Genomic DNA, 144179 nt, shown 5'->3' with positions numbered 1-144179 from the left:
TTATCCAATAAATATATTCCACCGTTTCCAATGAATTGCAAAAACGAGAGTGATTTTGTTGCAGACATGGACAGCTGTTTCCAAACAGGGACAAAATCACCAATTCACAGAGAGCACTCCACGTGGAGGGGCTCTCTGTTGAAGATAACTGTAAACTCTTCAGAGCCATCCTTTGACGCGACACTTAAAAAGATATTCTACTTTCACAGATGGGAATCAATCCTTTGGCTGCACGGTGGTACAGTTGTTAGCGCTGTCGCCTCTTAGCAGGAAGTTTTCCTACAGAATAGTTTGAATGTCTGGTCGGACAGAAAGCCTTTCTGTGATGAGTTTGCATGTTGTCACTGTGCATGCGTGGGTTCTCTCCAGGTACTCTGGCTCCCTCCCATCGTCTTAAAACATGCTTGTTAGCTTACTCTGGATTGCCTATAGGTTTGATTAGAGCGTAAATGTTTGTCTGTCTCAGCAGCGTGTGTCACTGCCTACCAGACCAGGGTGTATACCGTGCCTCTCGCTCAATGTCAGCGGGGATCAGGTCCAGTCCCCCGCAACCCCAAAACAAGCAGACTAGTGGTATTCATAATGGATGGATGGATGGGTGGTATCAATCCTTATCACAAACACTCTTCTTCATTGGGTGCACATTAGCTCCTCTCCAATTGTAAGTACGTTATTACTCTTATACATCTAAAACCAAACTAGCATGCATGTGCCTTTTTCCCTGTGCACTTTGACCCTACATGTGATACAGGGGTACCTGGCTCTCTTCTACACATGCTTGTCATGTCCCACTTTAGTTAAAGGAGATCTATTAGACTCACTTTGACCATTCATTACAGCACTCTGGGATACCTATTGAGTAGCAGTGCACAATTTGTAGCTCTTAACCTTCTTATTTACTTTATACTGGCGTCAGTGAAATCCCTCATTTCAGCCTCTGCCTGAAATTGTTCATTTCAGACACAGCATCTATTTAAGGTCCCACGTCCCTAACCGCCCACTTTCCTCTGATTGGTCAGTTCTGTTTGCAGTCACAGGGAAATTTTGGGTGAGCTGCCGGGGGTGGGCATGTCCTACACCTATGTTCCATGCTTTGCTCTAATACGTCGGCGGGACCTGACATCAGGGTCTGACCAAGTCTCGCAAAGTTCTCACAACGTCTCGTTCAGAGCAGCAGGAAACCACGTCCGGGGATTACGGCAACAACTGTGTATCTTTACCGAGGCTAATTAGATGATCTCTTTTAAAGTCTGGACATCATTCTTCACAGTAACTACGGAATCCTTCATTACCAATTCAAGAGAAACCCTTTAAATTTGGACTTGCCAATAACATTCTCAGGCATTTTCATTTTCCTATTAATATATGTGATCCCTAAATGCCACTCTGCTTCATTTTTCAGTTACTATGAAGAACAGCTTTGGTCCCATCTTCTGGTTTTATATAACTTTAACTTCACCCTTGCAAAACTCTGTCTTCTGTGTTGGGCTGTGTTTTTGTTTTTTTGGTTTGGATGTCTGTCTTTTTGAATATTTGTTTGTTTTCTGACATGGATGAGTGTTGTTGTTGAGGGCGCTGCAGGGAACATGTCACTGTACATTTTCTTTTCATTGTTCAAAGAAAAGGTTTTAGAAGGAGAGAAAAAAGGAAGCAAAATCTTCAGCAGAGCTCATTGCAAAGAGCTGAGGGATTGGTGCCCGTAAAAAAGAAGAGGTCGAGCTCATATAAACGGATGAAGGTCAGTCACTGGCCAAAACAACTTTTACGATTAGTCCATTCCAAAGTAAACAATGGATAAAGCATTTTCAATTTCTAATTTCGAGATAACTGCCTTGAAAATGGTTGTTTATTTTTTTCTGCTGGGGTTAAATTCTTGTCAGTATGCAAATGCTTTCAGTCCAAATGAAACCTTTGGAGTGAAAAGTACTCATTATGGTCCCCTGAGGTCAATCCATCTCCTAAAGTACTGACTTTGACTGTCCATTTTATTCTGCTTGTACTTTCAACTCTCTCTTTGTGTGTGGGCATTTATAATTAGACACTCAAACATTGTTGCTATGTGAGAAAGCCTCTTTGATGACATTATTATACTCTTTTTTTTTTTTTTTTTTTACAGCTGCCCAGTGCTATCAGGGCTATTTCATGCAGTAATGATTTTTTTGTGAGGAGAAAAGAAAAAAAACTAAACCAACATTGGCACATTTTCCCTTTTTTATTCTCCTGCAGGAAAATGGCTTTCTTAGCCCGCAATTTATCCAATTACGGATTTACAGCAGTGCAAAGTCGACCATATGATACAGCCTAAGTCTATTTTTCAGCCTTTGGAGCAAATCCAATCATTCCAAATGGTTGCTGATGGTAATAATTGCAACAGCATTGTATTGATCTAGTGGGTCTGTGGAGTGGAACCAAACAAAGAACAGAGAGAAAAAGGGGAGAATTCTCCTTGTGTGCAATAATATTTGGTTTGTTTATCTGGTCTTTGTGAAGATGTAATAGGGAGGTATTAAGATGAAGAACAGGCCTTTTGGCTTTATTGGCTCGCCTGTGAAGAAGAAATGCCCCCCACTGAGAGCCCCCCAGTCTTTGAATGTTGTAAAGGTGAAGGATTACTCCGCTTTGTAAAGTTAAAAGGACCTGTAAGAGTGACAAAAAGAAAATCTCACAGATGGCTTCAGTGCAACACAATTCCATTGAGTATGTGCACTACTTTGATCGAGTAGAGGGTCCCATGGCTTTGTTAGCACATGCTTATGAATAACACAATTAATAAGTCGACTCTGCATGACAATAAAGTGAATATATACAATGATAAAAACATCAAAAATAAGATACCTGTTAATGAAACCCTGTGTAGAAATCCATGAACTAATGAAAAGTAATTAAGAAACATTAATGAGCTGGATGGAGCAGAAAGCTACAGTCTGCAAAACATGCTCTGAACATAGACAACCTGGATTCTGAAAGAGTACCCTGTCATTATTATTATCTACCTTATTAAAACTGTCGCAGCTAACCAAATTACATTCTGTTTGTATTACAACAGCATGGCTGCTTAATGATTTCTGGGTGATAAACTGGCCTTTACTTGAAAATGGTTTGAGAATTATGAAGCGTCAAAGACAAAAAGAGGACCTTCAAACTGAAAAGCTGAAGTCCTACATGGAACAAGGCTGGTTGAACATTCAACTTTTATTATGACATGAACTGGTCTCCTTGATTTCCTAAAACGCTTCCATTGTGTCGTTAGGAGAGAATGTGCTGCTACAGACTGGTAAACATGAACCTCTACCAACCTTTTTTTCTAAACCTGTTGCTGGCATCGATTTCAAAAATGGGCGCATAAACTTCCAAAAGCTGATGCCACAGTTTTAACATTTGCTATGTTGTCTATGAGCAATTTTCTCTACAGTATGGGGTTTCAATGTTTTGCAAATCATCACATACATTTAATACGACATCCCAACTTTTCATTAGGAATTGGGGTTGTTCCATTACTAAAGCTTAATGCTTGAAAGGTGACTTTTCAGTTATTTGAACCCATTTACATTATGTCTGGTACAATAGACAAAAATCATCACATTCTGCTTTTTATTAACATTGTCAACTTTTTAGGAATTGAGCTGAATATAAATATATTAGTTAAAGGTAGACTCAGTAGCATTTTTTGTTTCAGCTTGATTCAAACAGGGCCCCTCTTCCTGGACTCATCGCCCACAGAAGCTAAAACTCACTGTAGGACGTAGTGTACTTTTACTGCTTGTACCTACACTGCTACACAAGCTACCACATGGAGTGAGTGTGTGTGAACTGTAGCACGGAGAAGTTAAATGTTTTACATTTGTAATTACTGTTTTTATGTTGTTTTCGATGTATTGTCCATGCAGCGATTTCCCAGCATTCTAGACAAATTTCTCCCTAGGGAGACGAATAAAGAAACCTTGACCTTGACCTTGACATGCTAGCACAAGCTAACTGACGGTTTCTGGTCCAACAGAAAGCAGGTGAAAGCCAACCCAAGGTTCACTCTCTGTATGGAAGAAGTTTTATCCGCCTGGCCCTTGCCTCACTGTGCAGCATCTGGAGGATACAAACAGAATCAATAAGCTGATCAAAAGGCTGGCTCTTAGTTTGGCATTACCCCAGACTCTCTTGAAGTCACCTTTGAGAAGAGAATGAGGACCAAAGTGAAAACTCTTTTGATCTTTGAAGGCAGTCCTTTACACAGGGTTTTTTAATGGACTCCTAAGCTCCTTCAGTGAGTGACTAGTGATGCCTCAGTGTCCAGCAGTCAGATATTTTAATGAACAGTTTTAGTTCTGGCTCTAATTTATGGCTGTAAATGATGTCTCAAATGGTTTCGATGGTGTTTGTTATTTATTTACTTGTTGTGTATTCTAATTGTACTGTCGATAACGTTTGTTGTGTGTATAAATTGACCCGGGTGGCAAATTTGTTTCCCCGCTGGGGATTAATAAAGTTTTCTCATCTAATCAAAAATACAGGATCAGAGTGGATTTTTGGCAGACATGTTTAGGGGACCTCTAAACTAGATGAAATTAATTATAATATGTGTAGAATTTGTAGATTTTTAATGTATTATAAAACTACTTTTGCAAATTTAAGACCTAATTAACAACAATCTTTTATCCCTGTTTTCTAATTTATGAAGAATGCTTATTAAATTAGTTTTACGTTGAAGTTTGGGCTCATCAACGACATGTTAGTCATTTCAATTGTTTATTAACCATTGGTCAAGCTTGTAATTCAAGGCAGGGTTGGTAATTTTCTCCAGCTACACTTTTTTAGATTTGGGTTGAAATTGTCTTCAGGTCCTGACAGAAATTAAAAATGAATGTGCTCTGAAAAAGGAAGGAAGAAGACGACCAATGTCTGCAGAGTTTATACTGTGAGTTTGTCATCGGACGTTGTGAGTAGTAAAATAATCGCTTTTTTTAATGTATTAAGTTTAGAGTTTACTTACCGCTGAATGAGACTTGAGACGACGTAATTTCTACACAATGCAAGCGATGAGCTGAGGTCTGTTTCTGGAGCGATGGTGCTTGTGCATGTAAGTGAGGGCCCCGCGGCTTTTGAGGGAGCACAGAGGGGAGGGGGTGGGTGAAGACGGGGAACTCAGGGAACTTTGAAAATCATGCTAGTTTTAAAAAATGACCAACCCTGCCTTTAATTCTTACAATTCCTATAAAAAGAGTGATTTGTTTAGATTCTATGTTAAGCTCTATGTTTGTATCGTAGCTATCTTGAGAGCTATAGGAGCAACTGGAGTTTAATATTTCTTAATTAATCGACTCTCTTGGCCGTTAAAGTTGATTCTGGAGCTTTGACTTTGGCTGCCTCGCTGCTTGTTTGTTACAGCGTTTGTAACACTGCTGCCAAAACTTGCTGATAACATCACAGCTGCTTAAGAGGCTTTTCACAGGGAAGGCTCACCTCACAGATCAGGCTAGCAGATTTGTTTGGAGGAGTTTACGCTGCACTGCCAACTGCTCAGGCTGGGCTGGCCGTCATTTTAGCGTTTGGCCTCTAATACACTTTAAGCCTGAAGTGGAAACAGTCTTTATGCACTTGTAGAAATCAGGAAGCTTTAAATTAGGCTGGAATTATTTCATCTTCATTTGTTTATTTATATAGCTATCATGGTTGTTGGTTATTTATGGCGGTGAAATATTCTGATATCTGAGAGGCATTTCTCCAAACTGTCGTCCTTCGAGGGTTATATTGTTTATTGACTTTCGGGGTGTCTGTCTTCTTGTCCTCTAATATCAGCCTTAAACACAAAATGGCTCTTGTCACTTTCTGACAGGTAATCAAATCCCCTTTTTTCTTCACACACTTCATATTCAGACATCAATATTTCAAGTCAAAGCAAAACATGTCAGCTCGCTTTACTTTTTTGTCATATCATAATTACATCTTAACCGCCGAGCTCCTGTTCTACAGTTTAAGCTGCTGCCGCTCTCATTTGCAGTACTTGCAAACTTTAAGCTTATAACCCATTAGATGATGGTCATCTGCTGCTTATTAATGCTGCCTTACATTTTATAGAGAGAGATTATCTGCTCTGAGGTATGAATTTTTGCAAGTTTAATAAGTTAAAGTTAATAATGATCTGCTGCCTAGCTGATGTGTCTCGCCCTGATGCTGCAGATAAAGTGGGAAGCATGCAGTGTTTAGAGTTATCCATCTTCATTCATTAGCTGCTTCTGTGTTAGTCAACTGCAGGAGTTTGTGTTCCGTATCTTTAAGTGTTACCCCAAATAGCTCTACTTTTAAACTCACAGGAGGGTCTGCTTTCTTTCTAACAATGGGCGTAGTAGTGGGGGGGGGGGGGGGGGAGTGGGACTGACTCTGGCCCCAAATAGAGGGAAGGGCCCTTATCAAGCCCGAATTAATGGATTTGTGTCATCATTTTTCTTATAAGATACTAGTTTTAAATCCATTGATATTAATTCCTTTTTCCACATGCCAACAAAAAAGTTCCAGACACAAAACATTGGGTAATTTATTTGTGAAATCCAAAACATTTTCAAAACACCTGCAAAGTGTCTAACCCTAACCCTAATTTCTCAAATTTGTCTACATATGTCCGAAATGGAGGATTCATTCCTTTCCTACACACCTGTCAAATTTAACAGATGTCATTTTTTGTTTGAAGGAGCATTATGTAACTCTGACTCCGAGTGTTTAAAATTGGAACTGCAGCCCAGGTCCCGCCCCCTCCTCCATAGAGTCAATGTGTATATGGGTTGCCATGTCGCAGACACTGAAGCTACTTTGTTTAACCAACTCTGTATCAATCTTGAAACCTTTCTGCATTAAAATTGCTCTCCTTTTTTTTACAAGCATATCCAATATTTATCATAATTTGACCACATTGTTGATAGTGGCGCTTATTCCAAAATGCAGAGGCTTTTTAGGTCAGGTAGAATCAGTTTTATCTGAACCAATTCGCTTGCCCGCCTCCATAGCTGCAACGCATGTCGGCTTGCTTTTTGCCTGGCAAACCAAGGGGCGTCCAAAGCGACCTTGTAGCGGTGCCTTAAAAGCACCTCCCTTCCTTGGTCAAAACAAATACAGACCATTCCAGACCAGAATGTAAACTTAGAAGGAGGACATACTGGCGCTGAAGCCAGCACTTCAACAAATTTTCCTGTCTGATGATATAGTAAGGTCATTTTATGATTTAATTCAGTATATATCTTACATATTGCTCCTTTAAGCTTCGGTACTTTTCAATACTATTAGTTGTTTAAATCTTTTTTAATTGTTGTTTAAAAAATTTTCTATCCTAAAATGCGTGGTATTAAACACTTTGACAAACTTATTGGAAAGCTTTTCAGTGTTCATTTGTGTACCTGGTTATAGCAATATAGGGGTTATCTGAGGCTGTGGTGGAAGGGACTCGATGTGATATCTTTTAATGGGTCCCAGAAATCCTGTCAACACTCCTGCTTCAAACGGAAAGAAAAACACTCTTATGTGTTTGGCTAAAGAGGTTCTTGTTGAGTTGTGTCGAGGAGAGTACTGTACTAATAGGGGGGAGAAAAAGAAATGAAAAGGCCTCTCAAATGGAGGAAGTTCTGTGAGTTTCCTTGTAGAAGCAATGTCCTTGTTCACACTGACAATGAGTCCTCCTCCAAGGAACTGAGCCAACTACATGCAAGGCCAACAGGAGAGCGCTATCAATGATAATAATATTCGCTTCCTGTCAATGACACTTCTCAGCATCTGTCATTTCATGCTAACAATTTTCTTTTTCATAGGAAATGCAAAATCACAGAGATGAATCCAACATTTTTTTTTATCATCCACTATTGAATAACAGAGATTGCTCATGTTCACATTTGAAAAGCTAAACGAGACAAAGGTCCGAATGGGAGCGTTTCAGCTTTACATGGATAATTCATTCAAAACAACCATTTCCCATAATGGTCCCTGCTGAGGACAATGTCTACGATTCATTCATATTAAGTGCCATTTCTGAGCACAGATAAGGACACATTAAAGACTAGTTTGCAACGCATGTGACAAACAATACTGAGGACCCGGTGCAGACGATTCACTGGGGGGGGGGGGGGAAAGGTGGTTAATGTAATGCATGGAGTGTTAGAGGCTCTTGAATTAGTCCCACAAGCTGGCTGGGGGAGTGGTATTCCATCGAAGATACACTCTCGAAACCGCTGATATACTTCACTGAGTTTGATCGCTGAATTTTAAGCAGTTGAGTCAGTGTTTAAAATGCAACATATTGTTTAATTTGAATAGCTAAGAATGCAAATCAATGGAGTGTAAAGGCAGTGGGTAATTAGACAGATAGGGTTCCCTGGTGGAATAATGTCCAATTGTTTGGAGGATGTGGAGGGAATATATGAAGCCAAAAAAAAGCCGTATGTGGACGAGGAATGATGCAACTTTAATTTGAGGACAATAAACAAAAGCAATTTGTGAGAGCTGTAATTACAATCTCCCTGCACACATTGATATGTAGTCAAGTTATTGTCCTGACATGTGGCAAAACCATTAGGCGTGATCGTGAACATTTAAGTGCAAGGTCAATGTATGCAGATATAGTTGTCCTAGACAACATATTTTACATTCCAGGGCTTTCCAATTCTCTGCAGAAGGCTCCACTTTTTATTTGGCGAGAGAGAGAGAGAGAGAGAGAGAGAGAGAGAGAGGGAGAGAGAGAGAGAGGGAGAGAGAGAGGGAGCGAGAGAGAGAGAGAGAGATTGATTTAGTGTGCTTCAGCTACACGCGCTGCTTTTGTGTCTGGTGTTGCAATTTAGATTTAGAAGACAGAGGGGCTGCAATCAGGAAGAGGTGGTAATCAATTTTTCTTGTTTATGTGTGTGTGTGTGTGTGTGTGTGTGTGTGTGTGTGTGTGTGTGTGTGAGCGTGCACGTACACAAGTGTGTGTTGTGCCCACAGCTGCAGAGAGCACATCCACGGCCAGTGGCAAATGGGAGGAGTCTATGAAGGATATTTCTAATTTGATACACACATAAAAAGACCACACTCTCCATTACATATTTCACTTACATAACATGTTGAAGATTTCTTTGTCTTTTCTGTCCACCTGTCATCTGTCATGCGTATTTTTTGTGATTCACCATTGTTATATAGCTTCAACAAAGAAAAACCAATTCAGAGAAATGATGGGCTCTCATTTTCTTGCCCCTCATTTTCTGGAAAAAAAACCAACAATAAAAGGCAATCTTTGCTTTGTTGACAATAACAAAAACTACCTGTTAATGCTTGATGTAGCCTAATGGATTCCCTTAGCCACTGAATAATGAATGGCTTGTGCAGTTTGTTAGCCTGCGCGTTTGCCCTTGAGCAGCACAGAGGAGGCTTATCAGAAAGTTTCACCGAGTACTTTATTATAGCTTGAGGACAGTCGAGCCAGCTGGGTCTTCATTAGTTTTAAACAAGGCGACTGGTTTTTGGCGGGCACTGTTAGCGCCGAGCATGTTTGCACCGGAGCCCTGTGATCCTGTGAATGAGAGAGGGAAGATAGATGAGCATACACTAATGTGTTGGTTTTCACCTTGAACACACCATCACTCTTCTTGACTAATTCTCAGGTTCAGGCTGTACATGCGGTCAAAGCACTGCTGGCTGACAGAGCGGAACATGGCATGCAACTAAAAGATCAATCACTAGATTATATTCACTACAGTATTGCATCAAGCATGGGAGCTGTGCACGTTTGGAAACATTGTGAGCATGTAAGGCAAAAATTGAACTGAAAATAAGGTAATTGGAGTGTCAAACAGGCAGATCTTCACTTCTTAGAAACAGCTACATAAGATACTGAAAATGAGCTGATTTACTGCAGTGTATCTTTTATGTACTGACTACAAAACACTGGGGGTGGAGCAAGACTTTTTTGACTGGGGTGGTCACACTGTGGCACTGACCATAGACTGTATGAAACATGGAGGTACTCTCAGTGATGTCGGCCATTGGAATCTAAATTGAGTTTTGAAGCCTATACCGATGGCGGTCGTCATATTGGAAGTGCTATCTCGACCTAACCTACAGTCCACCTAACAGCTAGAGATGGAACTCAATGTGCAAGCTTGAGGTCAGATCAGTCACGTCCATTGGAGCCAGCCCCAAGTGGGTACTCAAGGAACTGCAGTTCTTTACACTTGCTCATTGGCTTCATTTTTCTACGTGGGAGGTTGCAACTTGGCACTGACTTCTGTAGTGTTGGCATGAAGTATAACCTGTCTGTCTCCTCAAATAATACTTTAACCATTAAAAAGATGTTTATTCCTGTCTTTATTTTTTTATCTTTTAAAAGTAACACAACAGGGTGGACACAGAAAAATCTTCTTGGCTTAGTTCTTTAAGGACTTGAGGAAGATGGGTGTGCAATGTCACAGTAGTAAAGTACTAACACAAGGAAATGTAGGCTCCCATACTGAGTGCAAAAATGCTACAGGAAGTTTGTTTCAATGCAGCTCAAATAGTTGGTTTCAACATAAGTAACACCTCTAAATAGGCAGACATAGTTTAGACATTTTGGGCGGCCCTAGGGGTGACCAATTTGGTTTCGAGGGTTGCCCCGGCCACCCTCTTGATTGGCTCCTGCAAGCACTAGAAAGGCTGGATGGAAATGGCTGTTGCTGGAAGACTTCTGCTAGAGGAAACAACTATATACAACCTGTAGTAACAGCACACATTTGAACACACTGATTGAAGAGCGGGTGGCACTGCCAGTCCCAAGTCTGCATTTAATTCATGCAACTGTCTGGAAGATGAGCTGTGGTGTGCGTGAGAGCACAGCGTTTTAAATGGATGGACTGAGAGCACAGATGTGGAATGAATGCTCCACAGGAAAATGTAGGGGTACGAACAATACGTATTATCAGTCTCCATATAGCCGAGGGATATAACCACCGTTTATTTTTCTTAGTGTTGAACACAGTGCCCATTACTGCCCATTTAGTCTGTGTGCCTCAATCACCCTGCTGATGTCCAATCAAATGTGATCGGCAGAGCCAATACAACTAAGGGCCATATAATGCAAGGACTATAATTTGGGCTCCCATGTGAGTCCCTGAAGCCAAGGTTCCCTCCCCTGCCTCTCATTATGGCAGATGCGTGATATACACAGGGACAGGACAGGGAGGGTGTGCACACAAACACACACCGCCATGTAGCACATAAACTGGACCATGAAATAGGTGGGGTGCCTGCCTGCAGATTGGCCAGGAACGGCAGAGGTAGTTTATTTTGTGTGGGGATGAGATGTGAGGAACTGATTTTCGTTTAATGACCAGCTGTGTGATGTGGACTCATATAGGCCCATTTAAAAACATTGGCTTGTGCACACTGAGGGGGGAGGGGCAGGGGGCCCTGAATCAGTGTGCCCACCTTCAGCCGGGCCGGATAATAAGATCTGGCTCCTGCTGACATGAATGGTAAGATTTGTCACAGAGGATTGGCTGGAGCTACCTTTGAGGTTAAAGAGTGATCTCACACTACAGATAGAGGGTGTGAAGTCTGCTGCTCCCACTAACCCCTCACACTCTATGAGCCCTCATTATATCAATTAACTGTAGAACACAGTCATAATTGTACCTCCAATAACTGATACGTTTGGCCTCTTGTGTGCTTAGGAAATTGGTTGAGAAGCCATAATCACCACTCTTCAAGTTGATGAAGAAAATATGTTAGCAAACAGCAGGGGGGGCAAGAGGCATCGTAAAGTGTTTTTAACACAGTAAAAGAGAAGACCTATGATGTCATGGCAATGATATAGAAAAAAAATGTGGTTCACATTTTGTTCTATAACATTCGCTTCTTTGGTTAGCACTAAATCCAACCTGGGTAAATCAAGGAAATACATTGTGATTTCAGTCAAAAATAAGGACACTACGGAGCCCCTGAAGTCCCAAAAAGTAAAAAATAAAAATCTTGTGCCCACAAGATATTAACTTGTGCTTACAAGATTATATTCTGACTGCAAAAGATGTATATTTTTGTACTTCTTTGGACTTCAGGGGCTCCATAGCACACAATAAAAGAAGGATTACATTTTGAAAATGTAGATGAGTTAACTAGGCGCTCTTCAATCTACACGTTCTACTTCTACCATCATAATGATCACCACATTTAGCAACCTTATTATAAAGTATGGGTCATTCCTTGGCAAAACATGCCTTTGGCATTCTCAGCCAACTTGGTGGTAGATTGGGGACTTAACACCTCACACCATTTCTCTTAATGAATCAGCAGTTATTTTCACATTGTCATTCGATCCATCAGTGAGATTGATGATACTCAGTATAGACACTCTGCATAATAGATATTGATCAATCAGTCGGTCGTATACTGTTGAAAAATGGGGCTGCTGTGGCTCAGTTGGTAGAGTCGGTCGTCTCTCAACCAGGCGGTTGGAGGTTCGATCCCCAGCTCCTGAAGCAACATGTCCGATGTGTCCTTGGGCGAGACACTTATGGCCGTATGAATGTGTAAGAATGGGATTAGTTACATCTGATGGTCAGTTTACATAGCAATCCCTGCCATGTGTGAATGGGTGTGACATGCGGTGTAAAAGTGCTTTGAGTAGTCCGAATAGAAAAGTGCTATACAAGCTCGAGTCCATTTACCATTTACCAAATGCTCAGTCAGTACAGTCTGTGAGAGTGTGTTTTCATTATTTACTTCCTACATGTTTAATTTACTTTTTCTCTGCTTAGAAAATATACAATAAGAAATACATTATCAAACCTAATAGACCTAGCAGCTTCAATACAACAATTGAGCTTTTCTAAAGGTTTAAAGAGCATAAAGGACTTTTTATTCTCATAATCTTAAATTAATTACATGTATTATTATTGTGACCTTAAAGGTATGTTGTATTATTCTGATTTATTACTGAATAAATGATTAATAATTATAATGGTCTCTACCACTGGCCAGAATGAAATCTAGACATTCTATTTTGTTATCCATGATGGTTTAAATACTGACACAAAAAGAAATCAAGGTCTAGGTCAAAGCCAGGGTTTTAGCAGTTTTGTGTATTGCATACTAAAATCCTGCAAAGCCATGGTTCACTGACAAGATATAAATATGCTTGAATACAAAGCTTTCCTGAGCTGCTGTCTCTCATGACAATCTTTAATATTTTAAGTAGAGATACAACCTCAGAGTTGGAGGTGCAAAAGTTTCCCAAAAGTGAGTTCTGACATGAATAATAAAAATAATAAAAGCACATAAAAAAAGAGACCCACACATCCCTCGAACATTACAGCAAGTCAGTGGGAAACATCCTAAATCCTTTCATTAAAAGTCCAATGATAGAATACAACAACAAATTGGGATATTTTCTATTTCCCACATGCACAAAAGAACTGCTCTAACAAACCCACCATAAGAAATAAATCTGAATTACTTTGTTGGCAGACGAGTAAAACTATGGCAGAAATGAAAGTCAAGTACAAAACAAAATATGTGCTCCCACATTTAAAACCCATATACCGCGGATCAAAGTAGGAGAAACAGAAGGAGACTCAAACATAAACATCAGAGTATGACTTTGCGTCTGTGCATATTCCTTTAACGTCGTGCAATCTGTTGTCAGATCGCTGCTCTGAGGCAGGAGAAAAAAACAGATGTGACCTTGATTGTGAGTTCCTGTCGATCTAACTTAAGGAGCTTAAAGGAAGACTCGTCCCTTAACGAGATTACTTTACCTTGATTTAATGGGTTTGACACTTGAGGCAAGTTAATCTTGCTGCATCCTTTACTTTATATATCAAAGATGAACACTTTGTCATGATCCACAAACACACATTGTTGTCTGTTGTTTTTTTATTTGTTCATTTTACTGTAGATGGAGCTCAATGTGTGAAGCACAGGAGTTCAAGACGCATTTCTGAAAAGGGGCCAATAAAGTGTATCATATCAAATCATATCCGATCATATTTATAGTACATTGTATGTCATTGTATTGTATCATGTACCCTATGGTATCTTATCATATCATATAATTTCCTGTTATTTTGTATGCCATTGTATCGTATCATATTGTGTATCGTATCGTGTATCGCATCATATCATGTAAGGCATTGTTTCTTATCGTGTATCGTATCATATTAAATCACATCCTACTGTATTGCATCCTAAACTGCAGCATAATATCCAAACCAATGCATTATTGCAAGAATGAATGACCTTTACCCTTAGTACCGTTCCTCAATTTGTCTCTACTTCTTTTTCTACCCCTCTATCTTTTTCCTACATTATTCCTCTCTTGGCTCCTTGCTCGCTCTTTTACACACACCACGAGTCTTCATGACAGTCCCCTAGGTGCACCGTGCAGTTTGCCCTAAGTCTATGTTGTGAGGGCTATTCCATTTGGCAGTCACTTAATGGGGAACCTTCCCCTCTTCCAAACCCCCGTCTGCTCTGTTCAGACGGTTACAGACCGTCAGGCGGAGGCAGCGACTGTCATCGCAGAATGACAGTGTCCTGACCAGCCGGATTCCTTTGAAGCCGATGCCTGCGGGGTCTGCCCCGGGGGTTGCTGAGGCACGCTGGAGTCTGCCATAGGTGGAAGAGTCCTGCTGTACCTCGACTCATTTTGATTAATGGACCTCTCTCTGCCCCTGAGTGAGCAATTATCAGAGGGTAGGCAAAGTCGTTTATCACTGTAACCGAGCAGCAGGTCTCTTCCTCTGTCGAAAGTCACACCTGCGAGGCGAAGGGGTCTTCGTCCACATGCAACACCTCTTCCTCCTCCGCCATGCTGCCCCGTGTCTGACCAGGAGGGGCTGCCCGCCTACAGAAGGGTTAGATAGGTGCAGGCTTGTGGTGGTACAGAGTGCAGTATCGGCTCACAGATCAGATTTCTCCACTGTAATTGTTTAGCCGGCTGGCCTCTCTCGCCTTCATCAAATTCAAGCCTGCGCATTACTGTGAGATCAAATTCCTACTCAGTCCTGTGGCAACAAGCCTAGAATTCACTTAGTCCTTGCAACAGGACTGGCACATGTTGTGAACAACCATTGTCTGTAGTGGATGTGTTCGGCATACTAACTGTCCTTCATCAGCCAAAAGAAAGCAGTAAGTCGAGTAAAGGCAGCACATTCTACACGAATAGCTGCCGACTACATTCAGTGCAGAACTTTCTACTGTGTGTTATGTGAAAGAGGTACCTTATATATCAATGCCATTGAAACGTTCATCCTTTACTTATACCTATTGCCATCGAAACTCTACTAGACTTATGTTCATTTATAGATTTGTAGTAAGATTTATAATCAAAGTTAAATTATTCAGTAGAAAAGAGATTAATAAAGCACAGGTAACATTTGTTCAAATGCACATTAACAGTCTAAAAACAACCCATGCGTCTGCATTAACAGACTTAATGGCACCTTTATGACTGACACTTAATCAATAAACAATCTGCAAGAAGCTTGACCCCATCACGGACGAGCATCAATTCACTGGTAACGGACAGGACTGTGGATTGTACACAAACAGGACTCTTCGCACAAAAAAAACATACCTCCAAAAAAGGATTGACCTTACCTCTGTTAGTGTCCATTAGTCTGACTGACAGCCCGGCTCCTGAGGTTTGGTTAGCATTCAGCGGACTTCACTTTACAGAACAAACTCTGACCCTTCAGTCATGCAGAACTTATAACCCGTTCTCCATCTCACAAACTCATACCTCTGCATTTTAATTCACATCAAAATGTTGAATACTGTTGATACTTGAGGCTGTAGAAGTTGTCCAATGGCTTCATAGTTATCTTTTTCACCTATCGTTTGAATAATGTGGAGCATGTTTAATATGGACAGTGCATTTATTTGCTGTTTAAGATTGTTATTGGTTTGTGCTTCTCTATTTACATGTTGATGGTTGTTATCTATTAGTGAACCTGTGGGGGTGGATACATGGATGCAGAGTTCAAGTCCAGGACAACTTTTCCAAAAGGGGGCAATAAGGTGTATCATATGGTATGGCTTAATAGACCGTTGTAGTGTATGTTGAATTTTGTTTGTATTTTTTTTTTTAATTTTTATGATCTAGTCAAGTCAAGTCAGATCTATTAGTGCTACTATAGAGGCAGCTACATGTATGAAGAGTTCTAGTCCACGAGCAGTTTCTATACAGGAAACATGAGTGACTGGTCTGGTCTGGTCATATCCATTTGATAGGGTCTAGTACGGTTCATACCAGCGGCGGTGTTGAAAAATGAAGCCAATGCGGAAGTGCAAAATCCTGCAGTTCATCGAGTGTCCTCTTGAGGCTGGCTCCAGGAGCACTGGAAGTCACATACACACCTCATTCAAAAAAGCCAGATTTTACAGCAGATATCAACATGTTTACAGGATTTTTTAATAAAGCATCGGTTTTGGTTTTTATGAACGATACATGTTATCCATAGTGAGGCGTGTAGCTGACCTGATTGACAGGTGGGAGCAATGTAACGGTTTGTCAAGAGGCTTAAAACTCACCTCAGCTCCAGCTCAAAGCCTGTTGTTCCAGTAGGTTGACTGGTAGTTAAAGGCTGAGACAGGATTTCCATCATGGCGGCTGCCGCTGATGAGCCTCCGGAGCCCCCTGCAGTAACAGATGGGTGATGTCACTTAGACTTCGGCCACTAAAATTTACAGTCTATGGGTGGGGTACGGTACAGTTATCTGCAACCTGGTCTGGTCTGGTCATATTGTATCATATCATATTATATTGAAATGTATCATATCACATTGCATAACTGTTCGGTATTGCATCAGCTGTGCGATACAGTACCGTGTCACATCGTATCCCATCATACCGCGTATTGGTCGTATCATACATTTTCAAGTCTTTAAAAAGGCAACTAGCAGAGCTTTAACACTCTTGCATAACAGAGATGACCACATTACAGGTGAGAGGATGTGTTCGCCATTCTGGAAGTAATATGGCTGGCTGGTATCTGAGCCTCTTGCAGTCATTACTATTAGACACCTGTAATCCAAAATCCCTTCACCCACTGTTAAAAATGCAATTAACAAAATAATTGTTCTTTCTAGAGTCCAACAATTTACCTGCAATTTACCTGAATCTATTGGTCAATTACCAGTTTGTCTTCAGGCTGACCCCACAGGCTAATGGCTTTGGAGGGAGGCCAGAATCTGATTTCCCTTTAACGCGATCTAATGGGCTGTCACCCTATACATTATGAATGCAAACCAACTGAACGCAAACCGTCTCACCACCAGGCCCCTTTTTCTATTCATTGATTTCTCTCTTTACTTTTAGCTAATGATCCCCCCTCTTTCATTTTATGCATGCTGGTGAATCTGTTAAGCGCTCTCCGTCGTTGACTCTACAAAAAAATAAGAGGATTTGGAATGCATTTGATGTGGAGATATATATTTTTTGACCACACAGTTATCAAATCACGACGTGTAATGCATGCGAGATGAGCAATGTCTCTGTCACTATTTATATGTATGTATGAGGGTCTCTGTCTTTCCACCTGAGAGGAGAGTGAGGGGAGTGCTGGGCTTTGTTTCATTGCAGTCACGTTTGGAATACTAAGCGGCCAAAGGAAAAAAAAAAACAGATACATGACTTTTAAACAGATTGTAATATTTTTACTCACAAGGAAGTGAGATATAAAAATAAACCGCCGGTGTCTAATGCAACACTTTGCAGTAGCAATCTTTTCTGATGCTGGAAGGAAACTATTTAGGATAACATTTTTACTAGCCTGATAGCTACATCATTTTTTTCTCCACGAGTAAAAAAAACTACCACAAGAAATCTGCTCAAGACATTTGCTGCCGTGCTCTGGAAACGCCAAAAATCTGTGTGCTGCCACCTTGTCCGCCCTCCATCTCACTCTCTCCCGTATATCTCGCCGTCTGCATCTTGTGCCTCTCCCTTGCCCTCTTTTTTTTTTTTTTTTTTCTTTCTAACCATCTCTCACTGTCCTCTCTATCTCCAGCTCACATCTTCATGTCACTCCCAATTTTCGCACGGTGAGATGGAAATTGAGTGGGAGGACTGGGTTGCAGGATAAGACGGAGGCCTCGGAGTGGACAAAAATAAAATCCAATTTCGACAAAAAAATAATAATTGCCCACCCATTCCTCCGTCTCCCCCGAGCAGCAGCCCTCCTCACCGTCCCTCGCCTGTCTGCAGAATCTCAAAACCTGACGCGCAGCAGGAGGGTGTAAAAAGAAAAAAAAGAAGAGATGGACCGTGCACCGAATCAGCCTCACTCTCTTTCACATCTGAGATTGGACACACACCATTGCCCTTTTTTAACTTTTAAAGCCACCACTTGCGTCATATCATAATAGATAGAGTGTACCAGGCAGGTGAGGCTTTGCTCCAAAGAATTTCTAGTGCACAGAGTCGCAAGACCAGACTTTTAAAATATCCAAACTAGTTGAAAAGTGAGGGAGGAAGGGAATTCATGCTGGGTCTTTTTTTGTGTTGGCTGAGATTATGTTTGCCAAAAGGTTTGATTCAGGGAGCAATAAGCTATCTTTCAATGCAGTTTAATTTTTTGTGTCCACAGAGACTGCAGAGTGTGTGTGTGTGTGTGTGTGTGTGTGGGGGGGGGGGGGGGGGGGGCTCGTTTCTCTTTGGGGGGGGGGGGGGGGGGCACTGTACACCTCAGAAGCCACATCTGACTAAGCTGACAGTTCAGTGGGAGTGTTGACAGGTGAACAGAGAAGTGCTGTTGAAGAAATACAACGAGCAAACATAGCCGCAAAACAAAGAGAAAGAAAAGGGAGTGACGGTTGAAATGCAAACGTGTCTGTGTGGTTATCTTCTGCTGTTTAGATCTGGTGATCTATGCACCCTCACACTTTGTCACCCTCCACAGGGTGTCAAAGTGTGCAAAGGTTTGTTGATAGCAGCTTTGTTGAATCAAATTCAGATTTAGTCTTCCAATTCCGTCTGTCATGTTGAGTTTTTTTTGTTTTTTTTGTCACACAACTTCCCAAAACAGGGAGGGTGGGGGAGAATACAGACATTTTCTGGCCGGTGAAGTTAGGAGCCATCTACTTATTTTGGGAGGGTGAGCAATAAGGATCCTGCAGAGCTGTAATCTAGTTGACTGACAGCAGCACACGATGCCTTTTTCTCAACACCTAACCAGAAGACATCCAGTAAAAAGCAACGCAATTCATGAAAAGAGAACACAGACAGCGAGCGAGGTGAGAGAAATGCTCTCAGCCACAAAGAGATAAGACTGAGGGAAGGAGATGAAAGACGGCAAAGGTGCAGGAAAAAAAAAAAATCCCTCCCAAGATCTTAAAATTTTGTTCGTCTTCCCATTTTTGATTTAGAACTTCAGACATCCGGGGCCTCGCCCTTACTTTCTATTACCGTTACCTTGCTGTGTGCTAACATTGTGCAGGTTGTAAATGAAGCCATCTCTCAGTACAAGCCTCATGAGACGAGGGTTTAAAGATACGGCGTCATTGATTTGCAAAAAAGACGACTCAATCCTGTGTTGACAAAAAAAAAGAAAAGATAAACACATAATATGATACGTTCACTCTTCTCTGGGGCAAAATATTGCAGCTTTCCTTAAGCAATTAATCTTTATTGATCTCAAAGCAACATTTGGGAGCAATATTTCAGTTTACATCAGAGCCCCTTCAAGACTTCTCATATTAGATTAAGACGTCACAATTTCAATTCCCTTCTATCAGGAGATTTACAGCAAATAAGGGGAAAAAACACAAAATGAAAGCCCACTCGGAGACAATCGATCAGTCAAGGCAAGTGAAGTATGCACAAATAGTTTCACTGTGGATATTATAAAACAAACTTTTCAGGAGGATAAGGTCAGTTCAAGGAGCAAACTAGGCCACATATCCTCTGGGTTTAAGGGGGGAAACACGCTAGAGTTTGACTGAATGCGGTGCAGAGTCCACAGGGACCGGGAGGAGGAAAACAAGAGCAGAGATGGGGACAGATGGGGACACGATGTAGCTCATCAGACTTTGTTGTGTAAGACCTTTTATCCTCGCAAGACCCTTCGTCTAATCTTATTTTCATGCCGGGTCACAGATCATTTCTTTCATAAACATTTACATAAACTAGCCATTTCATAGAGGTTAATAAAAAAACTGGTCCAATTCCAAGAAAGCAAATAGCACCTTGTGTCCTCAGGCAGCCTTATCTCACAAAGAAATATCAGATCACAACACTTTGTGCAACCAAATTACATTTTTGGTTTGCCTCAAAGTGCAAAACAATCTTGCACACATCGAATGAGAGTCTTTTGAAGTACTGCTTGTGTGCGAGGAGGAGGCCATTTTCAACACTTCAGTTTAATCTCCCAGATTTGAAAAATACAATACTCCGGCTCGCTTGTTGCTTGTTGTCAGGGAATCCTGTTTGTCTCCGCGAGATATGGATGAAGTAGCTGTCCCTTTTTTTGTAAGCAAACACCCGGACACACTCGAAATAAATCCATCCAGCTGAAATGAGGTGCAGCACTGGGCTGCAAAAGTGTTGACATGAGTGTTAAGTAGGGTACAGTCTGTGGCGTCATATGGGTGTGACACCCCGGAGAGAAAAAGCTTGTTTGTTAGGGGAGCTTTTGTTCAGCCCTGATAGCAGCGATAAGCTCGAGCTTATTGTAAGGACCATTGTTCTGAAAATAGAAAACACACAAATACGATGTGTAACACATCTGGCAGACCTTTATATAGTGTTTATACATAATCTTTGACTACTATCCCCTGCTATTTATTATTTTTTTATACACAAAAGATTTCATGAACTTTAAAGCCACAAAGTTTCCCTCTGCAGAGAGCTCTTTCTTGCACTTGTTGTCAAAGTCTCTTTGCTCCTCCCCAGTCCTCATTAGACAGCGGTCCAAAGCTCGCTCGGGCTCCTCAGCCGCTGTGGAAAGAAAAGTCAAAGTCAAACTTTTCAAGATGCACTTGCCAATCAATTTGATGATATCACTATTCCTGTGACTATGCTCTTATCTGAAGGTTATGCTGTAGGTCGAACTAGCTCTGTTGAATTTCACACAGTCGACTGTTTAGTGCTTGCAAGTTCAAATCCGCTATTTACAAGTGGAAAGCATCCATTATTTGGTTGATGCAACATGGCAATATGATACTAGAGAAGCTGCGCATAGTACTGAATGCATCCTTTTGTAAGGTAGAGAATCTAATCAGGAAAATGAATCATTAATAGTAATTAATGAAGTTGAAGTTAGTGTTCTCGTTGATGCACAATTGTTCCCATTGAACAAGCAAAACAGTTAAAAACACAGTGTCCAACTGCACTATGACCCCATGCCTCTAGGGGGTGCTAACTAAGATTAATCCATTGTTTGTTTTTCTTTAGAAATTTTAAAATAAATTGTTTTATGGAGCATGTTTGCTTTCTGATTCGTAAACTTACCATCATTGCTCTAGTTGTGTTGGTGATAGTAATATAGGAATTAGCACCCTCTAGAGGCTCGGGGTCATACTGCACTTAAAGTGATTGTCAGTGAAATGTTAACATTAATAGAACACAACTCTGAAGTAAACAGGTATTAACATTATCTTTAGAAATGTGAATATATGTTAACTATTAATGCAAACATTTCCCTGACCATCACTTTAACTCCACTATCACCCCATGCCTATAGGGGGTGCTAATTCCTAGTCTTATCACTCACATTATACGACTATCAGCAGTTAACGGAAGTTACTGTTATTGTTGTAAGCAAAAGTCAATACCTCGTGCAAACAATATCAATATTTTGTGGACTTCAGGGGCTACGTAGAGATGTACTGTTCCCCCATACATACAGAAGGTCACACCTTGGCTGTCTGCACCACTGCTCTCCACCCACTTCTTTCTGCACTTTATGTCAGACAACAATGTTATTTCTGTTTACTTCTGACATCTTCTCTATAAATGCAAACTTCTCCCTGACCATCACTTGGGCAAACTTCTATTCTAATGGCAACAGAAAATAATGTGGAAGAAGGATATGCCCGCACAATTGCTCAAATGACACAAAAAGTTTGAATTAACCACAACCAGGGTCGACTCTAGGCATGGGCAATACAGGTGGTCGCTTAGGGCGCCAGGCACCAGGGGGCGTCGGTGTGAGCCCTGGATATTGTGAATATAAAGCAACTACTGGATTGTCAACTTTCCCACTCCTTCCCCTAAGCTCTAATCGATTCAGCCTCTCTCTTTCTTGCTCGCTTTCCCACTCACTCACTACGCACTCCACAACAGCAGGAGAAGAAGAGAAAAAAAAACAACTCTGTGTCTTCAGACTGTTCCAAACCAGAAGTGAGGGTAAGAAGTAAGACCCTGAAGTAACGTGAAGAATGATGATTGACATTGTACGTTTCCTCATATGATCGTCTGTGCTGATCTTGAGTGTGCCTTCAAATCGTAATCTCGCCTATGGGCGCCGAAACGTCTAGAGCCAGCCCTGATCACAACCCTTCAGGTGTTTTTGGCATCAAAAATGATCGACTGAGAAAGACCAGTTATTCCCCAGTACCTTCTGTCTGACTGTACTTCCAGGCCTTCACTCATGGCCCTTGTATCTCATCCCAGATAATCAAATATCTCATACAGTGTGATTGGCCCTCTATGTTATATACTTTTCTACTCAGTCCTGCAATCGTACGACACAATAGTTTAATTCTGGACATTTTTTCTTCCTCTTTCAGTATTACTCTCTGTCTTCTCTTCGTTTTACTGCAACAAGAGCTTCTCCAGCTTTCTAATTATTTTCTTTTTACCATCACGGCGGCCCTCGGAAAAAAAACGAGAACAGTCAAGGTTCTTTGTTCAAGCAGCTTACTAGAACCTAAATTCACTTTAAACACATAAAAGGAATGGACATACCCACATGCATTCCAGCAGTGATTTGTTGTCTGGCGTTTGAAGCCTTGAGTTTGCAATGTGAACATCGCCTGTTTTTTCTTTTTTGGAGCGTGATCATATTTGGATCAGAATTGACAACATTTGTTTAAGACCAAAAAGATGTAACAGCTCGTAACAAGCCCACCCGCAGAAATGGCCGGGCTCCTGAAAAGCCCAGTGAATGGGCCCTCCCAGAATCTGATTTAAAGCAATGGATGTATGCACATTCGACCAGTACTGTTAGCACTAGCCTCGTGGCTAACATTAGCTCCCTCGGGCTGGCTGCCATCAGCCTTTGGAGCTGACTGAAATAAGTTTGTTAGCAAGAGCTTGTTTGGTTCAAATGCCTGAGCCAGCTCTCTCCTTTTCTTCTTCTTCTTTCTTTTCTTCTGCATCTTAACTCTGTGCATGTCCTGGAATGGCTGCAGTTTGTGACATAACTAGCATAACATTTAAGTAAACTGGGCTCGCTTCCGTCATTAACATTAGAGCAACAGCAACAACAACAACAACAACGGCTCATATCATTTTAAGAAGAGGGGGTTTACATGTTGAAACAGCCTCAATTTATTGAAGCAACAACAAATAAAATGTGTGTTTTTGTTGCTTTAAGAGGTAATGGTGAGTATTTAAGTGTAAAATTAAATTTGGTCAATGTTGATTCAAATTCATGGACCCCCGCTATGTGACTAGGCCCCGTAAAGCTTTCCCTTTTTGACAAGATGGAGAGATGCAACGTCAGCCACCCGTGACTCAAAGCTGCTACGCCCCTTATTATGTATCATTTTTAGCCTTTACAGTTATACAATATCAATCAGTGAAGTGTTTAAACCCACTGTTAGAAGAGTTTTTAGCCTGTTTTGAAATGAACTGAAAGTATTACAGATGCCCCTATATGACCTACAAATACAAACTAGGAAAAAGATAGATCCTTTCTGTACAGTTACCATTAATGCCTTTCACCACTGCAGAGTTTTAGACAACAGTATTTACATTACCATGTGGCTTTTATTTACATTTTCTACGTACAGCAATTGCAGCAATTAAACTGTGATTTTGTTCTGTTAGTCTGCAAAGCGTATGCTAAAAAAAATCCCCAGAAACAAGCATGACCTCAGACCAAAACTAACTACATGTATGACAGTTCAGGATAACCCTACGAGGACATACATAGACTTTGTTTGTTTTTTTGTGCCCAGGTAATCAGGCGCGGAGCCTAAGGCTCATTGCAGAAGGGGAGTGGACCAATAGTGGGCCCTTAAACTGTCTATAGGCTATATAGCATATGCTGTAGCCTATATAGTAATATAGTATAGCATTTATGGTATAATATCAGCTGTATGGAGATACAAGACGGGGCAGGACAAAGAGAAATGCCGCTGCAGATTACAAAGGGTGCTATTACAGTGACAGGGACTTATCAGTGAGTGACCTGCTGATATTTAAGCAGCACAAGTGCTGATATGTCTGTGCGCATATTCCACCGATTAAACAAGTAAAGCAGAATTAATTAGCCGGACGGGAAACCAAAGATAGAAGACAACTACAGTTTGACATTCAGTGAAGTTGGACGCTCATCCAGCCACACAGCCAAATAGACAATACAATAAAACCACACATTATCAACCCACGCACCACAACAAACTTTGTAAACGGTGTGCAAGCAATGGCCTGCCGTTCATACAGTACGATAACCAGCAGACACGGCGGTCTACAACACATGCACCCACAAACATAAGACCAGCATCTAAGCGTAATCTCAAATAATGATGAAACAACTTATCAATTAAGTTTTCATCAGCACTGTTGCTTTCCTGCACGGAGCTAGCTGGGTGCTCCTCGCTAACATGTTTATTTGCTTGGCTAGTAGCGTTTACGTTAGTGGAGCTAGCAACGGGAGGAGACTTGCCAGGTTGAGTTGTCAATGAGAAAACATTTTTTATTTAGTTTTTTACACTTTTAATGTTACGAAAAACTGCGAGGTAAACAGAAATAAAGCAGACAGACGACTAGGTTTTTAAAACTCCAGACAGCAGCGGGGGCCCAGCAAAGGGGGTGCTAAGAGGTTGAATCAATGACATTACAAACAGGCCACAGCATCCTGCTGGTGCTGTTTGCTGCCGAAGTTGAGAACCCCTTTGGCAGTGGAGGGGGGGGCCTCTCTGCTCTACAAAATACATTGTGTGTCTTGATTGCGGCAAAAGAAAAGAGAGACTCAGACCTAGTCAAACTGACTTTATTCAACTAAATAACAAAATGCATGTTAAATTTGGCTCAAAGTGGGCCTCTTGAGACAACAGTGGGCCTGGGGCGGCCGCACCTTCTGCCCCCACACTCGCTCCGCTACTGCATGTAATAAAGATGGTGGTATATCGTTCAAATATATTGACAAATCTGGTATAGTCGACATGTCATGGGAGCAGTGAGGCACACTTATTTTATCACTCAAATGCACTTGGAAGTGAACAATACAAACAGCTGGATCTATTCCATCGCATGCTTGGCAGGAATTTTAGAGGTCAATGTGGATTAAATAGCTTGAATAAAAAAAAAACCTTCTTGTTTCGTTACAGTGCAGCTCAAAATGGCATTAAGCTCCTCTTTGATGAAGCTAAAGACCCTGTGGCATTAAAATCCCACAGCATATGTCAAGACTTGAGCTACCAAAACAAATACTTTAAATTTACTCACGTTTAATTTACCTGGTTTAGCTTCCGGCTTTAAATCTATTGCATCTTTAGGGGTTGGTCACATGTTCACTTTGCATGCAGCTCTGGAGCCATCATAGGATCTTAAACAGATAAGAAAAAAAACAGTTAGATTAAATGTAGGTTTCCTCAAGTAAACACAAGCAGTCGTATAATGGTTGCATTGTGAATAATAATAATAATAATAATAATAACTCACGTTGTGCTTCCGATGTTTCAGTTTGTTGGGTGTTAATAAGAGAGGCACAGTTCTGTGCCAGGCTGAGGCAGAGGGTGCAGAAGGTGTAGCTGCAGTTTCCTGAACACACGCCAAAGCATACGTTCACACACATCTGGCAGCAGATGTCACAGCAGCGGTCAGAGCAGTATCTCCAGTCGTCGCTCCGCACACACAAGGAGCCGCCGGCAGCTCTGCAGTCCTCCTTACTTTGTAGGCACCAGCTGCAAGGCTTGCAAAACTGTAAGCCCATGGGTCCGCCTGTTAAAAAACACACACGCAGACACCGAGAAACGAGATATTGGAGGAAATCACTGTCTGGAAAAATGGTGTTCTTTTCAAGTCCAGAGATGGAATGGAGAATGTATGTGCAAAAGAAACTCTGTGGAGGAAAAAAACAGCTGATAATTGACTGTCAGTCTGTCCTCAGCGTTGTGCAAGTTTCCTACTATCTCCAGTTAAGTCCAAAGTTCTTGCCAAATGAAATATTTGCCAAAGTCCCATACGAGGAGCTTGAGTAACTTTTATATGTAATGCTTGATGTCATACTGTTCCCCCCTGAGGCCTTCCTCCAGTCAGCTACATCATCTCCCACATTCACGAGACAAAGAAGGAAGTCAGCCTGAACTGCAATTCGGGGAAGAAACTGGCCCTTCAAAAGAAAAGAAGAGCGTGACAACCTCAAACGTCACTATCAACACAGTTCTCTGTTCACACGAACTAAAAATAATCAGAACACCAGAGACACAGTTTTATTCCACTTCTGAGCATGAAATTAAACAGAGGCGCTCATTCTAGGGCGACTTGTCACGGGGCCTTTAAGATAGAGAAGGTGGTTAGCAAGGCTAATGAGCAATGCAGCACAAATGAAAAAGCTCTGATTTAACTACAGCAACAATAATCATCCAGGTTTCTTACAGAAAAATAAAAGATAAGGATACAGCAGATGTCTGAAATTGAAACAGAAATAGCTTTTTAGTGTGTTCCCTCAATGATTATTTGCAGATTTCTAACAACAATCCGTCACTATTAGGCAGAAAACACATGATCAGTATTACAAAAACAAGACTGAAAGAAGTCACAGTTTCCCTATCTTACGGAAGCCCTAACAGGAAATGCATTTATATATTTCTTTTCAGTCTGTTTTCTATGGGATAACGAGTACACTTCATCTGTTTTCTTGGGCTCTCCACTTATTTACCTCTTTATCTTTGTATAACAACGCTTGTTTTTCCATGAATAAGAGTTCATTTCAGGCATTGGAGAGAGTAATTTCAGAGTCCAGACATGCCCAAAACCCTTTAATCACACTGTGTGTTTCCAGGTCACACGGGCAGAGGGGTTTACATTTGATGTTACTTTGGATTGTAAGTGTGTATCGATTCATAGACAATCTGGCAACTTTGGTAACTTCAGAAAAACATTCTTAGTTAGAATAATTTAACGGCGGTGAGAAGGCAGAGACAGAGGGCAGAATAAACACCTAGCTGTGTCTCCCACTTGGGGGAGGGGTAACTGCCCTTTGTGATGTCACAAAGTTGGGTTGCAGACAGACTAGGGACACATTGTTAGAAAAACATGGTGGAATGGATTTTACATAATATGTGACCATTAAATCAAATAATGTACTGCATATCATCTCAACCTGAGTAAAAGAAAGATCTAAAACTTCACAAAAATAAGTCTCATTGCCATCTTACAATAAGGTTGTAGAGCCGTGGAAATCAAAGGAGTTTCCCGAGAGAAATAACAAAACAGGATTTGGCCAGGAGATGACCTTGAAATATGAAAACAGGAAAAACATGGGGGTTGGCAGGTCTGCATAAATTAGTCGAGTGAAGAACTTAAATTACCCGTCACCACAGGAAAACGGAGGAAAACAAAATGCATGCAGTAAACTTTTCAAAGCTTTTTAAAACTAACAATGTGTTTCAAAATGTGATAATTACATCCATATATCTCAATGATATGGTACATTTCATTGTAGATTGCAGATTGTATTGGACTGGAATTTTTTTCAGAACTGACTGATCTAAGTGGAAACTGTGGCAGATTCAATATTTAATTCAATGAAGTTTTCAACTCCCTACGAAAACACTTCTCTTCCTTCCAAAAAACCAATGATCCTGTGATTAAAAAATCTACCCCAGGAAACAGATTGGCTTTTTATTTTTTACTTACATATTGTATTCTCATAGGAGCCCCCACTCATCACGCTTAATCAAGGACAGGGAACAGACTACATCTGTTCACATGGCAGCTCTCCTGACATTTTATTATTTCCCTTCCTTCTCTCTCCGTCATTCTGTCTCTTTCTCTCTTTCGCCCTCTTCCTCTTCTTTAGACACACACACATTCCCTTCTTGCTCCCCATAACACAAATGTCAGCAGGCTGAGTGTGGCAGGTGAGCGACAGTGAGGCAGATTTGACCTTGACGGGCTCTGAGAGTGAAGTGACAGTAATAAAAGGCTGTAGTGAGCTATTGTTGGCCCTGGGGCACCCATTAATGAATGACATGAAACAGCGACAGGAGGGAGGGGGTGTGGGGGGGGGGGGGATGATGGAGGACAGGTGACAGAAGCCCACACAAGGCCCTCACCTGTGATGAGCTTGGCCAGCACCTTGCACAGGGTTCACACTTAAACATACACTTGATGGCATACACTCAGACATCTGCATCCACACACACATACACACTCACAAGTAATGTACGGAGGTGTCAAAACACACAACCACCTACTAACACTCACCGTCTGAGGACATTCTGTCAAAAGGGTGTGTTTACTGTAGAATAAATCACCAGCTATTTCATTACATTGTTCATGTGCTAAGTAGACCTCCATGCACCCGAGGGCGACTTGGATTTTTAAAAATTTTTTCCACCTCCCACTCACTCCAACTCTCATACCCGGATCGTGCACTGATACAAACCCCAGTGACAATTCAGCTTTAATCCCCAGCTTCCCTTGCTGCAGTGCATCCTGTTAGAGAATTGTTGTGAGTGTGGAAATGAGGCTATTTCAGGGATTCAAGCATCTTATACTCAAAGCTCTGACAGTACAGAACAGTTTCAGGTTCTTGCACTGCAGCAGAATCTGTGTTTTTCTTTCTCCACTGATATCATGATAATTATAGATAATGAATTGATAGGGGTGATAAGAGCCAGACCACTAATGGAATGCAGTACTTAACCTCCATAATCCCTTTGTGCCCTTCACTTAGTGTCAGGATAATTAGATTACTGCAGGTGATACCTTCTTCAATCACAGACACCAAGTTACACACACACAAGGGACACGTTTTTTTTAATTTTTTTTTATATATATTGGAAGAATTCTGGTTCACATAGGCTAGTATTAACCAATCATGTTTGAGTGGGCTTTAGTTGGTTGGAGGAAAACCGTCCATTTTGGAGAAAAATAGGCTGTATGCATTGGCTGAACTGCCAGGTGTGATTGGCTTTGGTTTGTTTTTTACCATTTTAAATCTGTCTAATCATATGCTGATATCTGTTTGTAGAGACTAGAAATACATATCTCTCATCTCCCACTAAATTCTCAGATGGCATGATGCTTGTAGACTGTAAACATTGCCCGGGAAAGAGGGAGTCCTAGCCAAAATCTTTTAATTGGTTATCATAATTCAGCGGAAGCAAACATTACCATACACCGGCTGATGGTGTTGTGCTTTACTTTAATTGAGATATCACATTGCAATTCATAATTGGTTGTCTCTCAATTCCAACTCCATTCTTTGTTGCCAAGCTGCTAGTCAGACTGTAAACAATGACAAAGAACAAAGGGAGTCCTGGCCTGAATCTATTATTTAGCTATCCCTGTAATTCAGTAGAACCCCAAATAATCAATCAATCTGTATTTGTATAGTGCCAATTCATGACAAATGTTATCCCTAGACACTTTACAAAGGAGCATGTAAAAGACATTACTCATTGTTATATTATCTACAAAGACCCAACATTAATCCATCATGAGCACCAAACAACATTTAGCGTAGTTACAGTGGAAAGAAAAAACATACAAATTAAAAGCCCAGGAGGCGTTCTCCCAGCAGCAGAAGCCAGGCTCTGGACTAGACGGAGCTCCATCAACCTTCAGCGAGGTGATCTGGCACTACTACCACCCGACGTCCCATGCCCAGACACCACTACACGGACTGTGGGGTCCACACAACCACTGCCTAATGCCCAGACACCACCATCGGACTGTGGGGTCCACACAACCACTACCTGATGCCCAGACACCACCATCGGACTGTGTCCTCCACACATCCACCGCTATCCTCATTCACACTTGGCCTCCACGTCCAGAGACAAGAAGTGTGGACAACTGGAACGCAAGGAAAACAAAGGAAAAAAATCCTCCCTGCATATTATCCCATATGCTCTTTATTAAAGTGTCTTGAGATAACACTTGTTATAAATTGCCGCTATACAAATAATGATTGATTGATGGATTGATTGATTGATTGATTGATTGATAGGGGGTAGCCCCCTAAAGGCTAACTTGTCATTTGTCATAGGATTCAGAAATTGGAGGTGCAAAGCATGTGGACTACGCGCTCCAAATTTTGCGGTTAGTTTCAGCTGACTAAGCATGAGTATTAATATATCAGTTCTGAATTGTCTTCTCTCCTCCATCTACAAAATCTATATGAACTAAGGGAAACGAGTAATCCTGAGAAATTGCACGTTGGATAGTTGTGATTAAAGTTCCATCACTTCAGAACTGGGCCCTGCCGTTGGCCGATGGCTGAAGATAAGGGATGAGTAACAGTTTAAACTGTAAAAACTGTGGGAGATTTACTGAACGTGTCGGAGAAGATTTGGTAGTGCTGGGTGAGTTATGAAGGTGGGGAAGACACATTGTATAGTAGGGGAATCCAACATTTCATCGGGATTGACAAGACACTCATATTTTACCCCGGTCATCCCCCCCAAGGGCTCTGCTCTAGGACCCCACATCGCTACATCACTCCTATCCACTGGGTGGGAGGCAGGATCTAATTGGCAGGTAGCATGTCACATTCAGGGGTGACAGAGAAGAAAAAGAGGGGAAAGATATGACAAGAGGAGCCTTAGTAGGAATTTGTAACTGACTTTTTGTCAAATGGCATAATAGTACAAGACCGCTTCCTAATGACTTGAGGTGATCCTCTCACTTTTCTTTAAGCCCTAGCAGAAAGTTTGGGGGGATTTTAGGAAAAACTTTTGGACTGATGTATTCATGTAGATTTACCAATGTCCCCCTCACAATGAATGACCTCTTAACTTTCCATAACACAACAATATTAACATATTTTAAGGATTATTTGTTTGGCCTTTGCCTTTATTGGATTTAACAGTGTAGATAAAAAGGAAATATTAAGAGTGGAAAGGATATGTAGAGAAATGGCTGAGAGTTAGTGTTGAACACTATGTGTATGTGGCATATGACCTACTAATCTCTTATGTGTGCAGATTGTACATACTGTACAAATGTAGAATCTGTACACAGGGGTCTGGTTTTTCAGCTTGGGAAGTTCTCTGTTTTTTGTTTTTTTTTAGCAGTATTGACATAGACATTACATTTCTTCAGGGCTTGGTGTATGCTTGAGAAACAGTCTTTGTGGACAACAATAAACAGGAGGAAAGTTATCCGCTCATTGACAGCTCCCATCAATGGTATTCTTACAACATTTTTTTTTTTTTTTTTAAATCTCTTTAAACAGATACCTGCATAAAAGGTTAAGCAAAATGTAGCCTACAGATCAAATATTGTAACTTGGGCTACAAATCTGCTTGACGCTGAGTCACAAAAGCCAATCAGCGTTTAGATTCCCTGAGTGCCTCAAATGCGCCAGAAGTGATCAACCCAAACACGACAAAGCTTGACATTATACTTTTTCTGAATCTGCAAAATGATGTTGTGATGTCTGCAAACACAATTGCTGTTAAATGCAAGTGAATCACTTTCTATTTCGTCACATACTGATGATCTGAGTTGGAGTGAAGCCTCTGTATAACCTACTGTTGCTTTACTTTTTGTTAGAGAGAGTCTCTGTTAGAGAAGAGACAATATGTGCATAAACCACAGCATTACAAAACAAAGAAACTCACTCAAAATGGGGATCCAAAAAAACTGGCGAGGTTATGAGGACTAAACAACAGCTTTAAATACTTATTGTTAAAACCCCACATTGCAGGGGTGAAAATACAAAGACTATTTAGCTCTTAAAAAGATTACAAATGTCACACTTCCATTTGGTATTTAAAATGTACATACACTCTACAGAACATGCATCATACTGAAGTTACTCTTACTTTAGGCTGGATTAAAACAAAGCACTATTAGACAAATCATCGTAGCTTCCCCCATCCCAAAGTCCAACTTGGTACATTCAAGAGTAAGGCATGGTGCATTCAAGTGCGCGCGTTAATGAGAGAACGATCCTCAACCAGAAAGTTGACCTCGGAGATAACAGAAATTATTAGTCAATGGGGCGCTGGTGGCGCAGTGGTTAGAGCGCGCACCACATGTATGGAGGCTGTAGTCATCCAAGCAGGCAGCCCAGGTAAGAATCTGACCTGTGGCTCCTTTCCCGCATGTCATTCCCCACTCTCTTTCTCCCTGATTTCCGACTCTATCCACTGTCCTTTCTCTACAATAAGGGCACAAAATGCCCAAAAACAGAAATAATTAGTCAAAGCAGTAAGAACCAAGAAAACAAATACTTAAATGAGAACATATTAAATGAAGCACACTTGATGAAAAGTGGATCCTAACATTAGCTGATAAACACATACCAAATAAAAACTACCATAGATTCAGACAAATGTATTTTTTCACAAATAGAGTAAGTGATGCTCCCTTTCCCTAATGTCATATTTATTATCAAATATTTGTTGTTATTGCTAAAATGACACGTAAAAGCACTTTCTAGACAAATTGGACAACTTTGTTGATATTGATGACTGGGTTTTGGTTTTTACTCACTCGTTTTAGGTTTGTTTTCAAATTTATATTCCATTACCGTTGGGATGTTACCTTCCTGCGTGTTCATACCCAAATGTACAGTCAACAGGAAACTGCTGCAGGAGGAGGATCGAACCCTCGACCTTTTCGCTTGAGAGACGAGAAGTGAATGTATATCTTATATTGGGCAGAGCCATTATTAATGCATGCTAACACAGTTATCTTAGGTTGTTAAAAATGTTGTTTACAAATAAGCACTCCTTTAGCTTTACCTATAGCCTATAGGTAAAGATTCACAGAGCTTCTAGCATGACTTACGCCCTGTTGAGTCTCAACACAATTTACAAAAAGTGGTTCACCTTACACAGATGAGCCCCTCTGGAGTATGTTTAACCACTAGGCAGCATCTCCGGACCATGGCTTACTAAATAAAATTTTTTAAAGTGCTTGTTGAGGAGTGTGAGACTAGTTTTCATTGCCCCGCCTAGACCTCCAGCCTGTCTGGAGATTTGAATGCGACACTTTTTCAGAGACATCCTTGCTTAATTTCCATGCCACAGCCGCGCAAGGACAGACTGGCCATCTGGAGCTGTGGAGGACCTTTGTGCCTGTGGTGACTCCAGAATTGCTGAAATGAAAAAAAAAAACAGAAGAAAGGATAGAGTCATTTTGTTTGGATATCCTGATGATCCCACTAGGTCTAAGAAGCTGCTGGTGTGCATAGGTAATCCATTTATATCATAGAGTCGCATTGTTCTTTGTCTTTGTCATTACTTTGGAACATTTTTCTCCCAAGGAACACAGGTAGACTGATGGTGTTATGCTTTTTTTATTGAGGTATCACATTGCATCCACAGTTTAATTTTATATAATAGGTCTTGGGACAATTTGCTGTGAATGTGTCAAGTTACCCTGAATGTGGTATTTTGTTAGTGCTCATTAAGCAGCTGCTGATGTTATAGTTGGGTAAATGGTAATCATGATGCACCTTTTTAAGCATGCAAGCTCAAATATTGTGTCATTTATTTGTTCAGCCTCGACAACAACTTCTCTCTGTTTGCCAGCTGTAACCTGACAACATCATTTTTACTGTCAGGTGTAAAGTATATGGTAGAGTTGATACTGAGAGCTGCAAAGGAGAGGTGCCATGGCAGGCTTTTCATTATGACTGATATCATCTGTCCGACTTTCATTTACAGTTCAAAGTGATGGACAAACACCCCGGGTGAGCCGAGGGACCGTGTCATCAAGTTGTCTTTTTGAAGAAGTGTTTTCTTGCACTTGACAATCCGGCAGTGTGCTTCTGTCACTGTCTTGCCCATGGTGAGACAAGGGGATCGATTATGATTGGTTTCTCAGCGAGTAGTCGAGCTGCGAGATTGACTTGGTAATGTGTGTTGACATGGAGATCAACGGTGCCTACTCAAGCAGCTAGCATTAATGAAGCACAAAATAACAACTGTTTGTGAGGTGGCGGCTGCGCAGATCCTCATTTGCTCTCATTAAATGTAACACCCACACACAGATGTGCTTGTGTGGCAACAAACTAGTCCTCAGGAGCAAACTAGCCCTGACTCGTGTGCTTATGGCACATAATCTTGCTTGGTCGTGTTTAAACCTCTGCTCAGGAGTTTGTATACTACCCATAGACTATAAAACATGGACATAGTCTCAGTGACATCACCCATTGGTTTCTGAAGAGACGTTTTGAAACAAAAGGATGGAGGTTGCCGTATTTGTAAAGCTATCTCCACCTCACTTTGGATCAATCTTGTAACAGGCACAGGGTTGGACTGAAGTCAGGCCTTAAGCCTCCTAGCAAACCAACCTGTCAGTCAAATAAAACACGCCAACAACTACACTAATATATGCGTAATTATTTGTGTACCTTGCTGTAATGATGTTTATTTTTACTGTAAAAATTGTTATTTTAATATGGGGTTAATTGGACTTCTGAGCCTTTCATGGCCAGCCTCAAGTGGACACTCAAGGAACTGCAGTATTTTGCACTTCAACATTGGCTTAATTGCAACACTGGTGGATGCAGCTTACTGCTACCATGGCCATGGATCACCATGATGTCAAGTTTTATGATTTAGTATCCAAATTACTTGAAACTGGCTCCCCTGTCGTTATTCAGTATAATATTCTAGCTTGATTGTTTTCTTTATCTTTTGCATGAAATCCTGCAGATATTAGTCACTGCGTCCATTTATAAAAAAAATATATCTTAATATTATTATCCAACCACATTTCAGTGTCTGCAGGATGTCTTATTGTTTTCTCATTTAGGGCATTTCTAGCTTTTTAGGTTAAAGAACTCCATATAGATTCCGGAAGACAGACAAAGTGCTAATTTTAGAACAGTTGAATCTTCACTGTCTGTGTTTTTGAAGACAGTGCACTCCTCTGGAGCATCCAGTGCCTTCTCCAGCCCATTCATCAAAAGGACCAGTGCTCTTGTGAGTGAGAAGATTTATGCACTATGGACGAGAGGTGGAGAATTAGCCCAGATTTATGAGCACAGACTGCAATGGCAAGGCACAGGCAGCTGCTACTTGACATTTGGACAGAAAATGTGCAAGAAAATTGGAGACGGGAGGGAAACAGGAAATTGGAACAACAGAGAGGTAGAGGAGGATGGAGAAATGACACATGTGCTGGTCCGGGATATAAAAAAGTGGTTTGTGATTGGGAAAGCTAAATTGCAGCAAAGGCTAAAGAGTAAAATATTCATTCAGAGCAGTCTATGAGTGTACCAACATACCTAGAGGTAAATAGATAATAAAGCCTAATGATCTACAATCTGAAAAGGGTTAATAAATCCCAAAGCACGGAGAATCATCTTTTATCGATACTGTCTTCTATGGGAGCTGTGATTCAAAGATGATACAGGGAACCCCCATCAAACCAGATGATCTTTAAAGAAGGGGGAAAACAGTTCTTTCTGAGCGAGGGTTTGGACTAAGATGTAGGGTTCAAAACCTCCAGTTCAGCATCCTGTCCCCTCTCCTGTCACTTATGACTTGGTCCAATTACAACAGCTGGTCAAAGGTGTAAGTAAGTTGACTCCCTCCACCACACATCAGTATTCAGTCTTTCCAGTTGTAGTCAGGCTGTTGTTGTAATAGGCTATGTGAAGGAAATATCAAATATTTACATATCATGGCAAACAAAAAAGTTTAGGTTTAAGATTTAAGGGAAATCATTTTTGGTTTAATGCATCCCATCCATTTTTTTTAGCATCCTCCCTCCTCCATCTCAAAGGGCAAAACCTCTTTTTGTACCAGACTTCAATATGTTAATTTGTGCTCTAACACTTCTGTGTTTACATTTTTGTTCAGCCCTGTGGGTAGTTGCTTTGTTTTAGCCAAAAAAAATAAACCAAAGCAGAAGTACAAAGACTTGTAGTTCCTCTAGTCTCCACTTTAGGCTCGCTCAAAAATCAAGTCCTCTTAAAATGTCAATCATTTCAGCAGAAGTAAACATGCTCACAAAATAGGGTTGTATGGTCTGATTAGCTCAAGACTTTACTTACCGGGTCCATTTTCTTTTTATAACTCATAATTAGGGACATGCCTGATTTAACTGACAGGTGGGTATTATGCTGTTTGCCAGGACGCTTAACCGTCACCTCTTTGCCTGTTTCTAGGTTGATCAAAAATTAGTCTCAGAAAGTGTTTCTAATATTGCAGCAACCATTTTTTGTCTAGAAAACTCTGCTTAAGAAGCCAATAGGTGATGTCATCCTGCATGTTTTAACAGTCTGTGGTTTATGGGCTTGATTGTGGAACGTTTGGCACCTGTTGCATGTCTGCAGAGTGTGGACAGGTACCACCAGTACCACTGGGTATAAATATTAAAATACTAGAAGACAAGTTAATGTCACAAATTCAGGAATTTTCCAAAACAAGAGTTGCAGAATGCCCTGGTAGAATTTTATTTATTGTTATATTATGAATTCATAATTTTTTAATCTATATTAGATAATAATAATTGATGCATTAGCTTAAGATATCAATTAAATAAATGTTGCAGCTGGTAAAGGTGCTACTTCTTTTACTTCAGGTAGAGCTGGATATCCTATGAATCTGATATGTTTATAACTTGTTAGCTGGTACAAATTCAGGATTCATATAAAAATATGTGAAGTAACCAGTATCAGTATCAGTATCTATGTGAAATACAATATTTAAGTCAGTTGGAGTACAATTATTATAGATGTAGAAGTAGTTATCGTACATGTACCTAAAATTGTACTTGAGTAGTTACATTCTACTTGCAATAGGCAGCCTGGAAGGAGCATGAACAGTGAGTTAAAAGGATCTAGTTCTAAAATTATAACAGAAATAGGTCGATGGGTTTGCTGCCATTTCACCTAAATGACTGAAATGTGCCTCATTGTCTGACTTTTCATGATAAGAGGAGGTGGCTGCAGAAATCCTCCTACATCTCGGGACTCCTAATAAGCTCAGGCAATAAATGCCATGTTGTGTTGTATCAATGTGCATGCTACTTTAACTTGTCTGTGCAAAAATAAACATTAAATAAATAAAACCCCTTTTAGTTGAAGTAGAAATTGCACAGCCCACTGCATCAGAAATAGAAAAACAGCTGATCCAGGGGGGATTGCTCATTGGGTGACTCTGTTCATGCCGCTAAAATAAAAACACCTACATTTTGCCTTACAGGTGTTGTGGGCGGAACATGAATGCTGATGATGGACTGCACCGGTGTGGGTCACTGCCTTTCTCGCCTGGGTTTAGAGGGCACGCAGGAATGGCCTGGAGACCAGACAGTGGTGACAAAAAGCAAAGGGAGGGCTTTTAGGCCATGCCGTGTGCAGTCACTTTGACTCGAGCTGAACCGTCGCGAGGTGACACGGGGAATCACAGAGGGCGGTGTGTGCATGCCCCTGCGGCACCGCGTCCACATCCGAACGGAGCTCAAAAGTGACTCACAAAGTCAGTGCTCAGCTTCCATTAGTCCGCCTGTGGTCTTCACTCCTACCTGCTGACATCATCATGATTCTCCCACATCCTGTTAGCCATCTGTGAGCAACGGCACACAGGAGGGGATTCTCTGTTGGGGACAGTCCGTGCCACAGCTAGTTAGGTTTGTCTTGGCTGGATGGAATGAACCCCCGGAGCAGGCTGGCTGGCTTTAGCCCACTGTTTCTTACCTCCTAAGAGTTGTTCAGCCAGATTGGGTTGTTATAGAGCTGACGGGGCTCGAGGTGAACAGGCTGGGAGCCAGTTGTGTCTTCAATGTGCAAATCAGCACTTACTATCTGATACTTTCTAAAGCTGAGGGATCAGCAAGAAGGGAAGAAAAAAAGAGCATCTCTTTTGGCTATGATACAGTGTGCGTGCAAATGCACCCATGTTGCTATGACAAGCGAAAACCACAAAGGACTGTTCGCTTACATTATATTTTGACCCTCTGCTTTTAGGCCAGATCTCTCACAACGAAATGACAGGACTGTGTTTTTGCCCTCCTGAAGACTTTTAATGGATTTGACAAGAAGCTCCGTGGGAGTTCTCGACGTGTTTGTTTCTTCATGCGGTGCATTCACATTTTAATTTTTTTTTTCCGGATTTAGATATCTGAGATGGCATTAAATAATTTTTCCCTTAAGATTACGGAGTGGAAAAATAATTTCAGGGTTATGGGAGTTCAGTTACTCCGAAGTCTCATGAGGCAGCCAGTATTGAATCAAGAACAACAGAGTTGAGTCAATAAAGACCTGTGAGGGCAGGACGACGGGAAACCATCCAGCAAATGTCAATCACAATGCACAAACTCTGCAGAATCACTCCCGTTTTTTTTTTTTTCCTATAGTCTTCTCCCTTCTGTTTGTTTATAGACTTGCATAAATTAACTGAACTTTATTCTGAGTAATCATCACTTGATCTCGGCATAATTACTTGGGGATGGCATCAGATGAGACGCACAGTCTTTCTTAAAGATAATTTCTAATGAAGTCTTTATTATGACTTGCTGTGTGGAGTGTGTGTGTGTGTGTGTGTGTGTGTGTGTGTGTGTGTTCGTGTGAGTCTGTGTGTATTTGTAATATAAGGAAGGCAAACATCAGAAATGATGAAGATAAAGCTGTTTCAGATGTGTTTGACTATGATCCCTTGACAGTGCTAAACCCCAACGCTGATCCATAAAGACGTTGCGTTTGGGAATAGATAAGGGCTCGATTGTAGACTTTTGAGGCTGCCGAAGGCCCCAGGCATTATTCCTGGAGGTTTGGAGTCTGACTGTATACTGTAGGAGGATGGAGGAAGTCTGTTGCATCAACAGGAGATAATATCTGACTCTACCCTCTTAGCGCCTGAGGGGGGAAAATACATGTGAACGTGAAACGCGCTCGGTTTGCTCAATCCAAGACTGTCATCAAATACGACAACCACTCTGCCTGCTTGGTGTTTAATGTTTAATGGACTTAAAGGACATGGTTGGCCCTTGGCAGCGGATCAAATTTATGGAGCAGCCCTTTTCAGTGCCAGGATAAAAGGGTTGGCAGCGTACTCCTAATGACAAAAATGACCTCTGCCGTAAGTGGAACGTCTGCTGAAGTTCCCGCAGCTGTCCAAATATGAGCCCGATGCTTACGTCACACGGACGCTAATGAAGGTTTTGATCAAATCACTTCACAAGAGCTCTCTATGATCAGCTCAAGTGGCCTCCCTAATGAAAATGATGTCTTGCTTTGTTAACCTTGTGTGGCTCCAACACTCAGGTGTTAAACAGCCAAGGACGTGCGCTGCATTCTGAAAAACAAGACATCACATCGAGGGCGTTAAAAGTCCTCCGCCTGAGCGGCTCCATCAGCTTTGATGCGTGTTCTAACCGGGTTATGGCTGCATGTACTTTACTGCCCACTTTATTGTTGCTTTATGAAAATCAATATGTCATTTTATGGCAAATCTTACAAATGCCGTCAATAAACTGTTAGCGGGTCGTCTAATCTCTTGTGGCCAATTACATTAGAGACAAGGGAAGGAGGCGTTTTCAAGCCTCATTTACAGGACAGGATCATGTTTTTAATGTTTTAATCTCTCTCTAGTGGGAATCATTTCTTAATGACAGTCCGCTAACACTCTAGCAAGACGTCTGTAAGAATGAGCTCATTACTCGGCCTAACCAATCATTAATAAGTCAAAACTATAAACCACTTTATCTCTTTTGTTGATTTCTAAATTGTGATTAATGTCAGACAAAGTGTAACTTCCCTGATGCAACGCAAAGACATGTGCTCCACCTCGCCGCGCTCTTGGAGAGGGATGAGTCACCCCCTGGTTTTATAGTCATCTCATTTACACAGTGATTGTGTTGACAATAAGGAGTGGAGGGCGCGGAGCATTTGGACTGAATCCTAATTTTTTTTTTGTATACACCTTGTTTTGTGCTTTCCAGACAGCCCAAACAATGCCCGACCCACATGGGAGCACTCCAGCTCCGGCACATTCATTTACATTACACTGCGGGGCCAAACTCCTGAAAAACGACATAAATCACTCTGTCACTGCTAAGCTACTTGGGCAATTCAATTGGCTTAAGTTTAGCCGGCTAATATGGCATAATGGCATCCATATACAGTGCAATAATTCAAACCCATTGATCTGATTACAAGCATTCTGCCCCATAATTCACTTTGTTGAAAATCCAGCTAATGCGTGCAGACAATAGCTTCATCTCTGCGGGATCAACACAGCTGGGTCAAGCATGCTGTTTACGTGTTTAAAATTCTGCCCGTGCAAGCTGTGAACGCACCAGTGTTACTTTTGGAAATCATCATATTTGGAAATCTTCACACTTTCTTAAACTCTGGGGGGCTGTAAGTTGACGCCCTATACCTCCTGTACTGCTCACAGACATGCACACTGCAGCAATGCCAGGCTCTATAATGAACACCTGGAAACAGGCTCCAAATCCACAGCGATTCTATACATAATGTTATTAAAACACAGGAATGGATTCCTCTCTGTGAGGATGTTGGGATGAGCAGGTATGCTGCAACAGCACACTCACACACACAAGGGGACTTACGGCACCAGAGTGACGGCTACAGGGAAGAATTTCACATCCTAAAACCAGCGTGAAATCGTATGAGACCTCTGGCTTCTCTATCTCTATTCATCCCACCTAATCTTTAGTGTGCCCAGGGTATTTTATAATGCCATGATACACCATGGCGGGGTTTATGGGCTCAAGGATTTAGCGGTGTGATGTGATCAGCCAAAAGGCAGAGATGAGAACTAGTGGGGAAAATTATTTTGCTCCGCATGTAAATAGCTGCTTTAATTACCTTCCAGCAGCTCGATATGAAGATGACAAAGATGACCTTTATCAGCCACTGATCTAAAATTATCAGGGATGTATGCTCTCTAATGCGTTTCCCTCTCTCAAATTTGATTCACTTTTGTTGACAGTGATCTGAACTGTTTTGTGATTCATGCACTGCTATTCATATCCAAGAAGACGGAAGAATTCATTAGTATTGATTAGTGGAGTCCATTTATTTGGAACAAAAACTCGACAGCAGAATGTGCTAAACATTGACGACTGCACTCTCTATGTGAGGCTTTAAACTGCTTCTTTCTTTTTTTTGCACTCTTTTTACATCCCAAAATGGCCACGTGTAATGAAAGTAATGTTCTTTATATGCAGTAGATTGCTGCAGCTGTCACACTATTGCAGCAAGTGACGGAAAGGATGGACAGAGAGACAAGAGGGAAAAGAACATTTCGATTCTCATTGCTCTCTCTTGCAAGCTATTCATTCCAAACAAGGACTTGCAGTGGAAGTAGATAAAAAATTGCCCAATCATTGCTTTGGTGAAGGTCACAGGTAATGACACAGGATGGAGGAATAGTTAGAAACATAAAATAGAACTCACCAACCCCAAACAAATGTCAGTTTGTCAAGTTGAGCAGAGGCCGTATTGATTGAATTGTTTGGAAAGCAAACAGTCTGCTAAAGACAGGGCCCCGGAGTGGCAGCCCACTGCATAAATGAAGTCGTAATACAAGTGTTTGACCCTAAAATGGCCATCAAATGCACTGTGTGCGCACATGTGTATGTATACCATTTGACATGTTCATTTCCGTCAGTGCACGGGTCGACAGAAATTGCCTCTGGCAAGGCAAAGAATCAATCCCGATAATGTTGCATCTTTCAGGTGGAGCAGTTTCTCTGACAATTTGAATGAAATGCACCCTTCACATCTCCAGTTTAAGACATTCAATTTCCAGCTGCTTCTGGGGGCAGAATTCAGCAGAGGAAGATCAATGCAAAAACGACTGGAAAATTGCTAATGTTATTTACATAAAAGTGAGACTGGAGGAGACCAATTATGCCAGTGACTCAAGGCAATATCCCTAAGTGAGATGTCCCTTAGGTAATAAGAGTACAATATTTCAAGGAGATTAATATTCAAAGACAAAACCAGTATTGTTTTTTTTCAAACCAACAAACAAACTCAGATAACCTGACTACACGTGTTGCTTTATTCCTTTTTCATTGTTTAGGAAAGACTTGAAAGTATTTCAACTCCTGTAAGTCCACAAGAAGATGCAAAAAGACGGACGATGCAGGTCTTGTTGTGGGGAGTCAACAGAAAGTGGAAAGTGTGACTCAGAATGTGATCGTCTAATATTGTAGCTCAGATGCAGCCATGCGTCTTGTAGCAGCAGTTTGGTTGTATTTTTCATGTTTCAATTTATAGTCAAATTTTAGGACTGTCTGAAGGAAACTGGAGAGAAATCATATTTTCTCTGTGAGATTATTAGAGACGGACCGACGGATATGGGATTTTTAGGTCCGATACCGAGAAAAAAATAATTAGATACCGATATATCGGCCAATATATCGGAGAGATATTATAGAGATGATATTATGATGATGTTTGTTGTAATCCATAGAGCATACTCTGCTGGTGACATAAAATTAACTGCTAGTGTGATACAGTGAAACTCAAAGGAAAGGCTTTTTGACTGCATGGTGAATGAATCTAGTAATACCGGCGCATGTGTGTGATAAAAATCAGCAGATACCAATAGTTACTTGATATGCTAATATCGGCCGATATTATCGGCTGTCCGATTAATCGGTCAGGCTCTAGAGATTATATAGATGAGGTGACAAGACTGATGCAGCAACATAGCTCAGTGTATCTACTGGACACGTGTGTATATGTGTGTGTGCTTACACTTTTGAAAGAATGCTTTTTATTTCTAAAGAAAGCACATCCACGTTGAGGGAGAATCAGTATCATGTTAGACAAATGGCAGCCAGTTATAAAGACGTTCACAGAAAACAAAAGAACAAAGCTGAAGTGAACGGCTGGACTGCTTTCCTGCTCAAAACAGATACACCTACAGATACACATACAAATACAGGAACTTCACTGTTTGTACCCTGCAGATTGTGATGGGCAGAGGCTGGTATTTCATGGCCATTTTATTTCCCTTTGCACTATCATGCCTGCATGCATAAGTGAGGCAGGCAGAGGGGCCAATCTCAAATGAAGCTCATTTCAATCAAGCCATTTCAAATCAGGCGAGCTGATGGGAAGAGAACAGCTTTCTAAAGGCCAATGTGCGTTCCCCCCATCTCCCACACCAACTCGAGCATTTATTTAGTCGTGGTGCGACATGAGAGTGCATCTCTGTCACAGTCCCGCCGCTCTGCCGAGGAACTTCCAGTGACCCTGAGAAACATCTGCAAAGTTTGAACACCCAGCCATCCTGATGCTATGACGAAAAAATAGTCAAAATGCCCATTAAAAAAAGTTCTCTTAAAAGGACTGATCTACACTGCACAGAGCACCTGCTGTCTTTGTAAGTTGTTCTTTTTCTCAGACAATCTCCAATGTTACAAAGGAAATGACACTCTATTGAAGCGCAAGTGTGCTCCTTTCACAACCTGTTGAAAGGGAGCCTAAAATACCTATCCAAGGTTTCAAAATGAAATTATAGGGTTGTGTTAAAAAGAACAATGTAGGTGTTTTTTTTCCCTTCCATTTTGTCAGTCAAGTAACTCATTCTGTGAATGTCTATACTCAATTAGTCCATTAAGGACTCCTGGGGTACATTTTTTATTAAAGTGTCGTCACTCAATAAACTGCTTTGGCTCTTTTTGAATCTACGTTGTAATTTTGTGTTTTTGTGATATTTTGAAAATCAAGGAATTCTCTCTTTATGTTTGCATCAACTGTGGATGGAGCAGTTATAATGTTAGTAGATGAGTAAATTCTGTATATTTCTAAAGGTCCTGTGAGGAGTTCATAGCTGGTTATGAAACAGACTGAAACTACTTTTGTTTCTTCATGACAGGACATGCCAGAAACAAGGTTTATTATATGTGTTGGTATTATTATTGCCTGAAACCACTGACTCAGGGTAGGTGGCAGACAAGGAAATTAACTGCACACTGCTATGACAGCCTTTGTCTACATCTTCCACAGCAGAGAGTCTCTATGAGAGATGCATTTGAAGAAGAAATATAACATAAGGTTTACTGCTTTGTCCACAAGGGCTGCCAAAATCACCACAAAGCAAAAGTTCCTCCCAGGAGCTTTAATGTTCTGAGTAACACAGCTGATTCTGACTTAGCCAGTACAAGTAACCGTTTCCTGTGAGCAAGAATGACTGTCAGCTACACAATAATACCCAGAATGTAGTGTCCCCGATTCTCTCTCCAGTGTGCCTTGTAGCATCACACAGCCTCTGTTCCCTCTGCTAACAGTTATAGAGCCGGAGACAGAGCACCTGCCCTCGCGCCTGAGCACCGTTCCCAGCAGCTTGCTAATGTCAACCTGCCTGCTACGCACAGCGGGGTGGGGGCTCCAAGACAGCAGCAATTTTCCACTGCATGCGAATGAGTCTGGAGAGCAATCTGCTGGCCTAAGAGCCTCATAATCAGCACATCATTATCAGGAGGGGGTGGGGGGGAGGTTGGTGCTTGGGGTGACAGCAGGGTGGGGGGTATGGGGAGAGAAAATAAAGGGAGTGATGACACCAGACGAGCCCCTGGTAGCAATGAGATGCTGTAAGGCAGAGGGGGAATGTGAAGTTGGTTATTTGTAGAGCAAAGGACAGAGGGCAGAATCACTGTGGGACTACACAAAGCACACAAAAAAGGGAAGCATCCAGCAGTCAGAGAGCTCTACATTTGAAAAGCAGCAGCAGGCTTTACCTGGCTCATGGTAGCCTGGATGTTCCCTGCTAGTCAGTATAAAAGCTGGTTCTCCAAAACTCGCAAAATCTAATGGCACACATACAGGTAGGCTTTTTTTTTTTGAGGCAGAAATATTGTGACGGCTCTTTGAAGCTTACCTTGCCCTGCATGCATTTTTCAGTGTGCTCAAAAGGAACCAAGCACAACAAAGCTGATATTACAGCTCGTGTGTACCCCGTCAGAAGTGGCCACCATTTCTGTGTCCTTAAACTCCCCCCTTTCATCCTTTTGTCTGCTGATAGAGGGAGCGTGAGCGTTCACAGACAGTCTGCCATCCTGCTTGATCTCAAACTGACTTCTGAGTCAATTGAAATTGTTCAAGTGTAAGCTATTTCATATGCTATTTGTCAGTGCAATGATTCTGCCTCTCTGCTTTTAAACCACACCACAGAGTCAGGGCTTAACCGGGGCCAATGCAGAATAAATAGATTTACAGAAAAAGGGTGCATGCCATTTACTCTTAGCCTGTGGCCCAGTTACTGCTTTATCCCAAGCAGTGGCAACATCCAAAAACAGCTTTTTTTTAGGGCAAAAAAAAAAAAAGATTGAGTTGTCATAGGTAGTCTTGAAATCCAGGCATTTTGGTTTTAACTTGTCAACTATCAATCATATCTGTTCGAATAGACGTTTCCTACCGCTCTCTGCCGCGTGGTGGCAATAGCGTACAGAGCACATGTATGTCAAGCCAGTGTATGGCTCAGGCTGTGCGCACTGCTTACATCTATGTGATGGTCAACTCTTGAAGAAAACTACCTGAATGTTTAGCCAGTGGACACCCCGAATGAAAACAGAATAGTGTCGTTTTTTTAAGTAGAAGAAGAAAAAACATTTTGACCTCTGAAGGTGGAGAAAATCTATTTACACTCTTAAACAACACACACTCACCTGGGAGTTTTTGCTACCTACTGCTGGATGATGAAAAGGGGCAGCTTGCTGAAGCTCAAGGAGAACAATATGCAGTGGACCTGACACCTTTTTCCCCCCCAGATGACTGATATATGAGTGGTATGAAATTAGGCAAAAAAATGGCATGACAAAAACTTGGAGACTATGTTCTGCCACCTCTTTCTTACTAATGCCATGTCACTATAGGCTATATCTCTATGTAACATTCAGAGGTTACAGGGGCAGTAAAACAAAAATGATGTCAATATTCCGTCTCGCACACTTGACAGCCGAGCAAATTCAATTGGACTGACTCCGCCTTGCTCATGCGGGACTTGTCCACAGGCTCCTCATACTACCGCGTGCTTGTCTGCATGCCTGGTGCTCTCTGACGGCGTGAGCGCTCTCCACAATCCCCCCCCTAGTCACTCACACCATATCACCAGTGAGGAGCAGTCTGACGCACAGGACCAGCGGCAGCAGAAGCAGCAGCAGCAGCCAGGACTCTTCCCGGGAGTGTTTGGCCACTGAGCAACATGTTCCCAGCGCGGAGACCGGGAAGGCGCACCGGGGGCTCGGCGGTGGCGCCGCGGACCATGGTTACAGCTGGACGGACCGGACAGGTCGGACAGGTGTGGGTCTCCTGTTGGATTCTGCTTTGTGCTACTTGTATCCTCAGCGCTCAGGCTCAAGGTAAGATGCGCCTCTCTGGATATTTTCTCCACGTTGTGTTGTTGGAGAGGAGCAGAAAAAAAGGCGCACAAGAAAGTCTGTGGTAGTGTTAAATTGTTGGCACAGAATGTGAGGCGAACAAAAAACTGTTCAAAGATGATACAGTTCTGTTTTTTAAAGACATTGTCCTCAAGGCAAATTTGAAAACCAAATCATATCAAATGGCACACAGATGAAATTCGTCAAATGTTAAATGCGTTTCCTCGTGCAGGGACGTGTTCAAACTGCCACTTTCACCTCATCCCCTCTGTAGCAACAAGGCAATTTACATCGTCCAAAAGCAAAGCAGCACAGCCTCCTCTGCAACACTTGATACTTCGCTACATTGATGACAAATGCATGTTGGTGAAAATGAGCTTGTCTTTGTGAATATCTAAAATTCATCAAACGGTCACCCTTGAGTCATTATGGCACATTATGTTGCTCTTAAGTGGTCGTCTGTGACTTTAAATCTTCTAGATATCACATTTTATATGCAATTACTTGAGCTGTTTTACAACATTAGTAAAAAAGGCTAAGGATCAGGGTCCTTGTGATCTGTCAAAATGTACTTAATCCCCAGTGAAAGCTATAAAAACCCCCAGTGGCCCTGGCTGAGAAACCTCAGAACAGATTGTTTTACAGCTTCTACATTGTGCCGCCCCTCCAGCCTATAGGCCACCTTAATAGCCTAGATGAACCAGCCATTAACTTGCATGAATATGGCTATGGGACAATGAAGCAGGGCCATTATTTGAAGGCTGTGTTACATTTCCCTAATGTCCCCTTTTTGCTCTCCTGCTCACAGGCTGTGTGAAAGTAATCTGCATGCTCGGAAATGAATAACCACAACATGCAGCAGCCACAGACATGTAGGATAAAGGCATGGACATGTTCTACAATAATCACATTATTACTGTGACATTGGTACAGCTTGTCACTTTCCATCTGTGAATGCATGACCTGTGCCTCCTGACCAATGAGAATGTGATGAGACATTCGGTGTGGATGGTAGATCAAGACAAAGAAAGCAAGCGAGAGAAAATCCTTCCTTCCTCCATATTTCATAATTTGGAAAGCATTTCTCAATAGAAGTGAAGGTAAATTGATGAAGGACAAGGATTATTATGGGCGGCTTACTGGACTGTGAATTTAATCACCACCGTTGCTGTACATTCACATTAATGGGTATTTACTCTTGTGTTGAAGAATTCAACCACAGGGTAATGTTTTTTCATTAGAGGGTCATGGTGAATGGCAAAAAAGAAAGATGCATGTTTGACTTTCAGTTCCTTGAGGCATGTACTTCAATAGGTCCCGAAAGAGAAAAAAAAAAGTCTCTCATATGAAAGCTGATTCATATGAGAAGTGGCATCTCCATACAATCCCCATCTTATAATCACAACACTCAGAGCAGCAGAGTGCTAAAAGCAGCATAATCCCTTTGCTTGTTTGTCTTTGAACAGGTCGCATTGCTCTAAAGTGCTCCCAACCTTATCTAAAAGGAGTCTCAGGCGTGTCTTATTATGCAGGGCGACGTTCCTCTAGCTGTTATTATCATCCTTTGCTCGAGCTAACATGCCTGGAGTCTGTGAGGATCTGTTTAGCGCTTCAAGGCTACTTCACAGGGCTTTACCTTTCCTCCCCAAACAGACCTCTTTCTCATCCGTGCAGTTGGTATTCAGGCCCCTTGAATGTTCCCGGCTGCGCATTAGCATTGCTGAGAGATTCACTCCTCTGTCTGCCTGCTCTTTCAATTGAGAAGGACCTCCTCTATCGGGCACAGTCGTTGCTTCAGGTTCTTTAGTGATGATGCAGTCGAAGTCCATGCAGGGGGTCCTCAGCAGCCAGAGAGGGCTTGTTCTTCTGAAGTAGGAAGCAGGTCTCGTCCTCATGGGGCATCCTTGTTTGCAAATGACTGGCAGTGCAGCTGTGCCTTTTGCATAAAGTTGGAGGTGCTGCTGTAGTCGTTCCCTGAGAGCCGGGGACCTCTGAGGATGTCATGAATTAGGCGACATGCAGGCACAAGAGGCCCCCGGGGAACTGGAGGCATGTACTTGTTTTTCAGCAGGTTCCTACTGAGGCTCCTGCTGCGTTTAGTACTGCTGGCTGCTCAGTTTCTCGAGAGGATACCTGATAAAGACCACAGGGGAACCTCTCTTCTGCTGCAGGCTGCTCTCAGCAGGCTTTTTTGAAGACTAATTTAGACCCACTCAACGAAATACCAAGTAAATAGATGTTAGGTGTTGTCTTTCTTCACCTTTTAGCAGCCTTCGTATCCTTTCACTCATCCTCAAAGTCTCTCCGACTAAAATCTACCCTTGTGTCTTGTAATAGATTGTGTTTCTATGCTGTGTACAGCAGTGTGTGTGCAGGAGCTTACTGTATGTTCCTGTCTATTGAGCTTTAATCTAGATAGCAGCATTGACATTCTGCCAACAGGCAGCTGCTATAATTTTCTGGACCTTCGTTATTATGCAGCCTGACAGCTGTCAGCCATTTCCAAATCTTTAAATCTTATGATAATCCACCATGCTTACAAAAAAGCATTTGTTTAAAACACTCCGAATCCTTGTGTGATTAAAACTGCCTGCTCTAATGCCGGCACCAGATCATAATTCGTCTACATCAGTGACACACTAAAATACACACACACGCATACGTGCGAACACATCCACAGAAAGACAGAAAAATCAATGTGTACACGATTACACAACTCCATCAAGAGAAATATAATACACTTTTAATGGAATCACAGGCATCTCCTAGTTCCAACAAAGACTGATGACAAACCCGATCGTCTGCGCCCACACGTACAACACTCCATCACAAATAATAGAAAGCTTAATCCGTTTTGCATGTAGCTTCACAAAAGTAGCCCCACATTCTCACATTGATGCCACACTGGCTGCAGGCGTCTGATTTTCAACATGATACTAAATCTGAGCCCCATGTGATGAAATAATTGCGTCTCCTCCAACTTAAAGCACATTGATCACGTCACAAGTCCCATATGGGGCACGGTCGGTGACATGGGCGTGGGAGTGCTGAAACTTCTGAGCTACCATACCATAATTACACACCGTGCATATTTATGACATATGTATATCCCTGTTTGGTGAAATCCAGTTAATTAAACATGTTTACAGCTCCAGAGAGCTAGCAGATGTCTGCAGAAATTTGGACTAAATGCTTGTTTTTCTTCTCGACGTGCATGGCTCGTGCCCAGGAAAAGCCCAGCTCGTGGCTCGCAGAGCCTCAGGTGAAATGTAGTGGCAGCCTGACTTCCAATTCAGACTTCTTGTGTGTCTTCAGAGCACCTCCTCCCATGTCTGGCTGGTTGGTTGGATGCTTTTTCCCTGGCTGCCAAATTCTGTCTCCACATGTTTATTCATGTTGCCACAGGATGCTTTATTCACCAAGATGGAACATATCACAACTAAATTGGAAAAAAAAAGAGGAGAAAATCTGTGCTCATTGGCAGCGACATTTGAAATAAATGACTTGAAAACAACCTGACAGAAAATATGTTAAATAAATAATGGTAATTTCTATGAAAAAGAAAGAACATAGAATTTGCCTCAAACCTGTTTAAGGGTGACAAATGATTTCCATCTTCTGTATTGTTGGAGAACAATGTGGCCACTACTTTTTTTTTTTTTTTTTTTTTAAGCTTCAGGAGGCCTTTAATTGGCTCAGTCGAGCAGCAAAACTGTGTTTATAGTTCATAATGGAAATGTAATCAAATTAACTTGTACCACAGGGTTTTGGCATTCACCCTTTGCCCAGTAATTGCCGTTTGCCCAAAGGGGTATGGTAATGGCTATTTGCATGGGGCAAAGGGGCACCATGTTTCTGTCGTCCTGCCATATTAGGGTAGCTGGATGAAATCATACTGCAAGAGTTTAGTTTTACACTGCTAGTTTTTGGTCTTTTTTTATTATGAGATGTTTGTATTGATCATTCTGTGGGTTGAAACAGGCACACAGTAAACCAAACCTGTGTCTTTTTAATGATTAGCTGCTGGCAAATAAGGCAAATCCTGGGGAAGGTATATGCTTCGTCTATGAAAATATTTAATAAAAGCAGCATTGACTGAGGAGGCATGTTCTTCATCTGGAGCCAGTTTTAATCACATAGCTGAGAGTGGTTCTGTTTTCATGTCTCCTTGTTTACTGATGAGACTAAAGGGGAGAAGCGCTGCAGGGGGAAACAGACAAATTCTTCACATATTAATTCTCCTGGCTGAAAGTCTAATCAATCTGACACAGGACCAGGAGCCACCTCTTTAACTATCAAGAACAAAAAAAAAGAGAAAAGAGAGAGGAATGTCTCAGAACAGGCCCCGAGCTGGGACAGAAATTAAAAGTGGAAATGACCTTGGATAGGGGAGTGGGATTTCGAAAGAGGAACTATTGGTTTAAAACTGATATCATTTTGACAAGGGAGCAAAGATGTTGCGCACGCTGCTTAATCAAAGCATCATCCTAAGGAACGATTTTGAAAAAAGCCCTCAAAATGGTGTCATTACTTTCATCCGGGGAAAAGAGGGATTGTAGTGAGTCAGTATACTTGGACCATACATCTGTCTTCAAGCCCCCGAGCTGTTCCATGTAAACATTTGAAGGAACACAAAGGCAACTCAAGGAAAGCTGTGGTGAGGAACAATGCTTTTTACAGCATCATGTCAGCATTGAATCTCTGCTCTCATTCAGCATGCCCCTCCTGGGGACTGTTGAGTGTATTCTTGTGTTGTGAATAAAATGGCAAAAGAGGCAAAGAAATTGAAAAATGCGATGGGGGGTGCATGGCAGGCCCATGTTTTTTCTCCCTCTAAAAAAACAACTGGTGCTACCAGTCCTTTCTTTTTTGTACTTTCATGCGAATGAATTCACATCTTGTCATTCTGCTTTGTTTAGTTGCAAAACCACAAACCAAACCAATCACAGCACTCGGTTAGGTTGCCGAGTCCAGCAGCAGCAAGTTCCTCTGCTGAAGATTGTGTCTAAAAAAAAACAATGTAGCTGTTTCAGTTAGGTTAGAAACATTGGAACCAGACAAATTTCAAGATCTCGTGCCTCTCGTTCCAATCCTTTTTCCAGATTTCCAACTGACCTGATTCCAGTTCGAAACCATCTATTTGTCTTGATAATATAAAGTAAAACAGATGGTTTCTTCAGTAATGAGATTCTCAATGAGTTTTCTAAGTATCTCCACAGTCAGTAACACTACCGTTGTGTCGTTGGTCAAAAAGTCGGGGAAGCGAATCAAGGGTGGCGTGCCATGAAACCTGCCGCTCTTCTACACCAAGTGAATGAAAGAGGACACTATGGTGCTTGGTGGGCTGTAACAAAAATGGCCATTAAGAGGTATCACTTTCTTTTCTTGTAGATTCAGTTGCCACTCTAGGTTCTACTCAAATATAAACCAATCTGTTCTAGTACACTCAACATCTGTGCTTAATGTTAAAATAGAGGCTATATCAAATGGGTGTTGGAACCAGCTCCCTAGCCTAGCAGGCATCTACAAAACAAGTTACTCGATCTGATTGGTTGTAACGAATCTTGGAAATCAATAAATGAACCGGGTGGTTTCAGAATCTTTTACATTTACGTATTGTGAGGCTAGGCTACAATACAGAAACATTAAAAAAAGGAAAATACAAGTGAGATACAACAAGTTAACAGGATCTTAGGAAGACTTTTAAAAATACATATTTTTTTGGCTGCATTGATGTCTCCATCAACTGATGATTCAAAGTACGCATTTCCTTGTATACGACCCATGTGTGTAGATGGGGATAGAGGTCACATGGTTGGCAGGGTTGTGTGAACGGATAAACGATTGGGGGGCCATAGCATACTTTCTGTCCATGCGCAGGGTCTCGCCTGGAGAGAGGGAGCCTCCATGCTCTCCATCTGCAGGGCTGACTTTGCTGCTCCGCTAAGACTGTGCTTGGCAGCACGCCTACCGGTCCCGCTAGGAGGCCTGGCAAAATGCCTCAAGCTGCATCTCAATGCCTTGTGCTCAGTATTGATTAGGGCCAGAGCTGACTCTCACTCCCCATTGTCCTGTTCTCAAACACAAGGGATTCGATATCATGTTTGATATCACTTTTTGTTTCCTTAAGCCTGCCTTCTTCCTCTTCCCTGAGAAAGGCATAAGCACAGCATCAGGCCCTCCCTGCTCCTGTCCCATTTTGACAGTTCTCCACCTTCACTGTAAACAAATGGTTCACGATAGAGATACCAAGGGATGTCAGAGTGAATGTTAAAGCACAGAACATGCAAAAGGCATCAACTTAGACACAATGAATAGAAATATTTACCTACAATCTCATCCAACAGATGTTTCCCTGTGTTTGTTGATAAGGAATTCCTGTCTGGTATGCATAACAGAGTAGATCGGGTTGTCATTGTAGCATGGCAGCACTTCAATACACACATATCTTTGATCACTGTCCTTGCCTCTAACATCAACAGAGTGTCAGTTAAGAAGTGTGCTGTTGATGGGAGCTGACAGCAGAAGAGCGGGCTTCTTCTCTCTGGCTCGTGTCACATCTGGATTCCCTTTCCTTGGCCCGTCAGCACGAGCCATGAAAGCGCTTCAGGTGCGAGACTGATAGCATATGGAGGGATTCAACCTCGAGTGAAAGCCCAGACTCAAGCCTTCATCCAACGCATGGCAGCCATCTTTCCTCTCATAAGGCGCAGTGCATGTAGAGAGAGATATTCAGACGTGAAAAAATAAAAAATAAAATTCAACCTCATTATTTCTGTGGCATTTTTTCTCCTCTGTCACAGTAATGGGATGTTTATGCATCCTCCCTTTTTTTAGGTGACAAAGAGTGACAACATATTTGACCATAATTCCCTGTGCTGATAATGTCCTGGATCATTACGTTTTCATTTATATGCTAAGCAAAGAATTGTGTGGTACACGTCGCATGGCTTTAATTGAAACATACAAAATGAATGAGGATGGCAGAAAAAGAAAAAAAAAGGTTTCTGAGAGCTTGACTGCTTAAATGAAAAGAATTATGTAAGTGTACAGTACATAGGAGAATCAGTACGGAGAAGCGGCTCCTTTTAAAAATCAGCAAATTGAGAAACTAGCGGTATTATCTCGGCTTCTACATGCATACAGGATTAATTGGTGCTGGGCCATGGAGAGCTAGTGTTTCACAATGAAGCATTGGATCTGCCAATTCGCATGCCGAGTCTGTCGTGCGTCTTCTGCTTGGCGTGATTTAGGATCAGTTTGGGAGAGCTCCTCAGGGGTTAAATGGGAAGTCTGTGGGGCATTGCACCTCTGAAAGCAACCAGTACTGACAAAGACAAAAGAGATCCCGTGCAGATACAGATGCCTATTTATTTTAATTCTCAAAGCCAGCTTGAAAGAGGAATCTAATAAAAGTGCCTTTATTGCTCTAATGCATGTAAGCAGATGCACAAACATGCACACACCCAAAGCGTGCATGTACACTAATACACAAATACATCTTCCTCCCTCTAACACATGCATCTGCACACAAACACACATGCAGATTGATTCATTATTGCTAAATGGAGCTTTCTCAAAAGACCAAAGCAGTATTTGAATGCTGTGTTTTTTTTTTCTTGGCTCAACTGATGAAAGTGGGGCACATCCTCTGTGTCTCGTGTGAAAAGACAAAATCAGAATCAGCTTTTTTTTCAGTGTGAAGCGTCATGCTCGGATGGCCCTCTGTGCAAATACTTTCCAATTTAACCTGTCTCCCTGCCGTGTCACATTCGCCGCCAACTGCGGTGATGTGGGGGAGATAGAGGAACAGAAAGAGAAATGAATATTGCTGTGGACATTGTATGGTGGCAATAGGTGAGGGGGGGGGGGGGGCAGGGGTATTGATGGAGGATAGAAAGGAGAGCGCTGCATCAGTGGGGTAGAGATTGCTGTGGTGTACAGTAGCACAAATCCCAAATTCTGTGCAGATCCGATGGTAGCTAGGAAACAGCTGACAGCAAAATGGGGGGATCAAAGGGATTAGTGTGCCCAGTTTGAGTCCAAACAGTAACCCTTCCACTTCTCCCGCACTGCCGGCCTTTTTAGACATTCACCCGCTGATTTCAGTAGTGTGCTCGTCCTCTTAGGCACAATCCATTTCTGGCTAAATTCTCCCAATTTTTTAAAACACTCTTTAGCTCTTACGTACTTTCACAGACAGGTGATAAGTAGAATAAAAGGTCACAGTTTCAATTATAGAAATGAAGTAGGTTAAACAGAGGAAGGCACTCCTTCTCCAACACACAAGGACACACGCAGATAAAGCTGCACAAAAAAAAAAAATACAGATGCCAACGCAGGAGTGATCCAGACTAAACAAAGACATTGCATCTGAGGGAAGAGGATGCACATGTCAGACTCAATCAGCGGGGCCCTTTGTGATCTGAGTGAGATTTCCTGTCACAGGGGTTTGAGACGCAGCCTGTTTAATTCTGCAGGGGACCGCCATGTCCCAAAAGCTTCGGTCACTGTCTCCTCTTGTCTCGGAGCCAAAGAGACGTACCTAAACCAACGAGCCAAAGCGTCCCATGTTGGGGACCTTTACTGTACTGCAACAGAAGGACTTCTGACAGTGCCGGCCCCTCCTCCCTACACTGGAGATGCAGCGGACATGTGAACACACTCAGGGCTTGACAGAAAGCTTTACCCAAGAGAGTAAAGCCAAATCGGATCTCCATCACATGTGACGTACATATGACGGCTCAAAACTGATTTGTGATGCCTGACTTAAGCGAAAGCGCTTCAACAAAGGCGGTGGATGGCTGTCGTCGTTCCTCTTTGGGAGCAGACTCTGCATACGGACACATGGTGGCTGCAGCTGCTTTGACTTGTGCTTCCGGAGAAGAGGCCTCGGGATACATTTCTGTTTCTTTGTGCTCAAAGCTTTCACAAATTGCCGGTCAAGCTATTTTAATTTGCAATCCGAGTGGGGCTTTTCAAAGAGTAATTTCCCTGTTCTGTGAAAGGAAATGTTTGAGAACATATCTTCGTGTAGAAACATGTACTCCGCCTGTGGGGACAGAGGAAACGGGGAGAGTCAGTGGGATTATATCAGTTTAATGAAGTTGCTCCAGCCCCATGTTTAATTTCATGAAATTCAATTAAAAAAGCCTTATTTCCATTTCTGTAATCACTCAAGAGGTCACCGTCATTACAAGGGATTGTGAGAAGAAGTGACCAATCTAAAATGTGTTCTTATGCTGATCCGCTTTCAAATGCTTCACAGTAAATATTGTGGCTCTTTTAAGGAGGGAAAAGCTGAGCATGGCTGAGTTTGTGAGGGATGCAAAGATAGGATAAAGAACAACTGCAAGACCTGGACAATAGAAGCAATCAGTGTAGCACATCTACGTTTAACACTCGTGTCTTCCTCTGTGGACCCTGCTCTTTATGCTCTGGTTTTATTGTTGTACGTCCTGTGATTGCTATATATGGTGCAGCACTTTCCTTTCCCGTCGGTGCATTAGCAGGGAATAGCGAAGAATAGAAACAAGAGACAAGGTAAACGACAGAGAGAACATGCAGCCCACCAGCCTTCCTACAAACACGGACTGCAGAGCTGACATATGCAAACTCAAAGGGTGGCGGTGTTTAAAAGCTTTAATCACACCGCTGCTCAGAGCCCAATGTGGCGTTGCACTCTGCATCATTGAAAGCTTGTTTTATTAATGTTGTCCAGAGTGAGGTACGGCGGGGTAGCGGGGGGGGGGGGGGGGGGGGGATGGTGGTGGGAAGGGGAGGGGGGTGTTGCATTGTGCTCTTGATTTAAAGTGGGGTGGAGCAGAAACAATGGCCATGAAAAAAACATGGCAAGGCTGTGAGAAGCAAGCAGCACTTCCATTACTTTAGAAGGCACCGTGCCCAAAACGGTGCATGAGAAAGTGGATAGAAAGCATCAAGGAAAAAACACTCACAATTCTTTCTAAAAAAACAACAACATTTAAAGGTCAAAATTGTATTGTCATGTCAGTCTTAGCAGAGAGGAGGAGGTGTTCCCAAGATATCAGGCATTGAGATGTCTTTGACTCCTGCGCTCTGTAGTTGACTCTGAAGGATTAGTTCATCATTTGCTTTATGTGACACATACAAGCCAATCAAGGCAAAGTGTGCCGTCTTGGAGCGAGTGGGTGAAGTCAAACCTCGTGTGAGTCTAATGCCTAATTGCTCTCATTAGCAGCTGACGTTCGCACCAGTTATTCTGCGCAATTAACCGGCTGCCACCAAGGTGTTATGAGGCGGAATATTGCGGTGGGTCAAAGGGAAAAAAAAAAGAAGTTGTAATTAATTCTCACTTAAATTAATGATTCCATATTTCAACGGCTGGTACAATGGCATTTTTTCTGTAAAGATTCCCTAAGGTGAGACGACTGATGAGTGTGTGTTTTTTTTTTTTCCCCCTCCGTATGTCATGTGGAAATGAGGAAGTGCGTGCAGTTGATGGAAATCAGGAGCCATTGTTGTTTGACAGTAGGCACCTTTGCAGTGATTGCCTGTGTTATTAATTTGTGAGATGAGAGGCGGCAGGCTCCTCTAGCCTCTGATGGTTACACTCGGCATTAAAGAACTGCTGCCATGAATGACACTCGGGGCTAATGAATATGAATACATTTACCAAAATAGGCGCGGGCTCCCCTCTCAGTGCAGATTGGGAGTGACAGTCACATTGGCTGGGCATGGTTGATGAGAGAGGGAGCCGCTGCCCCTGGAGAGGGAGGATGTTGCAGGGATCAGACAAACAACCCACACACACACACACACACATAGAGCCACACACACACACAGAGATGGATGCCCTAGTATGATGACATTCAAAAAGCCTCCAGTATTTAAGAATGCCAACCCTGTCATCTTGTGATACAATAACCGCTGGACACTAACAATCTGCTATATCAAAGCCTGTATCTACCTCATTGTTATGTACCTGCAATAATAACTATCTCAGTATCCATCACAGCTAATTACCGTTTTTTTTAATTTTTTTATTAAGTTGCAACAAATAGATCATTTATTATTATGCATAACGCATCGAGCAGGTGGGTGGCTTGAAAGAGGATTTCTCTTACTTTTGAAACTCCACAGGTGTCATGTTGTTAGCTATTGATTTATGCTGCACAAGAAACACATTCACATTGCCTGTCAACCAATTTATAGACCGTTTCCTGTGGAAACAAAGTGCAGTCATTTATTGTCATTATGCACAATTCATTACTTTGCGACTGACTTTGGGGACACAGAGAGATGTCAATTTGTCTCTCTGTGGTTGTAGTTGGCATTTAAATACAGTCATTATCGTACATTGCCATTAATAATGAACCAATGTTAACCGACTGTCTCATATTGTGTCCAATATATGGAGGAGGACGATTTGTGTTCTGCAGTTTGCTTCTGTGCAGCATGTTGTTACTGTGTGGAAAACGTTTATTTTGTATTTTTTACAAAAAAAGAAAAGAAAAAGGAAAAGTCACTGAGTAATCTATCACATGTTCAGTCTGTCTCACCAGGCCCTTTCCTTAAAAAATCTATTACATTTTTCTATTTCCCAGCATCAACTACTCTGACCTAAAAAAAAAAAAAAATGTCATTCCAGCGTGCTGTCATCAGAGAAATTTGGTCTATCACTGAGTGTCTTAAACACAGATGAGAGATATGACAAACGAGAATATGCAAATGTGCTCATGTATCCCTCGGCAGGCGATGCTTTTTAATTGATTAATAGAAAAAGTTTATTTGTGTTTTCGCGGCTTAATAAACCAGAATGTTATTTGTCAAGCTGTTCAGTTTAGGTGCACGAGTGTGACTGATTCCCCTGCTTTTCCTCTCCCCCCCCATGTAAGTAAATGTCCTTATTTTTGGAAAAAAAAAAAGGCACAAGCAAGACCAATCCCTGAAAGATTAGTGAAGGACTTTGATTGAGATAAGTGGGATACTCATTGGCTCTGACAGACGTAACCTTGGTGAGTGTTCTCTGGCAGCCACTTGAGGAGCGTGGCAGACTGTGAGCGCCGGACATCGGGGCTTGACTGACACTGTGGTACTAACCTTGAGCCAGGTTTCCTGTAGAGCGGCGGCTCAGTATTTAACGCCCAGAGAAAACTCATTGAGCATCTGACTTAACTGGGTTAGACTTGCACCCATGGATGCAAGCCATCAAACTGAACTAATTAACAGCTGAAACAACCTTGAAAGCTGCAGACAACGGTGTATTAGCGGCGTTTACCCCTACCGCTCTCATTCCCCCCGCCATTTCTCTGCTGGTGCTATGTGCCATGCTACTCATTTCATTTATTTTGCACTTGAACAACAGTTACTTTATAATCCTTTCTCCCCGGCTGAAATTAGGTTAGAAGTACCTACCCATCAAACCGTTGTGTTGAAAATTGGAGAGGCATAAAAGACAGATAAAAGCACTACACGTCGCCCTTGAAAAAACATGTTAGTTTGTGAGGTTCTAGACACAAAGTGAGAGCAGATGCAAGAGCAGGAAAAAAACATTCACAACTTTCTAGGATGCTCTTTAAAAGAATCTGCTAAATAGGGTGACTCATTTATTTACTTTTTTTTTGTATGTTGGCATGTTGGTCTTTATGTTGCTGCCGTGGAAAGTGAGAAGTCTTTGGTTTTGACTTATGTTCGCTTGAATCAAAGGCAGCGAAAAGGATTTACTGAAAAGGGGAGGCTCATCAAATTCTGTCAGATTTGAACTCTCATACCACGGAGCCCCAGGGGTTCTGTTTGATTTCCCCCTGAATCAGCACGGCTGCCATTTCTTTCTGCTGGTAGTTTGCTGCAAAAGGGGGAGGGGGGTCAGGGGGCAATACATCGTTATTGAATAATAAATAAATAGAAATGTGTTCCGGCTGTCGTTGATCCCTGTTGTTTCTACGCCTCTCACTTCCCTGTGCAGACAGACAGCAGCTGCGGCCTTGTATTCGCTGTAATGGCCTGTATATATGCAGGGTTTCATATTTCAATCACTGCCACGGCAGCTGAAATTGGTGGTTTAAGATGAAGTTGAAATTGGAAAGTGGCTATCGTGTCTGCATGAGGAAACACATTTGAATCCCGGCAGAGAAGGTGCTTGGCAGCTGCATCTGGAACGCAGACAGTCGAGTCCTTAGGAGTGGAGTTAAAGTTAGAGCCACAAGTGCTCCGGCGCCTTTCAAGCCTTAGCCAAATGATTTTCCAGCGGAGGTCGCATCGGGGACGGGAGATTTGAGGAAGTATTTCATAATAACCCCCATAATCAATGATTCATCACTGGAAATATTAATGAGCCATAAATGATGTATTGGACTCTGATGAGGTAGATCTACAATCGCATCGTTAAATGTCACGGGGCTGTTCATTCATGGTAATAAGGTATTTATAATAATTAATGTTTCCTGTTATTTGTCTTGAAAGTCTGCATGGAGAATGATATCCCAGCGCACGCTCCTCTGCCTTTTTGTTCTCCTTCTGTGAGGGCCGCGGAAAAAAAACGAGTCATAGAATTCCACCTTTCATTTCTCGCTGTCACTTATTTCTGTAACTCGCTCGGTCTCCTCTCCCTGCTACATTTACTGAATATTCATTATGTGGCTAATAGTGGTGCCTTTGAAGAGGAATGATCATATTTAATTTTCTCGCCTGAGAAGGAACAAGTCGGTGAGGAGAGGAGTGTACGGGAGAGATAAAGGGGAGGGAGTGAGAGAATTAGATCAAGCGATGAATGAAGTGGCAGCGGGGCATGGAGTTTATGGACTGTCAGGGGTGGGAGGATGGTGGGGCGGGCTCAGATTGTGGGTGGGGAGGTGTGTGTGTGTGGGGGGGGGGGCAAGTCTCCAGATTACAATATGATTATATCAGTCTATGTGCCTGATAGTATTGATTGACCTGCACCTGGGGCTCCTCAGCTCCTCCCTGTCTTAATGCTAATGCAGCATATGAAGGTGAATTGTTCTCCCCCCCTCCCACATTGTGCCTCTCCTCCTAGAAAGAACACACTCTTTCTCTTTCTACTCCCCCCCCCCCCCCCCCCCCCCCCTTATACTCTTGGCAAGAGGGGATCAGATTATGAGGGGTGGAAAAGAACTCAACCAGTGGCCACCAGTAGTTCCTCGCTCCAGCAGCTGCAGTCCCTCTCCGCGTTTATCGGTTTATCGATTACCATCACAAGGCAGTAATTTGCCGGGACTTGCAGGGACATGATTAAAGATCCACAAGCGATGCAAGGTGGCTGGAGTTGGTTCCGGGGGGGGGGGGAGGGGGTCGTCATGTTGATGAACACGCGCTGACACACAGACACATAACACGCTGGGAAGCAGGGAGGGTGGTGGAGGGGGGAGCGAGGGTTGCATTCCTGTCATAGACATCAATGGCTTTAAATCTCCTGAGCTAACCTTTTAATGCTCTCAGATCCTTATGGCTGGCTGGATAATTGATTGTGTTTGGTCTAATGGGATTAAGAGGCAGCAGTGGCCTTGGGCTGGACACAGTGGCAGTGGCAGGAGAGGTAGATGCATTGGAAGATGGAGAGGTAGATGAAAGCACAGAGTGAATGCAGTTAATCCAGAGGTGTGTGTGTCTGTGTGTAAGACGGACAAAGACAAAGAGTGACAGAGACAGACAGGTAGGGCAGAGACAGCAAGAAAGATTGAGAGGAGAGAGGATAAAAACAGCGAGGAGAGATAGCTGGAGGTCTGCTTCTCAGTCCATCCCTAATTAGCTGTATGAGAAACGCAGGGAGCTGACGGTAACCCCGAGGGAAATGCTTGTTAGCGTAAGAGATGCTATCTGCCGGCTATTGGTTTTGGTTGTGTTTTGCACACTGGGTGAGTCACCGGGTCCTCTGTGTGCAGCGAGATGAAAGCGGCGGGAAAATGAGAGCCAAGGTGGTGAGGCCCATCCCCCCCCCCCCCCCCCCCTCTCCCCTCCTCTCATCACCCGGGATAAAGCCTGTCCCATCCTAACTCATCAACAACCGCTGTGCTTCAGCTTCATCCCAAACTCCAGAGCTTGTTTGAATGTGTCAGTCTGCTAGCCCCCCTTTCTTCTCTGAATTATTTTTAACTTCCCTCCACACTTGGGATGAGATAAAAGCAGAAGTTTGTGTGGGAGAGAAGCTAGGGATGAGGCTGTGGTTAGTCAATTTTTTTTTTTTTTAGCTGGAGTCTTCACTGACTGCTCGTCGCCTGTATGTTGCGGGGCGTGTGTGTGGAATCCCTCGCCTCTTTATGTGGCGCATGGCTCTATCATGAGCGCACACGCAGCACAGAGCTGTCATCATCAGTGCCAGTTTTCTTTCTGTTTTTTTAATGTTTCCCTGTTCTCTTGTTCACACACAGGAAAAACATCCCTCTCCATCTATGTTGCATATAGGCTTTCACAGCCTCATAGTATATGGGTTAACAGAGTTTGTAATTGCAGGATTGCTGGCTCTATTCAGAAGTCCAGCCGGCCAGATCATGCCACAGATCCAGGTTTTGTCTCCAGTGAATAGAGAGGCGGCTGCAGCCCAACGGCCCTTTATGCGGGCCCGCGTTTCACTTTGGCTCAGAATATGCCAGGTCAGGATAACAGTTGCCATTTTGATGGGCGACGGAAGGCACTTTGCCAGCTTCCTGTTGTGAGGGTAGTGAAACTAAAATGTGTTATTGTGCGCGTAGTTCTGTGTGTGCAGTGACACTGCGAGCGCTGGTGAAAATGACTCAAACAGAGGAAAGAGAAGAGCGGGTGTGATAAAAAGTGGATAATAAATCCGATGAGCATGCTATGTGTGTCTACTTGCGCTCTTGCAGGATATGAGAGAGAATTGGGGACCGGGCGGCACATGAAAAATCATGCCGTGTGTGAGTTAGAGAAAATGTGTCACTCTGACCTGGCTGTCTGCCTATTCTTGTCGAGGAGACGACAGGTGAGGGGTTTCTATGGTTACCTGGAGTAGGGGTAGGGTTGGAATGAGTGTTTTTTTGTGTGCGGTGGCCTTGCAATTTCACAGTTCGAACTTTTTTTTTTTTTTTACGCTTCACATGTTCCAGTTTTGTTTAGGTGATGGGTGATATTGTTGCGCCATATGGGTGCAGCAGGTGTTCCTGGTAACTGAGTGCCAGTCCCTGCACATAGTGGGTGTTAGAAAAGAGCTATCAGTCAGCCCCTTTCTCGCCCCCAGAGAGACTTCCCAGAGAGCCGTGTTGTCCCGACAAGGGCCAGATGCTTCCTCGGTTTGCTCTGCTGCCCTCTTTCCTCTCTTCCCTCGTTCCCAGGCCCACATCAAAAAACGTGCAGCCCATTTCCCCCCCACAGCTCTAAATCTCTTTAATTCCATCATCTGTTGCCCATTGAGGGCAGCAATTTAGTCTTAACGCAGCATTTTAGTGTGCCATTAAAAAATTCTGTGAGGTTGGTGGCCAGGCCCTGTAGCAGAGAGGTGGCCGGTCTTCAATCTGTGTCTAACCTCTGCATGGCTCTCTCGAGGGACACATCCACCATTAAGAGAGTGTTTGAACAGCGCAACCTGGACACATAGAAAATACATTACACAACCTCTACACGCCAAGCTCAGACACTTCATCACTACGGCTGTTTCTACATCATTCATATATTGTGACCGAGGCCACACTATTGTGTAGAAACTGGCTGCCTGAGCAGTTATCAGATTGTTCCTTGGATTTCTGCTAACCAGATGAGCTCTGACCTCAACCATCATCTGTACAGGAACTTTATAAGCACTGCTTCTTGCCTTTTATAGACACTAGTTTTATGCAATTTCCAGCAACTTCACCATTATTTTTTACAGTGATTGGAAACTGACTGTGCTCCGTTAATGACTTCCCTAACTCCCACATGGAGAGCAACACCCACACTGAAAACAATGACAGAACAATGAGTCGCAAAATAATTCTGTCTCTGAGAATTATACCAGTATGAATTGTTTACATCATTACAGCAGCAGCACTCTAGACTAACCTCAAGCAGCCCCAGTTTAATGGGCAGGCGGTTTGGCCCCTGGACAGTGTCAGAGGGGTCTCCTGAGGTTGGGTTTCATTGGCTTACTCCCACTAATGCCGGGATGGTTGAACTGGTGTCGGCTCCCTGCTGTTCTGGACGGATACTCTCCTCCTCCAAGGTGAGAGTGAGGGTATGTCCTCAGTAGACCCGACAAAGACACAAAGAGTGATTGGCCGGTCTTAATCAGTGGAGTGTCTCGCAGCAGCAGGGAGTCCCGATGCGTGGTGCCGACCTGACCTGTCCTAATGCCCTGCTGCCCGGCTCTCTTCCTCACCCCTGGTGGGTTGGAAGGAAATGATGAGCTTCATACTATTGTCTTTTAAACCTCCTAAGGCCTCTGGAGTCGTTATGAAACATTCTAAAAGCATGAATAAAGAGTTTTTGTCATATTTTTATACTGGAAAGTTCAAACCTTTTATTCCGCTCTCCAAGACTCTTTTCTTTTTCTTGGCCATCCTTGACTGTTTTGTTGTTATTACCATCTTCGTTTTAGCACTTATTTCCTGCCTAAAATTGACCAAAAATACTACATTTGTTTTTAATATTTAGAAATTGATCAGTTTTTGGTAAAAAAAAAGATTTGGGAAAAGAAAATAATGAGACAGTGACTCATGAAAACTATCCAACTACTCACATTACAACAGATTGAATATAAAAAAAACACAATATCATCCATATTAAGCATAGTGTCCTCCCTCAATATATCAAACTACGTCTTCAATTAGTCTACTTCAATATGCAAAAGAGGCGACATTGCCTTATGGAATGCATACTGCATAAAGTGCAAAAACTGAATCTCCTTAAATACCTGATGAATCCATTACGATACATGTTGACCTTGTATACCTGCTCTTTCAAATTTGATACACAAATATACGACACAATTTTATATATTGCCTCAATCCAGCACACATCCCTGGTGACATATCGGTCATTATTTGAGTTTCCGTCTTGTTCTTTTTCAGAACTGGGGAAAATTAGATCCCGACCGATATTGTATTTGGGGCCAATACTGACAGTCACTTGATCTTGATATCGGCCGATATTATTGGCTGGCCGATTAATCGGTCAGGCTCTAGAGAAAATATTCTTAAAAAGCCACATGTATCACTGATCGACTTTTTTAATAAGCTTTACTCAGGTCCGATGATTTCGGTCCCCTGGTAAATGATTTGTGCACTGCATGTATCTGATAAAATTATCTAAATGAGGAAGCAGTGGTCTCAAAAAAACACGGTTAATTGAAACTTTAAAGTACTCTTCTAGAAATACCCAAGCAGAAAATATAGCAGTACATAATATGTTCAAATAATGTGTTATCTTTTAATTACTTTACACGGCTGGAATATCTTATTTCACCCAAATCATTCTCCCTGATTTGGTGATGCCAGTTTAGAAACCGTAAATTTTTAAAAAAAAAAATCCCTCTGGATGTCTAAGAAACCATAATCTTATCAGGACTTGCACAATCTTCTTCGAGGGGTCACAGTGACCAAATGTGAGAGATCAGTGTCAAGTGTCCCTGAAAGGAGCTGTGCTACCAAGACACACTTAGTGAATGAGTCAGAACTTTGTTGTTCATTGTTCTATCTGTGGCACAATGTGAATCATTGAAGTGTATGTTACGGAAACTATGTTTTTGTGCATTTTTATCACATTTCCTGCATTTACCAGGACAGATGCAGGATGTGTTGTTTCACACTGTATTCCTGCCAGTCTAACACAACAAAGAAGATGTTTGTTGTTGAGGAACGGGAACCTTCATTCATCTGTTTGATAAGATTATTATCAGTAAATATTTCCTGTCTACCTATTTACTCTGGTATGTCATTGGCAGCGGCAGGCTCCCATCTGGGAGTGTTTTTCACCCGGTATCTCACTGACAAAGATAAACACTGGGGTTGTTTGCTGGTGAGCCGATGTCAACACCAGTGATGTCACGGATACCCATTGTAACAAACAAAATCACGGAACAATGATACGGGATTAGCCACCCGCCGATCAGGGACAGCTCAAGGGTAGCAGAGAGATACGGGTGCGGACTGCAAAGCGCCTCGGTTTAGCAACATCTTGCTGACAGCTGTCTGTCCACATGTCAGCCGGGGCAACAGACCTAATCCAAGGCTGTGAGGCACCTCGAACATACAGCAACAGTGACAGTAAGGGGAGCAACAACATGCCCCCCTCCCTCCCTATCACCGTGGAATTGCTATAGGTGCGAGATTCTTCTTGGTGTGGCAGATCATCCGCGGCCCTCTCACCCGGCATCAGAGGTGGATTAGCGACCTGGTAATCTGACTGTGTGTAGTGACACATGTCAACCATGGCATGCTTAGAGAGAGGAAGCGGGGGGTGAATTGGAAATGTTGGAATAATCCAGGCCATGCAGCCAAAGGGTCTTCCACTTTAACCCCACATTGAAACACATATGTACGCATAAACCTCACATGTGAAGGCACATATTGCACACTTACGCTGGCATTCTGGGCCTGTGGGCTTCCTTGACATTACCTCCCTGACATTCCCTCCTCAGCAACAAGCCCGGCCTGGGATTCTTGCTGCAGCCCACCATGGGCAAGACTCACATTTTCATTACAGCGGAGCCAGTGGCGCCGTGCAACCTTTTTCTCCTCTCTTCCTCCCCTCTTCTTCCTCTTCATCGCGGTGTCAATCATCACAATGCTGTCACTCCGGATCTGTCTCTGAACTAAGCCGTCTCTGAGCTAAGATCCAGACACACTTGAGAGACCGAGGCAGACTACCCACCCAGACGCTTCTCTCTTGAAGTTGTGCCAGTATCTCACTCCTTTCTGCCTCTCGACACTTCCCTAAGTTCCTTTTTTTTCCCCCCCAGATGTTCCGTTATTTCTTTTTTTACTGATCTAATTTGCAATATTTCCACATATTAGATGAAGCCTGTACATGCGGAACAGAGTACACATGGCCAGGGAATTGAGAAGTGCAAATAATTCCCTCATGTGGAAAGGCTGCAATTAACTGGGGATGTCAGCCTTTGTAAAATATAATTGAGTTCAGGACGAAATGAACGTCTCTAATCCGGCCGACAGAGCACTGTCAATCAGCGTTCCTCGCATCCCCAAAACCAACTGTCATGCTTGTTTATGACTGTCTCTGTACTGAATTTTGGACACTAATGCTCTGGCAGCTGCCTCTTTTTAATGCGTGGATGACTCTGTGACTCTGTGCACGCCCGGTGGGAGCAGGATGAAGCTCTATGGGGAGACGCCGGACATCTGTTTTCTCTGGTCGAGCTGAAGATAACATTGTGAGCTCAGGCATTGTGTCAAACACCTGTGTGATTGAGGAAACTTTTTTTTCCCCCTGTTAGCGAGCATAAATCGCCTCTGGTGACATGTGGAATGATATCAGCAGGGTATGAGGCTATTAGCATAGCCTCAAACTCCTCAATTCACCTCAATTTTCAGGGGGTCAAATTACAGTCAGCTGTCTTTCTTGTCAATATGCACCTTCCTCTCCCATAGATATTGTATGTGAATTACCCTCCCCATCATCGCAGTGCTGCGCTAAGCATCTTCACGACATCCTCCTCCTGGAAATGTCAACCGTTTTCTATGCTCAAATATTGCCTGTCATGGCAGAAAGACAAGTGTTGACCTTAAAGTGCCAGGATAAATGAGTCCACTTAGAGAACAATCATTTTTTTCCCCTCTTTAATGCCTTTCCGGCTGTCTCTCCTACTGTGGCGGCTGCTTCAGGCTCTGATCTTTGGCCTGTGTCTAATCAACCGAGGGTAAAGTGTTGTGAACACATCAGATACCTCGGTGTCACTCAAATCAGGCCTCTTTGTCTTGTGTGTGTCACACAGTTCGCTTGTGTGTGTCTAATGATTGCCTTTCAAGGGCCTCCTCAGTGATCCCAACAGACCCCCAGCAGGCTCCCATGGAAATGGATTAATTACAGGGCGCCTGACAAATGGCTGTCCGTGGTTGCGACAGCTTTGTAAACTCTCCCGACTAATCAGCTGCAGACAGGACCCAGTCACTCAACACGACCTCATCACCAACCTGACACTGTGGCTGTGGCTGAAGGGCCTCAGGCCGGAGATTAATTGTGTTGAACTCTCAATGTTGTCCACCGAGAACTGATGCTGTCATCTCAGTGCCGTCGGTGAAAGCGGCGGTTCTTCACCCGATACACCTGCAGACCTGTTGTGATTGAGAAAAATCTCTCTGGTGCTCTTCAAAGCCTTTATCTCGGAGAGTTTTGATCTCTTAGTGAGAAGAGATTTCCGATTGATTGTGTGCGTTCTGCGGTTGGTTCACTAAGAGTTTCTGTGTTTGTTATGTGCACTCATGCTTTTTGTGCTCCTCTGTTGTCTCTGGGATTGTTGAGCAGCTGAATACTCTGTTTGTTTTTCTTTTCTTTTGAGGCATCAAGATGAAATTTTAGTAGATGTTGTTCTTATCGTAACCCCTCAGAATCTGTGTGCCAGATGCACAATGTGCACCCCGTGCACAGCGGATACGGAAATGTGTTAATACTAACAAGCCATGTGCAAATATCCAACATGGTTTAGTTAAAATATTAACCACAATTCTTTGTGTTTCATTCTCAAACCCTCTCAGACATGCTTTTCAGTCTGTAGCCTGTTTTCTCAGCTGCATACCTACCATATGTTGCCTTTGAAAGTAGTTTCTTATCCAAAGCTTCAAAATTAGATATTCAAGTCGGAATACTCATTTAATATATTCAGTCGGCATTTTCTGAAATTCAGAGGAATGCCTGCAGCATTGTTTATGAATTTGAATAACCCCTAAAATCATAAGAAAAAACAGCAGGAGTGCAGAGCAATGCCCCGATGTACCTCTAAGAACACCTTTGTAAGTAAACGTGTGTGTCTCTGTGTGTGTGTGTTTACTGAGAGAGTGAGAGAGAGAGAGAGAGAGAGAGAGAGGAGGAAGTGGATGAGAGAGGGTTGGTGGGGTGTTGGGCATGCGTGATCCCCTTGACTGGGATCCAGATCCACAGGCGGAGCGCACTGAGCCCTCAGTCAGCACATCACATAAAAGCACCCGGCTTTGCAGGATTGCAAACCAAGAGTTTATTTTTTCCTCATTTGTTTCCCCTCCTCTCGGTGAGGACAGGTTTTCTACTCTTGTGAGGAGCACACAAAAGAATCTACCATTATCACAGCCGTAATCGACCATTACGCTTTCTCTCGCATCAGAGTGCTCGTTAACTGCGGGACAAAAAGCCTCCAAAACAGACAGCGTGTCCTGGTGCAAACAACAGGGTGGCTCATCGTGCCAGCTTAAACCAACAGCTTGTAAATTGAATCCTGTGGCATACAGTCAAGTTTACAGTGTTCAGTGAAGCTTTGCCACTATCGAGCAGCCAGCAGAGCCCCAAACTGACCCTGAGGCTCAACAACACCTGGCTCTTCCCTTGTTAATCACGGGCAAACATCCAATCCAAACAAAAAGTGTCTGTGTAGCTATCGCCTTTCTTGTCAAATGGCGACCAAGATTCAACAATCCGGTATATTTTTATACTTCAAAATATATGCTTTCCCTTCATGTCTGCAGGTTCATAGTCTATGTCAGCTGTGCTGCATTGCGCCTCTTTTTCAGGGTTTAATTCACTGTGCTTCTCACCATGTCTGCATCCATTTGCAGGTTTTTGTTCCCTTTGTCAAAGCGTTTCATTGATGCTAATGGACCTAGATGCCGTACATGATTGGAACTGTTGGCATCTGGATAAAAATAAAGGCCAGTTGAAGATGGAGTTTGTGTTGTTCACGTGTGTGTCTGTGTCTTGTGTGTTTGGGGGACACAAACTGTTACCTGTGTGGATGTGTGCATGCAACTTTACCTACGCTTCGGGTGGCTCATTCTGCGGGGCGCGCTCGCGACAAATATCCAGCCGCATCAGAGAAATGATGTGCGACAGCAATCACTTTACATTCCCAGAACTGAGCAGATGGAGCATGCCATACAGTGAAATAAACACACTGGTGAGCATTACGCTGGTTAGATCAAGCCGGCTCTGTCGGGAAGGGGGGGGAACATGGAGAAAACAACATTTGGCAGGGCTTTTGTTCAGGGGGGCCTTGATGGACTTAAGGTAGAGAATTAATCTGTTGTTCAAAGTCACATTTGTCCTCAACACAATGTCATCCGTTTATTTCAAACACATCTTTTCATCCCTCAATCAGCGCTCTCCTCTTCAGAAGTCTTCCACTTTAAGTGTTGTGGTCAAATGGGATTACAAGGGGACTGGACCACATATGGCCTGTGCTGGTCCCCATCCCCTGTCGGGGGATGTAATCCTACTCCCCCCCCCCCTTGGCTCTGCCTCATTATCAGATGGCCAGCATGTGTAGCAGTATTACACCACATAGCAGCAGTATCAGCAGCTCTCTCTTTCACAGAGAACATCTTCAAGTTTTTCCTCGGCTAACTGCCTCCTTTGTCTTCCTTTGTCTCCCCCTGATTGTGGCTGACCAGGGTGTTTGATTTTCTATATTTGGTGGATTGGAGGAAAGGGGGGGGGGGGCAGAATGGACTTGCAAGGAGATTACAGTGAGAGAAGTAGAACAACAACAATGTACGGATTACAGACAGGATTTGTGTGAGGAACACATGATATCCTCTCTCATCCCTTTATCAGATTGGCCGTGATGGAGCGGCAGAAGTGGCTGAGACCAGAGAGAGGAGTAGGTTTGGATTCATTAGGACGGAGCCAGATCAGGACAGGGAGCGATATAGCGGCTCATAATTCAATAGAGAATCATCTCACAGTCGAGACGACGTGGCTGACTGCAAAGTCCATCATAACAAGTTATGTTAGAATTTTCTTTTTTTTTCAAAACAAGAGACTAGATTTGCCACTTTGGATAGATTGGATAATTGTAGCAATCTACGATTCAGCTTGACTTGATTCATGTGTACGCGTGATTAATTCCCTTCACTGTGTTTTAGAACAAGTGCAGTGATTTCACAGACAATGACACTTGTTCCTGAAGCGAGAGAAAACACCAGAGTTAAATATGTTCCGTTAACTAAGATTTGAAATGCCCACATTATTTTTTTTTTTACAAGACATTTTTCAAAAGTGTCCTCTGCAGGATAATGACAGCTTTAGTCGTTTCGACAATTCATCTCGTCTGTAGCAAATGAGGAAGTCAGGTGAAGTCACTTAAGACTAATATAATCTGCACAGGGAGTATTTCAAGGTGCCTTGGCAAGTCAAAACCTTGGCAGGCCAGTCTTCATTTTTTGTACAGTTTTGTATTTTTTGTACACTCTCCTAAAACACATTTTAAAACAACAATAACAACCAAACAAACACAAAGCTCTCATGCTCATGTCAGTTAGAGAAACACCGACCTTACCCAAGTGGTGATATTTTCCTGATTATCAATCATTCATTTTGGGCCTGAACATAACCAAACCTTTACCATAAACCTATTTTTCCAACATTATTTTCAAAGGGACTGATTGGTTATGTAATGTGCTGATAGAAGTAAGTTATCAGATGCAGTGCCGATTCTAGAGTCGGTTGGGGCCCTCTGCAAAAATCAATTGGGGGGGCCCTCCAACCGGCGTTCGTCACCATCATGTCTGCCAGTGTCCCGACACTTACTCCTCTTCCTCTCTTTTCTTCTCTCGTATAGATTGATAATTCCTCTTCATTTTTCTTTCACTTTGACAAACTTTGGTTTTCAAAGCAATCATACATGCAAGAGAGCAATCAAGGAGGGCCAAAGGGCTGGATGTGCTAACATTGCTAACGTTAGCCACAATCAGCAAATCTGTATGACGCTGTATTAGATAAATTGTGTTCGGTTTAAGCTGTTCTCTGAGTGTTTTCTTAACTTTAGTCTGGATGATATAGCCTAAAATCAAATTTGCTTTATTTTGAAAGGGAAATAAGTCACGTTTGGGAGCACACCTCTTCAGTATGTGTTGCTCTTCAGGTCAGTAAGTGTTTTCATTTTTATAAGTTGAAGCACTTAAAAACACAAGTTTCTTATCTCCCAGGCAGACATTGGGTTGATTTCAGTTGTTGTCAAAGTTACCTGAATGTTGTACCTGAAGGTACACTGTGTCTATAATGTTCTCTACTAGGCTCTTTTGTATTTGAATGGTGGGAAATAAATCAAAGGTTTGTTAGGTTGATTGCTAAAGCTGTATAGAAACAGAAGCAAAGTACAGCACATTCCACTTGTAATAGCTACTCACAGCGAGCAGTATGGTTGTTCCTTTTTGGGGTTTTTTCTGCAGTGAAGGTGGCTGAATGGTTAATGGGAACCTCAGCAGTGAGGGAATTATAATTTAACCTATACAGACAGAAAATCTATTCTTTACCTCCCATGAAGCCGTACGCAAACACAGAGCAATCAACAACTTGCCCTTTACCTATAGTTATCTGCACAGTTTGAAGAGGGGGAAATGAATAAACAGTTCCTCGACGCATTTGCGGTGCTTGTTCTGGAGGAAACCCGTCTGTTTTTCGGCAGCATCAAAAAGACAAGGCTGCTTCCATCACTCGTCAAAGCCGATACACCTTCTCACGGCGCTGTCCTCCCACGCCTTCTCTCGGCTCCCTTCACTTGTCTCCTCCGAATAGCCACAGTACATGTTCGCAATGCTTTGCAATCACTGGAAAAGACAAAACTGGCTAAGGTTGACTCTCTGCTGCTCCGTCACAATGGCAGACAGAGAGAGTCGGGGAAAGTGATTTACAAATGAAAAGCGCAAAAGAAATGAAATAGCTCGAGAAAGAGGGGAGAATGGGGAAACTAAGAAGGCAAAGAGTTTCGGAGGAATAATGGAGTGAGAGGAATTGGGAAGGAAACAGATCGAACAAGAGGATGCCATGACAATTATAGGCAACAGAGCCCCGAACGTCAAAGTGGAACCCTATTTCGGGGAGCCTGTCTATTCTTCGAAATGTGAGACAGTAAATACCTTGTTTCTATCTTCCCCAGACGTCATTGTGACCACCAGAGCCACAATGGAAACCCTGATGAGGAGCACATGCAATTGCTCTCTCTTAATAAAATCTCACAGTTCCCATTACACCGCAGCACAATGGGCCTCTCGTCTGGCCACTGATTGAGTTCCTACTCTCCAGGAGCTATAATAGCAGCCAAACCACTCCCTCCCATCACCCTCACCCATCCTCATCCTGCGTCCTTCCCCCCCGTCTTTACACCTCCTATACTCGTCTTTTTCGCTCCCCTTTCCTCTCTTAATTTCCCTTCCTTTCCTTACATTTCCTTTTCCTTTCTAAGAGACGAATACCTGCTATTGATCTGATCGATAAGCAACTACTTTTGAGAGTGTTACCCCAGCTTATTGATGTGAGGCACACCCTCATCAGGGCGGACTCAGTAGCCGTGGAGACCGAGTCTGTCAAGGAGCGGGCGCTGATTATGAGGGATTGTGAGGAGGTTTGCTCAAAGAGTCACGAGGTGGGCTGGATTCCTGTGCAGGGGAAAAGGGCGAGATGGTTCTCAGAAGTGGGTTAGGGGTGTGGGAAAGAGGATTTATTCCGAGTAATTGAACTTTCTATTCTAGCAGCACTTTGGCCTCAAGCACACACAGACCTTGAGGGTGATTTTTAGCCCAGAGCAGAAACACAGCTTACAAATGTAACAGTGAATGCCGACACAAATAAGTGTGATTTTTAATAATGAGCGGTTCAATGACAGGTCACGTTCACATGGATGAGACACATTCAACTTCTACAGAATATAAAACTCAAAACAAGCTGTAAATTGCCTAAATATGTCTGTTAAAAGGGTTCCTATGATGCAAGAATAACATGAACCTTGTTTGAAATTTTGCAACCAGTGGACCCTACTTGGGAAATGAACATTGAAATGTTGTCGAAAACAGGTCTGAACCACTGAGAACGAAACTCTTCTTTTACCCCCTTACATGTGGTTGTAACATCAACGTGTCAGAAGCACCTTTTTTTTTTTTTTTAATTATGACTATTTGGTAATTTAAGCTGCATCGGAAGGGTGATGGGAATCATGGTTGTAGGGGCGTTCGTCCAAATGTCTTTTCTCAACGGTGTTTGAAATCCCGTCTATGAAAGATTTCATTTCAATCCATTTTATTTTGTGTACAAAAAACATTTATACAGCACTTTATATGGGCTGAGTGTTGTGATTAAGAAGGCTCAGCAACATCGTAAAGAGATCATTTTTTCAACATCCAGAGACAAAACAAGAATAAAGAAGACATAGAAGAGGCTATACACATCTGAGTAGCAAAGCAGAAAAAACCCTGGGTGCTGATGCAGTTACTTGGTACCAATAGGTGAAGAAATTCAAAGATATGTAACTTGAATGCATGCAGTTTAAATTTCCTTAACAGGTTTCTCGCATTTTTTCACTGGTCGCTGTGATACTCTGCTCACTTAATAATTTTCCTTCTGTAATTGTCATGGCATCCTCTTCTTCTTCGATCTGTTGCCTTCCCAATTCCTCTCACTCTTTTTAGTTATTCCTCCAACTCTTTACCTTCTTAGTCAGAGATCTGGGAGAGAGAGGGGGGGGGATGTCATATGGTAAGGAGCCACAGTTCGGATTCTAACCTGAGCTGTCCGCTTTGAGGACTATACCCTCTGTACATGCGTGCATGCAAACCACTAGGCTACCAGCACCCCCCCTTAAACTATCATTTAACTGCTATATTGCAATTTGAAAATGTGTGATAAATCTTGTAACAGGAGTAGATGGTCTTAACAAACGTTTTATCAATGTGACATCACACTTATGGAACCGCCCACCTACTGCTGCATGCTACATAGAGGATGCTGGTCTCAATTTCAACTCTTAGAGACCGGTCTCAGTTGCCACTTCTGAGCTTTAACCAGTTTTTATCTTTTGAATTTTTAAACAAAAGACAGTAGTTCTTCGATGGAATGCACCAACCATCGAGGAAACTGTACTTCTACAGGATCCCATGGAAAACCCAGAGAGGAGGGGGGATTGTGGATTAACACTCTAGACCACTCCACTGTCCCTGTGAGGGAACAAACAAACACACTTGTCTCAACCCTGCCATGAAATATTGTGTGAACTTGAGCTAAAGATTATTTTCTTTTCACTAACATCACTGCCCTGGAACACTGACTGAGAGTGACAGCTGACTCTGATCCTGATGCTGACATTCTGTGAATGTTGTATTATTCTCTGTCTTGCTGCTGCAACGCCCGCATTTCCCCACTGCGGATCAATAAAGTATAATCTTATCTTATTAGGTAAGGTGAACTAGCAAATGTTAACTATTTAGTACTCACCTGTGCTTTGATGTTGAAGAATTTCTTGCACTTCCCAAATGGCAGCATTACAGACCCTGCCATGTCTGGACTTTTAGGCTTTCATCCTGGGGAAGGATTCTCCTCTATACATATGTAAACATCCTCAAAGTGCAGTTCTGGTGAGGACTTTGCTGTTTGTAGTGATTGAAATACTGTCGCAGGTGCTGTATCAGGGTTGTATGTCTTAATATCTCTGTTTTTCTGTGGTTTTCAGGTGATGTAAACATGCATCATTTTGAAAGAGACGGAAAGTAAACAAGCCTGTGCTGCAGCTCCACGGGGTTCAATGGTGGCCGCCACTTTCCTAAGAACTTTTAGCCCACCAGGCTTCTGAAAACTATAAAGAGTGGCAGAAAATACTGTAATTTTCTTTATTATTATTTTATTATTTAATTATCTTTTTATCGGTCGCCATAGTCGTCTTTGCAACGTCTTTTCAGTGGAAAAAATGTTCGCTGGGGAAGTTATGGTTTTGGTGTTAAATGCAATAGCAGTTGTAAAGCTCTTGTTGTTACTAGAAATGAAATGTTTATCAATAAAGTTAAACTTGACTTTATTTATTTACTGTTGCTCACGCCCACTATGAGGGCATTTGTAGAAGAGCTTATATGCTAAGACACTTTGTAGTGGGTCGAACACGTACATTTTCTTTTCCCTTTTGACTTTTTAATCAAAGCGTTTCATGAGAGTATGTAACCCAAATGTATACACACATGCAGAAACATCAGTAAACGGATACACACACACACACACACACACACACACACACACACACACACACATACATACACACACACACACACACACATACACACACACACACACACACACACACACACACACACACACATACATACACACACACACACACACACATACACACACACACACACACACACACACACACACACACACATACACATAGCTCCTCACAGGTGGAAGCCCATTAGAGACATTTTTGATTAGCTGTTTTGAAGATGTGAGTCAGGTAAACCGAGGCGCTCCCCGCTGCTGTGTGATGTTTAGTAAAGGTCAGCAGCTGGTGGCTCTGCTCCTGTCTTCAACACGCTCGCTCCCCCGAGCAGAGCTCAGACACCCGGGGAGTGAAGAGAGAGGGTGGGGAGGGGAAAAAAAAGAAAAGCTTGTGTTCACAAGCCGGCTGCATGTATCCTCCAGAGAGGACACACAGAATTGTAAGCAGACATCTTAAAAAAAATCACAAATGCGATGTGCAATTTTGTGCTTTACACCGTTTTTTTTTTTTTAGATAAGAGCATTGCTTCCAGATATCTTTTTTTTTTTTTTTTTCCTGGCAGGGATGATTTCAGATTCTCAAACTTGGCAGGGTGTTTGAAAGCAAGGAGGAGAGATAGAGGAAGGGAGAATGTGCGTTTTGGCACTGTCCAGTCCACTGTTTAACTTCACTGAAGCTGTTTGTAGGTCAGGACTCTGGATGCTGGCTTTCCCTAACTCTGATACTCCCGGGGCCTGACATCAGCTGCTTGTGTCGTATTAATTTCATATGGAACAGTAGATGGGCAGCCTTTGATGTACTTTATATTGATTTTTTGTTTGTTACTTATATTTGCTTCGGTTGGCTGCCTTGTCTATGTGCGAGGGGGAACTGATACCATGAAGATAAGGGTGTCAGATCAGTCGGGGTGCCATGCTTTATTTCCCCCTCGACAAATCTGCGCAAGTTTTTCCGCATCTCATCCCGGCGCCGCGGTGACAGGCCCGACAGGAGGGGTCCGGCCCGGCACACAACGACAGACAGCTCACGCTGACAATAATGCCACCGTTGCTCATGCTGACAGAGCCCATCCCCTCTCATTTCATTGAGAAGGGATGTGGAGAGAGAGAAAAACGGAGAGATGGAGGAGGGGAGCGTGGAGAGGTGGGTGAAGAGAGGGAGGCTGACTGGCATCCAGTCAAGGAAAAAATACCGATTTTGGAGCTCCAGACAGACTGTCACCGCAATGGGTAATCCTTCAGTAACACCCCTCTTCTGCTGTGTAGGTAGACTGTCAGACTGATAAACACATGCAAACACAAACACAGATTATATAAACGGGGCCTTCAGATACAGTATATGGAAGCAACTTGAACACATTATAACACATCACTCAGTTACATTCTGATGCAGAAATCCCTCTCTCAAGTTCAGAAATAAAAACACAGATTCTGATTCAAATATAACACCACACCTCTTCTCGTGTCTTAAAAAACACAACACCTACTGAGACATTTCCAACAAGTTTACTGTAAAACTAATTTATATGCATTCAATCCCCTTTTGCAAACTTTTCCCACCATTCTCTTTGACATTACAAATGTAATTACTATGCAAAATGCAATTTACATCAGCAAATGGGAAATTCCAGTTCGTTATTGAACGCAGACTCTGACCTCATAGGAACAATGATTGCTCATCTCATTTACGCTTGTTAGTGTACACAGTGATGTTGCCCTCGTCAGCAACATAACCTTAGCTGTCTTAAAGAGTCTGAAAACATTGGTCAGTGGGTTGTTTTCTACCCATGTTAAAAAATCATTAAACACATGCTTTCTCCCCCCCCCCCCCCCCCAAAAGTGCAGAAAGAAATGTTGAACTCCCCTCCAGCGAGAACCTTGCCAAAATCACGAGTGATTTCATACCACACTGAAAAAGCAAGCAGTGATTTGTTGTTTTCTAAATGTGGGTGTGTGGCTCTCCGGGGCTAATGTGATTAAGCTCCCGCACAAATAAGTTCAAGTTGAATCCGTTATTAGGGGTTGGACCTGTTAATCCAATTTTTAGATGTGAGCTTACCTCTGCGATCTCTACTGCAAAAAAAAAAAAAAACTGTGATTACTTTCAGCCTGAATGTCACCCAATTTTTACTCATTCCAATGCCACACTCCATTTTAAGATACATTTGATAACTTTTCCTTGAATTTGAAGTCAAAATTAAAAATGTTAAGAATGTATTTCATCCTTTTTTGATCGACTAACAACCTGTCCATCCTGCTCTATTCAACTGAGAATTTCAAAGTTAACCTTTTATGAATAAAAAAAATGAATCCAAGCAGTTATTTCATGCATTTAAAAAAAAGCCATGAAGTAATCAGGGAAAAGATTAATAAAATGAATAGGAAAAAAAACTCAAATAGCAGCATGTAATGAATACCTTTGTGGTAAAGGATCCTTACAGTGTGTAGCATCGCATGGGACAGCACAGCTAAACCCGAGCTCTCCATATATAAACATGCCTTTCTGTGGCTGATATGCATTGGATTAGATGTGAGTGGATTAGAGGAATGTGGAGGCAGGTTGGTGAGAACAGATCACCTAGATTGAAGAGGGATTTTTAACACTTCCAAATGAGATATGAGCACGCATTCAGAGATAAGACGCCGCACATGAAAATGGGTCAATTGTTCTGCAGGTTTAGCTCGTGATTAAGAAGATTACGTTCCACCATCGCAACAACAATGGCAAAGTCAGACAGCGGCCCAGTTGTACTTAGCCACTCCGTCAGCCTGGCTGATCCCTATTCTGTCCTTTCTCACCAACATCCAGACTTTCATGTCTTGAGCGATGGGACTTAAGTACCGAGGCAGTGCTTGTCAGGCTGCAGATTTTCCGCCGGAGCAGAACATAACAAAGTGCAGTGTAATTTGACTCATTCTCAGACCAAAGAGTGTTTTGATGAAAGTTTGTGCGGGTGTCTTGCTGGTCCCTGAACCTCACCCTCCATATTTCAGAGGAGAGAGATTAGAGCAGGAGCACTTAGGCCACAGAGACTGGGCTGCTATTGATTGATCAAACCTGGCCGTTCGGTCCTGGAGAGAAGGGAGGTTTTTCGACACAGTTCTCTATCCCCTCCTAATGAAAGGGAGGCAGAGCTTGCTGTCTCCTTTGATCCAGAAGGGATTAAAATAGTGTTGCTTATGGAAGTAGAAAGATCAGGGCTGCCTGTTTTCGCCGCACTGCTGGGAAATATATACAACTCTCCACTGTGGAGTCTGGGGTTGGGTCAGTTCACAGTGGGGGCAGGACGTCTTATAGTCAACTAATAAGAAAACTGCTCAGTGCTGTGATCGCAAGCATCACTTGCTCCTCTTTTATTTATTTTCAACCTTCGTTTTCTCTCTTCAGTGGGGTTTTTCAAGATATTGGCTGTGCCTCTATATCTCCTTTCTGTGTTTGTTTCTAATTTCCTTCCCAAACCATATCTGTGTTTGCTACCATTACATGTTTCCTGTGTCTACAAACAGTTGTCTTTGTAATGCATCACAGGCTTTACTTTGGCAGCAACAGATCTGATTTCTTTTTTTCTTTTTTTTGACATTGATTCAAACCTGCTTTCCTTGTTGCAAACAGACAGATTGACTGAGATCGTCTTTGATATGCACAACGGCTCCTTGGACAGCTATTTGAAGGAAGTCCTGAAAAAAAAAAAAAAAAACACTAATAAACTTGAAACCACGCTCTCAATAATTAAAGATGATTTTCTCTGGGAGAAAATATTTTGGAGGGGAGTTGGTGAGGTGGAAGGCTTTGATACAGCCTGGAAGCCTTCATAAAAGTTTTAGATGTAGGGAGAGTAATTGACATTTTTCGCAAGTTGGCAGTCAGAACCACACGCGCTTTGCCAAGTGGGCCCTGAAGTTGGTGCGGTCAGTCTCTCGCTCCTTTTCTCTCTTGCTCTCTTCTTTTCTTACTCTCTCTCTTTTACACACACACACACACACACACACACACACACACACACACACACACACACACATGCTCGCTGTCCGATGCATTTTCAGTTGGAGTTGTTTTATGGATTTCCTGCATGGCTCGGTTGAAAATTCAATTAATTGAGCCGTGCTGTGAAATATCTATCAGATCAGGATGTAGTTGCTTTTTCCAGAGAATGAACCAAGCAGTGTTCATATCTGCATGATGCATAGAGAGTGCAAAAAATAAAAAATAAACTACGGTGGAACAGCTGATTTATGCTCGTATCTGCCTGATTTATCTCTGCTGGTGCACACACACATACACAGTGGCAGGCACTTTAGGTGATGAAACAATCGGCCAGGTACTTAAGTTTTCAAGCCTCGGGGCGGTGTGATGTGTACGGTGACATGTGGCTTCGCTATTAACCATGCACTTGTTGTATGCCCGAGTGAGGCCACTGTTTGTGCAGCCTTCAAGCAATTTCCAATGGTCTGTTTATGCTAAATCCAGCCACCAGAGGGTTTATGCATGGCCATTTAACACACACAAACACACACACACACACACACACACACACACACACACACACACACACACACACAGTTTTCCTGTGTGCTACTGCAGAGAGAAGGTGGAGTTGTTAAAGAGACACTGATAGCCGCTGGCAGAAGCTGTAGCTCTGTCTGATTGTTCTCTCTCGGAACGTTGTGCATGAGAGAGCGAAAACACAGCAAGTGGCATCAGCGAGAGAGAGAGAGAGAGAGAGAGCGAGAGAGAGAGAGGGGGGAAGCTCCGTTCATCCTCTTCCCCCAACTACCTGCTCATTAGGTTGGAGACCGGGGAGCTGCGTTAGGCCTGTTAACTGCGCGCCTACCGGAGGAAAAAGCTGACATTATCGCCTATTTATCAGAAGTCGCAGAACTCGTCAATGTGCTACCAGGCATCAATAAATCAGCGATCACTCTGGGCGGTCCTGACTTCTATAGCTTCCTGCCGCCCTGACACACTTTTATATACTCCCTTTTATTCACTTTTTATGTGCTGGGTTGATGTATTTTATCGAGCTAGTTACTACAGAACATAAACTAGGGATTACAACCTTGTGCATAAAAAAAATCTGCCCCCAGAGAGAAATGGAAGCAATCTGTTTTTAATATACCCTACTTCTTATTCTCTGCACTGCCTCCACACTTCACTTTCCGTCACTCAGCCTGACTTCCTTCTCCGCCTCCCGATGTATGCCGAAAAGGAGCAACATTGTTTTTATATCCTATTATCCAGAGTATTTGCCTGGCCTTCTCACCCCTCCGTTTCCCCGGTACCTTTCCGTTTTCTTACCTGTTAAGACTTCCAGAGGCAGCCGCTGTTATCTCCCAGGCTTTCAAACAGCCTGTCACATCCACTAGCTTCTCCCTTCTTCAAAAGCTGTCTCCCACTACTTTTCTGGATGCACTCCCTGCGGTTGCTAATGCCTATTGGGAGGCGCAGTCGGCGATGTCAAACTTGGAAAAAAACAGAGGGAACCAACACAGGGGTCAGAAGAATGATGGAAAGAAGGCCAGAGGTATGATTGAAAGACTGAGGGGGGGCTGCTGCAATAAGGTTGTTATTTATTTCTTTCCTTCTGTTTCCAGAGCTGACGTTATTGATTTTTTAACCTGAAACACAGCCACAGTAGAACCTTCCATCGTCCTATGGATTGGAATTGATTGCCTTGAGGCTCTCTTGTCCTGTAAATATTTGCAAGGCTTTATTGATTCCATTAGCAGCTGGCTCCTATTTGTGACAATGCTATGGATGGTTGCTGTTGGTGGGACTTGACCAATGGTGGGAGGCTGGTGCCTTTTTCCACAGCACGTTAATGTCTTGTTTCACACGTGTATTGTTGTATACGAGCTTTCATCGCAGCCATTATAAGGCGAATGGTCATTGTTTGAATTGTGTCCCACCTTTTGAAAGCAAGCCTTTCAGGTGGATGATTTACAAGCTCACAGCCCTTCTCATTAGTGCATTTATCCATCTCCAAAGAAGGCATCGATACTCTATTTACTGCCAGGTGCTTCTGTCTATACGTTTCTGTAGAGACTTTTTTTTTGGTTGGATGGTATAAAGGGCCTAACCTTGGACGTGACCCTCACTTGCCAAAGCTGATTTCCACATGATAGACATTGAAGGGAGGAGTTCTAAAAGAGCTGTTGTCTCACTCTCGTAAAGCCCGGACACAATGCTCGTATAGGGGCCAATGATGTACAGCATATATAGACTGTGGGTGTATCATCTAAGGAAGCGAGGTGCCGGGAGAGCGCCGCTTAAGAGCACATGGGAGAGCAAGGTGGCCCACGCACTGCTGCTCTGTTAACCCGCATCTCCTCAAACTCCCCACCTCCTGCATATTCTCCTGTTGTCTCAGGAACACAAAGACTATTTTCAGGCAGCCAATCCACAGAAGAGTGGGAAACTGCAGCCCTGCATGCCCCTAAAAGCCTTCATGACTTTTTAATCGGTGGCTCAGGGCTCTGCGTCCGGCGGTTGGAGAGTGGACCCCACAGCTAGAGCTGGGCTCCACGGAGGGATCAAATCCCCCCCGCCTGAATCTCAGGCCTGTCAAAGCAGTCAGGCATGGAGGCATCGGACGGGTGGCATCTGAAGGTGAGAGAGGGGGAGAGAGAGAGAGGGATTTGGCAGTGGAAAAGAGCAGTTTGCGGTTGAGTAGGGCGCATGGTAGAAGGGAGCCAGGAGGGTATGTTTGTAAAGAGAGAAAGAATTTATGTGAAACTGCTGAGAGAAGGAATAGCCCTGCACCAAAATAGCAATTTCTGAGGTGAGAAAGAGTTTGTTCAGTGGAGTCGTAAGAGAAAAGTGATGTATGTGCGTGTGTTTGTGTGTGCAGGGTACATCGGTAGCACAGCATTTGGAGGTGATGGATCGTTACAGCATACCAAACAGAGTGGGAAAGGTGGGTGGTGGATTTTATTGGAGAGCTGGAAAGGTTTTGTGATGAATAATAGTCATGAGTGAATTGGTCATTGTCAGAACCCTCTAGAGCCTATTGAATCAGCAAGGCAAGGGTTTTACAATGAGCTTCAGCCATGAAGATCGGCCTGTTGGGTCGTAATAGATGGAAAGTGAGTTGATGGAGGCAGGAGGTACAATAGATGAGGCTGGCTCTCACCGCTGGAGCGGCATTTGTCTGTGGGGAAATGGGCCTCAGGAGAGACCTGTGTTCCGCCCACACGCTGTGCAGAGATCAGAGAGCAATATGGATGCATTTGATGATCACATACAAGCGTGCACTATGGCACAGGTGCACACACACACACACATACAATAGGACTCAGGAAGTAAACACGCTGCATGGGTAGCATGCTGGCTAATGATACCCTGTTGACCCACCGTTAATGATCCCCCTCAACTCAGCCAGGAACATGATGCGCTTTGATCTGTCTGTCATTAAAGGACTGTGGAGTACATGCACGTCTCTTTAATCTGATGAAGAATTCAGATATACATGGATCAACTCACAGGAGACACACAAACACACACACACACACACACACACACACACACACACACACACACACACACACACACACACACACACAAACCCAGGTTTGCAGGCATGTATCCACAAATGAATAATTATACACGCACACACTCACATGTGAAGACACCTAATGTTTAACTGCGCCCACACATCTGCATTTTTTGTGTATTAAGGTCAACAAGTATGCAGGCGCTTACAAAGTTAGGCTTTTACGCACTCTCACACACACACACACACACACACACACACACACACACACACACAGACACAGACAGCACAAAAAGCCCTTGAATCCATGACAGAGATTAAACATGTCATTTACTCGCTGTGGTAAAAGAGCAGTAATAAATAAAACAGATGATTTATTAATATCCACTTGTAATCCACTGCATTATATGTGTATTAAAGCACATTACTTACCATGGCATGGTGAGCGGTAAAGTGCTTCTAATAAAATTCTTAAGTGCCTACAGGCATTTCAAAGCAGCGGCAGCAAATCTCGAAGCAGAATCTCCTCCGTGTCTCACTAATGGGACTGATGTAAATATGTTCATTTGTGAATCTTCCTTCCAATTTAGCAACGCTCACATTGTAGATGAAGATTATCCTGGGATTATGAGGTTAGAAAAAAAATGCTATTTGATGTGTATTTATGCACGGCTTATAGATGTAGTAATATGGAATTAGGTCCCCATCATGGGCGGAATATACAAATGTGAAAGAAAAAAAAAAGTGTCCTCCCCCCATCTGTGTCCCCGTCAGGTTGTCATTGAGAGATATTCATTTTCCAAAAGTGGAAATTTACCAGACGTTTATGATGCAAATCACAAGCTATAACTCTGTGTGGTGTGGAGAGCCGCATTAAGCCTTCAAATCACTCATGCTGCCGCTTGGGCTCCATGTACTTTATGCCACATCGGCTTGATCGTACGCGTGTATTTCAGCGTGTGATTGCAGCCAACAACATTCAATGCCTCCCGCCTCGCAGGTCCTCAGAAGTGGAGAAAGTTCAGTGAATTATAGACATGGTTTGTTTTACACTGGTGTGTTAAGAGCAGTGATGGGAATATTTCAGTAACACAGCATGTGGGAAAATGCTCTCCGAATACATTAACCTGATGGAAGATGGTGTTACTATTTAAATTTATGTAATTTTTAATGATAACCTCCAGGAATATGTGACATTGTGTGAAGACTGAAACTGCTGTGGTTGTAATTCCTATTTTTTTCTAATATCAAGAGCTCTTGCATATGAATAAGACCGTGTCATAAAAAAAAAATAGAGCTAACCTTGGTTTTTCCTTTTTGCAAATTCCAAACTTATTTACAGCTTCCCATTCTTCACACCCTCTTGCATATGAGAAGGAAAAATGTTACCATGTTGAGGTGCAAGAGAGTTGAAGTTTCAAATCCAGAATGGGACAGAGTGCATTTTCCCTTTAGCAAGGTTCTTAATATTTACTCCCGTCCCAAATGGAAGAAACCAACCCTGCCAACATCTATGCAGCAACACTTGGAGCAAAGTAAGCTTGAGTGCAAGCCTAAGAATATCATAAGAAAAACATCATCAGCCTCTTTTATTGGATAGCGTCGTTGGCAAAGGGATCCAAGCTGGAGCTCGTGCCATTGTTATGAAATCTATTGATCCACTGCAGCGGTATGTGGTTTTGTTTTCTTGTTAGACAGCTTGCATTTTTTTAACAAGATGACTCAATGTTTACAAGTGGAAGTGTGGGCCTGTTGTGGACAGATGACAGGATTTTAGAAGGATAAGTTTGATTAAGTATATGGGGAATTTGATTGTAACAAACAAATGAATTGGTTATCCTTAAATGTGTTCTTCATTAACCGAGAGAAATATACTCTATAATGTTCTGGTTTGGACTGTGAGGATAAAGCGTCTCATCATCCTTTATTAATTTCATTTTCAGGCGTGCATAATTTCATCGTATTCACTTAGGCTGTGATTATGCACACCCGATTTTAACAAGTCGTATTTTTCACACTAAACCATCCAGGATCATGTGGAGGGGGCACAACAATTAGTATCTCTGACTAAGATTTTTTTCCCCCACGCTTTGTACAAATTGCATGCATCTCACTGAGCAGCCGCTACTGTATCTCATAATTGAGATGAGCAATGTGGTGTGAAGTCATGTACGAACCAGCCAAACGCTTCCATTAGCATAATGTCAGGGCGTTCAGATCTTTGTCTGCCTGCTGGCATAGTGGCTGCCTGTCTTTACACAATACCACCAAGCTGTGTTCTGTCGTTCCTTGCTTGAGGCAGGGGGGGCATGTGCACTTCAGACGCAAAGGAGTCTCTTCCCCCTGCGTCGATGCCACAGAGGTCACCGATGAGGCCTGGCGGGGATGTTGGGTATGGAGGCTGACAGCTTTGAGGATCCATCTTAAGGAAGTGATTTGGGGCTGATGGCGTGGCTATCACACCATCACAGAGCAGGTCTTGGTTCTCTAGCATGGATGATGGGAGAAAATAGTGGTCAGAGGGGCTCTCCCTGTAATGTGCTGTAGAGAGGCAGTGATGTGACAAGCTCTACTCTGTCAGCTCTCACACTCCAGAGGTCTCCATTAGGAGCAGGGAGTCTGAGCTCCCACAGGCTTTGCTGCTTACAAAGGTGATGATCCTGCTTCACATCACCTCAAACCACCCCCACCAAAAAATCGCACACAAAAAAAATCCCATCCCATCTTCCATCCACTCTTCAAATCTACTCATCTTTCATCTCCATCTCTTCCCAGCAGACGATCTGTTTTTTGCTCAATTGAATCAGTGTGACGCATTGTCAATTTAAGAAACTCCTGAGATGCCAATGCCGGGCGTGGATGATGCATTGACACCGGAGAAGGTGTTTGTCTTCTGCAGAAACAGGTAAATAAAGCATTGCCAATACCGATTGCCGTTCACGCTTTCTCCCAGAGGAAGGAAGTGAGACAGACAGCCAGGCTGTGTAAATGTAATGAAGGGAGATAATAATTCTTTTCTCTGTCAGCTGCTCTCTGCCATTAGCATTTACTGCCAGCCCCTGCCACTCACTGCTTGGCGCCCATGCACTCTGCCACACTGATAAGAATCACAATCACCAGCCTTTCCACACGCATATATTACAATGGCAGCCGCCCCTGATACCTCGCACCTAGCAAAACACTATTAGCATGCCAGCGGTATCTCTTAAATTCACAGATTCAAAGGGATCGGCTGGGGAGAAAGGCACGGATGGGACATGGCAGTTTGAGTCCATGCATTTTGTCTGATAATATTCTGGTGTCTGTCTTTTTTAAACACGCAGGTATAAACACACAAGGAAGAGCATATTTACTTGTTTTTTTATGCACAGGCACACAACCTGCATGCGCACTTGTGAACGGGTGCTGACAGGTATTCATAATGTCAAGAGCAAAGATGAATCTCTCCTCAAGAAAAGTACAACTCTATCTTTATTTTAATGGTGGGAGGGAAAGATCCAGTTAGTGTCTGGTGCATCAGGGCAATTAAATCAAGGTTTTTTTTTGTGATGTACTTGTTCGTGGAGCTGCCCACAGAGGTCCCAGGATGGACAGACAACGCAGCATCGCAGGTGCATCTGATCATCTCCATCTCAATGCGTGTGAAGTAATGTTTCCCCCACCATACCATCCACTAATTAGGATCTAATTATCCGGGCTAGTGTAAACAATCGCAGCAGATGGCATAGCGCGCAGTATTAACTCTAATGACCCGGGGCCCTGTGGAATTCACATTTCAGCGCGTTTGTTTATTTTCCTCCATTAGTCTTTGCCCTACTTTCTAAATTCACTTAGGCCTATTTCCAACCTTCTCTTGCCTTGAGAAAAAGTGGCCCGCCTCCTATTCCCGATGCTGCTCTAGTTGTTGTTTTTTTTTATTTGCCGTTGCTTCCACTTATTGTCGTTTATCTGTTTTTTGTTGCCTTTTCTCTATTGTTCTCAATTAGCTCTCACAGAGATCAAGTGAGAATTTGTACCCATTGTCTCCCCCACCCATCACTATCTCCCCTCTCCCTAGTGAGAAGAGAAAGTCAGAGAAAGAGATGTATGTGATCTGGCACACTAAAAAAAACCTTTACTTCTTCTCCCAAACTGTAGAAGCCTGTTTCACCTGGGAAATAATACTGTGATGTCAGTCACACACGCACTACAACGGATGGGAAGCCTGGATTATTTCCCATTGTTTTCCACCCTAAAAAAGCTCTGCAAACCTCACTTCTGTAAGAAGTAACACTTTCATATATCTTGTCCTTAGAAAGGAAGAAATTGCCATAGTGTCTGGCTTACATTTCTAAGTTGATACATTGATCTGTTGGCTCCGAGAATATGCTCACAGCTCAGTGCTGCAAGACATAAATCTTATCAGTGTCACAACGTCAGACAAGAATCCGTGCTTTGTCTTTTACAAAGCTACGACTATCCCTCTGTGATTTAAGACACAACTTTCTTACAACCAGCTACAGTTGTTCGGCTGCGGTTTTTGCTGCTGTTCATCGGACATGGCTGAGCTGACTCGAGGCACGATGCTGCAGAGGGCGTGTAATGGTGGCCGTGGGTGTGTGAGGTCTCATTAATTGACGCCGGGCCTTGTGCCTGTGCTCCTCTGCGTGCCGTGTTCCCTGCCAGGAGCTGGACTTGCTAATTAGGCTCCTGGATATCACAGACACGTCCCGAGGTACGCCATACAATATACTGTGAGTGACTCAGAAAGAAGAGTGCGAAAGGGGAGGGGAGAGCGGGGCAGTAAGGGGGAGGAGGGGGGAGGGAGAGACAAGGAATTAGGAGTAAAGCAGACAGACAGAAAAGGATGGAGGGACATCTTGACTGAGATCTGTGAAGAAAAGTATGTGAGGAAAGAGAGAGAGATGACAACTGATGAGGGAGCAAGGAGAGAGAGTATAGAAAACTACTGTACTGGGAGATATCAAGGCGGCCAAGGGAGAGAGACTGCCATAACACACAGAGAGAATACCATTATGTGGCGGGGGAAAGAGGAAAGAAACTTAGGATGGGAAGAGAAAAAGAAGAAGAAAATCAAAAAGAAAAAGGTACTTTGAGACAGACAGAGCATGGCAGTGAGGAAGAGGAAGACACTCAGAGGAGCAGCGAAGCAAACAGAGAAGAATCCCTAACAGAAAAGAGTTTGTGTGCGACTGTGAATTTGTCTGCGCTGCCCTCTGGAGTGTGTGTCCAGATAATTCAATCTGCTGCCCAGTGACTGGCCTCTCCGCTCCATCTTCACTCCTAATTAAATCTCCATTTGTTGGCTGCATGCTACTGCTTCTAATTGTGTTGCTGTAGCATCAGATAGGTACACCTCAACCCACATACACACACAAACACACACACACACACAGACCCCACGGCAAGTGGGATCCCACTACCGTCACTGCGCTACATTACACCTCAATTAATCACACATCAATTACACATCAATTAACCCGTAGCGATCCACTAAACACAGCTGGGACGCCGGCAGTATTTCATCTGAGGGGACCTGAGGACTTTTTCTTCCGAGACATCAAAGCAGACGCATCATTTTTTTTTTTTTTTTAAAGCTTAAAAAGAAAATCCATATCCCTTCTTCGTCTCTTCCTCAGAGTATTGAGCACGACTGTTCCAGCTTTTTAAAGTCATGCTACTTGGGCCATGAAGTCTATATTGCCACAGCACAGTTACCCAGAGATCTTGTGTAGTTTGCAGTCCTACAAACATGTTGAAGGGACTATAAATATGAAGAGGGGGAGGGACATATCGAGCTCTGACGGACTGGCACTCGCATGCGGCATGCAGATGTTGATCCATGGGCCATTTTCTGAAATGAATATAGGGGTTGATGGAGGTTCTCCGTCTCCCTCTCCCCGTCTTTCAAGCCTGGCCTGCTTGTTTGGCTGTAATGGGTCGCTTCACCTTGCTGCCTAGTGTTGGAGGACACCCTCCTCTTCTCTCTTTTACCCCCCCCCCCACGCCTCACAGTCTCTCACCTTGTACTGTGCCTACATCACTTCCCGATCTCGAAACTCTGCATATCTCTCACCATCTTTCCCAGCGTCACTCCATCTTCGTCCTCTCTGTCTCTTTCTTGTACACGCTCTTTCTTAATCCCTCCCTTTGTGTCCGCCTGCTTTCTGACTCACCTAAGTGATGGAGTGTAAATCGGTGTGGTGCCTGTTGTCCTGGTGACAGCAGCTTGTGACAGAGTGACAGATCAGTCTGACCTTCAGGACGGGCTATGTTTTCATGGGGGGAGGTGTGAATATCTGTAGGTGTGTGTGTTGGTGTGTGTGTTGGTGTGTTTGCAGAGCTTCATTTTCCTGGCTCAAAGATGCTCAGATCAACTTGTAAAGCAACAAATGAACCTGAGAAGACAACTCAGCATGTGTGTGTGTGTGTGTGTGTGTGTGTGTGTTTGCATTTGATGTGTGTGTGCATTTTGTGCACGTGTGTACCCATAAGGGAAATGTTTCATCAGCTTTTAAGATGCTTTTAACCTCCCTCCATCGACCACACAACACAAAACCTTTTCACCAACCCATTACTAGGCCAAGGTCAGTGCCATGACTGTTACATAACCCCCATCAGAGAGGCTAACCATGACCCGTCTCGCGCGTTAAAGTCCAATTGTGGAGGCTAAAGGATAGCTCTAAATTTTCCTGGGTGACACACGATGCACCACAAGGCGGATTGGAGGAGGTGGATGGTGCAGGGGAGTTGTGTCTTTTTGGAACGTGTGTGTCTCAGAAGAGAAAAGAAAGGTGTAGAGCCAGAAAGCAGAAAGGGTGGTAAAGTGAGTGAGGTCTGGAGAAAAAAGTGAGTGGATATCAAGAGTGGACCTCAAAATGTTTCAACAGGCAGGGGCTCCACTCTATCGATGCATTTCAGTGATACAGTTGTTGCTGAGTGCCACCTAGGATGTGGTTACATCGGTTCAATCGCAGGTGCCTGAGGATTAAACAGCAGGCAGGAAGAGCTCCCTGCTGCTGGAGAGGAGCAGGGGTAAGGAGGTGAGCGCCCAAAATAAGCAAGAGAAAAGATACAAGACAAAAGTGGAATGTGAACACCATCTGTGTGATTGCATGCCAGCATGGCACGATGGGGAGCACAATGGGCCTCGGTTTTATAAAGCCAATGCCTGTGGTCTTTGTCTTCCAGCTATTAAAATTCTGCGTATGCAGCGGGGGGACCCGGCTGGAGCCATGCCACCATTCAACCTCAGCTGTCAGGTTAGAGTAAGGTGTTTTATATCTGCGGTGAATAGGCCGCGGTGGTCCAGCTTGACTGTTGGGGGCAGCTGCTACACACAGCAGCCACATGAAAGCCATCCCGGTCCTCCCATGCCGCTTTTTGGTCTTCCCTAGATCTGTCGACCCAGTTCGGTTGCCTTTTTATTTGTGCTCAAAGTGATGCAGGAATTCCCCGGTACAGAACAACGGCCCTCTGGCTTTCCATCTGGATATGAAGCCTGCGTCATGCACTGCCATGAATCCAAAATGCACCAGGGTCCCTTTGTTCATGACAGTAAAGGAGGAAGCGACAGTTCTTCCCAGCCAGTGCTGTTCCAATTCCTACTCCCGTCTCTGCATGAGGGATGGTAGCTTCTCCTTCTCGCAGTGCAGCCAATCACAAGTACACAAGGTCTCCAGTAATTAAGCCGAGTCTATAGTCCCCTTTTTGTACATTCCTGTGTTTGTGTCTTCAGGCTCTGTTCTGTTGCTCTAATACAAGTTGACAACTGAGACAAATTACGGATCACATCAAAGTGGAGGCAAACACATCGACCTGACACATTAGTGACAAAAGCGTACTCATCAACAATGAGCCATCTCTACTGTACATACTGTACGTATCAACAAAGCATTGTACTGTAAGTGCCTATACAAGTGATCTCCATGAGCAAAAATAGACACAGATGGTCCCAGATTGACGTACACATACAACCACTCTGCATACACTTAAAGGGTGAAGAAATCTGAGGAAACTGAGAGAACACACCTGAATGGCATACAGTGTTTGTCTTCCTCAGACACAAATATGTTGGCGTTCGATCGCGGTGGCTCACTGTGAAGAGCGACCTCACCGCGAAGTGACCCCAGAGAGTGGTTCTCTGTTGGAAACTCATCTGATCCCAGAGCCCAATGTGCGGAGGAATAGGCCCTATCTGATCCTTTCCTCAGCAGTGGGAACGGTTAGCGCTCAGTGGTCAGCTGCAATTTCAGTTCTCGCCGAGTCTCGAAAAGGAGATCACTTCTCGAGTGTGTTACAATCTGTGGAATCTGTGGAACAATCTTTGTGATGTTAAAACGTCCCCCCCCCCCCCCTCTTCCTTGCTGTTGTTGTCCCTGAGAATATACACTTTTCTTTAGCAGTGGAATTTTGTCACAAGTTCTGCAGATAGCGACTGTTTGGGGATTTATAATCGGAGTCCAACTGGATGGGCAATTTGAGGCAGAAACGGATGTGAACACATAAAATTGCACTCAAACTGCTTACCACGGCGATGATTCCTGTGCCCTCAATTTCCCAGTTATGTCATTTCACATCGGTAACTTGGTATTATGTATATTTCTTGCTTCAGACGATTAATGTGCGAGTCTGGGTTTGGCGTTTACGGGTCTCTAATGGAGGCATGTTGATGGAGCTGCATTGCTAAGTGCACAATGCCACAGAGCCCCTAAACCAGCTGGGAGTGGTTGGTGATGCCTGTGCGCATTTGTTCAGGCATAAGTGAATGTTCTCGGGTTGTCTGTGTGTGTGTGTGTGTGTGTGTGTGTGTGTGTGTTTACATTGTGTGTGTGTGTTTACAGAGTGCCTTTTTTTTGTGTATGTGCGTGTTTCAAGTGCGAGTGCATTTTTCTGGTGGATGGAATTACCATAAAGCCACCACTCCAGCAGCATGTGCTTGGGGAAAATGTGGATGGCTCCTCCATTGGAGCTCAAACAGGGATCAATTTCAAGTGCCTGGTCGGGTTTGGTGGTGATTGTTTCTGAGGGCTTTTTTTTTGTGGTTTTTTTGCAATGGTGGTAGAAAGAACAGATTAGCCAGGTAGAGGAGTGTTGTTGCTACCAAACAGTGAAAAATGTTGGGACTGGTTTGGAAACAGAGAGCGATGAATTGGCTGTTGTTTGTTTGCCTCTGTTTATGAGTGCTGTGCTTGTGGGTTATAGATTGGGGAGTAAGCTGCAGCTTTCGGAAGTGTGCTGGTGTGTGTGTGTGTGTGTGTGTGTGTGTGTGTGTGTGTGTGTGTGTGTGTGTGTGTGTGTGTGTGTGTGTGTGTGTGTGTCGGGTTTTTCTGTGTCTATGTGTGTCTATGCACTCTGAGTGCATGGCTGCTTGTGTGAAACACAGAGGTGCACAGTCATTCTTTTATTTACAGTTTCAATCAGGTTCAATTTTCTGTCTCCTCTTCCCTGCTCGGCACGCCTGCCCTCACATGCACTCCCTTCCGCCCGCTGCCGCCACACCATCCTCTGTTTCAGCTCCATAAGTCTCTGGTGTGAACTTGCGTACGGACGTGGGGAGAGACGGTGAGGAAGGAGCTCCAGTAATCAGACATGAGAGTGAGTCAGCTAGTGTGGAAGACCTAGAACCAGGCGTGCTTGAGGCCTTGGCGGCTTACTGCAACTATTAATACAGACTTTAATTAGCCCGCCACAAACACTGGCACAATCGGCTCAGTGTCGCCCGTGGCTGGTGAGGCAGACAGATCAATAGGTCTGATCATGCCTTTTTCATCAGCTCAAATGAAAGCACTTTGTCTCCGAGCTGAGCCCTGGACCTTGTGTATCACCTTAAAGGCTTTCTGCGACTGCACTGGCTGTGTGCAGTGTTGCGGATGGGGCTTGTATAATCTGGCTGCATTAGGGAACTATAAAGATAAATGAAGGGAAGCACAGAGCATAACTCATCCTGTCAGAGAAGGGGGGTTTAAGGCTGTGAAACTTTGTGTTTTCTAAACCCAGCCCCTACCCCCATGGCTTCCCAGTTTCACACTCTTTCTTCCTCCTACTTGCTTGCGTTTCTTTTTTTTTTTTTTTTTTTTTGTGTTTGTGAACAATCTCGGCTGTATTTTTCTCCATCTGCTTTCTGTCTATTTTCTCTCCCAACCTCTTTCAATCTCCCTTCTCCCTCCCCGTCTCTCCACTCTCTCTTCTCCCATCCTTTTTAGTGATCTAGAGGTATGGACGTGTTCATTTACACTCCCTCTGCTGCACAAATTGCTCCTCTATACCTCTTTGCCAGCGCGTTTCAAATGAAATAAAAGAGTAAGCTGCTTTTGCAGTAACAACTTATTCCATGTGCTTTTTTGGCAGGCTTCTCTGTTGACCTTCAAGTTCCCCAATCAGTGCACAAGAAAAATGGAAATAGCTTGTTCTGAGCCCTCATTTCCTGTGAATTGCTGGAATTGTGTTGTGTGTCTGCTCGGAGGGGTTACTGAATCACCGCCTTTTTCACCAACTATTCTCTGCTTTTCTTTTTTTTCTTTTCTGTCAGTCTTTTCTTGTGTCTTTTTATATCACAGTAACCCTTTTTTTGTCTGTCTTGTCCCACTTTTCAATAGATGATGTCCCACCTTATTTCAAGATGGAGCCTCCTCAAACACAGGTTCATCTGGAGGGAAACCGCCTGGTCCTCACCTGCATGGCAGAGGGCAGCTGGCCGCTGGAATTCAAATGGATCTACAATGGCACCGAGCTGACACGCTTCTCCCTGGAGTACAGGTGAGGAATGCAACCCTGTCTGCCAGAACTGATTCTCTTATCTTTTTTTGATTATTATTATTCATCATCTATAATTAGCTTACTACACAAGGACATTTCAGCAGCGTTTAATTGTAACTAATAGCTCAATTGCTCATTTTTATTCATATTCGTGACTCATTTCTATGGAATTATTCAGGACCGATTTGGCTGCATGTCTCCCTTGAGACATAACAACCTGCGTTCGGGGGATTGTCAGATTTATTCCCGATTTGTATCTCGCACCGTATTCAACATTCAGAGATAGTGGGAGCTGATAACTATTCTACTCTCTGCTGTTTGTTCAAACTATCATCGCCTGCAACAAAACCTCACAATGCATATTGTTTATCAGATTGTATAGCGTGTGGATGTTGGCCTACTCCGCGATGTCAGCAGAAAGATATTGTTTCACTGACCGGGGAGTTCTTCAGGGCACTTACTTCAGCCTGTAAACACAACGCTGAGCAGTTTTACTAACAGCGCAGGAGTGTGGCAGGAAAAAAGCCTCAGCCTGCGTTAACAAGGCGTCTCTTTGTGTGTCTGCGCCTATGCATCAGTACGCCTATGTACTGTATAAGTGTGCTAACAGGTTCCAGTTCCAGTCCATAGAAAACGTCATTCTCTCTCTCACTCAAGGTGTTTTTTTTTTTATTTTTCTCTCTGCTCCACTCACAGTCAGACTCCTCCCTGAGACATGGACAGACACTCTCTGGTGGCATTGTCTGATTGCTATCAGGAGCTACAACCCTCCTTAACCGCACACTCATTCCTTCCCCTGTCCGTCTCTCTACCTCTCTCAAATCCTCTCCCTCTCCCACTGTCTCACCCCTCATCTTCTTCTTTTTTTTTTTTTTTTTACTCAGCATTTGGCTGAGCTCTCACGTGGCTTAGTCTCTGGGTCTGCTTTGCAGGCCAGCCCTCTGCTTGTTATTCTTCACCAGCCCTGATCAAAGAGGAGAACTGGAATCCATTTAATCAGACCCCCTACACCCCCTCACCCCACCCACCCACAACCACCACCACCACCACCACCACCACCCTTATCCAAATTGCAGTGCAGAGGGGAACATGGCAGGGGCGGACAACACACTCCTTAGTGGCTGTAGCAAACCAATTAAAAGGGGACTCTGCTCTGGGGTTGTCTCGCTCGCATTTCACACAGCCCATTTAACATGAATGCACATGAGGGGATAGACAGACAGACTGTATATGGCTGCACATGTGAGAGTTGCTCGTATGATTGTATTCCCCTGACTGGAGATACAAGATAACAATGAGGTTTTTGTGAGTCCTGCCAGTCTGGAGCTCTGCTGTCTTTGCTGTACACTCCAAGGAGAGCTTTAAAAAAAAACAAAAAAAACACATTTCCCCTGCTTTAGTTTGCTATTTACCGGGAAGAAGTACATCAGCAACAAATCTACCTTCAAGGCTTCTCGAAGTAGAATGCCATTTAAGACGTGCTTAAGGTGCCCAGTGAAACATCTCCATTAATTTAGCATCTTGAGAGTGGCGGACAAAAGAGCCGCCGAGATGACAAATGTCGCTGTCTGTCATGTTGATGATGACTAACGGCACTTTGTTTTTATGTGTGCCCGTTAGGTACTTGATCCCGACGCTGGACCGAGCGCATGCTGGCCACTACCGCTGTATTGTGAGGAATCGAGTGGGTGCTATAATGCAGTGCAGCACTGAAGTGCAGGTCGCCTGTAAGTGTGGGCTCCTTTCCATGCATCTGCAGCTCTGACAGAATAAGGGGAGGACAGTGTTTTTGTTGAAGGCTTGTCATGGGGATGAGTCACTCTGAGTAAAGAAGCTTAGGTTTTGAAAAAAAAAGCTACAAGACTGGGTACTAATGACAATTCCACCTTTTCATCGTCTTTGTTGCTGGCATGCATTTGCAACATTTGGGCAACAGTTTCTCTTGCTAGTTTTCATATTGAACTTTTCTTGTCTCTCCCTTAAAAAAAACTTTTCTTTATGTCCGCAAGACATGGGTGGTTTCGTGGAGGGCGAAAGGTCTCAAACTGTATCCCAGGGTGACGGTGCTCTCCTCCACTCTCCGCGGATACACAGCTTCCCCAGGCCACAAATCACGTGGTTCAGAGACGGACGTAAGATTCCCTCCAGCAGCCGTATGTGAGTCTACTCTCTTCCCTCGGCTTGGTTTGTGTGGTGTGTGTGAAGAAGAGCCTGTGTGAGTTTGACATGTGCGTTTTCTTTCTGAGTTGCTGATGAAAGACGGAATGTTTTTTAACCTCACAGAACTCTGAGATGGCTGATACTGCTCGCAGATTTTCTCGTAACCCCCCTCACACCACAAGCAAAAGTTTAGCAGAGTAGTAGTTGATGAACGAGTTTTGGCGCAGGCCCCGCGTTCATCATGGAATCACCTCTCAGTGATAAAGCAGGTTATTATAGCTCCCCTATTGACTCTGCGGGGCAGAATGATTGAAGGGTAGCGATAGAGCAGGCGGCAGGGGAACCAATTAGACAAAATTGGACAAAGGGCCTCAATTGATGATATGTTTGACTGACAGCTCTCACCCCTGGGTGGATTTGTGTGTGAAAGGGCGGGTGTGTGCATACTGTATGTGCATGTAAGAATCATTGTGAGGCTGTATGTGCAGAGTGGGAGTTTCTGTGGGTGACGGCATATATCTCTATGCTCCATTTGTCAGTGTGTGTTTGCTGCTTTTTTTTGTTTATGCATGTCAGATTCATGTTCAGTTATGCATTTTTCCTGAAGACAAAACTGTGAAGGGAACCACCTGAGATTAATTTTGCCATCCCGACAAATAGAAGAAGGCAGCATACAACTCCTCCGAAACCTCCTCCTCATCGATTATTCATTGACGAGCTCTAGCATGTCGTAGCTGACATGAAGATTTCTACTCTGAAAAATGCTGCATGCTCTGGCTTGAAGGTCGGATTGTATTGTCTGCCTGGGGGCCGCTCCAAAAAAAGCAAGTACAAGCAGTGAGGGGAATTGAAATAATAATAATAATAAAAAATAAAAAAAGAAACAACAAGCTCAACCTCTTCCATGAATGTTTGGACCAGTTCCAGAGCTGGTTTACTATGCCGTTGACTCTTATCAGAAGTGAAGCGCTGAAGCTTTGCTCTGTGACAATGAGAGGCACTGACAGGACACTCTGCATTTACTGCTTGTTTGCTCGCTTTGTGTCGAGCCACATTGATATTCCCAGCCGTGTGTGTATGAACCGTTGTTTGTGTGTGTTTGTGTAAAGTGTCTGTTGACTGGGTGAAAAAAGTACAGCTTGTAATTGTCCAGGAGTGTGTCTGTTTATCCTGACCCGATCGCTCAGATGCCTGCAGATACCGAGAGGCTAATCTGGCCGTGTGCTTAGCGTCAGCTCTCGTTTAATGGGGTCCTTCTCAGACGCTTCAGAACCATCAGCCTAACCAATCCCAAGGCCACTGAGACCCAACAGTCATAAAAGTCTGAGTAGCTTGATATTTTCAGGCTAATTGCTTGTATATGTTTCCACAAGTGTTCATCCTTATTATTACAAATGTTTGAATCAATGTGGGATCATCTTACATGACGCTCATATAACATGTTTCAGTACGTTTAAAGGCTCAAGCATTTAAAGAAAATAAAAGCTAATTCTGCACATCACTTAATTAAAGACTTGTGCTCCTTTTAGCATCTGCCTTTAGCAATTATTAATATCTATACTCGTGGGCATCATGTCTCACAAAGATGGACTTTGACTGTTGTTACATCTTACAAACATACTTCAAATATGTAGACATCCAAGTTCATCAGTTTCACAAAGCTGTTGAGGGACCAATTAATTTGTCGGGATTTATTAGAATTTCTTTTTTAGTGGAGGGAAAAAAAGAACCACACATCCAACCGCGGAGCTTTCTCTATGAACCTAGAGTATCTCACAAGACCAGCCTAACTGATCTCAGCCCCCCCTGGGTTTCTACAGTGATTATAATTACGGTTCAAATTTGTACTAATAACCAAGAATATGCAGAAACGGAAAAATTCTCTCTTAATTTTATTCTCACTGAGATATTCCTTTAAGACTATGCAATACCTTGTAGAGTGAAGGGCTCATAAAAGTTGTTTTTGTGCACTTTTTTTTTTCTTCAGATAATAATATATGCGTACATGTGTGTGAGTCAGTCTACCCTCAGGATTTATTGACTGTGAGAAACTACTTCACACTGATTTAATGATATGAGCGTGTCTGTGTGCAGATGAATGTGTGTATGCCTGCAGTTTGTGGTGTTTTTTTGTTTTTTTCAACTCACACCAGTTGTCTGTTTAATTAGGAGCCAAATTGGTGATCCCAAATTAATTTAACTACATTCAACACCAACTAAATCTTTTTGTGTGTCTTTATTAAGCTCATGACTGTTAGGCACAGCAGTGTCCTCAGGAGTATGCTAAGCTAATGTCTGCATGAATATTTACTCAGTGCCATCACGCTGGACAACACGCTGGTCATCCTGTCCACCGTGGCCCCTGATGCGGGACGTTACTACGCCCAGGCGGTCAACGACAAGAACGGGGAGAACAAAACCAGTCAGCCCGTCGTACTCACAGTGGAGAGTAAGTACACACACACATGAAAAACACACACTCTTGGATCCACACAACCACACACTTTGTCGCCCACTTAGCGACGCACACTTCACTGGCAGATTGTTCGTGTCATCAACAGGTTGTTGCAGATGACAGAAAAGAAAAAAGTTTCATCCTTTATTCTTCTTTAGCTCAAGCGCTTCAACACACATGCATCAGAGCAGCAACACAACAGGTGGCTCAGGCAGACAAAAGAAACAGAGATAGCGCCCTCTACTGGCAGTCCCTTCCTTCATTCTTTCTTCCCCCTTTTTCCTGCAGATGCAATCATACCCATTGCCTTCAGCTCAATAGTTGTCCTCTTGCTCCTATAACCTCCGGCCCCAGCGGTGAATCACTGTCATATAAGGTTGTGTTTTAGCTCCGGCAGCATCTCCGCGGCTGCCTGGATGTAAAGGCCTCATAAAGAGGACCTTCAGTTTAATCACTCCTCACAAAAAAGCAGATTTATGAAAATGACACTGAGCGAACAGGGAATGATTTAAACATGCACACACCCACACTAAACGCACACTCCGGATTAGAGGTCGGCCTCACTTATAAACAGAACTTTAAATAAGGTTTGGCACATTTCATGCAGGCATGGTTCCACGTGGAATCACAAACTCAACCAGTTGCACCCTTTTCATCGTCACCTTTCATCCAAACAAAGTCAAATAAATTCTCCCGCCTGCTGTTAATACTGTATTTAGGATGATATTTCATACCACCTACATTGCAGCCTTTGAGAACAGATAACACATGATCCCTTGTGATTTGCATTATTCATCACGGCGTATGAGATTTTTGAACCTGTTCAAATGTAGTGCTGCACATTTTAATATCTCGCTGGCGCCTGCTCCATGCTCATCATGCCATTAATACAGTGTTTGTAATTCAGCGCTCAATACGCATGACACAGCAATCTGCGGGGACCAGATATCACAGAATCTCTCTCCGAGACTGGCCTTGTGGATCACACACGTATTTTGCATCTGAAAGTCAATACGGCTTTTTTTAAATGTTTTTTTTACTGCTGGATTTGTTCATTTTAGCGACTCTGCGGAGGGGAAAATATGCAGTAGAGGAAAGAGTGTCGATCCAGAGGGAGCATACAAATGAGACACTGCTGAGTCTAATAGAAAAAAGAAAACTGACAGTGGCTAATGCTCCAACTGGGCAGACATTTTGTTTTCCTTTTATTCCTTAGAGTGTGAAAGTCACTACCACTGACTTGGGTTTTACCACTGTCTTTGGACAGGGACACATGTAAAACAATATGGTGACATTAGTTGTGAGGATTTGCTATGCAGGTCATCAGGTTGTTTACTTCCCCCTTTTAATTAGGAGATTACACACTCGAAGTATTCTCGACACTGAGAGTTTATGAACTGCAATACATTAATTAGTGTCTGTCAAGCAGAAGCAGTCATGTCTTGTGGAAAATAAAATGAGTTGTGCGACTAGTCGAATGGATTTCCACTTCTCATTGTGTTATTGGCAAAGAAAAATATTGTGGAATTGGAAAAAAAAATACTTGAAGAACTTTAAATAACACCAAAAAAACATGCTAAGTTTTGTTTGTTATGTTAGCACAAGAACATCTTGTACATCTTTAAGAGGTTTTAAGGGATTATCAAGACTTTCTTTACAAGGGGGGGGCTGGAGGTGATCTGAGCTGTCAGTGGGCAAGAGGCGGGGGTACAACCTGGACTGGTCGATACTCGATCAAAGGACTGACATATAGAGACAAACAACCTGTCACACTCACACCTATGGACAATTTAGAGTCACCAATTAAGCTAATGAGCATGACTTTGGATTGTTGGGGGGAATTTCCCCGGATTTCCAGGAAACTAAGTCTGACTTGAGATTCAGACAAGGAGCTTCTTACTGAGAGGCGGCAGCAATAACCACTGCACCAGCCTGTAGACCCTGCATCAACAATTCAAATCAATAAATCCACATATTATGTATATATGATGTGCTGTTCATGGCACTTTCATCTCATCTTTGGCCCTTTTCAGCATGCATCTGTACATGTACATTACATCTATGTACATTCATATTGTGATTCTGGAACGACGTAATGCTGGTGTCCCAGACTGTGAATTTGCATATGGTTACATGATGTGGAAGCACGACGTGAAGGGAAACAGCAGGAGCTCTACATGCACAAACACACACAGACATGCACACACACGCACAGCGCTGTTTGCCCCGCTGCCCCACAGCCGATCCCATCACGCCCCTGTAACGCTACCTCAGAAGGTGTTTCAGAAGTAGAACCACTCTGTCCATACATTACACCTCTGAGACATTCACAGTGAAGCGGAAACACTACAGGGACGTACAGTCTGATTAGGGCTTTTTTATCTCTTCCTCATGTTTGTAGAAGTTGAACATTGGTGTTAATAGAATTCTTCGTCTCCGGCCTTCACCTATCAATTCTTCTCCTCTCTCTTGGTCTGCTTTGTCTCGACTAAATCAGAAGCTTAGAGACCACAAGACTTACTCCGATCAAACTCTCCCGCATAATCTCATGTTAATGAGGCAACACAAATTACATAGATCAGCCTGTGATCTTTCATTTGAGCCAATACCTTCTGATTCCAAGTGATTACGTTTTTTTCCTCCCAATCCTTTTGGACCCTATCGAAGCCCGTTTGATTTCTTCATTTTTTTAAATCTTCTAAAAGCTTGACAGGAAGCCGTTTTCCTCTGATTTATTGTTATTCGCTATGCTAATTGATGATCATGTCAATAATGCCCTCAAGAAGATGCTCGCACAAACCGTGATGAAATGGATTAATCGAGAGGTCTAGTAGGATTCTTAAAGCTTTTCATCAGCCAAAGCATTGCGTGTCAATCAATGGGCACATCGTCTGCTTCCACACATGTTTTTGAAAATAGAACACATCTCTTTGAAAGGACACGTTTTGCTGTTCGTCGGTGGACTCCGACCTTTCAGATTCCTCACTTCAAAACTACTGAACATCGTGAAAAGCCTTCACAGGTCAGGGTCCATCATTTAAATGTAGCCGTTTTATACTCTTCAGACTACTGTACAGAATCATCTCTTCAATCTGTGTGGAGGTATTCTGAATGCGTCAGGGTTAATTAAAATGTACCTCTAAAATGTTAAATGCATTTGCTAAATGTTCTAGTAAATGTCAGCAGCAGTTTAATATGACATTTTTTCTTTTGCTTTGTTTAACTATTTGTGCATTAAGCTGCACAATCATAGGTAAGGTGTTTGAATCATCTTAGGCTGTCTCTCATTTTCACATAACACCTAACAACAATGGGCTTTCCTTGTCGGGCGGGGGCTTATTCACAAACGCTCGCACTGGTCATTCACTAGAAGCATAACTTAAATGTCACCATCCGTGTCCGCTCGCGCTCTGTGAATTTCCTGGATATTTCCTGCTGCATTCACAAATCTGCTCACCTAGACTTCACGCACCAAAATTTGACTTTGAGGCTGGCAGGTAAAGTTGCAGTTTGAGTCAACCCCAGAAATGTTGGGACATTTCTCAAGGAGTTCTGTGTATGTGTGAAAACATCACTTGTCTGTTCAACATCTGAACTGATTTCAAAACTTAAAGCTCCTGTGAGGACTTTCAGGCTGGTAATGAAACAGACTGAAATTAGTGACGTCTCTTTATGAGCTACAAGAGGAAAAAAGTGACCTTCAGAGAGAAGATTCATTTTCTTCTGCATCATTTTTTTTTTTTACATGCCTGTTGCTCCTGTCGAGAGGTCGGTGTCAAAATAAGCACCCTGCCGAAAATGGCTTTTGTTACATTTTGCCCAGCAAAGATTTATGTTTTTGAAAATTACAAGAATGAACGATATGTGATATGTTTGGAGAAACATTTTATTACCTACACATGTACAAGATAAAATTAGCAAAGACCACTTTGTCCACAAGGGGCGCCAGAATCACCAGACATTAGAAGTTCCTCACAGGAGCTTTAAAAAAAAAACATTTTAAGTATTTGTATTGCAACTTCTTCAATTTACTGGATTGAATTTGTTTTTGATTTTATGGTGATCCCACTGAAATCAGCCAAAGAACGAGATATCTGAATGAAGCAATGAAATAGGGAGCAGAACCGAACAATTACCCATGAGGAGGGCTGCCCCACATTCAAGTTGTGTTTGTAGAGGAAGCTTTGTCATTGCTCTGCTGAGATCCCCACACAAAAAAATCGCCTTCATAGGGTGGGATTTACAATGATGTAGCACAAAATAAGAAGTGATTATAAAAACTGGAACCTTATTAATCTTGGGTAGCTCTGGAAAAAAAAATTGGGACTTCATACGCACAATTACAAGACACTGTATAGGCGCACAATCAGTCAACACACATTGACGCAGACAGGCTCTGGTACCCGTACACAGGGGAGGTGGGGGAAAATGAGATCAGATTCAGAGAGAGATCACTGATTGAGGGCAGTGAATCGATGGCTGGCTGGAGGCTCCGTGAAACCCGTGAGTGATGGTGCTGCATTTAATCGCCTTTTGTGTTTGTCTCAATTATGCTACATAATGGCTTCTAACACCTGGGCTAACACTGTGCTCAGGAAACGCTGTGTGCACTAGAAAAAGGATCCAAAGTAAAGACAGGGGTGTTAATAGTTGGCTGATAGCATGCTGGCTACCTGCTGGTGATAGTGACAGATTGTCAGCCTCCATGTACAGATCTGGTCATACTCAACTGGCTGTATCAGGCACACATGCGCTTAATCTAAGGTGTGCATAGAGTTTATAGATTTTTCACTTTTCTTTCTGTCTGCCTCGTGTGCGTGATAGATGTGGGAGGACCTGCGGACCCCATTGCCCCGTCTATCATCATCCCCCCCAAGAACACGAGCGTAACAATGGGCAGGAACGAGGCGATCATGGAGTGCGTTGCAAATGCAAGGTAATATTTCCCACAGACACACACGGATTCAGAGGATTTAGTCATGAATGCGCAAATTATCAAAACAAACCCCGCCATCTCTCCCCTCGCCGTCTGGTATTTTTTCATTTGAATGAATCCGGACATCTTTTGTTTGAACATGATAGAAAAGTATTTTGTTCGTCCTTTATTTTCACACCTCAGCTTCATTCTTCGCTTTGATTCAAGGCTTCACTCTGTTCTCCCTATCTTGCGCCATCCCGGTCTTGAATTCTGACTATTATCTCCAATTCAAAGACTTAATCAGACTGACAGATGTATCGCATCGCTCCCCCAATGCTCTGTAACCTTGAAACAGAATATGAATCAGTATTAAAAACCAGACGCCTCACTATCTATTGCTCTCTTTTTCTCCTTTTCATCTTTTTTTTTTCTTCTCCTCCTTCAGACCCCTTGTCAAGATGAATATTACTTGGAGGAAAGACGGCGCGGTGGTCAATACAGGGATCCGAGACTTCGGCCGTAGGTTGGTGATCAGTTTGCCTGCGGTCAGTGACAGCGGCTACTACGAGTGCGAGGCTTCTCTCCGCAGCAGCAGCGTCCCCTCAGTCACTGCCGGGGCTTTTCTGCATGTTCTTGGTAAATAACCCACGGTTTGCATTTGAAGCTCCACACAGCAGCTGGGCCCAAATCATCCAAATATTGCATCAGCTTGCTAACTCCCATGCTGAGAGAACATTTTGTTGCCATTTTAGACTACAGTAATTGAAGAGATGTTGTGATCCGTGCTCGTCTTTTTAGAGAAGGGCCAAGTTACAAAGAAAAAAAAAACTCAGATGATTTGTGAGTTGTTTTTAAAGAATTTTATTGAGCGCTGTTTTTTTTTTCTCTTCTTCTTCTTCTACAAAATAGAGTATCCTCTGTTTGTCAAAGAGCCGCCGAGTCACATCAGCGCAGAGATGGAGAAGGTTGTGGATATCCCCTGTCAGGCGAGAGGTGAGCCGTGTTTGTTTTTCTTTCTACTATCGTGTGCGTGAAAGAGCAGGAAGAAGATAAAAAAAGGTGGGGTCACTGTGACAAGGGAAGAAATTAATCCTCTTTCTTTCCTCTGCAGGCACACCGCAGCCAGACATAGTGTGGTACAAAGATGCCGTGCCCATCAGCCCGGTGAAGATCCCCAGGTACAGGGTGTTGGTAGGAGGCAGTCTGCAGATCAACGGCCTCCTGCCGGATGACACAGGGATGTTTCAGTGCTTTGCCCGCAATCTCGCAGGGGAGATCCAGACAAACACCTACCTTGCTGTTACTAGTACGTCCCCTTGGAAAAATGTCAAAACCATCTACACGCCTGCTGCTTAATTCTGCTCATCTTTCCCTCTCTGTTCCCTGCCTTCTTTTTTTATTCTTAAATCCGCTTCACTGTTCTCATTCCCTAATCCTCTTTTCTGCCTCTCTCTGTCTTGCCTCCTACACCCATCTATCTTTATATCTCTCCGCATTGACAGATTTGTCACCTTGGATGCTCGGGCAATTATCGGCTATTTTTGAATCAGAGTATGAGCAGAGAGACGCAGAGAGACGGGGGCGCCCTGTCAGAGTCTCAGAGCTGTCCCCGAGAATGAGACCTGACAGCCGCCCCTTTTTGTCAAGTCTATTAAGCTCTCAGCTGCCGTCTGCTTTGTTAGTGAGAAAGCTGTTTATGTCCCTCATTATCACCTCTGTCTCACCTCATTTTGTTTGCATGTGTGTGTGTTCCTGTGTGTGTGTGTGTGCGCGCGTGACTGAACCTTCCCCTTACAGGTATCGCTCCAAACATCACCGCTGGCCCCTCTGACAGCGCCGTGATTGACAGCATGTCAGTCATCCTGCATTGTGAGACCTCAGGAGCCCCAAGGCCAGCCATCACCTGGCAGAAAGGTGCGTTTGGCAAACAGCATGGTGTTCATTATGCCGCTTTGTCAAAGCTAGAAAAGAGTTATGGATAGGATTCAGAATATTTACTTCCTCAAACCAAGCTACTTTTGCTTGCATCACTTTCCCTGCTGTTTGTTTTTCCATGACATTTCTCCAATAACCCTAATTCCCTCCTTCACCTTGCCCCCCCCCCCCCACCCCCGCCCCCGTCCTCCATCCCATACCATAAATCACCCACGCCCCTTCCCTGCAGGTGAACGTGTCTTGGCCAGCGGCTCGGTCCAGCTGCCCAGGTTTACCCTGTTGGAGTCGGGCAGCTTGCTAATCAGCCCGTCCCACCTGTCCGACGCCGGTACCTACACCTGCATGGCCAGTAACTCCAGGGGCATCGACGAGGCTTCATCCGACCTGGTTGTCTGGGGTGAGAAGAAACAGGAACTCTCTGCACATCAGTTTGTTCTGCTTGTGTCTACATTTCCTCACTTGTCCAGTGGAAAATACTCCCACAATTCTGAGTCCAAGCTGTTTGGGAAAATATAAAAATAATAAAATGAAATGTCCTCCTTTTTTTTTAATCCCTGACTTGTTTACTTGAAAATGCCTGGATTCTGGAGGTCATTATCGAGATATTCCGTCTATGGTCTAATGAGTCATCCATGTGCTTATTTTTTTTACTGCATAAATTCACATTATCAGTCCCTAAAAGCCTCGCGAAAATACTGCACCCGTCAGAAAAATCCTGTATGATTCACCGTCTCTCAGAAAAGACGTTGAGTGAAGGACGAGACTGAGTCCAGGAAGTAAGCTCTGTTCAATCCGCTGTTCAAACACAGTCTCTTGAATAACAAGCCTCTGTGTGTGTTCGCAGCACGAACCCGCATCACTAAACCCCCGCAGGACCAAAGTGTCATCAAAGGGACCAAGGCTGTTATGACCTGCGGCGTGACCCACGATCCTAGTGTGACTATCAGGTAATGATGACATCAGCTTCAAAATCTCCCGCAATTATGTTTGTTTGTTTTTTAAATCACATACAATTTTGATAAATGTCTGACTTTTCTTCGCAACTATTTCTTGATGCAACCCCGGCTTAGGAAACAAGCTCGGCTATCTTGTCGTGCTTAATTAGTTTATGAAATCTGCGAGCGATCTTGCGGTGTTTATCCACCCTTAGACGACCTCCTATGGGAAGATTTTGAAACTCTTAGAGAGCCTGATTGAGGAATTAGTCCATCGCGTTCCCCCTCACTCTTCAGACCGTCTTGAGCATGATAGAGTGCGTATACATGCATCTGTCTCAGAGGGAGCCGAATGATGTCTGTGGAGCCCAGTGATTAGAGTGCCTGTCACCTGTGGGCCCGCGGCATTGATCAGATCGCGGGGTAAACAGATGAATATGTAAACAGAGTAATAACTTCAGACAGCGCCTTTAATTAAACGCAACACAGAGGAGATTAGCTGGAAAGTCGCAATTAATCACAGGCGCTCCTTGTGTGTGCATGTGTGTGTGGGGCTGGGTGCAGGAGGGAGTGGGTGGGAGGGAGGGGGTTCCATATGTGCTGTTGGGTACATGACAAATAGAGGAATGCATGCAGGGAAAGGTGGAGTACTGTATGTGTGACAGAGCGAGATGGTGTTCAGATTCAAATCACTCCACCATCAGACTTGAGGCTTTTGATCGGTGTCAGCGCCTCTCTGTGTTCTGCTGTATGACCTGACAAAAAAAACAAAACTGTCACAACACTCACACACACACATCATTCAAATGTGTATGCGCGTGTGTTTGTGTACCGCTCTTTGTTCACACCTCTAGGTATGTGTGGGAGAAAAGCAGCTCGGTGATCGACGTGAACAGCTCGCCCCGCCTGCGGCTGGATCCCGACGGGACCTTACACATCTCCCAAACGTGGTCGGGTGACATCGGAACATACACCTGCAGGGTGACCTCAGTCGGCGGCAATGACTCCCGTAGCGCCCACCTCAGAGTCAGGTCTGTATTTTTTATTTTTTTTTGCTTGTTTCATGTCTCCCCTTGTTTTATCTTCCCTCCTGTATTTTTTTTTCCTCCCTCTTATTTACGTCTGATGGGGACATGATGGATGGATGTTTTCTCCGCTGTTGTGCTTTATCGCTCCTCTCCTCTCTAATCCATCAAATGTTCGAATATTTACAATGCAAGGCCCTCGCTTTGGCTCTTTAATTCTGTTATTTGCCGCTTCTCTTGTCTGATTCTATTTCTCTTTATCACTTTTTCCCTCGTACACACATATGTCAATATAGGCAGCTGCCACATGCTCCAGAAAACCCAATAGCAGTTCTGAGCACCACAGAGAAGAGGGCCATCAACCTCACATGGGCCCAGGCTTTTGACGGTAATAGCCCCCTGATCCGCTACATCCTGGAGGTCTCAGAAAACAGTGAGTAGAGGTCATAAACAATGCGTGTTGCTGTTGTTTCTTCCCTTTTTAAAGACAATATTGTTCCTTCATACTCCCCCGAAAGCTTGTATTTGCCAGCCTTGTTACTGTAATATATATTTCCATTGTGTCCTTAAAATTGGCTGCACATTCCCCTCTTACCTTCTGCAATCATTAAAACCCAATTGCCTTTGCTTGGGAGTGATCAGGGGAGGTAAAATTGTGTTGATGCCCGATGCTTCTTCTCCGCTTCCTCTGGCTGATAAAAATCAAAGCAAGTCGGAAACACTCTCACCCATGGAGAGTAAATCGTTCAGCCGTTTCTCATCGAAGCTCAGGCTAACTGAGAGGATGACAACTCATTAAGGGGAAAATGAATCCGAAGATGCAGATGGGATCTGCTTTTTCTGGATAATTGAATTTCAATCTGATCTTTAGAGGGAGTGTACAAAATAAATGACTTGTTGTTTTTTTTTATCAGTAGCGCAATATTATGATTGAAAATGAGCAAACAGTGTGCAATAATAGTCCGGGATAACACTGAACTCAAATTAAAGTTTCGCTGAGGAGATATTTTCCTCAGGAATGTAAATGCTCTTGCAAGGTCATTCACCGTTCACTCGCCGTGCCTCACAGCGCCGTCTGTTTTCTCCACCTCAGATGCCCCTTGGACGGTGCTGCTGGCCAATATTGAACCGGAGTCCACCGGGGTGACTGTCGGTGGCCTGATCCCAGCACGCTCGTACCAGTTCCGGCTGTGTGCCATCAACGACGTGGGCAGAGGCCAGTTCAGCAAAGAAACTGACCGGTTGGTGCTGCATATTAGCAGTTCTTCTGCATCCTCTGCATATTAAATATGCTGCTGCGTGTCTGTGTAACGTCGTGTTGACGCTAGCGGTGAGAACAGCTTTGCACTTTGAGGGCTTTCACAGTTCTAGAACAACCCGTTCTCCCTGCATCCCACCCCACCCCTCCACCCCCATCGTCTTGGCAGTTCATTAGAAAACCCTGTGATTATTTTGTGTAAGTCCACTTTTTGGTCCTCACTCCTGTGAAAGATGAAGCGGCTTTGGGACAGGCCTTTTTTAAGATAAAGCTGTGAATGAGCTGAAATTGTGCTTTGTGAAGACTTGATGGGTGTGCTGACCCAACTTCATTTCTCTCCCCTTCTATTAACTGTCTTTGGCTGGTACTTCATGAGTGAAATACAGAGAGGCTTATAAGAGCCGGAGCTGCAAACACAGACTCCAATCTCAAGTAAATTCTCCTGACGAGCAGGACACAGCTGCCACACTCATTCACACTCCGCCTACACATACTCGCAAACACACACACACACACACACATGTTTTGAAATTATCACAATACACCTACACATACACGCTGTTTGACCTTGTCCACATCAACACAATCATCGCGGCTATTGAACCTGCAGGAAGCAATGTCTTCAAGCCTGTGAAGTCACCACGCACCTCCTGCACCACACGCTCATTCACAGGAGTCGTGTGTGTGTTAATGTTTCCCAGACAAGAGTGCACTGCAGGAGGGTGACTGAACGTCAGAGAGAGAGAGAGAGAGTGCCGGGCTTTTCTAAAGGCATCTCTCGGGCACACCTCTTTGATCCTAAACACTCTTCTTCATCTCCTCCAGAGCAGTGCTCCGGTGCACTGGGAAGAAATCAAGATGTCATCTTAAATTGACTTAAGGGAAAAGTCTGCCTGGATTGCTCTTTCTTGTTCTTTTATATCTTTCCCTCACCCTCTGTCTTCGCTTTGTGCTGCTCGCATCTTCACCAAGGCCTCTTTGATCCTTGTCATGCCACGGCGAGACGTCCCTCTGCGGACAGCAGTATAGAGGCTATGTTTCGGACAAAGACACAGCCACCCTCATCCCAACTTTCCTTTATGGTGTTTCTTTTAAAAAAAGAAATACAGCTGTGTTATGATTTGATGTCTATGATGAAATGGGATAGAAATATGCAGAAACTCACAATAATTAATGCATGCTTGTGTCTCTTGTCTCTTATTTCACCTCTGTTTTTTTTTTCTGCCCTCCTCCCTTGCTGTTTGCAGACTGACTCTCCCCGAAGAGCCCCCCAGCGCCCCCCCTCAGACAGTCATCGCGAGTGGCCGCACCAATCAGTCCATCATGATCCAGTGGCAGCCACCCCTGGAGAGCCATCAGAATGGTCCGCTCCAAGGCTACATCATCAGGTAAGAAGACCGTGACAACCTGCCTAATTCCTACCCAGGGATGGGTGCCTGTCTGGGCGAGAGCCATTCACAAGTGACAAAAACTGCTATGGCGGCTCCTTTTCTTCCTCTCCATTTCACTTCGTTCTCGCTCGCTGCTGCGATAGAATAATTGGTGCCAATTAAATACCTTCCTCTCCATTCATCTGTTGTCACCTCTCTTTTAGTTACCATTTCATAACCTCTCTGCATGGCTTCTCTTCTGTTAAAACTCCCCCCACAGAGAATTTGTCATATTCATATCTGTCTCTCCCTCCCTTTGTATATTGATTCCTCCCTCTGCTGCCAGGTACTGTCTGTCGGGGCTTCCTGTTGATTGTCAGATGAAAAACATCACCAACCCGGACCAGACCAGCCTGCTCCTGGAGGACCTCATCATCTGGACCAACTACGAGATCGAGGTGGCAGCTTACAACGGAGCAGGCCGGGGCACCTACAGCCATAAAGTCACCGAATGGACACTGCAGGGAGGTGAGGGCAACACACAGAGGGTGTGCATCGTCATACTGTAAACTGTGTATCCCCCCAAGGGAGCCTGCCAGCAAACCCCGAGCAGCAATACTCAGCTTTAAGAATGTCTACAATCTTCAGGCTATTAGATAAAAGTTTATCAGATTTAACAAGTTCCATTCATCACCTGCAGCCTCATCTCAGTGCCTCCGCTAATGTCGAGCCTCGCGACTGTTAATCCAATCATCTCTTTTTTTAAATATCAAATTAAAAGATGTAAAAGTCGTGCTTTATTTCGCCTGCCTTGAAAAAAACGAGGATTCATACAAGTTGTCAGCGGTGAGTTTAGACTCCGGCAGAAAAAGCTTTCACAGAAATGTAAAGGAAGGCAAGGCCGTCTAAGTGCTCTCCGCCAAACACCACTCCTTGTTTGTTTTTGTCAGGTTCAGTGTAGTTAATTTTCGCAATAAGTGCTGCAGTACAGCAGAACAAATCGTGTGGAGGAATGAGCTGAATGCCTCCCAACAGCCTGTTTTTTTTTTTTTTTTTATAAACTCCTGTAGAGGCTTTTACTTTGGATCTGAGAACATCACTTTATTCTTCAGATTTTTGCTGCATCATGTTGTAGCATTAGATTTGTTTTTACAATGATATAAAAGCAGTCTCTCCTCAAAGCTTTATCTTTTCCAGCTGCAGCCTTTCAACAAAAACACATATTTTGATCCTGTTTTGACCACCTGGAGATGTCTGTCGACCCTCAAGAAGCATGTTTTTTTTTTTTTAATCAATCGTGCACGTATACTACCAGGTGATGATGTGCGTCTGACTTTCTACATACCTTCCACTGTTCCCTGCCAAAAGGAAGCTGCCTCGCTTGACTTCTCTTCTCATTGAACATGCTGAGTAGAATAATTAGAACACACATCGTGAACTTTCCCGGGTGTCATACAGCTACGTTATTTCTGTCACGGCCGTTGATTCTGACACCTTATGTTCCTTGCACGCCTGTCTATTCAAATTCCCGTCTATTCAACGTCTTCAGAGGGCGAGAGTCACATTTTGATACTGTGGAAGCATAATAAAGCGAATCTGAGAGAACCATTTGCACCAAAACTCAAAAGAGAACACAGCTTCAGAATCTCTTCAGAGGAAAATGAAGAACGTGTGATTTTGACAATGTGACTGCACCTTAAAACAGCACACTAAAATGCTGTTTGTCATTAAGAATTAAAGCCTATGTAAGCTTTTGTTAATGCATGAGGACGTTGAAAAGTTAATCCATGTTTTTTTATCACAAGAATACTGAATGAAGCTCTCTTTGCTGGCTTTCCTAAAAAGTCAATTCATAGATTACAGCGAGTGAGAATTGCTGCTGCTGCAGCTGCTCGACTTTTAACAAACACAAGAAAAAAAAAAAAGGGATGTGGCTCCTGGTTTAAGATATGCTGCGCTGGCTTCCAGTTTGATTTGAAATTCCTTTAACTTGTACATAAAGCTTTGAGAGGCTTAACACACTCACATATCTCTGAATCCCTGTCATGTTAAATCCACTCCATGAACAGAGACCCTCGGCGCCAGACTCCCTAAATATTCTCAAGAGCACTCACAGGAAAATTGGGGAGTGTTTCCATTTCCTATTCTGTTCCACTCCCTGCTCGCATACAGCCATTAGAGGGGGTGAATCAGCAGATATTTTGATTTAATTAGGTTTCGCAGGTGTTCATGATTCCTTATATCTGCCTGCGACACTTTAATTACATTTTACCTTTGTATGACGTCCCACTGAAATGTAAAAACCCATTTTCTGAAAGAGGAGGGTGTAACAGGCAAAATACAAAAAAGGACAGGACACCAGAAGCAGAGTGGTTAATGCTTGCACACCATGTACAGAGGCTTTAGCCCGCCGAGCGGGCGGCCCTGGTTCGAATCCGACCTGTGGCTCCTTTCCCCCATGTCATTCCCCTCTCTCTCTACCTGATTTCTGACTCTATCCACTGTCCTATCGCTACAATAAAGACACAAAAAGCCTCAAAATAAGCTGTAAAATAATACAACACAGAGAGACAACAACAGGTCTCTATCATTTGTAATGCCCTTTAAATTGATTAATGGATCACATGTACACTAACAAAATCATTAAGTGTTCATTTATTTGTATTGCTTTTGGTATGATTAGGTCTCAAATAATGAATAGGGACAAAAAATGTGAGAAAATAGACAGAAAATGTTGGGTAGCACAGATCACTTTTATACCAACAGCTGTGGCTCAGTTGGTAGAGTCTGTCATCTCTTAACCAGAAGGTTGGGGGTGCGATCCCCAGCTCCTGCAGCCACATGTCCAATTGGGCAAGACACTTAACCCCAAATTGCTTGGTAGACGTGAGGTGAATGTGTCTGAATGGGATTAGTTGCTTCTGATTGTTACTTTGCATAGCAACCTTCAGTCTGCCAATCTGTCATGGGTGTGAACGGGTAGGTGTGACCTGAGAGGAAAATTGCTGTGAGTAGTCAGAGTCAGCTCAAATCCATTTACCATTTACTGATACCTCATAGGGGCCCCTTCCCTTGCTATGCATGCAAACACATAAAAGTGCTCCTGATAATGTCACTGATTCACCGTTCTCATTTATTCATATGTGTGTTAAAACAATATGGCTTCAATTTCTGTCGCTTTCATTGGCTGGATGGTTATAAAACACTTGAAATGCTTCAGGATAGCTTGATGGATTATTTCTGGTACAGGTTATCGTTAAAATCTTGGACCCTTCTGCATACGTTTTGTGAATCCTGATCAGTCGTTTGATCAAAGACTCGAGTATGTATCTACAAATGAACCAATGTACCGCAGTGGTAAACAAACAACAAGCTTGCTGTGTTTTGTATGCACAGCTAAAAACTTTGAAAAAAAAACCTCGACAGCTGGAAGGTTTGGCATCCTGACCTTGGTTCCAAAAAATTAAAAGACAATAATTTCATCATCCAGGTCTGTGTCAGTGAAAACAGACAGGAAACAAGTCGGCCATGCTGTGTAGCTCGGCTCTCATTAATTGCATGTTTCCGTCACTCACTCCATTAAATGCAAAAGAGCAGATCATGTTCCGAATTCAAATCCATTCAAAGAGAATGCCGGATAGCATAAGGATGAGCGGACCAATACTGGCCAATCAGCTCCATTAAAGCGGGACTGCCCGACTGTTTTTCCTCTGTTACATCAGAATCGCACGCTCACTTCAAACAAACCGCTGCAGGGTTCACCTGGAAGCTGCCTGAGGCAACCGCTCTCACACCCGGTTTGATTGGCATGTTCTTACCTCCCCAAATGAGCCCCCCCCCCCCTCAAAAAAAAATCAAATAAATAACTTCAGCCTGATTCTCACGCTCTGGTCTGCAAATGCCTGTTGTACATTTTTAAGTTATTCCCTTCCCTATCTCATCACTATTCTCTTCTTTCCTCACTCCCTCTGCTTTTCTGCCTTTCCCTCCCCCACCTCTTTATTTCTCCCCCCGTCTCCGTTTTCTTCTTCCTCTGGATCAGTGCCCACTGTGCCACCAGGAAATGTACAAGTCGAGGCTGTCAACTCCACCACGGTGCGATTTACCTGGAGTGCCCCGAGTCCTCAGTTTATCAATGGAATCAACCAGGGATACAAGGTGAGCAGCCCCTTTCTGTCCACCGGTGCACTCTAGTGGCCGGAGGCAGATTAGCAATCTGTTGGCCAAGTCTCATTATGTTGTCAGATTGATGACTCTAAAAGCTGAAGTCTCTCAATAAATCATGAACCTGACAGATGTTCACAGTTTCATGACGAGTTTACTCCATGAAAGTAAATCTTGGCATCTCTTAGTGTCCTTGGTTGTTTTTCTGGAACTGAAATCTACAAATGGATACATTTGTCTTTTATTGCATCTTTTTTTTTTTCAGCTTTTGGCGTGGGAACCGGGAAGAGCAAATGACATCACCGTGGTAACAGTGCGTCCCAACTTCCAGGACAGTGTCCACGTGGGCTACGTCTCCGGCCTGAAAAGGTTCACAGAATACTACACGTCAGTGCTGTGCTTCACCACCCCTGGAGACGGCCCACGCAGCCCGCCTCAGCGCTCGCGCACCCATGAGGATAGTAAGTGTTCCCATTCAGGATATTATAAAGTTTTTTCAGATAATTACACGTCAGGCTGTTGGTTTAGTGCCTGATTTTTTATTCTTTTTTTTACAGCCCCTGGTGCTGTGGGACACCTCAGCTTCACTGACATCTTGGACACCTCACTAAAAGTCAGCTGGAAGGAGCCGCAGGAGAAAAACGGCGTTCTCACAGGTGACCATTAAAATCTAACTATGTATCATTAACGAGTCCTCTCTGCCTCTACCAATTTAGAAGTCCCCCCAGCATGTGTTGACTAAACGAGAGCTCACTATGTGACACTTCTTCCAGGCTATCGGATCTCCTGGGAGGAGTTCAACAGGACCAATACTCGAGTGACCCATTATTTACCCAACTTAACTCAGGAGTACAAGGTGACAGGGCTCACTGCCTTGACCACTTACACCATCCAGGTGGCAGCCATGACCGCAAAGGGCCAGGGCCTGCTCTCCGCTTCCACCATCTCCTCGGGTGTACCACCAGGTCAGTTGTTAAAATGAGGAGATTAGCTGTTTGACTTTTAGCAGAACATTTATAAGTACTTCCAAGTATCCACTCAAGTGCTGCAGTCTGCCTCCACTGATTTCTACTCCTCTATTTCTGAAAGTGCTGATAATTGGATGTTTTTTTTTTCTTAAGTGTCTCCTCTCATTCCTCCACCGCAGAGCTGCCTGGTCCTCCGACTAATTTAGCTATCTCCAACATTGGCCCTCGCTCAGTCACGCTGCAGTTCAAACCAGGTTATGATGGCAAAACATCCATTTCCCGTTGGCTGGTTGAAGCGCAGGTAAGGCTCATACGTTTTTCTGTCAAGCTTTAAAATGTGTCAGTACCGGTTTGAACGTTTTCAATACCTGTTAATGTATGTTATTTTGCTCTGCTGCTTTACATCTATTTCCCATGTGCATTTCAGATTGGTATAATCGGAGAGAATGAAGAGTGGCTGATGGTTCACCAGATGACTAATGAACCTGATGCTAGATCACTGGAGGTGCTGGACTTGAACCCATATACTTTCTACAGGTAAGCACAGACACACACACACACACACACACACACATAGACACACACATATATACAGGTGAAATGAGGACAAAATCCTGCACAGCATTCTTTAAAAAAAGAAGTGAAAAATCCTCTCTCCTCTAAAGTTATTACTGATTATCTTTGATCTTAAAGAATCAATTAAACTGTTATCTAGGATGTGTTGCTTTCTTAACATTTATCTTCTCTGTTCTCTTCTCATAAGATAAATCATATTCTCTGGCACTATAATGACCCAGTTTTCATTTGCACAGCATTAAAGTTTCATCTAATCTAATCTAAAGTAATCTAATCCTTTCCCGTATCATCATGATTAAACGCCCACCTTTAGACTCGTTTATCCAGCATCAGCTGTTTCTTCCTCGCTCCAGGTTTCGAATGCGTCAGGTAAACATTGTGGGCACCAGTCCGCCGAGCCAGCCCTCCAGGAAGATCGAGACCCTGCAGGCCCCTCCAGACATCTCCCCGGCTAATGTCACGCTGCGCACAGCCAGTGAGACCAGCCTGTGGCTGCGCTGGGTGGTAAGTTTGTCATGAAGCATTGCACACTGGGCCTGAATCAGGGATACAAAGTTATGAAGGTGAAGCAGAGATTTATCCCTGTTGGTTTAGGAATGCATGCTTAGACGCTGTTTGAAATTGCTTTTTTTTTCATATTCATATTCTTTTTTTTCATATTCTTCATATTCAGAAGATAAAATGTGTGCTTAACAACATTTAGACCATTTCATTTTCCCAATCATTTGATTCAATTTTTTACACAATAAAAATTTGAAAAGAAATCACGACTGAGTTGCCTTCAGCTCAAATGACTCCCTATTGGAACACTCAACTCGTCATGTTGGTGAAATGCGTCTTATTTCTGCAAATCTGTCCTTCTCATGCTGTTATGTGATGAATACAGGCGATGGCACTGATAATGTTTAGAAAGCTGCATGCGCTCAATCCTTGATTAGTGCTTCTGTCTGCGTCAGCGTTTGGCCGGTGTACTCTTTGCTGCATCTGTCCATTATCATCGCTTTGCCAGGAAGTGAGAGAGACAGAGGCAGGGTCGTCCTGCAGCTCCTGCAGGATTTAAACAAGTGCGTGTTACCTGGACTTAGCTGCAGAGGAGTGTCAGCTCTGTGGGATGCTGCCCTACGAATCACAGCTAGTTTTTTAAATCTCTGTGTTATGTTGTCAAACTTTGTGGTCCACTTCATGGCCGTTTCACTGATGTCTTTCATCAAGGCCATGTTAAATCTCCTGGTTATGTCACAGAATGAAATGAATACCGATGCATCTTCAAGACCTACAAAATAAAGAGCGACCGTCAGGAAGAAGATTATTCCTTATTCCTTGATTATTTCTAAAGAGTTACTTAATGTGCCTGTCATCACTGCCACAGTTTAGGTATCAGATAAGGCGTTCTTATAAATGTACAGGACAAGATCAGCAAAATAATAAATCATATATCTTTGTCCAAAGGGGGCGCCAAAATCGACAAAACCCAATCACAACCCAATTACAGGAGCTTTAATTTCAAGAACTCTTTGACTTTCATAGAAATAAGCTCAATACATATTTAGGTTAGTGGACTCCTTTGTCAGGCAAGGCCGATAACTGCTTGGGGCCCCAGGCCAGTAGGGGGGCCACTGAGGGACAGACTGACAAACTTTAAACCACAGCAGTGGCTCAAAATGTGCAAAGTTTTCCAATGAGTGGAAAAAATAATGACGTTGAAATTTGAAAGTGACTTTGGTAGGAACAACTAAGGTAGCTTAGGTGTCCAGGTCTGTTGGCTTTGACCAAGTGGTGTGTGCCCTTCTGGGGGTCAGAGGCGTGTCAACTTGTTATCTTAGCTGGCAGGCTGAAAGAGCATGAATAAGCCTGTAGTTACAGTATAAAAACCTTATAACCAGTCAGCTCAGTCCTGGGCAGTGTTACCAAAATAAACATGGTCTCAGTGGGGAACTTGGGATATTAAGAAAATCAGTGTTTACTTTTAGCATTTTTTTGTTCAGACTCTAAAATCGCCACAGGCTCAGATATGAATGTTGGTGTTAGATGCAGCATATAAAACAGATGCACCCAACCCTTTACTTATGCAAAGCTTTGCAAAGCAATAACCATTTTTTATAACGAAATATTAACATTTAAAGGTAGAGTAAGAAGAAATGTTCATTGAGGCTTGTAACCACAACATTCAAATTAGGCCCCTCCTCCTGGGCCCATCGCAGGACTTAAGTGTGGAGGTTAACTTCCTGTACCTACACTGCAAGCTACCTGAGAATAGGCAGATTACATTTGTTGTAATGGAAAAGCATACAATTAAGAAAGCTATGGCAAAAGCTAACCGTTGGTGTTTGTCACCTACCTGTCCAACAGAAAGCAGGCCAACTCCACGTCTGTGGGTGAAAGCCAACCCAAGGTTCACCCTCGTTTTGGAACAACCTTTATCTGTGTGAAGTTTCGCCTCATTTTGATAAAATTTCCTCTTCTTTGCCGCTGTATCCACGTCTTACATATTTGCCGTTTTGAACGGCTAACCACTGAATTGTATCCACTCCTAAACTAACCTGTGCTGTCATTGGCTGGGGGAAACACTTCCACTCCCCACCCAGAAACGAGTCAACCAAAACAACACAACACATCAGGCAGAGGACAGGGTCTCTGTGAAAACAGTTACCACACCTGTATGGAGGCCCATGAGTGATGATTTAGCACCATTACTTTAGTATAGGTCTATATTTTATATTTTTATTTTTTAGGAAAAAGCAACTGACTCTGCATTTAAAGACTATGTGCTCAAACAGATTAAGGGGATGTGCTATTATTGTTTGACAATGGTTACCTTATTTTGTAAAAACCACTCAATACAGAGCTGAAGTGTTGAGAGGGTTCAGCATTTCCTCCCATATTGCTCCTCATCGTCCCTGTCAGTGCCTCTTACCCGCTGTTAAAATCCCTGTAAAGTACAACCTCGCCTCGCTTGTTGCTTCATTATGCGCTCAGTTATGATGTCATTTATATTGATTGTGCTCAAAATGGGTGAGTAAAAAACAAAACAAAACCTCTCAGCCTCTTCCAGAGTGGGAGTACAATGGGAATCCAGATCTGGTTGGCTACCGGGTGCAGTATTCCAAAGCGGGGACTAAAGGCGGAGTTCTTTCCCATGTCATCATGGATCGGTTGGAGAGGGAGTTCACCATCGAGGACCTGGAGGAGTGGACCGAGTATGAGGTCAGAGTTCAGGCCATCAATGGTATCGGATCCGGGCCCCGGAGCCAGCCGGTGCACGGCAGGACGAGGGAGTCAGGTGAGGAAGGAAATATCTGCAAACACTACTTGCCATGATTTATCATTCGGGGGTGTTTGAGGTGTGCTGAGCTCTCTCCTTCAACTCTTTTTTAATTTTTTTGCAGTGCCCTCCAGTGGTCCCGCCAACGTATCCGCCTTCGCCACCACCTCCAGCAGCATTCAGGTGCGGTGGGGGGAAGTCCCAGAGACGGACCGAAACGGACTTATCCTGGGGTACAAGGTCAGGGGTCAACATCCTGCTTATAAAATCTGAAAATGTTATCTATTAATGTTTGTCAAAGTGTTCAATAATTCAATTCTTTTTAAGGCTGAATGTTTTGAAATGGAAACAAATCTCAGTTTTTTTGTCAGTTGTTTCAAAATGTAGCAAAACTTAACTAACTAATGACTACAGGTCATATTTTCACCCAAAAGCTGCTGCAAGGTCAGAGAGAGAGCACTGTCTTAACTTCCCATGTGTGACGCCAATGTCTTTGTACAAATTAGACTGAATGTAGGTGTTTTCTTGCAGTTTTTGGTCATTACAAAAATTATCCAACATTGAGTTTTAAGGTTCCTGTGATATCAAGACAGGTATCAATATTGTCTGATTTTTACTGGGATAGAAACATCCACTCAGCTAAGAAGTGTGTAACTGGTGTTATACAGGTGGTGTATAAGGAGAAAGACTCGGATACGGCCCCCAACTTCTGGGAGGTTGAGGGAAACACGAGCCACAGCGTCCAGCTCAACGGTCTGGGCAAGTACGTCCTGTTCGAGATCCAGGTCCTCGCCTTCACGCGGATAGGAGACGGAAGGAGCAGCACACCTTCCATTTTAGAGAGGACCCTGGATGATGGTAAACAAATTGGTTCTAACTTACCTGCTCAATCTCGTTGTTATCTTTGAGATTGTGTTTGTTTCTACACCAAATTTAAAAAGTTATTTTCCCTGTGCTGAGATCATTTCACTTGTTGAGAATCAATTTGTGATTTGAGAATTTTCTTGTTAAAAGTGTTTTTTCAGCGAATGATTGCAATGTTCCGCCTTATTACTCCTCATCAGAAAAGGAAAAACATCTCACACAGGGTGTTTTTCTTCTTCTCTGTTTGCTCTTAATAATTGAAAAGTGTCCCCGCATTTCAAGATGGATATTTTCCTTGATCATTTTCAGTGTCTTGCTTTAGTTTTTCATTGTGGTCCTTTTATGTGCGACAGTACCCGGCCCACCAGTCGGCATCCTCTTCCCAGAAGTCAGGACCACCTCAGTCAGACTCATCTGGCAGCCTCCTGCACAGCCCAACGGCATCATCCTGGGTGAATACACACACTTTCATCTACGACCTCAGATATTATCATCAGACAAAACTTTAGTGCTGGTCTGGGGGAAGAAAAAAAAGAAAATGTCCTTCAAATTCCTCCATAATATTCGTTTGATCTTGTAGAGCACATGAGTTGTTATCATGGCTCATGCTGTTTATTTTTTATTTTTTTATTTTGTATTGATATGTTTGCCTTTTTCAGCCTATCAGATCACATTCAGGAAGAATTCTTCAAACAGCAATGCCGCCACCGTCGACGTGCTGAGCCCCAGCGCGCGTCAGTACACAGCGACTGGACTGAAGCCAGAAATGGTTTATGTGTTCCGCCTCACTGCTCAAACACGGAAGGGTTGGGGGGAGGCTGCGGAGGCTTTGGTGGTCACAACAGAAAAAAGAGGTAATCATTTTTTTAAATGCAGCTAAAATATTTTATTTAGGGGCTGCCAGGTTAGTGAAGTGAGTGCTTGCACCCCATGTACAAGGGCTGTAGTCCTCAAAGCGGGCGGCACGGGTTGTCATTCCCCAATTTCTCTGTCCCTAATTTCTACTCTATCCGTCTGCACTATCTCTACAATGAAGCCCAAAAACTAATCTAAAAAAAAACATGTTTTATTTTGATAATTCCAAATATTAAAGCTACAGTAAGGAACTTTTGCGATGTGTCAAATTTCTAGACCAACGTGAACAAATGGGGAAGATTGATCTCTTTGCTGGTCTTGTCTTGTCTGTACAGGATTGAGTAGCTCACCATGTATCTTATTTGTGTCCAAATTTAAAAAGCTGTTTTGGCAGCTTCCTGTTTGCATCCCTGTCTGACACCTACCCCGCGGCATGGGGTCATAGAACAATATAAAAATAATCAGGTGTCTCTCTGATGGTCATTAAGCTTGTGTTGGTCATTTAGAAGCGTCACTATCAATTCAGTCGCTGTCATTTCTAGTTCAAAATCTTCCCACAGGAGCTTTAAGTTAAAGACTGGCCACCGCTTGTATTTGTGTTCCTCTGTGTTTCCCCTTCAGCCCGACCCCAACCCACGAGCCGTCCCGTGGTGCCTCAAGAGGAAGTCCAGGCCCGCAGAGTGCTGTTGTCATGGGAACCAGGCAGCGACGGCCTCTCCCCGGTTCGTTACTACACAGTCCAGTACAGAGAGCTGCCAGACAGCAACTGGACCGTCCACTCTGCTTCAGTCAGCCATGAGACACACTCGTACATCGTAGACAGGTAAATGTGAAGGTCCTCTTTTTTATTTCCTTTCAGTGTCAGAGGCTTTTATTATTATTCACACAGTCTGAACATGCTGTAATGAACATGAAAAACACTTCTTATCCCCCCCCCTCACTCTTTATAGGTTAAAGCCTTTCACTTCTTATCAGTTCCGTATAAAAGCCACCAATGACATTGGAGACAGTGAATACAGCCAAGAGAGCGAGGCCATCACTACCCTGCAGGATGGTAAGATCTTAAAATGAGTTAAATCAACTGATTTCTTTATTGAGGTGAACATTTTGGTCACCGTGTGAGCATGCCTTTGTGTCCAATGTTTTGACTTTGGCTTTTTGCAGTGAATACTTTGCATCAACAGTGAGCGTGTTTACTCTCCCACCAGGCTGTTTGAATTATATATCACTCTCCTCAGCCGTGCTCGTGTGCTAACACTTTGCTTATCTCTTCCAGCGCCGGACAAACCCCCCACGATCCTGTCCGTCACACCTCACACCACCACATCTGTACTGGTTCGCTGGCAGGTATTGCCGATCGAGAGCTTGTCACCGATTTCTCGGGCCGGGCCGAACATTTCTTTTTGTGTTGCTTATCTTCTTATTTCGGCACCTTTTTTGTTCTTCGTAGCCTCCCGCTGAGGATCACATCAATGGAGTCCTGTTGGGGTTCAGGGTCCGGTTCCGGGAGTTACACTACGACAGGCTACGCAGCTTCACAGTGCGCACGGTTAACAGCCCCTCTAACAACTGGGCTGATCTCACAGGTGGGTTGACTGTTTTTGTATTATTATTTTTATTTAATAAAATAATTTTTTTATTGGAGAGATAGGACAGTGGATAGAGTTGGAAATCAGGGAGAGAGAGAGTAGGGAATGACATGCGGGAAAAGAACCACAGGCTGGATTCGAACCTGTGCCGCCCGCTTGGAGGACCATAGCCTCCATACATGGTGCACTGCGCCACCAGCGCCCCAGGGTTGACTATTTTTATCGTGTTCTTGCATTTTTTGCAGAAAGTGCTGCTGTTTTAATTCAAGTAGAACATATGCATTTGATGTTATGAACTTTGCTATCTGGTTTTTTTTTTTATTGCTACCCCCTAGCCTTCTGTGCAGATGTTATTAGAATCTGTTCTATAATGCTCTGTACCTCAGCAGCATTGTCAATAAGTGTGACCCCTCACTGTGTTTTCTGAGGATTAAATACATTTACATGGTGATGATGATATTCCTTTAGGAACAACTATGTCTAATCCTATCTTCTTTTTTTTTCCCGATCCTGCCCATTCTCTATCCAAACTCCAGCTCCGTACAGCATCAGGAACCTGAGTGAATCCTCTCTCACCCAATATGAACTGGATAGTAAGTCTTAAACTTCCCTTAAGATTAAGATTTCCTTTATTGATCCCCACAAGGGGAAATTTCTGTTTTTACACTCTGTTAATCATGCAACACACACAGAGGCTGAAATATACACACACATGCACAAACAGGATCCTGTTTGCACTAATGGAGAGATGTCAGGGTGACGGAGCGGTCCATAGCGGGCGCTCCTGAGCTGGTGGTGGGGAGGGGGTTTGGTGCCTTGCTCAAGGGCACCTCTGCAGTGCTCAGGACATGATCTGGCACCTCTCCAGCTACCAGACCAAATTCCAATATTTGGTCCGCACCGGGACTTGAACCGGCAACCCTCCGGTTCCCAACCCAAGTCCCTACAGACTGTGCTACTGTCGCCCTTCTATTCCATTTATCTCCGTCTGTATGCACATGATCTGTTGTATTATACAAAATGTGCCGCTTGCATGATAGTTTACAGTGAGTTCACGCTGCGCCGTCCTCCCACTCAGCCGCATCCGCTGAGGGGCCGCCACCGCCTCTTGTGATGTGTGCGTGACTTTAATCTCTCCAAGCTGCCCTGTCATTATTCCGCTGTGTTTTTTTCTCTGTCTTTTTAATCACTGACAAATCTTCCGCGTGTCCCCACCACAACCCCCATCTTTTCATCAGTTTGCGTTATAAATCCACCCGTTCCTCTTTCTGTGCGTTTTTTTTTTTTTTTTTTTTTTTGTGATGTCGTCTTGCCACAGGCATCACTACGACTGCGTGGTCTCTCCGGAGTAACTTCTTTCGGCTCTTTTTATCCTAACTGTTCTATTACAATGCTGCTGTGGGTTCTTTCCTTGCAGATTTGAGTAAACACAAACGCTACGAGATCCGTCTCAGTGTGTACAACGCTGTGGGAGAGGGTCCCAGCAGTGCACCACAGGAAGTGTTTGTTGGAGAGGCGGGTACGTTTCTTCTCTCACTGTGCAATGCGGGGAATTAGTCAACTAATCTGCATTTCCTGACTCTGAAATGAGTCATATTACATTATAAAAAAGTTCAATATTTTCTTTTACACTCTACCCCATCTAGTCCCAACATCCCCTCCCCAGAGTGTGATGATCCAGTCCTCCACAGCCACACAGCTGGATGTCATGTGGGATCCTCCTCCTCTGGATGCTCAGAATGGGGACATACAGGGATACAAGGTATCGATAATGTCTACTTTTCCTGTGTTGCTGCAAATTAGCTCAACTTACATCATGCCTTTCTTACTTTCATTGGAATAAATGATATACTTTCTGCACCATGAATTCTTTTTACTCTGTTTCTAGATCTATTTCTGGGAGTTTCAGCTCCAGAATGAGACGGAGCGCCTGCGTACTCTGTTCCTGCCCGAGCTGGGCGTGAAGCTCAAAAACCTGACCGGCTACACCACCTACATGATCAGTGTGGCCGCCTTCAATGCTGCAGGGGATGGACCCCGCTCCCTGCCCACCAGAGGGCGCACTCAGCAAGCTGGTGAGTTACTCCTCACTCCAGATGTGAAGAGTGAGGAGACTAAAGTGACATCCAAAAAGACCTGCAGCATTTATTCGGCAGCTAGTACCTTCTGCTGACGCCGTGTTGCATTTCATAGTCTCGGTTTCTGGAGCTCTTTTTTTTTGTCCCCTCTGTCTGACCTCCATTTGTCTCCCTCTGTCGTCTGCACTATGAAATTCTGTCTTATAATTCAACCATATTTTTTTTGGATTGCGCTTCTGCAAAGTAGAATCTCAAGGTGAGTCCTATATTCAGCCACAGAGTATGGTGAGAGATAAGTGAGAGTCTTGATTCACAAAAACTGCAAACTGCAAACTTGGGTTAGTGAAAGCACTGCAGCTTTAAGACTAATAAAATCAGAGCTGCTCCTCCTTGTCAACATTTTTTGGAACATTTTCACTAAAGAGTTTAGTTTCGTCCTGGGAGATATGGCATAAGAGATCAGAGTCTTCTTGGCACCTCCAGCACGAGAAGTCATGGGGGTGGAAGCCTAATGACAGCCGCGGAGAAATGAATACAGAGTGCGGGGGGACACATGTAGATTCGCTTTTTTTTTTTTCTTTTTGGCCGCCGCTGCACAAAGACGTCTGTGTTTACCAGCAAGCGAGAGTCCCTCCTCTGCGGTTTCAGCACAAAAATGGTTTACAGTAGAAATGTCTCTTTTCTTACCCCTTTAAGGCTGTGACATTGGCGAGAGGTACAAAGTGCTGAGAATTAAAAAAAAAAAAAAAAAAACACAGGCAGGAATTTTGGCTCTCTGCTCTACAGGGCACCGGGAAGTGAGCCAACACAAGCTTTTGGGAGTTTTATGCAGAATTTGGGGCGAAAATCCTGACACTTAGCTATATCTGGGTTGGGTCAGCAGGCAGAATAATCGCAGCTCTTGTTCTTCCTTCAAGGTCCCAGAATGATTTTGCACACGCTTGTCCCAGCTTCTACTAATGCTTTCCAATGACTCTGTTGCCAGAACAGTGTAAACACCACAGCACCTGTTCTACATGCACAAAATGTTTTATTGCTCAAGCTCAGATAATACACGACAAAACCGCTTTCACTTTTAATCTCTGTTTCTGTTTCATGCCATCTAGCATTACGTCTTTCCTCTTTTTTTTTAATACTTTCATGAATACATCCAATTGTTTTGCTGCAGACCAGGAGGCCTACCTTGGGGTTTTTCGCTTTGTTACACTTGTCCAATGCTATTTTTACTGCCAGTGAAATTAACTCAAATGTCCTGAGAGTTTGGAGCAAATGGAAGGCACTTTATTAGCCGATGATGTTGTAAATTACCACCGTGACACAAGGAAAACACTCCAGAGGACCTTAAAGAGTGCATAGCATAGATATTGCTAAACTTTCAATTGCTCGCTGAAAGGTGTTATGAATACGTTTAATAATGTTTTGATGTCTTCTAAGTTGTGTGTGTCAAGCTTTGGGCTTCAATTCACCAATTCACTCGACATTCACATGAATATGTACTGTACATCAAAGCTGTTGCACGGCAGCTTTGCAGTTTTAAGTAGGCAGTGCATGAATGAATGAATGAATAATGATAAAAATACTTTATTTGTATAGCACTTTTCAATACAGGTAACAATGTGCTTCACAACAGACAATAAAATCAACAGACAGGCAGTGAAAAAAAAAAAAAACGAGGGACTCACTCTGCAAGTCTGATCTCCTCTGGCGGGCCGTTTTAAAGTCTGGGGGCCCTGACAGCGAAATCCCTGTCCCCTTTTAGTTTTCAGACTGGACTTTGGAACTTCCAGCAGAGCTCTGCAGGAGGATCTCAGACTGTGTCCTGATTCACAAGGGGTTAAAAGCTCAAAATTATAGGAAGAGGTTAGATCATGTTGTTCCTTAAAAGTAATTAAAAAATCTTTAAATTAAGTCTATAATCAACAGGCAGCCAGTGAAGGGTTGCATGAGGGATTTGACCTTGGCTATATTTCTGAGCTGGTAAAAACAGGACTGTACAACCTTCTTCACTTGCAGCTCAAATCAAATGTCCTGATTCATAGCACTGCACTCAAGATAGAATGATTACACTGACAGAAATATATATATATACAGTATGTGCTCCAACACAGCCTCCTAAACTCAAGATGCAATACACATTTAAAATAAACAGAATGCATTTTCTCCAGCTCTTAAACCGGTACATTGCATAATGATTAGATCCTGAGCGCGTGTCTCAGCGTTTTTGTCTCAGCTATGTCATCACCTCTTGTTTCCCTCTCCTTACATTTTAGCGCCGAGCGCTCCCAGCTTCATCCATTTCAGCGAGTTGACCACCACTTCGGTCAACGTGTCCTGGGGAGAGCCCAAGCAGGCCAACGGAATCATCGACGGTTACCGCCTGGTTTATGAGCCCTGCACGCCAGTAGATGGTGAGAAACTTTTGCCTGGAGCCTTATAACTCTGCACATGTCTCGACATTCCTCAGCTGGCGTCCTCTGACACTGATTTACAACCTCTTGCTTAGTTACCATATTCGCTTCTTTTTTTCTAACTCACGCTGCTTAAGCTCATGCTCTAATCTGTTACAGATGAGTTAAGGCCCCGCAGTTACATATATGGCAGAGCTGATAAAAAAAAATATGCTGGAATGCTCTGGTGAGACTTTGCACAGTTTCCTGTCTCTCACTCAGAGAAACATGGCTATTAGCTGGCTAAGTGTGGTTCCCTCGACCAGATTGTCAAGTAATTGGGAGCAGAGGTGGAATGCTGATCTGAGGCTGCTGTGCTCCCTGGGCTTCCCTCTAATGGACCCAGAGCAAAGCCGAGCTGAGCTGTAAAGACAGGCAGTATCAGTCGGTCTATTATAAAAAAAGGTCTTGGTGTCTCTTCCTATCTGGAAATCTCGATTGCTGCTGGAGTTATAGAGCTTTTTTGTGTCATATGCAAAGATGTTTCGTGTGTGTGATAGCCTGTGGGTGTGTCTGTAATGATCCTCTAACTCTGTGGAAGTGAATATGACCGTGTCACACTGTGTCCATCCTGTGCACAAAGCTTGGCTTTTTGGACGCTTGTAGAAAGCAGCATCTAGAGTCTTAGTGTTTTCTGTACAGACTCCTCTCCTCGCACTCCAGGTGTCAGTAAGATAGTGACAGTAGATGTGAAGGGAAGTGCCCCCCTGTGGATGAAGATCAAAGATCTGGCCGATGGCGTCACCTACAGCTTCCGAATCCGGGCCAAAACGCTCACGTATGGCCCGGAGGTGGAGGCGAACATCACTACTGGGCCTGGAGAAGGTGAGGCGGCTGTTTTTTCCAAAAACATTTTGAATCATTTAGAGCACTCGTCCATTTTCATTTTCTCATATCGTTCACCATTTTTTTTTTTGTCTTCTAAAGGAGCACCTGGCCCTCCTGGGGAACCCTTCATTTCTCGGTACGGCTCTGCCCTCACGCTGCACTGGACGAGCGGCGATCAAGGCCGTGCACCCATCACAAGATACGTCATAGAGGCCAGACCCTCCGGTGAGTCACATACTGCAGGTCAACATTTCATAAAAGCTACAGCTTTGTTTTCTTGAAATATGCATTTATTAAAAGTCATCATGTTGCCTTTAGATGAAGGATTGTGGGACATCCTCATCAAAGACATTCCCAAAGAAGTGACATCCTACACGCTCAATCTGGAAATGCTACGAGAAGGCGTCACCTATGACTTTCGAGTAATTGCAGTCAACGACTATGGCTATGGGTCACCCAGCGCCCCCTCCCCTTCTATATCAGGTACTCATACTACATTTAAAAAAAGCTACATTTTGACTAGAAATAAAACTTTGCCTGATTTCTATTTATTAATGTCTCTTCTATGTCCTACGTTCAGCCCAGAAGGTGTCTCCGTTCTATGAGGAGTGGTGGTTCCTGGTCGTGATCGCTCTGGTCGGCCTCATCTTCATTCTCCTCCTTGTTTTCATCCTCATCATCCGAGGCCAGAGCAAGAAATACACCAAAAAGGCCGATTCAGGTATGGAAAACACTTGACTGTGTGCTGTACAAACAGCTCCAGTTCCCTTTTTTCCATTCCTGCAAATTAAGCTCTCCACTAGAATCTGTCAGCCATGTGGACAGCCCTGCTTGAGTTGCATTTCTAAGGATTTCACGTCCAGAGTCTCGCTTGAGAAAGATGGGCGCCTGAAGGCTCAAACAATTAGACAAATGACCCGGATTTCCTGGACATTGTTTGGGTGACAGGGGAAAGATGAGAGTAAAGGTTACCGGTGAAACGGCTGCACAAGGCAGGTGAATAAACATTATTGTTCATGTTGAACTGCAGTGAGAATCAATAGCGGGATAAATGGCTTGGCACCGGTTTAATGCTCAGGTCATTAGTCAGACACAGAGTAATTATGTTACCACAGCACTGTATCAAGAAGCCGATTTTCATGATTGTGAAGTATCCCAGGTGACATCGCTGCTCCTGGAAGCTCTTTATCTCACTTCCTTTCTTCTACATCAATGTTAGTGGACTTCTTGTTGATACTTCACATTAAAGTTGGCAGGTAATCACACAGAGGGCAACTGAGGCTAAGTTTTTCGGTCATGGTCTGATCTGCAGGCTGCGTGGAGGAGCTATTAGAAAAGATGGACAGTTGTGTTTACTGAAGTCTCGTACTGCTGCCTTTTTAGCTTAGTCAGCATTTTAGCATGGTGCCAGGGTTAGCAGGGTCAGTAAGCAGGGCCCGGTGAGAGCAGTGAGGACAAGGGCTGTGTCTGTGTGTGGGGGGGACACAAAGAGGGCCTCTTTAGCCCTCTTAACCCCTCCCCAATTTTCTCAGCCATGAAGCTGATCTGTGCTACTAGCTGTTTGTTTTACTGGTTAAGGTCAGGACTGGACCAACTTGATAGGGATTTTCTTCTTATTAAACTAATATAACTCCAATTCCTAAAAAGTTAGGATGCTAACTGGGATGTTTGCAAAACACTGAAACCCCATATTTAATTAAAAATGGCACAGAGACAACATGTCAAATGTTGAGAGAAAAACTGTATGCCCATTTTGAATTTAATGTTGACAACATGCTTAAAAAAAGTTAGGACAATGGCAACAAAATACTTGCTGGGACATTCACACCCTGATGGCAGATGCTGCTATGTATATGTATTACTGGCCATCAGTAGTAACTAATGCCCTTCATACACATTTATATGCGGCTGACGAGGCAGCAGGAGCAATCTGGGGTTAAGTGACGATCACCGTGTCTATTTGATCCGCCTTGGCACTGTAGTTGTGAGTGACGGCTGGCCTTAGTCGTGAGGGGTACACTTGCTGTACAGATAAGCAGATTTGTCTGTTATTGTGAACGTATGTTGGCATTTAAAAGTCTAGATCCCGAATAAAACATGATCCCACTTTCTTGAAGAAAATCTCTAGGTGCTCTATTCAGACCAATACTGAACTCTTTAGTGATGATCAGTGGATTAAGGAGGAAGAGCATCCAAAGTCTGTGTAAAAAAAAGTTTTTTGTTTTATCTTAAGTTCCAGCAGAGGGGCGATGTGTCAAAACAGTTTTGTTCTGATTAAAGAACTTTGTTAAATTTGCTCAGGAACAGAAGCAGCTGTTTGATCAAAGTCCAAGCTCTGTAACTTAGTTTGTCTGCATTATGTATTTAAATATTCCACCAGACTGAAACTGATCTGACAGAGGATCAAAAAAATCACTTCTTTCATTCCAAAACCCACGCAGTGTCGTCCTCCTACCCCTGTCCAGGCAACCACTCCAACTGCACGGCTCTGCCTCTGACCCACGGAGAGATGGTGCGTCTGGACGAGGGACGTTTCCCGGCACTGGAGCTGAACAACAGACGCCTCTCCGTGAAAAACTCCTTCTGCCGCAAGAACGGCATCTACACACGGTCAGTCCAAGTTACTGTAAACACTCAAACAAACAGTCGTGGTGTTCCCATGAACATCGCGTTCATTTCCTGCATGCTGCAAGGTTCACATCTCAGACATGTTGATGATTGTTGATGCAACTCACAATCGCTGTTGGCTATCCCTATGGAGTTAATGGGGGTGGGGGTCTGATGAGGCAGAACATGACGTAAAAAAAGCAGCATGGAAATGGTGGAGGAGGGCAAAAGAAACCAACTTTATGGTGATAACTTATGCCTTTATATCAATGCTTTGTTTAAGGGCTCACTCACACTAGGCAATCTGTACCGTGCCTCAGCACGCTTCACCCCCAAAGTCCAGTTCATTTGACTAGTGTGAGTGCTCCAATCCGTGCTCAACCATGGTACACTTCCTTGGCCCTGGAAGAGGTGTTTTTCTACACGGTACAGTTCATGCGCGAGCACAAGCACAGGTATAGACAGCGAGAAATCCCGGAGTGTCATGTCTGTATGTATCTGACTAAATGACTCAAAATAAGCCACAAAGTCAGTAAAGTTGCTGTCTTGTTCTCTGTGTTGTTCTCCGATGAGCAGACGTGTACTCGACACCGCGTCCCTTTCACACATTTTTTATTTGTTTTATTTTACTAGTCTGCCTGTCTTGTAAATAAAACATGATTCATGATCATGTGAAGCCATTCATGTGTTGTATTACAGCGTTATGTACAAGAGGTAACCCTGCTCAGGCCCGGTTAGTCCTGGAGCAGTGTGAGTGCAGGCCAGCGGGGGAATGGGGAGGGGGGCTTAAGCACGATTGTATGGGACAACTGGGCCTAGTGTGGCAAATTCACCATAGCAACAAAAAGAGCAGAGAGGAACATACAGGTGACTGGTCACGCACCGGAGGCAGGGTACAACTACCTCACCCCCTCCCACTGACTTGCAGTGGATTTCATTTGATGCGTTGTCACATTGACTTCATACGAAACAATTTACTCGAAGGCTGGCAGGAAAAATTCAAGGTAAGGAGTGAAAAGTTCAGCTGTTCACAGCTCGCAGCTCACCCTGAAGATTTCAGGAAGCTTTGTGCATATGTGAAAAGGGCTTTAGTCTGAGTTTCAACGTGCTGCTTGTGGTAATGTTGTTGTCCTCTTCCCTCATAATAGTCTGAGGCTCTTGAGAGAACAACCCGAACCTCGAGGCGCCCAAGCTGCTGGTTTTGGGCCTCCTTCCGCTCCCCTCGTTGATATTCAGCGTTTGTCTGTAGCAACAATTTATAGAAAGGGCCAGAACAATAGCAGCTAATTAGCATTCATGAGCTTCTGCATGTGCTCTTTGTCTGTCCATCACCACTTTAGACAAAGGGCGCTTATGGGTCCGAGCCGGCCATGTTCTATTGGCCCTCAGCCCAGAGTTTCTCTGGAGTGCAGCGCTGTGAGAGCACTACACCCAGCGTACAAGAACACATCCTTCTACCCGGCCACCTGGACTTTGACATGCTAGCTCTTTTGGTTTCAGGTAAACATTAGATAAGAGGAATTTCACAAACTCTGCAGTCCATGGTGCAAAGAGAAACGTCCTGTGCAGAGCCATGGGTCACACGTTTAGTGACTGGATGGAAGGTCATGTGCTTATGTTGGTTGGGTTGGGGGTCCAGAGTCTGCTTCATGTCAAAGCAAAGGAGGAGAAAAAAGATGTTTTTCGCACTTAAATGTGCACATAATGGTAGAAAGTGTCAGAAGGGCAGGCATGGGGAATCTTTGCTGTTTTCTCCTTGACCATAGAGTCCAAAGAAGGGGGGATCAAAGGGTCTCTCGTTGCTCCATCTCTTTGAAGAGCTTCAATCTGCTAGCGTACTCTTTGCTAATGATCTGTGGGCCAAGGAAGAGGAGTGGGAGGGCTCCCTGCGGGATATTTGAAAGGGCGAGAGAAAGAAGGATGAATGAGACAGATAAGGCAAGGGGAAAAATACAGTGCTCCTAAATAATTCAAAGCTCACTGGGAGGATTCCTGAGTGTGATCAGTAGCAGGATCCATGGCCCCTCCCCACTACAATCACGTGGCTCCATCTTTTTTAATGTCTGACTCAACCTTGTCTGAATTCTAAGCAGTCTGAGGATTGTTTTTTTTTTGTTTTTTTTCACCACCCCCACACGTCAGCCCCTTCAACCCAGAGGAGCTGTCCCTTTGTTGTGTCAGCCCCCTTTCATGGCCGTTGTCATGTTGTGTCTTCCGAGTTCCTGTTCTTGGCATTCCCAGGGATTTAGCTCGCTGCATGTACATCTCATCACATGTTCATTTTCATTCGAGGAGAAGTCAAGGTTGTCTGCTGTACGCCTTAATATTACACTTGACATAACAGCTTTTTTTATGCTCGTCTATTCTGCCCCCACATCCAATGTTTTCCATCCATTTCACATCATTTAAACATTCGCTTTCGAGCCCATCCTGGTTTTTATAATTCAGTAATTCTGCCGTCCTCTTTCTAAACCCAATGGAGCACACTCTTCTTTTTTAATGCTGCGTTAAGTCTGAGTTACATACTGAGCCCACTGATGTAGCTCAGTGATGTGAGGGTTCACATTTAGCCCTCTGACCATCTGATTCAGTCTCAGCGGACCTTGAACACAGCCGCGGTCATTACTGCAGAAGGAGAGAAATAATTGTCCGCACAGATGTTTTTCTCTGCTTCACTTTTATGGGCCTAATGACTGCAGCTGAAGGAAGCCGCGGGGTCTTTTTACTTGACCTGCGCTCATAAAAGAAGTTTATAATTCTTTGCTGAGCTCAGGGCCACGCTTAGTTACGCAGCTTTTCTGCAGGAGGTCTAAATCTCCGACTGACTCACACTGTTACACTTTAATCACCACAAAGAGCCCCTTTTAAGAAGATGCACATATGTTATTATCCTGTTTGTGCACTGCAGGACGCTTGAGGTGGGATGAACTCACCCCCTCTGCCAAAGCTGCTTAATGACACTTTGTAAATATCCGGCGTAAATTAGTCCAATTATCATCTTGTCCCTGTTTTAATAAGTGGCTCCTTGGAATGCACAAAAAAAAGCCCTCTCTGTTTGTCTGAACTAGGCCATCGTTTCCATTTCCATAATCAATGAGTCCTTGCATGTTGATCCAACCGAACCCCCTGTTGGATGTGAAGCTTCTTCATTTTTAAAGACCTATTTTTCAGCCTCCCATTAGTCATCTGAGTGCTGTCAGTCACCGCAATGATGAAGCCTTTTATGTTTACTAAAAAAAGTTATCAAAGAAGAGAGAGAGAGAGAGAGCTCTTGAAAACCAGCTTCAGATCCCCCGCAGGGAAATATGAGGATGATGATCAAAAATCGAAATCTTATATAACCATTAGTTCCCCCTCTCTCTCTCCCACAGTTTTTTTTTTCTTTCTATCTCTCACAGACGCTCTTTCTCTGTCGACTTTTCTCTCCCGCTGCGCAGGTCCCCACCAAGACCAAGTCCCGGAAGTCTGCACTACTCTGATGAGGATGTCAGCACTAAGTACAACGACCTGATCCCAGCAGAGAGCAGCAGCCTGACCGAGAAACCCTCAGAGATATCCGACTCTCAGGTAAAGCAGTGACCCTGGCTTGCAGGTTTTTTTTTTCTTTAAATCATGAATTGGCAGTGAACTTAGGTGAAAAAGTAAAGTTTCTCAAAGTGACAAATTCCTCCAGGGCAAAGTCACAACCTTCCCAAACACACATTTTCTTTCCTCTGTTCTTGCAAACCTCCATCCCCTGCTGTTTATTAGATGCAAAATCTAGAAAGCTAAGAAGCAGATTTTCAAAGGATAAACTAGTGACGGTTAGCAAAACAATCTGCTTCGATTGCATCATCTGAAAATTAAATATTATCTGTTAGGCCAGCCATAGCTGACATCTGAGTTTTGAAACTGATTCCTCCCATGGGAAGTTAGCACTGGGCTGATTCTCATGTCCCATGTGTTCTGAAATGTCCTCAAAACTAATTAATTTTCTTCAAACAGGAAATGCTATGTTAATCTGAGCCTGCTCTGCTCATCATGTGACGATCTGAATGACTCACTGTGTGTGTGTGTGTGTGAGCGGGAAACGGAGGTCCATTGAAGAGAAAGGGAGGTTAGAAGTGATTTTGCGATGACAGATGCGAAAAAGCAGAGAAGCTGCTTGCATCCGATCGTGAACATCTGTCTTCCCACACTCACACTGGGTCTCCATGGCCAATTTATCTGGTACCTGCACAGTCACAACATTGTTCAACCCGGTTCGAACAAACACTGCTCCCTTGGGACACACAAACTGGTGTTGTTCCTCTCTTCTGCATGGCCTCCCACTGTTTACCTGCCACTTGTGCAAATAAATGCCGCTTCAACATCTGCTAAGCCGCGCTGTCTCAATAGAGCAGTAGAAGGCCAAGCACTTGTCAGGCACACAAATGTGCCGAGTGGTAATGCTGTCTGTGAGAGCAGTTTGTTCTTTCTTTGTGTCTCTCAGACAGTTCGTTGTGCTGGAAGGTTGTCAGGATCCACCAACACAAACCTTTGGTACTTGCAAGACCTATGGCTAAAAAAAACAAGATGAAAAAAGTAACCATGTAAACGTTGTTTTTGTTCAATTCTAGGACACTCTTGTGTACAGTTATCACTTCTGTGCTCCACAGAGCTACGGGTAGGCTCCTATGTAGAAGATAAGAAATAGCTAGGATTCTGTCTGAGGTGTTCCAATACCAGTATCAGAAATGGAAGCCAATACCAAAACCAATATGGATATCAACCTCCATTAATGTCTCAAAAGCTTCATTTAGCTTCAGTTATTAGCAATTATGCTTGCCAATGCAGTTATCCAACACCATGTCATATTAGCCCCAAAAATCTGCTTTCTTAGGCAAAGTATCATAATGGATCAAATACAACATCAGTGTGATGCAAGCAGTCAGTGCAATATGAGTAAAAGCTAGCAAAGTGTCATGAATCTGCGTTTTCCCATCAACATTTTGTATGTTTTTTAATCTCATTATTAAAGAGGGGATACCTGGTACTAGCCAAACCTCGAATCAAGGTAACAGAATCAGAGTTGAGAAGGAATAATTGGTATTGGAACATCTCTCATTAAAATACATGGATTAATAGATCTCCAGTTGTCTCTTTATAGATAAATCCTGCTGTGTTGTGACTTAGTATTGTGCACACTGCAACAATACAACCCTGAGCAAGTGCATCTGTCTACTTCTAAGTCTAATTAAACTTAATAAAACCCATATTCACCTGATAAGTCCCGATAAAAATCTTATTTCAAGATATAAAAAGTAAAAGATAAGGCCTGAATAACTCAAAATAAAATCTGCCTGGGCCAAGAAAATGTTACTTGATAGTTGTCTGTTAAATTTGACATATTACTAGCTGTTCATGCCTTATTTTTTGCCTGTAATATCTTAAAATTAGATTTTTATTTGGACTAGTCAGGAGAATGTGGCTTGTATAAAGTATAATGACATATTTTGGACTAGCAAGTAGACAAATAGCCTTGCTTGGATTTGGGAGTTTGCGGTGCAGTTTGACTGTAAAGCTGCTGTATTGGAATTAAATAGTATTGTACTGGTGGTCATTTAGCTGTCGTTATTCTTTGTGGTAAACATCCTGAACATGTATCTGCTTAGTCGTCTATCGTTGTATTTTCATTGTTTACATGTCTTCTAATCCTTTTTCCGTCTCTAGGGCAGCGACAGCGAATACGAGATGGATCAGAGCCGGCAGAAGACCCACTCCTTTGTCAACCACTACATCAGCGACCCCACTTACTACAACTCCTGGCGGCGGCAGCAGAAGGGCGTCTCCCGCCCGCCGGCGTACGGCTACGCCCAGCCCGAGCCTTTGGTCGAACAGGAGTCACGGCAGCACCCGCCTCCCGTACCCCCTCTGCCCCCTCTGCCCCCTCTCCTCCCCCAGAGCGCCCCGACCCCGCAGCCCCAGTGCCAGGGCCAGGGCACTCTGTTTAGGTCGAAGGGAAGCCGGACTCCCACCCCCTCCCTGCTGTCCTCCGACCCCCCCAGCCAGCATGGCACCCTGTACCGGCCCCCCAGCAGCATGGGCTGTGCCACACAGGCACCTACCGCTGGCTTTTCCTCTTTTGTTTGACACACAGCTCTCCTTCCAATAACAACACTGAGGACGAGTCTTTGAGTTGGGTGTTGTTGGTTTCTTCATTTGTTGCTCTTTGTTGATTTTTCTAATTTTGTTTTTCTGTCTGTCTCACTGACAGAGTTGTTGCTCATTATTAAGCATTGCAGGCATCTTGAATAGCGTTTTCTCCTCTGTGAAGAGTGAGTGTGTATGACTGTGTGTTGGCGCGAATGGTTGGTTGATTCATGTGAAATGTATTTCATCGAAAAAGACAATCATTCGAAAGTTTTATGCGTTGCTTGAGTACATTTCTTTGAAGGTATGTAAACAAGGGAGAACCTGAGGTTCTGAAAAAAGAAAACCTTGTTTTAAAAAAAACCCACTGTATTATTGTTTCACATGAGAGCTTTACGGAAGAAAAAAAACAACCACATTATAGAGTACGGACCACTTGGCTTGCTGAGACTGAACAATGGAAACCCAAACTCTGATGTGACGTTTGAACTACAAAGGACAAAGTGAAAAGTGAGAAACAGACTCTGAAACGGAGAGCGGCACCATGAGGTCCACGAAGCCCTCGGCTGCCTTTGAGTTTTTTCACTCTTGCCTAATCATTGATGGAACTGCATTCTGTGTTTACTATATGTACTCGTCTCATATTGTTTACCACAGATATTTATATCAATCGGCTTCGAGCTCAACATTTTCAAAAACATCGCTAGTGACAATGTTATGAATCACATTAAAGCATTGTGGCACCTTTTATAGTAGTCCGGGGAATGTGTTGATCGTGTGCTGGTGCTCATGTCCGTAGATAGAAAAGCTAAGACAACTTTTTTTTTTTAAATGTGCTTCCGTTTGCTTTTACGTTTTTTTTTGTTTTTTTTCACAGAATATGACTTGAGGACCAAATGCACAAATATTCTTGGTTCAAATAATCACAACTGCATCAAACTAAATTTGAAAAGGAGGGTAACGACTGTCTTTGAGCAGGTTACAAAGACAGTAACAGCAATTGTAAAAAAAAAAGTCTAACTTTAGGTTTTAAATTGCAAGAGATCCAAACTGTCATGGCACTTTTTTCACAACATGCTAAAAAGTTTTTAAAGAAAATCCCAACATGAAATCGGTCACTAACAGACTGAAAACTCAAAAAATGCTGATATTGTGAATTTGCCGAGCTCATCCATGAGGCTAGGGGAAATGTCAGCTTGATTGTGTATCTATATTTATTCAAAGAAAAACTTTATTTAATGGTCTACAACAACAGGACACAGGTATTGTACATGCATCACCAAGAGACCGTCATGTGAGATTATGTGTGTTGAACATGTTACAGTGTAACATGGCTTTGATATGCTGACTGAAAACGTGTTTTATTGCTCAGAGTACATACACGTGTTACGATAAGATGTTTTCTACAACACTTTTGAATATGCTGGATCTTTACACAACAAAAAAACAAAAAAAAAAAGTTGAATGGGACTTTGCTGTGCTGGAGGTGACCCCATAGTGTACAAAGCTTAGACAGTCGGTGGAAAATATCATCTGTCAAATTTACTATGTGAACTTCACTGTATACATCTTGAAGGAAACACTATGGACCTATTCATGGTAGCTCTCGAAAATAAATTATTCTATTTTGCAATGGCTCTTTCGTCATGTGTCACAAGCTGCAGGCGAACAGGGGAAACTGGACCCAAATGCAGGCACAAATATACAGGCAGGCAGGCTGATGCAGCGAACAGAAGATATTTAATCACATAAAAATCAACATCTTGCAAAATCCTCGAATGGCAGACAGGCAGGTGAAAAAAAGCCCAGAAAAGATCGAGGTACTAAAAGCAGAACGAACGGAATGAACCTACTGCAAAAACTCACACAATGAATTTGCAAAGTAAAAGGGAAAGCTGGGTGGTTATGTGCAGGGGAGCGTGTGTGTGTGTGTGTGTGAAGGAGACAACAGGCTGGTGAACAGGTGAAACTAATGAGGGTGTGACAGGCGATCAAACAGAAAGGCAGGAAGTAAAACAGGGAGACAAGAGCTACAAAATAAAACAGGACTAGGACAGTAGAATTTCACAGGTAGGAAGTTTGTAAAGAAACACGATGGTGAAAATGACAGAGTAGAAAATGTCCATTATCCACTATATTCAACGCTTTGCTGTTCGGGGTCATCGGGGGTTGGAGACGATCTCAGCTGTTATTGGGCGAGAGGCGGGGAAAACCAGGGCTGGTCGCCAGTCAATCTCTGATATATAGAGACAGACAACCAGCCACTCATATTCACACCTATGGGCAATTTAGAGTCACCAATTCACCTAACGAGCATGTATCTGGAGTGTGGGAGGGAGCCAGAGTAACTGGTGGGAACCCACGCATGCACAGGGGGAACATGCAAACTCCACACAGAAAGGCTTTTGATCGGGATTCAAACCAGGAACCTCCTCTCTGTGAGGCAACAGCGCTAACCACATGCACCACCGTGCAGCCGAATACAAAATGTAATCTGAGCAAATTAAATGAACTACTAAACCAAACCCACAGAACTCGTGACAATAATTAACACTAAATCAAGTAAGAAAAACTTGTGACATCATGCCTCAACTGAAAACTGAAATGAATATTGCAAGAAATAGTATGCATGGGTAAATGTGAGGGTTTAAGGAGTGGTAAATCTTCGGAAAAAAAGTGGGATAAACAAAGGATTTGAAAGAAAACAGAGACAATATCCGACCCTGGAGGCAGTCCAGAGTAGACATATTTGCATGGTTTGCAGACAAAGGCAGTGTAGGTGACATTTGATCCCACAGTGTAGAAATGACCTGATTCCCTCAGCCACAACAGAGATGTAATTTGGATGCAGAAGAAGCATGAGTTACAGGCAAGAATTTGAAGAAGAACCTGATCCGGTGCAAGCATGCTGAAAAGCTGGGGGAGGGTGGAAGAGTGTGCCTGGGTAATCTCCTTATTTCAGCCTGGAAAACATTGATCTTAACCGAGGCAGAGGGGGGAGCAACAGAGGGATCAGGCTGGAAGGTTTGAGGGCAAAAGAAAACAGAGAAAAAGTCATGTCAAGGGTACATACAGATAGTTTGGTGGTGGAACATCTTGCCCTGCTCCACGAAAATGTCAGTGTAAGTCGATATGACAGATGGTTAAATTTCCCTAAAGTGGATGGATTATCAAACACGGATAATTAATCATTATAAAATAGAATTAGTCATGGGTTATTAAGTTACATTAGATAACGGGAAGTCAAACTTCTGCAGTTGCATGAGAGACATCCACAATATCTTATCTCATTTATTTTTTTAACCCTGGTGTTTTATCAAATTCTGCTAACCATCAAGATGTGCTTCCATGCACCTCTGGGCCGTACAGGAAACATTATTTGACAGGGGCTTTTCATCTCAATATATGCTTCCTCTAAAATCCTTAATGAAGGTTTTATTATAGAGTATGAAAGCATGCTTCCCGTTTCCCTTCTGTGCAAATACAGCAAGTAGGGGTGTTTGAAAGTAATTCTGAATTATTTGGCAGGGGATAATTGTCTATCGAGATATGCTTCCCCTGGAATCTTAAATAATAGAGAATAAGAAAACTATCTCCTAATACTCTGTGTAGTGCATATAGAGTGAGTAGTGGTTTAGAATAAAGTTATGTTGTTCTGGTAGCCTTAACTGATATGGGATAGCCTCTGCTGTCATTCTGTGATATTGTAGCATTTTTTGAAAGGGCAGCAGATTTCAACAGAACACCGGCTTTTTTCCGTTGACAAATCTGAACAGCTGTTTAACAAAAAAAAAAACATAACATCATGCTTTGTATCATTTTAAATAATGATATTGTGTAAATCCCAACACAAGTAATGTTTCCAGCTCGTTGTTAATGAAACGACTGTTCACAAGCTGCAGATTCACTGCAAGATCACACCGAGTAATCTTCTGTTCACCCATACACACTGGCGGCTTCACATCAACAAGTCTGTCACAATTTTTGCATTCCAGGTCAGCATCTCCTCACGGGAGCAACTAATGCAGAATACGTCCTAATTCTGACTGTGCTTGTTTTATAGTGCCTCAGAGTACGTCTGATACTCAGCTCATTCTCTTTGACTGCATGGAGACTCTAAAAATGGGACAAAGTCACAATGTATGACATAGAATCAAATTGGACAAAACGACTTTTAAAAAGTTTTTGACAAACAAAGATTTTGGTAAAACAAATGCAGAAGTCTTCAGCTTTAAATTTGTATTGTATTCTGGATCCAACTCTATTTAGTCACATCAGTCTGCTTCAGAGTCAGGAGAGTCGTTTAGATCATGTATTTTGCATCATAAACCCAGTCCTGTAAACATGATGTAACCCATCAAAAGTAATTGGTACTATATTTTCCCATTGTTCTCTATGAAGCACCCTGCTGACATTTGCATGCACTTGTTTTACCAATCAGGGCAGTCTAGTCTGCACCTTTCATATTTGCCCTACTACAAAGCAGATTGCTATCATCACTCAAATTGTTGCCCACAAAGTGACAGACTTGTTGAGCAGCATGGTTAAAAAAAAGTTACAGGGCACGATCTTCTCTCCCTCTAATGTGGTTGACAGAGGGCTTACTGGCAAGGAACTTTTGAGCCGTCTTCCAATCCATCCCATGAGATAGTGTTTCATCGCACAGCTCCTTTACTGAGCTACTGTCCTCCTATATCGTTACAAATTAACCTTAGAGTCTAAAGTGAGCATAGCTGCAGTGACATCAATAGTAAAAGTCTATGGTTAAACATTTCTGCCATTGCTGATTGATTATTTGCAGCAAGAAGAGAGCATATTCTGTTGACAGGGTGGATAGGTGTTGTTAGGTTTCTCTCCAGGTTGACAGGTGGACATGGTAAGTGCCCGTTAATGATAGGCAGCCATTACCTAAAGCACTCTCTCATTTTACTGTCAATTATATTCTAAATGTACCATAATGTACAAAAAGAGATGACACTTAGAAATCAAGAACCTGGGTCCTAAACTCTTTAGTAAAATCTTTTCTGAGGTGATAAAAACATTGAGACGGACGGTAATTTCTCATCTGGTTGCTTGAAATCACACTTTTTTTTTGCATCCTGTACAGGATGTTGAAAATCATAATTTCTACCATAGCCATGCAGAAGTGGACGATTCTGCATCATGGTCCATTGATAGAACATAATCGACATTTGTGTTTAAATTGAATTTTAAAGCATTTTTCTAAATATATTGAATAAGTGATTTCTGATTCATCAGTTTGCTTGTCTTCATTAATGAGAAAATTAATGTGCAGCAATATAGAAAATTGAGAATGCAACCCATTGTGTTGCATCGCAAAGCTTTATGATATTGAATCAAATTGAATGGTTGACAGGAAAATCGTAATCAATCGGTGAGAGCAGTGAGGATGCACAGCACTGCTGTACAGCGGCCCCTGCTGGCCATTCTAAGAATACATTAGCATAAATTGGCAGTTTGGGGTGGGGGCTTGGGTTGGGAACCGGAGGGTCGCCGGCTCAAGTCCCGATGCAGATCATAATATGGAAGTTGGTCTGTTTGCTGGAGAGGTGCCAGTTCACTTCCCGAGGCCCGGCCGAGGTGCTCTTGAGCAAGGTACCGAACTCCCAACCACTCTGCTGCGCTCCCTGCATAGCAGTGTGTAGCAGCCCCACTCTGACATCTCTCCACTAATGCATGTCCACAGGTCCTGTTTGTGCATGTGTGTGATGTGGACCTATGTGTGTGAGAAGCATGTATCTCAATAACAGAGAGTAAAACCAGAAGGGATGAATAAAGGATATACCATTTTAAAAAGAAGCATCCACTTCTTTGGCATACAGTCTAAAAAAACAGACTACAAACACCTTAAGTAAGGCCAAACTCCAAACAAGTTCTGGAAGGCTATAAAGGAGTACAATTGTACCGTTTGGGGAGAGATGTCAACACTGACCAGCTGAGATGACAGCAGATGGTGCAGTAATTTGGAAAGAAAAAAAAAAAAAAAAAGATTTTTCAGAAAGTACACCCTGCCAGAAGTGAGAATGGAGTTTCAAAAACGATTCAAAAACATTGACTGTGCAGCACAGAGTAAGTTAAAGGCAAAGGCACCCCTGCATAAACAGTCTCTTCTCGTGTACTACTGAACAGAGCTGTCAGAGCTGCCAACGCAACACAAAGAGCTGCAACAAAGGGACATTGTTGTGTTGTCCCAACAGCAGCACTGAGAGCTGAGCAGCCCTCCATCGGTGATCACAGCAGACGTGAAATACAAACTTTAATGGAAATGATCAAAATGTAATTGAGGAATTTGTTGGTGTTGTTTTTTACTTGATGGTGATTTATTCTCACGCTGGAAAAGTTCACCTTCCAATTTTTGAGCATAAACTTTGTGAAACTTATGCATTACTATCAGAGAAGCCATGCAGGAATGGTTCATGACAACTTCACTCAAATGCAGGTTTTACATGAATCAATCTATGTTAGTATTTGGAAGTGCATTCTTTGATTTCCTGCCTTAAACGGGAATCAAGCGAGGAAACACTTCATTGAAAAAACACTGAGTACAAGCACTATTTGAATGAATGTTTTACGTCTGTGTTGGCCACAGCATATCGTGTTACCACCACTTCTGGATCAGAGAATGTGAAAAAGTGACTTATAAAACTTGAACGCAGCTTGACACAGAGCAAAGGCCACTGCAGTCACATTCTCACCATAAAGAACTTTGTCCTCCCATCAGCTGCAGGGACAGAACATACTGGGAACGTAGCCAAAGGCAGTAAGTAGCTTTTGAAAATGTGTGATGGACAGTCTCCATGCAGCTCTTTATATTTACACAAAGAACAGCAGATAGGCTTTCATACAAAAATGACTGTTAAAGAATAAAGTGAATGGATATTCTATCCAGGTAGGAGATTGACTTTTGCCCTTTTGATAATTATCGACCATTCACACATTCCTTTCTCCTGAGCTCAGGGTGAGCACGCACAGCCTTGGGGTGCACCATGGCTGCTTCCCTCTCATTTCCATCGCAAAAGGTACTAATGAGTGGTCACTGGCAGAGCGCAGCTGATCAAGCTGGAATACACAAGGACGGAAAGAAGGAAAGAAAACGCTTCACTCACACATCACAGTCTGCAACGATCAAAGAGTGCGAGAAATCCATGAAGGCTTTCAGACTTCTGTCCTTAAATTGGAATAATTTAATGCAATAGTTATTAGTATTTTTTAGTGCTTGTGACTCCACAGGAAACCTTTTCTTAAATTCTCACTCTGCCTTCTATCCCTCCAAGGATCAGCTTCTGTTTCACATAACGTCCTGAAATTTTGCAAGCTTTTTCTTTTTCAAGAGGTGTCAGCACACAAAGATAAATGACTTCGCTTAGCCTTGTTAGCTTCTATATTCTTATCTCTGTTACAGCCACTACGAGGGGATTTTAGCCGGTTATGAAACAGACAGAAATGAATTCTGATGCCTTTTATTTAGCTGAAATAGCGAAACCTTAACATCTGCCACAAACTTCCTGACACTGCTGCTGCATAGGTGTTCATGCACGCTGCCCATACTGACTTTATTTTGTGAAGTGATATATTTCACTGTTGAAAAAAAAGTGGTATTTTTCACAACCATTACAATGTACAGGACAAAATCAGCAATGAGACAAGACTTAGTACTAGTTGGTCCGCAAGGGTCGCCAAAAAAGGAGACCTACAAAAAAGATCTCTACAGGAGCTTTGAATAAATGCGCTACATTAAACACTGTATGAAACTT

The 144179-nt window shown here is 43.2% G+C and overlaps 1 protein-coding gene and 2 long non-coding RNA genes across 9 annotated transcripts; 1 reads left to right on the top strand and 2 right to left on the bottom strand.

Moving 5' to 3' along the window:
• Positions 1-20697: 20697 nt before the first annotated feature.
• Positions 20698-31974, bottom strand: LOC132954330 (uncharacterized). Of its 4 annotated transcripts, XR_009665743.1 has the most exons (5): positions 31948-31974; positions 26381-26483; positions 25814-26092; positions 25598-25697; positions 20698-20917 (listed from the first exon to the last, which is right to left on the bottom strand). It is a non-coding gene; the product is annotated as an uncharacterized LOC132954330 (long non-coding RNA). The 4 variants fall into 4 exon arrangements; XR_009665744.1 differs by lacking the exon at positions 26381-26483 and having other exon boundaries at positions 31948-31971; XR_009665742.1 differs by lacking the exons at positions 26381-26483; positions 31948-31974 and having other exon boundaries at positions 25609-25697; positions 25814-26352.
• Positions 31975-46359: 14385 nt separating this feature from the next.
• On the top strand, positions 46360-138037 carry sdk2a (sidekick cell adhesion molecule 2a). Of its 4 annotated transcripts, none has more exons than XM_061026579.1 (45): positions 46360-46630; positions 93840-93999; positions 95620-95726; positions 96009-96156; positions 98475-98608; positions 103439-103550; positions 103978-104168; positions 104442-104525; positions 104644-104838; positions 105330-105446; positions 105697-105864; positions 106312-106414; positions 107257-107433; positions 107724-107860; positions 108521-108668; positions 109933-110073; positions 110402-110583; positions 114098-114213; positions 114485-114680; positions 114777-114875; positions 114993-115184; positions 115367-115488; positions 115615-115724; positions 116117-116267; positions 118806-119043; positions 119150-119265; positions 119694-119883; positions 120243-120341; positions 120549-120743; positions 121366-121567; positions 121695-121798; positions 122021-122091; positions 122195-122330; positions 122870-122926; positions 123751-123852; positions 123980-124095; positions 124222-124408; positions 126682-126819; positions 127522-127683; positions 127786-127911; positions 128005-128169; positions 128267-128407; positions 130128-130296; positions 133731-133860; positions 135985-138037. In XM_061026579.1, the coding sequence occupies exons 1-45, from the start codon at positions 46474-46476 to the stop codon at positions 136402-136404; spliced, it is 6711 nt and encodes a 2236-aa protein (XP_060882562.1). In that variant the 5' UTR covers positions 46360-46473; the 3' UTR covers positions 136405-138037. The 4 variants fall into 4 exon arrangements, with proteins under 4 accessions (XP_060882562.1, XP_060882563.1, XP_060882561.1 ...); XM_061026580.1 differs by having other exon boundaries at positions 127501-127683; positions 130152-130296; XM_061026578.1 differs by having other exon boundaries at positions 127501-127683.
• On the bottom strand, positions 112710-126133 carry LOC132954119 (uncharacterized). The gene is made up of 3 exons (XR_009665715.1): positions 126094-126133; positions 116071-116299; positions 112710-113045 (listed from the first exon to the last, which is right to left on the bottom strand). It is a non-coding gene; the product is annotated as an uncharacterized LOC132954119 (long non-coding RNA).
• Positions 138038-144179: the final 6142 nt, after the last annotated feature.

The sequence above is a fragment of the Labrus mixtus genome, chromosome 20, assembly GCF_963584025.1.
Source record: "Labrus mixtus chromosome 20, fLabMix1.1, whole genome shotgun sequence".
NCBI lineage: Eukaryota > Metazoa > Chordata > Actinopteri > Labriformes > Labridae > Labrus > Labrus mixtus.
This window is presented reverse-complemented; position numbering and strand designations above follow the sequence as displayed.

What these genes read in the sequence shown, in the direction of transcription:
- sdk2a (XM_061026578.1), top strand. Translation starts at nt 46,474, where the DNA reads ATGTTCCCAGCGCGGAGACCGGGAAGGCGCACCGGGGGCTCGGCGGTG. An exon ending in GAATCAACCAGGGATACAAG is followed by an intron (nt 114,214 to 114,484) that starts GTGAGCAGCCCC and finishes TTTTTTTTTCAG; the next exon opens with CTTTTGGCGTGGGAACCGGG. An exon ending in CTCGCGCACCCATGAGGATA is followed by an intron (nt 114,681 to 114,776) that starts GTAAGTGTTCCC and finishes TTTTTTTTACAG; the next exon opens with CCCCTGGTGCTGTGGGACAC.